Genomic DNA, 144,179 nt, shown 5'->3' on the forward strand with positions numbered 1-144,179 from the left:
AATTTTAGAAAAGATATTATGTTGAAGGTGGAGAAAACAATTTTGGTGTTAAGTGTTAATTTAGTCCTCCCCTAAACCTGATATCTAGAATGACTGTCTAACCAATTAGGTACTTACTGACTATCAGAAGATAGCAGCTTTCACTTGGTTAGTCAAGTTAAGTTCATTGTAATCAGTTAGTGGTTGACTTAACTGAATAACTTAGCTTGATCAATGTATGTTTTGTATTTAACGCCCAGACTTATATCGATGCACTGACATAAGCATCTTAAGTCCAGGCAATTGGCCTATACATCTCACCCCCTTATATGTATGTCAATCACAAGCAAGGTAAACCTAGGGTGTTGGTGAGATGTTCAAATGCTAGTCCTAGGGGAACATGATTTCTAAGGGGATTTTTCTAGTCTAAGGCTAAAATTGTTTTGAAATTCTAAAAGTAGGAAGGTTTTGAAAAAATAAAACAATTTGAACCTAGAATTTAAAACAGTCAATTTTAAAACAGTTTTGAATTTTGAAAATCCTAGTCTATTAAACACATCCCTAATTTTCTACGCAGATTATTGAATTCATTTTCAGGGAGTGGTTTTGTGAATATGTTAACTAAATTGGACTTTGACTCAATGTATTTGAGTTCAATGTCCCCTTTAGTAACATGATCCCTGATAAAGTGATGCCTAATTTCAATGTGTTTAGTTCTGGAATGATGCACTGGATTTTTTGTTAGGTTAATTGAGCTAATGTTATCAATTAAGACTTTGACATTTGTAAGGTTTAAGTTAAAATCTTTTAGGGTGTGCATCATCCATAATAATTGTGCAATACACTCTCCTATTGCTATATATTCTGACTCAGTTGTGGATAAGACAACACAGTGTTGCTTTCTGCTAAACCAGCTGACAAGTGATGGAGCCAATAATTGACATCCGCCACTTGTGCTTTTGCGATCTAATTTGCATCCAGCATAATCTGAGTCAGAGTACCCTATTAATTCAAAATTATTAGTCCTAGGATATCAAATACTTACATTTGTTGTTCCTTTAAGGTATCTAAAGATTCTTTTGACTTGAGTCAAATGAGATTCTTTAGCACAGGTTTGATATCTGGCACACATACTAACTGCAAATAAGATATCCAGTCGACTTGCAGTTAAGTATAGTAGGCTACCTATGACACTCCTATAGTGTTTTAGATCAACTGGTTTTCCATTAGGATCATCATCCAGGATTGTGTTTACTGCCATAGGTGTTTTTATCTCTTTGGTGTTTTCCATTCCAAATTTTTTAAGTAATTCCTTAGTATATTTTTGTTGATAAATGTAGTTACCTTTATTTGTCTGTTTGATTTGTAATCCTAAAAAGTAGGTTAATTTGCCTACTAGACTCATTTCAAATTCATTTTCCATTAAACTTGTAAATTCATCTAAAAATTCTGAATTTGTTGAGCCGAAGATTATGTCATCTACGTAAATTTGTGCTATAAAAATATCTTCTTTTATTAGTTTGACAAATAAGGTTGGGTCAATTTGACCTTGGTTAAACCCTTTAGAGATTAGGTAAGACGTTAGTCTTTTATACCAAGCCCTAGGTGCTTGCTTAAGTCCATATAAGGCTTTCCTCAATTTATAGACATAATTAGGGTGTTCTAGACTCTCAAACCCAGGTGGTTGTCCTACGTAGACTTCTTCTTTTATTAGTCCATTTAGGAATGCTGACTTAACATCCATTTGGTATAGTCTAAACCCTTTGTGTGCTGCATAACTTAGTAACATCCTAATGGACTCTAGTCTAGCCACTAGGGCATATGTTTCATCATAGTCAAGTCCTTCCACTTGACTGAACCCCTTAGCAACTAGCCTGGCCTTATTTCTAGTAATTTCTCCAGTTTCACTTAATTTGTTTCTAAATACCCATTTTGTTTCTACTATTTTCTTATTCTTGGGTGGTGGTACCAAGTCTCAAACTTCATTACGCTCAAATTGAGCCAATTCTTCTTGCATAGCTATGACCCAGTCTGGGTCAAGAAGTGATTCGGCTATGGTTTTGGGTTCAATTTTTGAGATTAAAGATATTTGACTCAGATTTCTAAAGGAAGATCTAGTTTGAACCCTAAGGTCTGGGTCACCAAATATTTGATCAGTTGGGTGATTTGGATTGACTCTTATTGTTCTAGGGGGTTGACTCTCCTGAGGTTCTTCTTCTTCTTCATGACTTAGGATTTGGTTGGTTCCTTCAGAGTTATTATTTTCTTGAACAAATTCAATTGATTGATGTTGTGTTTGTTCTAGTTTTTGTTTGGATTCTTCAAATTTCACATTAGTAGTTTCTTCAATTCTCAAGGTAACCTTGTTGTAAACCCTGTAGCCTCTACTATTTAAGGAGTAGCCTAAGAAAATTCCATTTTCAATCTTGGAGGTGAATTTTCCTAGATGTTCTCTTGTGTTCAAGATGAAAGCTGGGCACCCAAATACTCTAAAGTATTTTATATTGGGTTGTTTATTGTAATAAACTTCAAAAAATGTTTTGTTATGAGTTTTGTTTAGTGTCGTTCTGTTTTGTACATAGCAAGCTGTACTAACAGCTTCTGCCCAAAAATATTTAGGTAAGTTGTATTCATTTAACATCGTTCTAGAGACTTCAAGTAAGATTCTATTTTTTCTTTCTACAATCCCATTTTATTGGGGGGTTTTAGGGCACAAAAATTCGTGATGGTAGCCATTTTCAAGATAGAATTTGTTAAAGTTATGATTTTTAAATTCTCCCCCATTATCACTTCTAATTCTTTTAATTTTAAGGTCCTTTTCATTTTCAACTTGTTTACAAAAGTTTGTAAAAATTTCAAAAGTTTCATCCTTATTTTTTAAAAATTTTACCCAAGTGAACCTAGAATAGTCATCTATTATTACTAGACAGTATAGACTTCCATTTATTGATTTGACTCCATGGGAGTCAAATAAGTCTAAATGTAACAGTTCTAAGATTGAGTTGGTTTGAGCTTCATTGGTTGGTTTATGGGTAGATTTTGTTTGCTTACCTTGTTGACAAGCATTACATATGGTTGAATCAAGGTTAGGTAATTTTGGTAATCCTCTAACTAGTCCATTTAGTCTGCTTATATTTCTTAAATTTGTATGTGACATTCTTCTATGCCATAACCAGGTTTCTTCTTTTTGTGTTAAATAACACTTAATTGAAGAAGTGGTTAAGTTAATTACATAGATGTTGTCTTTCTTAAACCCTTTTAGGTTTATGTTAGGGTTGTCTAGGTGTTTGATTAAGCATTCTGTGGATAAAAACCTAACCTTATATCTAGTATCACACAGTTAACTGATACTTAAAAGATTATACTTAAAATTTTCAACAAGTAAAACATTTGTGATATTAAAGTTAATTTTTAGTTCGATATTACCTATACCAATTACCTTGAGTTTGCTGTTGTTCCCAAAGACAACTGTTCCTAGGCTTTTGTAGGTGAGTTGAGTGAATTTTATGTGATCTCCAGTCATATGTTTGGAGCAACCACTATCCAAAATCTACTTAGTTTCCTACAATAGGTAGGAATTGGGGTTAGTCTAACTATTGGACCAATTTTTTTTTTTAAGTTAAAAAAATTAAGTTTTAATTTTTAAAATAAATTTTTAAGTTGAAAAACATTTAAGTTTTAACTATTAAAATAAATTTTTAAGTAAAAAAAAATAATTTTTAAGTTAAAGACAATTTAAATTTAAATTTTTAAAATGATTTTTAAGTTAAAAACAATTTAAGTTTTAATTTTTAAAATAATGTTTAAGTTAAAAACAATTTAAGTTTTAATTTTTAAAATAATTTTTAAGTTAAGAAAAATTAAGTTTTAATTTTTTAAAAATAATTTTAAGTTAAAAATAATTTAAGTTTTAAATTTTAAAAATAATTTTTAAGTAAAAAACAATTTAAGTTTTAAATTTTAAAATAATTTTTAAGTTAAGAAAAATTAAGTTTTAAATTTTTTAAAATAATTTTAAGTTAAAAACAATTATAAAAAATTTACGTTTAATTTAATTTAATTTAAATTTAATTTAATTTAATTTTAATTTTAATTTCTTAGTCATCTCACCCGATCTATGTTTTCAATCAAGGAATCCTATAATTTTGTGAGATGAATTAGGTTCAATTTTAGGGTTTGTTTTTAACTTGTGTTAGATTCAGGTTTGGCTTTGGGTTCAACAAATATACGTTTTCTGGATAAACTTCTGGACTATGGTGAGTTACTCGGACATCATTAAAGTAACCATGCCTTCGAGGTTTTCCAAATAGTTCTATTCACTGGACTTAGTACAAAACCTTGGTCTAACTGGTTATGATTCATAAAGGGTAGCTTCGGTCAGTTCCACTTAGCCAAATGCACAGGTCGAAGCCATATCTTCCGGGACATGCATAGACTAAGCTTCCCTAATGTACTATCATCCAATATTTCACCAGTACCATTTTCAAGTTAAACTTGAACCCTTTTAACTAATCCTAATTACCCTTCGGGTAAGTTGGTTAGGGTTACCCTGACGGGTATGTTAGTTTTGAAGGTGCCAGCTATTCTGGAGCCTCCCCTGAATTAATGGCCTTTTAATTTAACTTTGTTCTCGGTTTATGTCTATTTCTTTTATAATTATATTTTACTTAGTGATAGTTTACATTTTGTTGAGTTTTAATATGTTTAGATTTTAAATTTTTTTGTTCAGGTTTGTATTTTGGTTTTTTATTTGATTTATTTGACTTTATATAATATATTTTATCTTTAGGGATATAATATTGGTTAGCTCCTATTTGCGTGGTCAAACACGCTTTCAGAACCCAGCCTTTGTTCGTTGATTTGTATTGGGTTATTAATGATTTAAACGTTTTATTTGAGTTCGACTTATATCCGAGTCCGGTTTTGTTATTGTTGGTGCAATATTCCCCAGGTCAAGGTTGACCAAGTTGGCTGAGCTTGGACTGAGTCAAGCTCGAGTCTTGATGTTTGAGTTTCGATGTTTGATAATACATGTAAACAACACATGGAGATTGCAGGTGCAATTGTTCGTGTGGGGAGATTGTGAAGAAGAGTCAAGTAGGTTAAAGTTGACTGGATACTTGACTGGAAAGTCCTGGTGAGTGAAGCCAGACAGGTTGAAAGTCCTGGTGAGTGAAGCTAGGCATATTGAAAGACCTAGTGAGTGAAGCTAGGCAGTATGGGAAGTCCTGGTAAGTGAAGCAAGGCAATTGGGAAAGTCCTGGTGAGTGAAACCAGGTACAAGGAAATCCAGATGGATCAAGGCTGATCGGACATCTGGTGTTGGAAAGTCCAATTAGGTCAAAGGGATTGACCGGATACTTGGCACGACGAGGAAAGTCCAAGTAGGTCAAAGGGATTGACCGGATACTTGGCACGAGGAGGAAAGTCCAAGTGGGTCGAAGAGATTGACCGAACACTTGGTAAGTGAGTTCTAGCAGGTTAAGGGTGACTGGATGCTAGGCATGATGTACCAACAGGTCATGGTTGACCAGATGTTCGTTTAGGGGACCTTAGACTTGTTTTGGGGCAAAAACAAGAAGCTGGATCATGCCCAATCGATCGGCCGATCGATTGGGTGAGTCCCCGCGACAAGTTTTCTCCCAATCGATCAGTGGGTCGATTGGGGAGAAGTGTCGCGCAAACAGAAGAGCTCTGGATCGATCAGCCGATCGATCTAGAGCCCCCAATCGATCGGCTGATCGATTGGGAGGGGCGATTTCGCACGATAAGCCCTGGATCGATCAGCCGATCGATCCAGGCAATTTTCGAGAGCACAGAGGCACTCTGGTTTGATTGACCGATCGATCCAAAGCCTCCCCGATCGATTGGGAGCAATCCAATCGATCGGGATCCGACCGTTGGCATCGTATTTAGTTGCAGGCATTCAATTCCTTCAGCAGTACTTCCAGATTTCATTTCAGATCTTCACAGCAACTCCACAGTTTCTCCATAAAGTTCAGATCGCCAGTTCTTGAAGGTTCTTGGAGGTTTTTCCAAGTCAAGAGGCGGATCTACAGCTGAAGAAGAAAGTTAGGGTTAGGATTTTCTTGTGCAAACTTGTAAGCTTTTGCTTGTATTTTGTTCCCTTTCCCTTTCTTCTTGTAGTGTAAACTTGTAGGGCTTCTCCGCCTTTGGTACTTATTATAAAGGAGGGTTTTCATAGTGGCGGGTGCGTGAGTGTGTGGATCCTTGGATTAGTCACCTCTTGTGAGGTGGATACCAAGTAAATCCTCTTGTTAGCGTTGTGTATTTTGTTTCTTTGTATTTTCGCTGCATATCTTGAAGAAACAAGCAACGAAGAGCACGACGAGCGCACCGAGCTATTCACCCCCCTCTAGCTACATAATCGGTCCCAATAAGTGGTATCAGAGTGAGGCCGCTCTTCACCAGAATCATCGCCGGAAGAGGCAACAAAGCTAGAGGGTGAAGAAGTTGAAGCTAATTCATCAAGTCAAAGAATTCTAGAAGCCAACTTCAAGATGGAATTCCAAGACGGACTTGGATTCGATACAAGGGTGCCTCCATCATTTACTTCAACAAGTTTCGATCTTTGGAAATCAAGGATCGAGAACTTCTTGATGATGGAGATACAACAATGGTTTGCTCTAATGGAAGGCTTTGAAGCTCCAAAGAATTCAAGGGGCAAAATTCTCAAGAGGAGCAAGTGGAGCCGAGACCAAATCCAAAGATGTGAGACCAATGATAAAGTGACCAAGCTTTTGGTCAATCTAGTGCCAAGCAACATCTTAGAGCAAGTTGGAGATTTTGAAGATGCCAAAGAGCTATGGAGCAAATTGGCAAAGATTCATGAGATCCCCTCCACTGTACCAAATCAAGATAAATCCAAAGAGGGCGACTCATTGGAGCAAGACCAAGAGAAGGAGGACTCCGAAGTTGAGATATGCTCAACTTCCGAAGAAGAAGAAGTCCAAGAAGCCTCATCCTCGAAGGAATGCAACGAAAAGGGCAAAGAGGGTGCATACTCTTTGTTTCTTATAGAAGATGAAGATGAAGAAGTCTCCACCTCTAGAATTGAGGGGGAGCAATTTTCGACGACACCGGATCAAGAAGAAGGAGAGGTCTCCACATCCGGGTCAAGAGAAGAAGATGATGAAGAAGCTTCCACCTCCACAAGTCGAGTCGAATCTATTGGAGGAGCATCATTATCGGATCAAGAGGAAGCCTCTACCTCCGGATCAAAAGGAGAAGATGGCATCCCTACACATGAAGGTATAAATGTTTCAAATAAAAATAAAAAACATATCATATGTTTTGAGTGTAGGGAGCATGGGCATTATAAGAGCAAATGCCCTAAATTGGCCAAGAAAAAGAGCCAAGTGGCACCAAAGGGCAAGGAGAAGCTAAAGGAGACCGTCCCCACAACAAAGAAGAGCAAGGAGCACATTGTGTGCTTCTCTTGCAATCAAAAGGGACATTATAGGAGCCAATGTCCCAAGGGGAAGAAAGTGGTCAAGGTTCATGGAAGAAGCACAACTCAAGGGGGAGCCTACAAGGTAAAGAGAAAGGTATCATTTATTGAGCCTACTCCCTTAAATAATGGTAAAAAGCATGCTAGTTCTAATTTATATCATTTTAATGCTATTTACCATAGAAATAGGAAGCATGAGAGCTTTAAAGAAAAACATGTGGCTCTACATGCTAAAACTACCACACCTAGGTTTAGGAAGGTAGATAAAAATCTAGACAAGGAAACTAAGAATTTTAGTTATGTGTCTAGAAACAATAATGCTCATGGTGTTAATGAAAAATCAAAAACTAAGGACTTAATGGTGGAAAATCAAGTCTTGAGGTCAAGACTTGATAAATTAGAAAAGACCCTAAAAAGGATGGAAAATATCCTAAAAGGGTAAAATGAGCATAGCCTAAGTCTAGGAGTACAAAAACCATCAAATGGCCATAGAGGTTTGAGATACAAACCTAAGGCTAAGAAGGATATAATTTCTTACCATAGGGTTCCATATAGTTATGAAACCAACCCTAGGTCAAATGGTCAAGTCAAAAATACTAGAGAAGTCATCCCTAAGAGTATTTTTGTAACAAATGTGACTAAGACTTCTAAGAAGTCCAAGAAAGTCACAAAAAAGGTCACAAGGGAAGAAATCCTCAGAGTTGACCTAGAAAATGTGACCAAGGCTTCTAAGAATCCTAACAAGGTCACTAGGAAGGTATCTAGGGAAGTTATCCCTAGCGAGTACCTAGAGCATCCAAGGAGCACCAATAGGTTTTGGGTTCCTAGGAGCATTTTCTCTACCCCATAAATGGGTTAGAAAGTGTCAACTCTAATTGAAAGGGTAGTTAACCCAATCATTATAAAGTTGACACTCAAGGAGCATTTTCAAGGTTATTATTAACCTTTGAAAATCAAAAGGATCATCATTTAATCTTAATTGGAGTAATATGTGTCATAATTTGAGTATTTGGATATAATTATAATTGGCACAAGAAATCAAGTCTAAAGAAATGCCAATTTGGGATTTTGACATTTTCTTAGAAAGTTAAAGGCAACTTAAGCCTTAACTTAATAAATTACTCTTAAAAGAGTAGTTTGTGTCAAAATTTGAGGAATATAGTTAATTTCAATTGGCACAATAAATTAAGAGTAAAATAAATGTCAAGTTGGGAGTTTAGCATTTTATTAGGGACTTAAGGGCAATCTAGGACTTAAATTTTAAGTTTAGCTAAGGTTTTAGGATACTTAGATAGGTAATCTAGGTATTTTATTTATGCTAAGACTTGTCATGCTTTATTTGCCCATTATATGTCATGACATCATATTTATTTGCTTTCGCATTCATACCTTATTATGAAAAATATAAAAATATCATGTCATATCATACATACATCATATAGTCATAGGAAATTTTCTTTTGAAAATTATTTTTCTTTTTGATGTATGTCATACCATATCATGCATTATTTTAATTCCTTGCTAATTTAAGGACAAATGACATTTATAAACAAATAACATCCTTGGTGGATATTCATAACCTCAAAATGCCTAGATAGATATGCATGATCCCTAGATTAGGGCAAAACCAAATTTTACATCTCACGAAAGAACTATAAGGTGACTTGTATGTGGTTTCATACCCATTAAATGCAAGTGAGATGTTAGGATGATGAACAAAACTCAAGATGTTGATTTAGTGCATTCTTTTGAGTTTTAAGTTCATCAAAACACATAGTTATGTGGTTTCCAATCATTGGGAAAGCTAATGTACAAGTCATGTGCATTGAGCCCAAGGAACATAGTTGGATATTGGTTTTGAAAAATATTTTAAAATTCTTTTGGAAAACCTTGGTGAAAGCTATCTTTTGATAGTAATCATCATTGAATAGTTGAGCACAAACTAGAAGAAAACACTAAAGTTTTTACAAGTTTTCTAGTTTGTGTTAATCTTGGAAAATATGAAGTATTTTCTTAGAAAACTATTTTTTCATGATAATATATGCCCTAAGGAATGTTTATATGAATTTTCATAATTTTTCAAATTTTGTAGAATTTTTGGGGAGTTTCTGAAATTGACTGAAATTGAATTTCAGCCTTTTCAGAGCTTCAATCGATCAACCGATCGATTGGAGTGCCTCAATCGATCGGGCGATCGATTGAGAAGGCATTTCTCACGACCAGAAGCTCGCTAGATCGATCTGTCGATCGATCCACGCAGTCTGAATCGATCAGTGGATCGATTCAGAAAGGTTCAATCGATTGAGACCCAACTCCAATCGATTGGGGATGCTAATTTTGGCTGGTAAAGCCTGATTTCAGCATTTTGGACCATCGTTAGTCTAGGTAACCACTCCTAACCCCTCAAAACATTTTTATACACATTTAAGGGGAGTTTTCATGATGAAAACAAGGATGGATTGGTTAAGGACTAAGTCGAAGTTTAGGTTGAGGTTTGGTTTCATTAGTGAATTTATGAACCTCAAAACTTCTAATTTTGGATTTCCTAAAGGTTTAGGGATTCCAAGTCATTGTTGGTGCAATGACAGAAGTTTTGTGCATGCCTTTAGGGGGAGTACTCTTTAAGGACATGAAAATTTAATTTTCATACACCTTGGAAGGTGGTTAACCTTCTTTAGTGGAAAATGCTCAAGGTTGAGCATTTGATTACAATGGAGAGTGGATATCTTCACTGTTCAAGTGGTGTATGCTCAAGGTTGAGTATTTTTAACACAAAGGGGAGTGGATATCCTCATTGTGTGGGTGCTAATGCTCAAGGGTGAGCATTGCTGATTATGAAGGGTATGAGACCTTCATAATCGTGTTGATCACAACAAGTGGAATTATGAACAACGATGAGTAACTCTTCAGGTGGAGAGTTTGTTTTTTTTTATGTGTGCCAATAGGGGAAGAATGTAAGGTTTAAGTTAGGCCTTCATTATCTAAGAGGGAGTTTGCCCTCTTAGGGGGAGAACGTAGGGTTTAACTTACATCTTCACTACCTAGTGGCATGAAGGGAGTTAAGGCTATGAGATTAGCCTAACTTAAATGAGGTATTGTCAAACATCAAAAAGGGAGAGATTGTTGGTGCAATATTCCCCAGGTCAAAGTTGACCAAGTTGGCTGAGCTTGGACTGAGTCAAGCTCGAGTCTTGATGTTTAGGTTTCGATGTTTGACAGTACATGTAAACAACACATGGAGATTGCAGGTGCAATTGTTCGTGTGGGGAGATTGTGAAGAAGAGTCAAGTAGGTTAAGGTTGATTGGACACTTGACTGGAAAGTCTTGGTGAGTGAAGCCAGGCAGGTTGAAAGTCCTGGTGAGTGAAGTCAGGCAGAAGGAAAGTCCTGGTGAGTGAAGCCAGGTAGATTGAAAGACCTAGTGAGTGAAGCTAGGCAGTATGGGAAGTCCTGGTGAGTGAAGCCAGGCAATTGGAAAAGTCCTGGTGAGTGAAGTCAGGCACAAGGAAATCCAAATGGATCAAGGCTGATCAGACATCTGGTGTTGGAAAGTCCAAGTAGGTCAAAGGGATTGACCGGATATTTGGCACGAGGAGGAAAGTCCAAGTAGGTCAAAGGGATTGACCGGATACTTGGCACGAGGAGGAAAGTCTAAGTGGGTCGAAGGGATTGACCGGACACTTAGTAAACGAGTTCTAGCAGGTCAAGGGTGACCGGATGCTAGGCATGATGTACCAACAGGTCATGGTTGACCAGATATTGGTTTAGGGGACCTTGGACTTGTTTTTGGGCAAAAACAAGAAGCTGGATCGATCAGTCGATCGATTGGCACATGCCCAATCGATCGGTCGATCGATTGGGTGAGTCCCCACAACAAGCTTTCTCCCAATCGATCAGTGGATCCATTGGGGAGAAGTGTCGCGCGAACAGAAGAGCTCTGGATCGATCAGCCGATCGATCTAGAGCCCCTAATCGATCGACTGATCGATTGGGAGGGGCGATTTCGCACGATAAGCACTGGATCGATCCAGGCAATTTTCGAGAGCACAGACGCGCTCTGGATCGATCGACCGATCGATCCAAAGCCTCTCCGATCGATTGGGAGCAATCCAATCGATCGGGATCCGACCGTTGGCATCGTATTTAGCTGTAGACGTTCGATTCCTTCAGCAATACTTCCATATTTCATTTCAGATCTTCACAGCAACTCCACAGTTTCTCCACAAAGTTCAGATCGCCAGTTCTTGAAGGTTCTTGGAGGTTTTTCCAAGTCAAGAGGCGGATCTACAGCTGAATAAGAAAGTTAGGGTTAGGGTTTTCTTGTGCAAATTTGTAAGCTTTTGCTTGTATTTTGTTCCCTTTCCCTTTCTTCTTGTAGTGTGAACTTGTAGGGTTTCTCCGCCTTTGGTAGTTACCATAAAGGAGGTCATAGTGGAGGGTGTGTGAGTGTGTGGATCCTTAGATTAGTCACCTCTTGTGAGGTGGATACCAAGTAAATCCTCTTGTTAGCGTTGTGTATTTTGTTTCTTTGTATTTTCCGCTGCATATCTTGAAGAAACAAGCAACGAAGAGCACGACGAGCGCACTGAGCTATTCACCCCCCCCCCCTCTCTAGCTACATAATCGGTCCCAACAGTTATAACATGCTTTTTGATTATTTAGAATTAAGTCTAAATTTTTTGATCTAGTAGTAAATTTTTCTAACATATTTTTTAAATTATTAATTTCTAATTTTAATGATGAGTTCTCCTCCTCAAGTGTTGGATCTTGAGTTGGTTCATTATTTACAACTTGTTCCTTGAGGATTTGATTTTCCTCGAGGAGCAATTCATTTTCATTTTCTAACTTAACAAATTTATTATTTAAGCACGAAATAATTTTAAAAAATTTCCGGTTTAAGTTTACGAATACCTCTTCAGAACCTTCGGAAACGAGTACGGACTCGTGGCTCGATTCGGGTTCGGACCCGTCTTCCGATTCTGCTTCGCAGGCCATCAGCGCGAGGTGGCTCTGGTGCTTCTGATCTTCTGCTTCTGATTCTTCCGAGGAGGAGTCGTCCCACATCGCTTTGAGGGCCTTCTTTTTGGTCGGCTTCAGTTTGTCGATCTTTAATCTCGGACACTCGTTCTTGTAGTGGCCCTTCTTGTTGCATTCAAAGCACGTCACGCTCCTCGATTCGGTTGGAGAATTGATCTTTTGAAGGTCCTTCTTGTTGAAGCTTCTTTTCCGCCTGGTGAACATCTTCCTTACCAGGTTCACCAGGTGTTCTTCATCTTCAGAGTTCTGGTCAGAGTCTTCTTCCGGTTCAGACTTGTTCTTCTTTTCTTTTGAGGAACCTGCAAATAAGGCTACACCTTTCTCGACCCCGGTGTTAGTTTGCTCATGCAGTTCTAATTCACAGAAAAGCTCATCTAATTTTAATTTAGATAAATTTTTAGAGATCTTGTAGGCATCTACGATAGATGCCCACAAGTTGTTGCGTGGAAAAGCGTTTAGGGCATACCTTATTAAGTCCCGGTTATCCATTTGGTGCCCTATTGCATGGAGTCCGTTGAGAATGTCTTTGATTCTTGCGTGGAGTTGACTGGTTGTTTCTCCTTCCTGCATTTTTATGTTAAAAATTCTATTCAAGAGCAAGTCTCATTTTGTTACCTTAGCGCCACTCGTTCCTTCGTGCAGCTCGATCAGTTTGTCCCACAGCTCTTTGGCGTTCTTATGTGGTCCGACCCGGTTTAGTTCTTCTCTAGTCAATCCGCACTGTAGGGTGTTGATTGTCTTGTTCTCTGTTAATGCCTTTTTCTTTAGGTCTGTTGTCCAATCTTCTAGATCTAATAGATTCCTTGAACTGTCTACTGGTATTTTGTAGGGTCTTGTGACACTCATCCACTGGTCGAAGTCTGCCTTGAGATACACTTCCATTCGCTTCTTCCAGTACGGGAAATCATCCCTGTTGAAGAGGGGAGGTCGCACTGTGCTGAAGCCCTCGATTTGCGACATTTTTAATATGCACACAAAAAAATATGGAGAGGTTCCAAGACTTGGTCTTCGATTAGTAGTGCGGGAAGAATTAAATAAGAGTAACTAAATTGGTGTTGCACCAATTTAGATTAAATTACAATGGAAAGAAACTTCCAAAAAGGTAATAATACCAGTTTGGATCTTTACGAAAAACTGAAATTCGAAAAGAAATTAAAAAAAAAATCACCCCCTTGTCTGATTGGTGGTTGCACCAAATCAGAGCGGTACCTTACTCTGATACCACTTGTTGGATCGTAGACGTTCGATAGAGGGGGGGGTGAATATCGAAAAATGTTCGTTGATAAGAGAGTTAAACGTAGCGGAAAAATTAAGACAATGCAATGCTAACACAGGAACCAATTTTACTTGGTTCGGAGCCTTTGACGACTCCTACTCCAAGGCCCGCACACGAGGGTGCTTTCGTTGGATAATTCACTAGCAATTCGAATAATCGTTTTACAATTGAAAGTACAGTTGCTAATGAAAAATAAAGCAGTACCAACAGAGGGAGAATTCAAAAAGAAAAGAGCGCGTTGTCGGAGCTTTGCGGTGTCGTAGGAGCACAGAAGAGCAGATCGTCAATTCAGAGTTGTTGTTGAAGCACCACCCCTGCCCCTTCTTTTATATGAAGCTCGGGGCGCCCCGGATCCCTTCCGAGCGCCCTGGTGGGACGTGGCAGGTCCAACCAGTGAGCTCCAAGTGGCGACGACGCATTTGGATAAAATTCGCCTCCCGGGTGTCCGGATCCCCTCCGGGCGGCCGGACCACCTTTTTCCAGGGAACACCTTTCCTGCAAAACAAGGTTAGTCCGAGGCAAATAGATAATTTATAACCTGCAAAACAGAGTGTTAATTCAGTTTATAAGTTCAATATAAAGGTTATGACTTAGATTCCGTCTTTCCGAGACCGGAATCTAGTCACGATCTCGACTTAGATATCCGAAATGGATCTAAGCCGGATCGACGCTTACTATTCCCTTCCCGGGAACGCGTCCTCACAGTCACTCCCTTCCAGTTGTTGATATAGTCTGACCTGGATGTTGTTTTGCTGTTGACACTGATTTAAGTTTGTATCAGATATTTAACTCAGATTAATTACTAATCTAGGTTGACTAGGTTGACCTGATTGAGAAAGTCCTAACTGGGATGTTAGGCAGTTGGAAAGTCCTGGTGAGTGAAGCCAGGCAGATTGGAAATCCTGGTGAGTGAAGCCAGGTGAAAACCCTAGTGAGTGAAGCTAGGTGAAAGTCCTAGTGAGTGAAGCCAGGCAAGGGAAAATCCGGATGGATCAAGGGTGATCGGACATCTGGTGTTGAAAAGTCCAAGAAGGAAGCTTGGCATGCGAAGTCAGAGAGGGCTCGGTAGCTCGTTCTCTAGGACCAGATGAAGTCGGAGAGAGCTAGGGAGCTCGTTTCTCCGGACTAGGTCAGAGAGGGCTCGACCCGGACTGAGTCAAGAAGCTGGATCGGTCGGCAGACCGATCCAGTGAAACCTTGGACACCTGATCGGTCTGCGGACCGATCCAGTGAAACCTTTATACCTGATCGGTCTGCCGACCGATCAGGAATTGATCAGTGGCTACTGAACGTTTACTGATCGGTCTGCAGACCGATCAGAAATCGATCAGTAGCCTACTGTGATGTTACTGATCGGTCAGGAGACCGATCAGGAAGCTGTAAGCGTTTGGGAAGAACGCTATCTGATCGGTCTCGGGACCGATCAAATTAGTGCCTGACCGGTCCGCAGACCGATCAGGAGCTGTGCGTATTTTCAAACAGCGCTATCTGATCGGTCTGGGGACCGATCAGATTAGTTCCTGATCGGTCCGCAGACCGATCAGAGATGATCCAGAAAGCTTGGATCGGTCTGCAGACCGATCCACAGTATTGTTTGTTTTGCATGTACTTTTTCTGATTGCCGTATTTGTCTTCACCATCTGTTTTTAACCATCTGCTGTGAGTCTTTCTAGCTTGCAGGTTGCAGGTCACATTCTCATGTTTGGATTCAAATTAAGCTTCATTAAGAGAAGGAGACAAGTACCCTTTTTCACTGTAATTTGCTGCAACAGATACATTTGGGGCATCAACGTTCACTGGCGAAATCCGATTACGATTGGGCTGCTCAGTTTGACCTCTACCCATTGGTTGGTATCCAGAGACGCCAGTGATTTCCATTGGCATGGGTTCAGAGAATCAGAAGAGGAGGAGAGGTGATTGGCTACGCCTTGCTGGCAGCAGCGATTCTGCAGACGGCGGTGATTCGAGCCAGTAAATCAGAGAGACATAAGAAGGAAGAAGAGGAGTTCAGAAAGAGTATTCTGAATTCTCTGTCTTTTGTGATCAAGCCTTCGAGAAAGCAAGTTGGTGAAGCGGTGAGCTCCTTGCTGAGAAGGTTGATTGTGCGCTCTCTGCTATGTTCTCTTCTCCGCGTGGCTGTAAGCTCATCTTAATATTTTTCTCAGCCACTGTAAGTCTTGTGCTTAAATCTATAATCAACTGAGACTTTGTTGAGAGGTTGCTCCACTGAGAAGGAGACATCTTTAGCCGGATCTTGTCCGGGGTGTGATCTACCGAAAGATCAAGGAGTTGTCCTCCTTACGGACACGCCGAGGAGTAGGGGCAAGTTATCCCCGAACCTCGTATATCCTTGTGTCTGCTGTGTGTTTGTTTTTCCTTCGTTTTAGTTTTCTATTTCCGCTGTGCTGTGCTAACAAAGTTCTTGAAGAAATTTGCGTTTAGTGTTTTTCAAAGAGGCTATTCACCCCCCTCTAGCCATCTAAGATCCCAACAAGTGGTATCAGAGCCAGGTTCTCTTCATCTGGACTAACATTCCAAGGAGCAACAAGATGGCCATGAAGGAAGGATTCAGCACCAACAGACCACCGTTCTTCGATGGAGCAGATTTCCAGTATTGGAAGAGTCGCATGGAGTATTACCTCAAGACTGATATCTCCATGTGGTTCTCGGTCAAGGAAGGCTTCACACCACCGAAGGACGAAGAAGGTAAGGAACTCGATTCATCAAGGTGGTCTACTGAACAAACTCGTAAAGGGCAAGCCGATGCCAAGGCGGTTGTCACCTTACAATGTGGGATTGCCAAGGACCAACTCGTCAAGGTAGGTCCATTCTCGAGTGCAAAAGATTTATGGAACAAGCTTATCGAGCTCCAAGAAGGAACTCGAGATTGTCGGATAACCAAGAGGGACCTATTCTTGAATCAACTACAAAATCTCACCATGAAGGAAAATGAAACGGTAAGTGAACTACATGAGAGGTTCAAGGAAATCATCAATGGTTTACATTCCGTGGATGAACGCGTGGAGAATCGCGACCTAGTAAGGTACGCTCTTAAATCCTTTCCAAGGAATGCCTTGTGGTCATCTATGGTAGATGCCTACAAGGTTTCCAAGGATCTTTCCATTGTTAAATTAGACGAATTCTTTTGTGAGATGGAACTTCATGAGTTTGCTAACAAAGGTCAAAAAGAGAAGGGTATTGCTTTGTTTGCAGGACCAAAGAGCAAGGATGGAAGAAGGAAGAAGGAAAAGAAGAAAGAAAAGGAGATTTCCTCATCCACCTCTTCCTCAGAATCCGATGATGAAAGTGGATCATCATCAAGTGAGATGGCGAATTTCGTAAGAAGAGTCATGAGAAGGAGCAGGAGATACAAAGGAAAAGGTAAACCTAGTGAACAAAATATTGACAAAACTAATGTTACATGTTATGAGTGCAGCAAAAAGGGACACTATCGAAGTGAGTGTCCAAAACTTAAGAAGAAGGAGGAACGAGCCAAAAAGAAGGAGGAAAGAGCCAAGAAGAAGAAGGCTCTCAAGGCCACTTGGGATGAGTCCTCATCAAGCTCATCGGAGGAAGAAGAGAAGATGGAAAAGAGCACACGACAATTAGCACTCATGGCAAGGGAGGTTTCGGACTCCGGAAGTGAGGGAGATTCGAGCGACGCCTCAACCGCGGCTTCATCATCGTCGGATGATGAAGAGGTAACCTCTTCTCATATAGAAAAGTGTTATAAGACTATCACTCATTTATCTACATTGCTTAAAAAGTCAAAAACAGAAAATAAATTGTTAAAAGAAGAAGTAAAAACCTTAAGGACCCTTAGGGAAGATGAGGTCGATGACCTACATCTAGAAGTCCTTGAGGATGAGAACAAGGCTTTAAAGGGTGAGGTTGAGAAACTCAAGAAAATGCTTGAGAAGTTCTCAACTAGCTCTAAGACTCTAGACATGATTCTAAATGCCCAAATGGCAGTCTACAACAAGGTCGGGCTAGGGTATCAACCCAAGGAGTCGAGTTTCATTTCTCTAATGTCTAGAACTCAAGATAGTAGATTACATATTTCTAGGGCTCATGGAACTAGGAAAGGTATGACCAAGGCATGGGTTCCTAGGTCTTTCGTTGTAGAAGCATTAGGTCCCAAGATTTGGGTACCTAAAACCTCTATCTTCCGTGTCTTGTAGGCATTGGTCGAGGGGGAGCATCTATCAACTTGGTTTGTTGATAGTGGATGCTCCAAGCACATGACCGGGAACAAATCACTGTTTACAACCATTCAAAACAAAAGTAGAGGTAATGTGTCTTTTGGTAATAATGGTAGCCTTAAGGTTGTAGGAGTTGGAGACATTCATATATCCGAATGTCTCCATATCAAGAATGTCCTTCTAGTCAAGGGATGACTTTTAATCTCCTAAGTGTCAGTCAATTGTGTGATACGGGTTACACAATTGAATTTCATTCAAGTCAATGTTTGGTTAAACACATTGACACACTTGACACGGTACTAGTAGGCACAAGGGTTGATAATATTTATCAAGTATCATTTAAAAGTGCTACTAATGCTTTGATTAAGTGTTTCATGTCAAAAGAAGAAGAGTCTTGGCTTTGGCATAGAAGGTTGGCACATGTAAACATGAAGAACATTCGGAAGTTGGCCAACAAAGGACTAGTACGAGGCTTACCAAGCATCAAGTATCAAAAGAACAAACTATGTGATGCATGTCAAATGGGTAAGCAAACAAAAGCACCTCATAAAGGTAAAAGCACTGTGAGTACATCTACTGCCTTAGACTTATTACATATGGACTTGTTTGATTGTAACAATGTTATTTCATTAAATGGTAGTAGATATTGTTTAGTAATAATTGATGATTTTACTAGATACACATGGACTTTCTTTTTGAAAACTAAGGATCAAACCATAGATATTTTTATTTCTTTTTGTAGAAGAACTGAAAATGAAAAATCGACAACAATTAAAACCATTAGAAGTGATCATGGTGGTGAATTTCAAAATCATAGGTTTTTAGAATTTTGTCAAGCAAAAGGGTATAGACATGAGTTCTCAACTCCAAGGACCCCACAGCAAAATGGGGTTGTGGAGAGAAAGAACCGAGTCTTACAAGAGGCTGCACGAAGCATGCTCAATGAGTACTCACTACCGAGTTACTTGTGGGCTGAAGCTGTGAATACAGCTTGCTATGTGCAAAACCGAATCCTGATACATAGGTTTTTAGGAAAGACTCCCCATGAACTTTGGTTTGGGAAACCACCTACAATTAAACATCTTAGGGTGTTTGGTTGTAAGGTGTTTATCTTGAACACAAAGGATCATCTTGGGAAGTTCACGGCTAAGGCTGATGAAGGGATACTGGTCGGGTACTCTCTCACCAGCAAAGCCTATCGAGTCTACAACAATAGGACTAAATTGATTGAAGAGTCCTCAGATGTAGCGTTTGAAGAAATCCCCAACTCAAATGATCAATCAAGGGATGTAGGAGAAATTCAATTTGAACTTAGAAATCTAAGTTTGAATGATCAAAATGAAGAACGAGTCGAAATTGACTCTGATGGTGATGAGCAAAGGCAACAAAGAACTCAATCTGATCCTTTGCCTGATATTGAGTCCTTGCCTGTGCCGAGTGAGACCATTCATGAGGCTCCACCAACACCAAGACAATCTAGGATAGTCACTAGTCATCCCCAAGACCAAATTGTGGGAGATATCCAACAAGGGGTTAGGACTAGATCATTCTTTATAAATGAGTCTAGTGAAGTCGCATTGATTTCAGAGATTGAACCAAAATTAGTTGATGAGGCATTACGCGATCCTGATTGGATCATAGCTATGCAAGACGAATTAGGTCAATTTGAAAGGAGCCAAGTGTGGGACTTGGTTCCTAGACCGAAAAAGACCACCATTATTGGAACTAAATGGGTCTTCAAAAATAAGTTAAATCAAAAGGGAGAAGTTGTAAGAAACAAGGCAAGACTTGTAGCCAAGGGCTATAGTCAAGTCGAAGGTCTCGATTATGATGAGACTTATGCTCCCGTGGCACGATTAGAGTCCATTCGTTTGATGCTAGCTTTTGCTGCACATAAAGGTTTCAAACTCTATCAAATGGATGTTAAATCTGCCTTCTTAAATGGTTTTATTAAAGAAGAAGTCTATGTTGAACAACCACCGGGGTTTGTGAATACCGAAGCTCCAAACCACGTGTACAAGCTCAAGAAAGCACTTTATGGGCTTAAACAAGCACCACGAGCTTGGTACGAAAGGTTGTCAACATATTTACTAGAAAAGGGCTTTGTAAGAGGCCAAATAGACCCAACACTATTTCTACGTAGAGATTGTGAAAACATTTTTGTAGCCCAAGTATATGTCGATGACATAATTTGTGGCTCAAATAACAAGGGCTATTTGAATGAATTCATTTCTCACATGGAAAGTGAGTTTGACATGAGTCTCGTAGGAGAGTTGACATTCTTTCTCGGACTTGAAATCAAACAAACTCGAGATGGCATTTATGTCCATCAAACGAAATACACTCAAGAGATGCTTAGAAAATTCAATATGAGTGACTCTAAGGAAGTGTCCACTCCAATGGCGACAAACACTCGCTTTGACAATGATGAGAGTGGAAAACCAATTGATCTAACGCAATATAGAAGCATGATTGGTAGTCTTCTATATCTCACAGCTAGTCGACCGGACATACTTTTCGCTGTAGGCATGTGCGCTAGATATCAAGTCTGTGCCAAGGAATCTCATTTAATTGCAGTTAAGAGAATATTGAGATACCTTAAGGGCACAATTCGAGTAGGTCTATGGTACCCTCGTACAGAGTCTTTTGACTTGATAGGCTATACCGATTCCGATTATGCTGGGTGCAAATTGGATCGGAAAAGTACTAGTGGGGGTTGCCAATTTTTAGGTTCATCTTTAGTTAGTTGGTCAAGTCGGAAGCAACATTGTGTTGCTCTCTCCACGACCGAGGCTGAATACATTGCCATGGGAGAGAGTGTATCACAATTGTTGTGGATGATACACACCCTAGAGGATTATGGACTTTCTTATAAGGGTGTACAAGTGCTATGTGACAACATTAGCACGATCAACCTAACTAAAAATCCAGTCCATCATTCGAGGACCAAACACATTGAAGTGCGTCATCACTTCATAAGAGATCACGTAGCTAGGGGAGACATTGCACTCACATATGTTGAGTCAAAGTCAAACCTAGCTGATATTTTTACCAAACCCCTTCCGGAGAATGAATTTAGTCATTTAAGGAGGGAGTTGGGAATGTGTTTGGCTCCTTACGTCATTAGAACTTCACCATGATCAATAAGGACTATTAAAATGACAAGAGTAATTGGGACAATATTTTGGGCAACTTGGGAACATCTCACACAAACTATAAGGTTTAACAAAATATTTTTGTTTGCTAGAAATGGGGTGAGATGCTAGGAACAACCAAATTATTCAAAATGTATCATGCATCCCTTGAATAATTAGGTTGAAGAGACATTAATTGAGTATGGGGAAGACCATTACATAATTCATGTGTATTTGGTTCCTAGATCTTACTCATATATTCCAACCAAGGAAACTTGGTTGGACTTTTCCTTATAAATCATGTAACCTTGATTGTTGGAATGTTTGATACCTTTGATCGATACCTTTCGTGATTTTGATTGAAACTAGGATAAGTCATTGAAATAATGATAGAAATTTGGACATATTTTGCCAAATTTGGGACTGAACATAGCAAGGTTGAAGATTTCAGTCTTTAACCTTGAGTTGTCTATTTTGACAAACTTGAAACTTGTCTGAAATCTCAGTGTTTGTGGTCGAATTTGAAAGTCTCAAGTTATAAACAAATTCACACCATAAGAGCCCATCGTTAGGACATAGTTATGCTTGTAGATTCTCAGGGTTCTAGATATTGATTTTGAAAGTTTTACTGGAGAAACTTCTACGAACTATCAAACATATCTAAGGATTTCGGTTACTGAAATCACTGAAAATTTCAGTATCAGACACTGATCGGGCTACAGCCCGATCAGGAGAAGATGGATCGGTCGACAAACCGATCCAAAAACTTCCCAACCTTTCTGTCTGTAATCTGATCGGTCCAAGGACCGATCAGGTTATTTTTGTGCGCCTCACTGATCGGTCCAGGGACCGATCAGGATAATCTGATACGCATAGGGCTCTTCTGATCGGTCCATAGACCGATCAGTGGTTCCATTGGTTAAGTCTGTGACTTAGGGGCTTACTGATCGATCTCTGATCGGTCTACGGACCGATCAGGAAGTTCCCTGATGGGTCCGGGGACCGATCAGCTTCGCAGAATGCTACTGATCACTTTCTGATCGGTCTACAGACCGATCAGGAGGTTCCCTGATCGGTCTGGTGATCGATCAGGGGGCTTCGGATACCTTCTGATCGGACAACCGTCCGATCATTTCTTCACTGTACACCCATCTAAACCCTTAAAACCTCCCGATCCCTCCTTTTCCTCATTCACGCGAAACCCTAGCCGACTCTTCCCACAGACCACCCTTTCTCTTCTCTTTACACGCCAAACCTAGCCGAAGCTCTAGCCCTCGGAAGCCCTAGTCTAAAGTTCAAATGGCACCAAGGTAACTTCTTACCTCTCTAAGAACTTGGCATTGTGTTTTCATTTCTCACTGAATCTTCTGGTGTTTTGTTGTCTCGGTTCTTAATTGTTGATGGCTCCGGTGCTCACTCATTGCCCCATTTTACCCCATTGTGTCCCCTTAGGAAGAAATCAGTAGGTGAGGGTACTTCCAAGTCCAAAGATAAATCCAAAGCTCCTGCTGCTCCTTCCCGACCTCAACCATCCAGTTCGGGAAGATTTCCCAACCAACAGTTTGAACAATCCTTTAAGGAAAGGACCTTCAAATTGCTCCCATGTAGATCAGTCGATAGAAAATACATGAATGAGTTTTGTCCAGCCATTACGGAAACCATAGCCTACTATAAACTTGATTCCTTGGTCTATTTAGAGAGAGATATCAATTTTGACCTAGTCTCTGAATTCTATAACAACCTTCATCAGACTATTGATGGTAGTTATAGATCAAGAGTGGCTAAGCAAAACGTTGATTTCAGCTTAATTGCCTTCTTTGGTTATTTAGGCTGTCGTATGTGTTCAGGGACGGTGCTCTCATTCTATCCTTCTTTGCCTGAACCCGTGCCTCATCCTCTTGATGTCTCATCTGACTCGATTTATGAGTACTTCTTTGGACATCCGAGACCAGATGGATTAGATGAGTTAGATGTCGACTTTCCTACATTTGCAGCCCTTGGCCTTTCTGCTCCTGATTACATTCTTTTCAAAATTGTTACAAACTGTCTTCTCCCTATTACTTCTAAACCATTGGCAGAGATTCGACCGTATCATTGTCTGATGCTTTACGGGTTGCGTAGGCGTCTTGACTTTGATGTCATGTCGAGTGTCTATACTTCTATCATATCCCATAGCGAGCCAAGCGGTTACACCATCTATATGCCTTTTGGGCATGTAATTACTGACTGGCTTGAGACCCTGGGTATTGATGTCTCTAAGGGGAGGATAGTAAAGATGGTTAAGCAGGATTGTCGACTTGGGAAACGTGCATTTTCCAAGTCTGGAATCTTAGGACAGGATGGGACAGTTAGGTGGAAGGATGGGAGGGCACTTGGTGAGTTACCTCGACGACAGGTTGCTCCTGTTGCTGCTCCTCCTGCTGCTGACGATGGGGAGGCCGATCCTGATCTGCGCTGGCAGATCGCCGAGCTGGAGAGTCGCTTTGATCGACATGAGGAGATGGTGGCTGCTGAGTTCGATGGACTACGTATTCGGATAGACCAGCGCTACGATGACCTGCGCGGGCATATTGACCAGCGCTTCGATGATATGCGCAGTCATCAGGTGGTGACACAGCAGTTGCTACTCGGATGGATGGCACGCTACCCGCCTCCGCAGTCTTACCCAGGCTATTCATCCTCCAGCGTGACGCCTCAGGATTACCCTCCTGCCAATGATGGCGGTGTTCCTCAGTGTGAGGATGTTGATTGATACTGTTTGTTTGTTGGCTATCTGTATTTTGGATGTTATTTGTTAGTCTTTATGTCGGACCTGGATGTTTGCACTTCTGATGCTACTCATATATTTATGCTACTCGGTTTTATATTTGCTTGCTCCTTATTATGCTTCATTTTCTATGTTTTTTTTATTATGCTGTTCCTATGCCATGATTTGATTGTATCTTTTGTCTTTATTACTGTCGTATTGTGACCTTAGAGGGAACTCTATGTCAGTTAAGAGAAGGCAGTATGGATTTAGGGGGAGCCTTTTGAGTTTTTGTCACCTCATTTGCACCTTTTCGGTGTTTGACAAAGGGGGAGAGGATACCTAAGTTTAGAAATGTATGAAAGCTTGATTTTAGGGGAGAGGATAACGGGAAGGATCTTGATTCCCGTCATTGACTTGGTGGTGTATCCGTCTTAGGGGAGGATCCTGATTTCCCTAAAATTATGGGTAGATGAGCATTTCTGATCTAAACTTAAATCGTATTGTCAAACAACAAAAAGGGGGAGATTGTTGATACAGTCTGACTTGGATGTTGTTTTGCTGTTGACACTGATTTAAGTTTGTATCAGATATTTAACTCAGATTAATTACTAATCTAGGTTGACCTGATTGAGAAAGTCCTAACTGGGATGTTAGGCAGTTGGAAAGTCCTGGTGAGTGAAGCCAGGCAGTGGGAAAGTCCTAACTGGGATGTTAGGCAGTTGGAAAGTCCTGGTGAGTGAAGCCAGGCAAGGGAAAATCCAGATGGATCAAGGGTGATCGGACATCTAGTGGTGAAAAGTCCAAGAAGGAAGCTTGGCATGCGAAGTCAGAGAGGGCTCGGTAGCTCGTTCTCTAGGACCAGATGAAGTCGGAGCGAGCTAGGGAGCTCGTTTCTCCGGACTAGGAAAGAGAGGGCTCGACCCGGACTGAGTAAAGCCGCTGGATCAGTCAGCAGATCGATACAGTGAAACCTTGGACACCTGATCGGTCTGCGGAACGTTCCAGTGAAAGCTTTATACCTGATCGGTGCCGACCGATCAGGTGTCGATGGCTACGAGCGTTTCATCGATGCGGACCGATCGAAATCGATCGATAGCCCTCTGATATTCTTGATCGGTCGGAGACCGATCGGGAAGCTATAGCGTTTGGGAAGAACGCTATCGATCGGTCTCGGGACCGATCAAATTAGTGCTGACGGTCCGCGGGCCGATCGAGGGCGCGTATTTTCAAGCGCTATCGATCGATGCGGGACCGATCAGATTAGTTCTGATCGGTCCGCAGACCGATCAGAGATGATCCAGAAAGCTTGGATCGGTCTGCAGACCGATCCACAGTATTGTTTGTTTTGCATGTACTTTTTCTGATTGCCGTATTTGTCTTCACCATCTGTTTTTAACCATCTGCTGTGAGTCTTTCTAGCTTGCAGGTTGCAGGTCACATTCTCATGTTTGGATTCAAATTAAGCTTCATTAAGAGAAGGAGACAAGTACCCTTTTTCACTGTAATTTGCTGCAACAGATACATTTGGGGCATCAACGTTCACTGGCGAAATCCGATTACGATTGGGCTGCTCAGTTTGACCTCTACCCATTGGTTGGTATCCAGAGACGCCATTGATTTCCATTTGCATGTGTTCAGATAAGCAGAAGAGGAGGAGAGGTGATTGTCTACGCCTTGCTGGCAGCAGCGATTCTGCAGACGGCGGTGATACGAGCAGAGAGACATAAGAAGGAAGAAGAGGAGTTCAGAAAGAGTATTCTGAATTCTCTGTCTTTTGTGATCAAGCCTTCGAGAGAGCAAGTTGGTGAAGCTGTGAGCTCCTTGCTGAGAAGGTTGATTGTGCGCTCTCTGCTCTGTTCTCTTCTCCGCGTGGCTGTAAGCTCATCTTAATATTTTTCTCAGCCACTGTAAGTCTTGTGCTTAAATCTATAATCAACTGAGACTTTGTTGAGAGGTTGCTCCACCGAGAAGGAGACATCTTTAGCCGGATCTTGTCCGGGGTGTGATCTACCGAAAGATCAAGGAGTTGTCCTCCTTACGGACACGCCGAGGAGTAGGGGCAAGTTATCCCCGAACCTCGTATATCCTTGTGTCTGCTGTGTGTTTGTTTTTCCTTCGTTTTAGTTTTCTATTTCCGTTGTGCTGTGCTAACAAAGTTCTTGAAGAAATTTGCGTTTAGTGTTTTTCAAAGAGGCTATTCACCCCCCTCTAGCCATCTAAGATCCCAACACCAGTGACTTACCTTTACTTACCTGCCAGACGTCCGGTCAGCCCTTCGACCCGTCTGGACTTCTCGCCAAGCGTCCGGTCAGCCCGTCGACCCGCCTGGACTTCTCGCTAGCTATCCGATCACCGTCGACCTAGCTGGATTTCTCGCCAAGCGTCTGGTCAGCCCGTTGACCTAGCTAGACTTCTCTGCACACTCGGTCAGAGTGTTTGATCACGACAAACCTAACTTAACCTGATTTGTCATTCATCAAAACATGAGTTAGACCGTTAGTGCTAACCGCACCAACAGTAAGGACTCCAACGGTGCTATCCATTACTTATTTAAAGCTCTCTAGAGGTGCTTCAATGTTATGATAAATTTCATCTTAAATGTGGGCCTGATCTGATATGATCCCATATCAGGCCCACATTGCCCTTGATATTATCCCATATTAGGCCTAATGTGGGCTTTATATGTTGGGAGTTTGGCCTCTTTGTTCATTGATCACAGCTAAGGTTTTGATCTCGATATCTAAAACTTCACACCTTATCTTTATTCTGTAAACTAAAAACTTGCATGCAGTTCTGATTTTTTTTTTCAGAAATTCAAATATGCTAGGTCTAACAATGCATTTCAACTCTATAGGGTGTGCTTGGAAATTTCAAATAGTCTTGTAAATTTATTTTTAACTCTAACCAAGTTATGACTTAAACAAAATTGGTGCTATTGTGTTTGTAAATTAAAATTTAATAGGGTGTGATGTTTATTGAAATCTATCAGGTACACTGTTTCGTGTCAACTGTCATGCCACAAGATTTCTATAATAGCAAAAAACATTTAGCACAAGAAAAAATTTCTATTGCATAACCTTATGTTTTCAACAATTTAAAATCTAACTTGAGGTTGAGGTTATCTCAAACAAGAATCAATTATTTTATGCTTCAAATTCTTTTAGTCTTAAAGATATTTTCTGTTGAGGTTGTTATTTGGATAAAATTACAATAAGGGCACTTGATATAAACCAAGTCCTAACATTTAGAGAACTTCAACAAAATTTTTACAACCGTTCAACTCAAATTTGTTACAACAAAATCAACATTAAGCAAATAGTATATCATTACAACAACATCATATTATAGTTATTTTTAAATACAAATATACAATTTAAAGTTATTCTTTTATAGTCTATATACAACAATCACACTTTCCCCATCCAGTTTTTGTCTATCATAACTTTATGCCCAACCCTAAATCTATAAATTTTTATTTCAACTTGTATAAGGTCAGTTGATGTCTGAAAACATCAAACTCTTTGCATAGTGTATCATAAAAAAGCACAATCTAACCTACATGCAAATAATATTAAACTTGTAAGAATATATTTTCAGGTAAAGATGATGAAACATAGACAAATACTTATGATTTACTTTATGTGAGGCCATTTACTTATATCGATTTAAAGTCTCTCCTAGAGAAAGATGCTAAACCACGATATCATATGTGATAGTATGACCAATTTAAGTCCTTAAAAAATGATATCTACACATAAATGACATTAATAATCGCTACATATCCAACGCCTATTGTATTTTTCAATATATAGAACTTAATACTTATAATTTTCTCAAAAATGGCAGTGTAATTTTCTGTGACATCGAGAGAGTTATAATGAATTATATGACCTTCTTTCATGTCTATGACCATTAGATGTCATTGATCATCTTCATTATTTAGAGGATAGAAAATATATCTAATGGGCTTGTTTTTATTAGTTTTAGCACTTTGTTTCAATACATCCACGTGCATCATTAAAAACAATCCTTATGTAAACAAGAAAAAAAATTAGTGGACTAAATCCAATAAAAAATAAACAAGATCAGGTGCTCAAATACTTACATCAAACCCAACCCCACAAAATATGGATGGGTAGTATGGTGAGTTAGAAGTTTTGGCTTCATTAGCTATAATAGTCCAATAAGCATTTATGCAATCCTCATTGGTGTATCGAGTTCAATCAAATATTATCATAAAAGATTTCACATCTAATGAGAAAGTATCATTGGATCATACTGGAAGCACCGCAACCCTATATAAACAAACAAAAATAAAAAAAATTTAGCACTATTATTATTATTGAACTCCATAAATCATCATTGTTTTACATCATAATACAACTACACTACCAAATAACTCACTTTAATTTACTGAGCTTCAATAATGCATCTACTATCACACCATCTTTATTTTTCTTAAAAAATATCTTTGCTTACTGAACAAATTTATATACAAACATGTCATTACAGATTACAACAAAACAAATTATCTACAATCAACCTTACCTTCAATATTTTGGTTTTGAGCTTTTTAAGTTGATCAACACATTTTATTTCTTGATTTGATGAAACTGTGTCTTTAGTCTTTGATGGAGCAGGAGCTTCTGGATCTACATGATGAACAATCCGTTTGTCTTTCTCTTTACACTCTGATATTTGTTTTCTCTTCAATCTCTTTCTTTTGGGATCTACTCCAAAATTTATTGGTAGTGGCTTGATACTTTTACTGTCACACCTCTTTATTTTTTTATGTGTTGGCAAATTAGGTTCTTTGCCCTCTTTATCTATGGTAGGGGATGTTTGTGGCTCTTTTGAGACCTTACTTTGGACCAGTTTTTGAAGCTCTTTGATTTTAATTTAAGCATCAGAAATGATTTTGTCTTTTAGAATTAAAATTTTGTTGTCCACCTCGACATTACTACTATCAGCATTTTTGGCACTCCTATCCTGTAACTCAAGAAGTTCCCTTATTTGAAGATTTTTATCTTTAAGCTGGCAATCCATCTCAGCAATTAAAATATCCTTTACTATTAAGAGACTATACTTTTCATTTATGACCGTTGTCATGTTCTTATTAATATCCTCCAAACTTTTAATAGCTCTATATAACTGTTGCTTTAATCTTTCAATTTATTCTCTCGTTTCCTTGTTCTCACTACAGTCTACCATTTCTTGGCTCTACAGTATACCTTCTTTGGCTTGATGTGAAGAACCTTGGCTAACTAACTCAGGTCCTTGAGTTAGAGGAGACCAGTGTGGTACCAAATCCAACTTTGACTCTGTCAAAATTCAATCTACAATAATTTGATCTGCAGTCACACGGTATATCAACTTTTTTACTGTGTCAACATGATGGTTAGGCCAACTCCATCGAATGATTCTAGGAAATTATAGAGGATGGTCTGGATCAATGATACCGATGTGTTCACACACTCATACCTACAATGTGATTATAAAATTAAATAATATTCATAACAAATATTGTGAGCTAAATACAATATAACTTATAGCCAAATTATTTGGAAATCCCTTGAGCAAAGGGGTCTTGGGTGTTGAATTAGCAACAAGTGGTTTTGGCATCAATGTAAGCTCCAAACCAATAACTTCTAATTGAGGAGCCATGAAACTATACACCACATCACACTAGTTAAACCTAGCTAAGTTATCAAAGTCATCTATGCAGTCAATTAGGGATAGCATAGGTATTTTAAGAACGTTGTTACTACCACAAAACAGAATAGTTATAAAAAAATATAGGATATACAACTGACAGTACAACTTGTCAGTTGATCTTGACTTCCTTATGAGTTTCTACAAATGCTTTGTAGAACAATCAGACTCTTGAAAAAACTCTATGTACAGTGGGTTAGAGGCCTCATTTAAATCAAGTCGAACTATCTTTTCATTATCGGGTAGGCTTAGAATCAGTGCAACATCTACCTTTGTAAATTTTAATTTTTTTTCTATGGAAGATGAAGTTGTGTTCCTCCTAATCCCAATGATCAAACATATTCTGGAACTGACATCTTACAAAAGAACTAATAGGGAGGTCGAAGATCCACAAAAAAGGTATGCCTCGAATCATCTATTTTTGTTCTACAGTCAGTTGAATAGAAGAAATAAATTTACTGAAATGACAAAGACTGCTTTTCCAGTTCATTCCTTTAGTTCTTCCTCTATTGACAACTTAGATAACTGGGCTGAGCAAGATAACTAGCATGCCACAAGAACTCCATTGGTAATACTTAGAACTAAGTTTTGACATTATATCTAGTTTCTCCTCGCTCAACCCTTCCTAGTGATTGTGAATTTGTAGAAATCCGAATACCCTAGGTCCATCAATGAGTTATAATCAAAACCTACTAATGGACCTAGACAGTTTTGATCACACCCATTTCAAGTCTTATGAGTTGTTGGTGTTACAAGGACTCCAACAGTACTATCCATTACTTGTTTAAAGCTCTCTAGAGGTGCTTCAACGTTACGATAAATTTCATCTTGAATGTAGGCCTCAGATAGGATCATATTAGGCCCATGCTGGGCCTGACATTGGATCATTTCAAGCCCTTGTTAGGTATGATATCCCAATATCAGTGTCAACTACTGACCAAAATAAAAAAATATCAAGTTTTTCAAACTATTTCATTTTACTATACTACTTACTACTTCGTGCTTAAAATTTATAATTATATATTGTACCTGAGAATCTAAAGATTTGAGTAGTTGAATCTTAATTTTGAAATATATTGACTAATATACCAAGAACATGCTATATATCTTGTATATCTAAGAAAATATTAAAGGAGAACTGTTTGATCATCACTATGCGTTGATCATGTAAATTAATATATCCATGATACCTTCCTTTTATTGTGGATGCTAAAAAAAAACTATTAAAATGACCTAACACACTGTTCGAATGCAGTTTTTGCCCAACATCAACTAAAGTCTATAAATTTTAAAAATTAAAATTATTAACAATCAAACCTAAAGTGGCTGAGCTTTTCCAAATCAAGATGCACATTATTTTTGAATAAATCAAGCAACAGTGTTTTTTTTTGACCTAGTCAGGTCTTATGAGTTTCTAAGATGAACATGTCTAGAATAGATACCTTTGCGGATAATTGAACAGCAGAACTTGAAACACCCGTCGAACTTCCATGCACCATTCTGAAAGGAGAGTTTTGACAGAAACCCTAAACCCTTTGCTACATAGAGGCGATCACTGTAGATTTCGTTAAAAACCCTTGATGTCACCTGAGGAACACACCAAGACATTTGCATAGGCTTTCGGTGGGGGATGATCTCACCACTAAAAGAGAGCTCCAGATTTTTTAAAATAGAGAGTTAAGGAAAGATATTCGGTCTGCACATGGTGAGAGAGGGAGCGAGAAAAAATATTTACGTCATCAACATCCAAACTTTAATAATATTTTCAAATCATTTTTAAATAAAAATATGATTCAAATGCCTTAGAAAATGGGATAGAGAAAGGGAAGATTGACGGAAAGGGTAGAATAGAAATATTACATATTTAATTGTGCCCTTTGACAAATGTAAAATTATAGTGCTTCTTTTGATAAATTTAGAGTTTGAGGTATGCCATTTGATAAATTGCTGCTCCATTTTTTTTGATATCGTGTGTGGTTTTATATTTTTTATAATTATTATTTTGAATTATTTTCAAAATAGAAAATTAATAATTATCACGATTAATTCTTTATCGGGTCGAATTTTAATATTTTATGATTGAATTGCTACGGCCCATTCAATTAAGATCTTGGAAACAAAGGGTGCCCCAAAAGGTTAACAATAAAGTTTTGTTTGATATATATGGTAGGATAGGATTAGGTTGATTAGGATAGGATTAAAGATAAGATAAATAATCTTTCTTCAAGTCAAAGGATTATAAATTCTATTTTTAATCGTCCATAATTCTACTCCTAATTAATTCTGCTAAACGTTTAATTAATTTTTATAAAAAATATAATCCTATCTTATTATACATATCAAAAGAGTCTAAATATTTATTTTTTATTTTAAATATATTTTTATTAATAAAAATTGTCGAGCTACTATAATGAATATTATTCGAGTAGGTCCGCTTGTCTCAGTATCACAGCATCGTTAATGAGGCAGCTCGTTCTCTCCTCTCACCCCGAACAATATACGAGTTGCTAGGGATTCGAAGGAGGAATTCTTCGTTGAACATATACGCAATCGCTTGCTTCTGGGTAGATTTGCTGGTCTTTTTTACGGTTTGCTGTAATGGCGTTTATCAAGGATTCGAAATTCTAGGATTTTTCAAAACCTCCAGGTTAGAACATCAAAGGAGGATTTGTAATTGCAATGGTTTCTGTGGCTGAAAAATAAAATCAAGATGTCACCTAAAATAGGCAAACAAACTTGTCGAACTAAATCTGAAGTAGGCCAAGCATTCAATTTTGCTTGGCCTCTTTAGGTGAGACTCTCTTGTGCTTTATAATTATGGGTAAATTTGTATTATTAATTGACGCTTGCAAGATATCTGAACATGGTACAAAATCATTCTACTTTTCCAATTATACTTGTTTGGTTAAACCAGAAAAGTTCTGACCATCTTGATCTGTTAAGATGGTGGGCCAATTTTGAAGTTTATTAGACATTTTTGATATCATTTCATAGATAACTGGATGGGGCTCAAATTAGGTATAATTCAGTAAAACAGACTAATGTGGTTGCCGCACAGAGAAAATGAGAAGAATTAGGAAAACAATAACATGAAAACAACATGTCTCATATCTAAGAGATTTTGTAGCTGATCTCTTGCAATCAAGATACCTCCGTTTCTTCTTGAGAACAAGCAAATTTTGCTGGTAGACCTTTGAGTTTCATTTGGAGCTCAGTTTCTTCATTTTTGAGCAAGCTATTCTCTTGGATGATCTGATCACGCTCTCCCATCACATGGTTTAACTCATTTAGAAGCTGATGATTTACTGACCGGAGATGGATGACCTGTGAGTACAATTCACCAAGATGCTTTTGCTTTCTCATCCGCGATCGGCGAGCGGATTCTCTATTTGATATCATCCTCCTCTTTCTCCTTTCTTCAGCTTGGATTAGTTTGTCACCACCTGGCTTGTCTGAAATTGCACTGTCCATAAGGCAGGCAATGGGAACATTCATGCCATGCACCACCGGCATGGTCTGCAAGTGTTCAGTAAAATGAGGTCCAAACAGACAGCTAAAGTTAGCAGTCTTAATATTCCCTTGATGCATATTGTAGTGGACTCTGAAAGAAGGTGACTTTGAAGGTGAAAGTTATCTAATGCTGGCAACTTCTCCTGGATGCATGATTTTGGTAGTTTGCATACCATAGACAGGGCTAAAGGAGGCAGGGAGGAAGGAGAGGTTGTGAACATTTATTGGAGGGAAGAGGAGGAAAGGTGGAAGGTTTGCAGCTTTATTTATAGTGCTAATGGGTAGAGATGGGGAGGACTATCGAAAGCACTTTTACACCTTATTAAGGACCTGATAGATGTGCAACTAATGCATATACGGTTTCTTTTATTATGTGGTCACCATTATAAACTGTCTGATGGTCATCAAACAGTGATGTGAAATTCTGGACCCTCTCATAACATCACAATTTCATGGTGCTGTTACCATTAAGGTAATTTGTTATTGGCTAACAGTGACAGGCATTTGGCCATAAAGTGGGAGTATGTCATGGCATTTTTACTTTATTTGTGGATTATGAATGATCATGGCAGTTCTAATACATGCAAATTGTGTCCTGGACATAGAGCGAGATAAGGATCACACCTGAGAATAATGATTAGTGTTAGGAAACAGAATTTCTCTTACATAGATGTTAGCACTAGAAGAGCAAGCTATGTTTTAGGGAGTAAACAATTGAAACTGAGGCAAACAAAAATTTCAAGAAGTGTTAGGTTATTTTATCTACTAAGAATGGCTTTTTTTTTCATGATAATGCTATGGAAGTCACTTTCTATAAAGTGAATGAACAGTGACAAATGCACCATTATGGACCCTATCAATTTGAAGGGAGTGGATAATTATGCAACAAGATGTGCTTCCAAGTCTTAAACAAATGCAAGAGCCTTTCAGAACTACATAAAGGAGTTTCTTCGAATGGAGGCATTTTTTTAAAATCAAAAAATTATATGCTGGCAGGGTTATCAAGATTTCTTAGCATCTAATCTTCAAAGTGCAACCTAATGATTTTTCGTGGTTACATCTACATACTTGTGAAGCCTAAATTCTTTTATCGTTACTTATTTTTACACATTTTTAATTTTTGTTGAGATATATGCATCATGAATCTATTCTACCTGCTTCTTTTATCTAATTTCACAAGTTTGTTCATACTATGTTATGTCATCTTCCTTAGCTATTGGTTTAATTCATTTTATTTGTGCATGTAATCCTTGTGTAACTACCTATATCCTATATACTACTTTTTTTCCTAGTGGTATCAGTTCACAGATTTCTAGTGACTCAGTTTGAAAATCCGATCTGGTGGAATCCACCTAACTTATTTAGGACTATCATTTGTTAATAATGTTAGATAAAGCATGATATCTCTTTAATATTTTTTAATCCTTGAGAGCACTGCCATCAAATTAGTTTCACATATTAGAAATCAAAGTAGTATCTTATAGATCTAATTACAATCCCTGGGAATATTAATCACTTAAAAAAAATTCAGCGACTTATCCTCATACTCTGAATCTGATGACTACCTGATTTATATTAGGGCTTCTATTTTGCATCACATTCTCTTTGGATTAGTATGAATTCATTGTAATATTCTTTTAGAGCATGAATTTGCAGTTATTCAAACTAATTTGTGTGTTAAATTGGAGATGATATATTATTGATCTCATTACATGCAGGATCAAACTAATTTTCTCCCTTCTGGGAATGGTGGTACACTAAGAGCAACCTCTTTCTTCATTGGACAAATATCCAGGTTTGGCAAGCGAGTACAATGAAAGGCAAGAAGAATCTAAATTATACGTTTCCTTATGTTGCTGTGGCGGTGGGTAAAATACAGACCTAGTGACATTGTCAGTCTTCTTTTTCTTTAGCATCTGACAATGATCTCCATTAAAATGCATGCCATCGTTATGCCATTGATTATATTATTGTCAAATTGTCTTGCAATAGAGGCCTTTTTATAGAATAAAATCCATCTGTAACTTTCTGCAAGTAACAACAGTCTTATAACTATGGATTTTGCAAAGTTCTGACAGTTTGTGTGAAAACTTGTTTTCTATTTTACTGGCTTTGCTTGAAAAATGTTTTGCAGCTGATTAGTAACCTGATATACCACTAGAAGAAACACTAGTATCCGTTCCGACTTCTTTGAATTGACAAAAACCGAGCAAGAGTCTCATAGTAATATCATCATTTATCCATGCTCCTTTTTTTCGGAAGATGAAGTCAAATGAATTTGAACAAGTAGATGAATAGGAACTCTGCTGTGTGTTTGTCATCATTCACATTAATTGCCATTCAGGTTAGGGTATCTTACACTTTCTCCTGATGCATCATTTTGTCTCGCATACTACATCATCATCCATTTTTAATTATCTTGGGCACCATTACTTTTAGTGATGCTTCATCTTTGTGGCCTTCATATAGAGTCCTTTGTATCAATTTTCAGATGAGATAAACTAAAACTGACGAAAAAACCATCTAAATTATCTTTGTCCACAACCTCAAACATCTACTTTTCTCCTCATGTCAAACTATCTCCATCCATGTCTGGTTGATAAAGATTTATGCCACTCATCCAATTCCTGGCCTTGGAGGCATATGATCGTGTAATTTCAAAATTCCAAAAGTCTCAATCCAGTGCTTGGATGGAGGACAAACAAATCTTTGTGATTCTTTTGGCTTGTGACTACTGCCAACTTTTCTTTCTTTCTTTCTTTCTTTTTTTTTTTATTATTTTTTTATTTTTTATTTTCTAACATGTTCTCTCACCCACAGGGCATCCTGCAAAAGGATCATTGCGAGAGGAAGGCATTGTGTTTTAGCTGCCGTGGTTGACACATATCCACAACTTTCACTTCTTTGGTGTTTGCTTAGGAACACCAGAACAACCTACTTTGGGCATCTTTATGTCACATTTTGACTCCATTTCTCTCTTTTAAAGGCACTAACCTACTGATTCAATCCTTGGGAGGTCAAAATGGGGCCATGATGTGAGACATATGCTCTTCTTCTAGCAACTCAAGGGATGCAATGGAAATAATATTTTGCATTATATATACTATTTCTGTTTCTTGAATTAATATGTGAATATTGGACAATGATCAATCTGGAATGTGATCAACTGTGATTTTGATGCATTCTTATGTTGATGATTGATTCCATTCCCTCCATATGCTCTTCTATTGGGAGTGGGAGTTGGTGCTGCTCAATGGGTACGTGTTGGGATACATGATATTGATGTGGCAATTAATGTGCCACAGTTCATATTGCCCTTTTGAGGTGCTGTAACAGGGATCAGTGATCTTGAAAGCGCATTCAATATATATATTTTTATTGTTATTTTTAGATATTATTGAACTTGTTTTCAGTTGTTAATTGTGTGCTATTTCATACGGAGACTTGTTTTTTTTTATATATAAAATATTTATTCTTATGTTTGATTCAAAAATCAATTTCTTTGGAATTATTATTTCCTTCTGTTTTTTTTTTTATCTAGCTGTTTCATTATTTCAAGTAATGCACAATTATCCTCATAAATATACATTATGAGTGAGTTAGACAAGTTGGGCCTATGGACCTGCATGAGTGAATTGAGTATGAATGAGCTGAGTGGGTTGGGTATGTTTGGCACCAAGTGAGTCAATGTGGCAAAAGGTAAATACGTTCGTCCCAAGCGCTTTCGTCAATCTGTCCCAGGATCAACACGGAGGAGGTAAATCATGGACGGGTACTAGTCTTTAGAATAGTGACTAGCAGATAAGAGAGACATCAAGTGAATCAAGTGTATAGGGAAGAAGAAAAAAAGTAGGATGATGGTTAGATGGATTGGGCGAGTTAAATAGAATGGATGAGATGAATGAGTGGAGAGGATCAGATGGGTCAGAAGAATCAAGTGAGAATGGAACCAAGGAATAGAATTCTATTGAGAAAATTATGGCATGTATGCTATGATTCCTAGTTCATTCTAGTTCATGATAAGCACACAATTCTATTTCAATTCTCTCTTTTAATTCTTCATAGACCACCACCTCAAGGGATAGGATTAGAGTTTGAAGATTCTCTTCGCCCGACCACACTAGCTGGATCTTGTGAAGTCCTTTCTGTGCATTACACTTGCCATGCATGGATCTTAAACATACTGTGATTAAAATAAATCCGGTGTTAAAAAATATAAATTAAATAAAAACACTTAATTGAAATAAATAAACTAATTAGTTGAATTAAATGAATGTAACATGTTGAACTGATTGAACATTTAAAAAAAATATAAAATAACTAAACGCATCTCCCTGAATTTTGAATTAAATGAAGATATATAAATAAACTAAATAAAGATATACGATTGGACTAAATGGAGGTGTTGCGGAGATATAAGGCAAAATAACTTAATTTGAAATTACAGAATCAGTTTTATTTGGTGAGAGACGTAAGCCGATTTTCTCAAACTACTAGTGAGATTGGTTCTGTCAAATTTTCAATTGTTGAGTTTGAGTCGGAATGTCACTTGACTGCTCGATTAGTGACTTGTCTGAGTCGTCAAGTACCAAGCTACTCAACGTCAAGTGTTGTCGAGTGTTGAGTTCTCCTAAGTGAATTTTGAGTGTTGTCGAGTTGGAAAGTAAGTCGCCCGAGCAGATGTCGAGTGTTAGAGGAGTTTGGATGAGTTTTTCCAAATGGATTCCAAGTGTTATCGAGTCAGGATGTAAGTACGACAGAGAAGGAGGTTGAGAAACATGTCGAGTCTCGAGATGAGTTGTCCCGAGTGAATTTTGAGTGTTTCCAAGTCGGAAAGTAAGTCGCTCAAGCAGATGTTGAGTGCCGAATGAGTCAGGATGAGTTCTTCTAAGTGGATTTTGAGTGCAATCAAGATGTAAGTACAACAAAGAAGGAAGTTAAGAAACAACGGTGGAAGAATTTGAGGCAGTTGAGAAACATAAAGGTGGAAGAATTTTGTTGTGTCGAGAATTTGTTTATGTTTTTACTCTACTTTTGACCTCCTCCTTATAAAGAGCTCAGTAAGTTGCATATGAGTCAATTTAGTTTAGTATAATCTGAACCTTGGATTGACTCTGTGTGAAATAGTCTTTTCCCTATGCATTTGTTCATAATATACATACTTCTGCAACAATATAAACCAATTAATTGTTGGATAATTTATTGCCGGAAATATTGAAAAAAAAAATACCGAATTGAAATTACACAAATCAATTCTAACTTATCTGTTGAGATGATCTGAGTAAATAATCTCAAGCTACCAGTGGGACTGATTCTACCAAGTTTCCGGTGGCCCGAATTGCGGAGTTGATGCGGTGTGTAGTGTTGAAACTAATAGATAGAGGAAATAAATAGAATAGAGAATAATTCTTTGATATGTGATTTACTAAAGTCAATATACTTATTTATTCAAATGGTCCAAATAATAATGGAAAGATTAAATATGACATATAATATAAGCATAGTAATAAATATAATAAATTTGGAAGTATTATTTTTGTTACTTGATTCATGTCGATCTTGATTGTGATATTGATCTTAATTGTGATGCTAAATATAATAAATCTCAATTGATTGAAGTCAATTCGAGATTATTTTCTATTATTGTCATTACCCCTGACAAACTCAATGGAAGTGCATCAACGTTGAGTTTGAGTGCTAACTTATTGTCTAGATAATCACTTGGTAAATATATCAACAATTTAATCTTCAGTAGAGATGTAAGAAACTGAAAGTTGTCGAGTCATCACACGCTCACGTACAAAATGAAAATCAATCTCAATATGCTTGGTACAAGTATGAAAAACAGGATTTGTCTCAAGATAAGTAGCTCCAATATTATCACACTAGATTTTGGGTGTAGCAGTTGAGGAAAAGCGTAATTCTAACAGAAGAGATTGTAGCCAAATAATTTCTAACGTTGCATTACTATAGGTTTATATTCAGTTTCAGTACTTAAGCGAGAGACCGTGGGTTGTTTCTTTGAAAGCTAGGAAATAAGATTTCACCCAAGAAATATGGCATATTCACTAATAGAACGTCTATCTTTGGGAGATCTAGCCAAATCTGCAGCACTGTAGGTAATTAACTCTCGTGAGAATTGACGATATAAAAGAAGATAATGTAGAATAGTGTCTTTGAGATATCGAGAAATTCTTTTAACACCTTCCCAATAATGTTCAGTAAGAGCATACATAAATTGACAAGCATGATTGACAGCGAAAATAATATCAGGTCGTGTAATGGTAATATATTATAGAGCACCAACAATGCTTCGGTAGATCTGGAGTCAGCTATTGAAGAGGAGGATGAAGGTGCAGTGAAACCACCTTCAATGATTGGCGTGGAGATAGGACGTGCATTATCCATTTTAGCTCATTGTAAAAGTTCAGTAATATATTTACTCTGAGAGAGAAGACAACCTTCATAATGTAAAAAAAAAAACTTATAAAAAAATTGGTAGAGTTGAATATTTTTATAGAACTAAATAAATTATCTTAAAATTAATCAATTGGTAGAGTTGAATATCTAACTTATAAAAAAAAAAAATCCAACCTACTTTGACTCTGATTTTAACATGAGCAAATGGAGGCATCAGAGTAATAAGTTGAATCCTCAGGCCAGAAACTAGCAACATATATTATATATTTCTAACATCTTGATATGATATTGATTTTATTTTCCTTTCATCTAATTTGATCATTGATCTTGTCTAAAATCGATGGATATAGAATGTTGGATACGTGACTCGAATATTGACCAAATGAAGACTCCTCGCTAGCTATCAAAAGATAACTTTAAAGCACTCCTGCGTATAAAAAGTGAGCAATAGTGATCGGACCAAGGAAGGGGTCCCGACGTATGTCCTCTGACACTTAAGTCAATAATCGATAGAATGTGATGAACAGTAGTGTGGATGAACAATGGACATGGTATAGTCTCACGTAACGTGAGTATACCTGCGCTTGTAGATGGAGACTCTTTTTTTAGTATTACTGTTTGTTTGTGCACGATTCTCAAAGTATTTTCAGAAAAGGGCAAACCATAAAGATGCTTTGGCACCTTCTCAAAATGGACATATAATCTTTGCGTTTGGCAAAGAGGAAGCTTTTAATGCACAACTTGCATATAGAATATTTGATGGCCTTCATGGCACACAATGTTAAAAAGAAATATGAGGTCGTTGAGCTGGGGCCCACAACCCACTTACCTAGCAAACTGACAGAGCTTTTCACATGACCCAGTCGGCAGTCGCTTGGCCGATTGGACATATGGATGTCGTAGGGGACTCATCCCTTACTCAGCCTATCAGTTTCAACCAAAGAGTTCAATTGGACCGAGCATCCATTCTATCTAATCGGACCATAGTTCTAATCTACTAAAATGCTCGACTGAACTATTCAATTGTGCTATCTTAAAGAAATCTTGGCCTTGGAGAGTGTTGACTCGTCTTGAGCTATTCTCCATATTAAAAGGCTTGGCGTCCGACCGACCCGATGGTCCGGTCAGATAACCTCTTGGCCCAATAGTTCAACTGGCCCATTGGGTCGGTCAGATAACCTCTTGGACACGACGATTAATTACACTGGCTTCAAGGGTTGATCCTTCCTTGACTTTGACCGCCATGTCAACCGACTTCTTGGACTTTGACCTAACTCGGGGAAGCCCCACCTCAATCATCATATCACAAGCTTCTCCCTCAAATCTAGTCGAAGGAGACTGTAAGTCCAACTGACTGGACGCTTCTATTGTTATGCTCTTGGTCCTCCGATCGGGTGTTCATTCTCCTTTACTGTCACTCGGTTCAAACCGACGTTATACTTAGCTACTAGTGTTTCTAGGATATCTTGTTTCCTGATCAGACGCTTCTTCATTCTATGATACCTTGGAAATAGGGCACATTACTTATCATTAATGTCAAACATGATTAACACACTATTTCATCATAAGTATGCTTATTGCCTCCCATCCCTCATAAATGCTGCCAGTAGTTTGTTGTCACATGTCAAACATGTTGGAACCCCAAGGTTGTTTTGGTGTGATCAACAAGTTAAGTTAGGTCCTGCGTTGTTTCTAACCTTGTGTCTAAGTGTGCAGGAGCTTAGGAGCACAGGTACTCGAGCGGAAGACGCAGCTAGCGAGAAGGACGGCACGCTGTGCGTCCGAGGGACGAGGTGCTGCGGAAGAGTACACCGGCGGACGAGAAGGAAGTGCGCGCGGTGGTTCCGAGGTACGAAAGCCGGAGCGGAAGATTGCTCGGGGAGCAAGAGACGCAGCTAGCGCGAAGGTCGGCATGGGGTGCGACCGAGGGACGAAGTCTGCGGATGAGTACGCTGGTGGACGAGAAGGGACACGCGGCAATTCCGAGGGACGAGAAGCCGGAGGGAAGCACGCTCGAGAAGACCGGAAGATGGGTTCGGGTGAGCCCTATTCCGGATGTCAGAGATCACCCAAGCAAGCGGAGCCAGAGCGGAAGAACCGGACCGAGGCGGGACTGAACCAGAGAAGAGAACACGGATCCAAAAGTCAACTGGGTTGACTTTTGGCTCGGCGCCCGGAACTATCCGGGCGCCCGGACGGCGCCGGAACCATCCGGCGCCGGAAGGACTTTGAGGATCGAGCTTTGACTCGATCCAACCGTTGGGGGATAAATTTTATCCCCCCAGGGCGCCCGGAACCCATCCAGGCGCCCCGACCAAGGCTATAAATATAGCCTTGGTCCAGAAGCTTTTTCAACAATCACGATCATTCTATTTCCAAACACTTGTATGCTTTAGTTGTAGTTAAGCTTCTGTTTTCTGTGCCTAAACGCTGTAAGAGGCTTCTCCGCCTGAAGGAGTTTTTGAGCTTAATCTTCCTTGGATTAACAACCACATCGGTTGTAACCAAGTAAACATCTGGTGCCTCGTTTTCTTCTTTTATGCTTTTATTTATCTGCTTAATTCATTTTACAAGTGTTAGCTTAATTGTCCGAGAAAGGCTTGTGTTTTACTCAGGGCTATTCAACCCCCCCTTCTAGCCGGCCGCATCGGTCTTACAAGTGGTATCAGAGCCGAGTACGCCTCAGAAGGACTAACCGCCGTCTGACGTAACAAAAACGATGGCCGGAGCTAGCGACTACCCACCTGCACTCGAGGGGGAGTTTTCCATCTGGAAATAAAAAATGGAGGTATACCTTAACTCAGATTCTGGTATTTCTTTAATAATGAAATTTGGTTATGAAGAACCAAAGAACACGAACGGAGAAAGACTCGATCTACGCCTCTGGAACGAAAAGCAACGTGAGGAGTCTATGGCAAATGGGCGGGCAAAATATTATCTTCTAAATGTAATACCAAAGGAAGATTTCAAAAAGGTCGCAGATTATGAAAGCGCAAAAGAACTTTGGGAAAAGTTCTTGCAGCTCTACGAAGAACCTTCAGAACCTGACACCTCGATAGACACCGAGCCATCGACAGAAGAGTCCGAAATCGAGGTAAGTACTACAACAGCCGAAGTACATCCCGAGATCGATGAAGGGGGAGAATCTTCGGAAGAAAGCAACTCGATAGGGGGAGAATCAATTACTAACAAGGTAAGTCAGGTATGGACTCGAACCTTTGATCAATTGAATGATTCAATCAAAGAATTGCCTGAAAATTTTTGCGAATCATCGAAAGAGTTTTCTATATTAGAAAATCAATTGTCAAACTTATCCTGCAAATTTGAAATATTATCGAAAAATTTCTTCGAATTTCAAAATATCTTAACAAAAGAATTTTGCAAGTTGGAAACTTTGCTAAAAAACTTTTGTGAATCACAAAGAAGTTTTTCGAAAGAATTATGCAACTTAGAAATATTATCGAAAACTTTTTCTGGTCCTAAAAATTTGGAATTACAAATTACCTTATTGAAAAAGTTTTATGAATTAGAAATTGATTCATCAAAAAATATTTTCGGATTAAGAAATTTATTATTAATAGATTCCTGCAAATTCTTATTGTTAAAAAATTCTGGCAAATTACAAAATATTCTTTCAAACGAATTTTGCACATTGCAGAAAGATTTTTTTATATTATTGAGGAATTTTATCAAGTTAGAATTTATGCTATTCGAAATATTTTTGTGAACTCGAAATTCAAAAAATAATAGAAATTAACATGATACAAATTGTTGCATGTTTAATATTTTTTGCTTTAAATCTGAAAAAGTGTGACTTAAGAATTTCTGATAAATTAAAATGGAAATTTAAACCTTCTGATTAAAGCATAAAATATATAAATAAATAAATGCATAGAAAATTTCTCTTTATGTTATTAATTTTCTGAAATTTTCTTGCATAAAGCTTTCTGTTTAGAAACTTCTTAATCTTGATGTCGAATGACTTAGAAATTTGTCTTGACTTAGAAATATTTCCCTGAAAATTATTGAAATATAGTTTCAAAATTTTTTTTAATGTCAACCCTTAGATTTCGTTTGTACCCCATTTTGATTGTGATCAAAGGGGGAGAAGGGAAAGTATAAGTCTAGGGGGAGGTAGAAAAAATTGAAAATTAAAATTTGGAATGTTTGAAATTTAATTTTCATATTATGTTAATGTAATAAATGTTATTTAATATCTATTGTTGACCTAGCTTAACTTGGGTTGATCACACCAAAAAGGGGGAGATTGTTGGAACCCCAAGGTTGTTTTGGTGTGATCAACAAGTTAAGTTAGGTCCTGCGTTGTTTCTAACCTTGTGTCTAAGTGTGCAGGAGCTTAGGAGCACAGGTACTCGAGCGGAAGACGCAGCTAGCGAGAAGGACGGCACGCTGTGCGTCCGAGGGACGAGGTGCTGCGGAAGAGTACACCGGCGGACGAGAAGGAAGTGCGCGCGGTGGTTCCGAGGTACGAAAGCCGGAGCGGAAGATTGCTCGGGGAGCAAGAGACGCAGCTAGCGCGAAGGTCGGCACGGGGTGCGACCGAGGGACGAAGTCTGCGGATGAGTACGCTGGTGGACGAGAAGGGACACGCGGTAATTCCGAGGGACGAGAAGCCGGAGGGAAGCACGCTCGAGAAGACCGGAAGATGGGTTCGGGTGAGCCCTATTCCGGATGTCAGAGATCACCCAAGCAAGCGGAGCCGGAGCAGAAAGACCCGGACCAGAGGCGAGCTGAACCAGAGAAGAGAGCACGGACCAAAAGTCAACTGGGTTGACTTTTGGCTCCGGGGCGCCCGGAGCTGTCCGGGGCGCCCGGAACCATCCGGGGCGCCCGGAAGGGACTTTTTCACAGGATCGAGCTTTGACTCGATCCAACCGTTGGGGGATAAATTTTATCCCCCCAGGGCGCCCGGAACCCATCCAGGCGCCCCGACCAAGGCTATAAATATAGCCTTGGTCCAGAAGCTTTTTCAACAATCACGATCATTCTATTTCCAAACACTTGTATGCTTTAGTTGTAGTTAAGCTTCTGTTTTCTGTGCCTAAACGCTGTAAGAGGCTTCTCCGCCTGAAGGAGTTTTTGAGCTTAATCTTCCTTGGATTAACAACCACATCGGTTGTAACCAAGTAAACATCTGGTGCCTCGTTTTCTTCTTTTATGCTTTTATTTATCTGCTTAATTCATTTTACAAGTGTTAGCTTAATCGTTCGAGGAAGGGTTATTTGTTTTTAATTGACAGGTTATTTACCAACCCCTCTAGCCGGCCCAACGGTCCTACAAAACATAGGTGAAAAGAATATCTGATGTGATAGGCATATGATGTGACTACTTCTAGTTCAAATTCGACGATCTGGATTAAATCTCTCGTGTCTATGCCCTTGATCGAATGGATCTCAGAGATTCTCATTAGGGTTTTTAAGGTTTGTGCTTCAATGACACTTTATCGTTTTCGCATCTTCTTCTTCTTCTTCTTCTCTGCTCTCTACTTGTCATCACCGACGATCGTTCAAACTCCTTGCTCCCTTAGTAAGTTCTGATCCATTTCTCTGTTGAATTTTGTTTTAAATTCAAAGCATTTTTTGTAGTGTTTTTAGTCTCACATTGCTAAGTGAAGAAGCTTGGAAGGGCTTATATAGGAAGCCCTTCCATCCTTGCTTAGCAATGATAAGAGGACCTACATGCATGCGCGGGCCAAGCCCAAATCGAGTGGATTTGGGGGGTTCGAGCCGGAAATCCATAAACCGGGCGTCACGTGCGCGATTAACGCGCGCAGGGGGGGTGCAAATTCCCAGGCCGTGGGCCTTGCGCTCACGGGCAGCCCGGTCTGTTTTTGCTGGTTTGGTTTCCAGTTCTGGTTCAGTCTGAACCAAAACCAAACCAGAGTTTGGTTCCGCGCGTGAGGAAGGGACGCGGACTTCGGTTTTGTTCCGCGAGTGAGGAAGGGACGCGGACGCGATACTGAGGCGCGTTTCCTCGCTAGCGAAGCAGTGCTTCGTACCTTCTCAGAGTGAATAAAAGAGGACTTGCAGCACCTCTATTCTTCACTCAAGCCTCGAGCTTTCTCCCTTCTCTGTGCGATTCTTTCTGCTTTCTTCTCGTCTTTCTTGTCCTGAGGCCTGGTCTTACAGCAATCTGAGGTTGGGTCCGAGTGTCGCGTCCGTTTTGGAGTGCACCTACGGACGAGACGAGTGGTTGTCGGATCTTGGGGGAATTTTGTCGGCGAGTCTTTGCACCGTGAGGCGACAATAAATTCTCTAAGGACAGTCGGCGTGCCGACGCTTCAATCGGATAACTATATTCTAAACCCTACTCCTTTATTTATCTGTCTATTGCATGCTTATTTTTGTGTAAAAATAATACTGCTTGTATTGCTTTATTATTTTACAACATTCTTAGAGAATTTATTGCCTGTATCAATAGACATGATGAATGATAGGGTAATAGGATCTGATGAGGCTAGTGCTAGACCCGAGAAATTTTACGGGCAAAACTTCAGACGTTGGCAACAACCGATGAAATTTTGGCTTACTACGCTAGGGCTATTCTCCGTTATAGAAACAGACCCTCCTTCACCTAATGAAGAGGAACCTGCCCGTAGTGCTGCCTTAGAGAGGTTTAAGCAAAGGGATTATCTCTGCCATGGGAGAATCCTGTCTGCCCTCTCAGACGCACTATTTGATGTGTACTACTCAACCTCTTCAGCTAAAAAGCTGTGGAAATCTTTGGATAAAAAATATAACTCCAAAGATTCTGATTTAGAAAAGTATACTGTGGCAAAATTTCTGAACTTTAAAATGGTTGAAGACAAATATGTGGTTGAGCAGACACATGAATTCCAAGTTCAAATTCATGGTCTTGCTGAAGGAGATATGCCATTACCTGAAAAATTTCAGGTCTTGTCTATCATCGAAAAATTGCCTCCGAGTTGGGAAGATTTTGGCATGACTCTTAAACATTGGAGAGGTAAAATCTCTCTAGAAGATTTGATGATTGCCTTAAATATCGAAGAAGAACATCGGAAGCAACATAAAAATGATGATACAAGAATGCCTATGGATTTTATTCCAAAGGCAAATGTAGTAGTCTCATCTGACAAGAAGAAATTCAAAAATCAGAAAATGAAGAACAAGATGAAACCCAACCCAAAGATTCAAAAGAAAACTGGAACCAAACCTAAGCCTTGCTGGGCATGTGGACAGGTTGGACATTATGCCAAATTCTTCCCTAAGCGAAAGGACAAGAACCAAAGCAATACGTCCAACACCAAGGCACAAGTAAATGTCGTGACTGCTAGTGACGACACTAGCGATAGGTTTGTTACCTTCAAACCCGAACTAAACTTGATCTATCAACCCAATGAATGGTTAGTTGATACAGGTGCTAATGTACACTGTTGTGCTGATCACTCTGCCTTCCTTACTTATCAGGTAATTGAAGGCACTTCCGTGATCATGGGGAACCATTCTGCAGCCAGGGTGTTTGGGATAGGACAAGTTGACCTGAGGTTCACCTCTGGAAAAGTCCTGTCACTGCATGAGGTGCATCATGTTCCAGCGGTCCGTCGGAATTTGATTAGCGGATCAAAGTTAGTCCGTGCTGGTTATGAGTTGAACTTCAAATGTAATAAAGTTGTAATATTACATTTAGGAACCTTTATTGGAAAAGGTTACCTTAATGAAGGTATATTTAAACTCAATGTAGAAAATGCTACTTTAAATAAAACTTCTGATATTGGTTGTTCATATAACATTGAGTCTTATGATCTGTGGCATGACAGATTAGGACATGTCAATTTTAATACCGTAAAAAGGATGATGAATCTTGACATGATCCCTAAGCATGCTATAAATGATAAGAAAAAATGTAAAATTTGTGTGCAATATAAACAACCCCGTAAACCCTTCAAATCAGTTGATAGAAATTCTGATATTTTAGAATTGATTCATACTGACTGTTGTGAGTTTAACGGTGTAATAACGAGAGACCATAAAAGGTATTTCATTACCTTCATTGATGATCACTCTCGTTATTGTTATGTTTATTTGCTAAAAACCAAGGATGAAGCTTTAGATAAATTTATGGTTTTTAAATCTGAAGCTAAGAATCAAACCGATAAAACTATTAAGAGGTTAAGGTCTGATAGGGGTGGAGAATTTACCTCGAACCTGTTTCAAAAATTTTGTCAAGATACAGGTATAATCCATGAGGTAACTGCTCCATATAGTCCTCAATCCAACGGTATAGCAGAACGAAAAAATCGAACCCTTGAAGATATGATTAATTCCATGTTAGGCAGTTCTGGGTTACCCAACTTTATGTGGGGGGAGGCTCTATACACTGCATGTCATGTGCTAAATAGAGTTCCAATGAAGTCAAGGGATAAAACCCCATATGAGCTTTGGAAAGGCCGAAGGACAAGTTTAAAATACCTTAAAGTGTGGGGGTGCCTGGCAAAGGTACTAGTACCTGAACATAGAAGGAAAAAACTTGGTCCAAAAACCGTAGATGGTATCTTCTTGGGTTATGCTCAAAATAGTATTGCATATAGGTTCCTGATTATTAAATCAAAAATTCCTGGAATAGATGCAAATACTATTGTAGAACTTCGCGATGCTACATTTTTTGAGGATATATTTCCTATGAAGACGAGAACACCTCAATCTAGTATTTCTACTAGAAATGAGCCTTCTTCCGTAGAGGTCCCATTATCCGTAGTGGGTACACCTTCCTCAAGTCACTCTAGACTAGCTGAATCTAGTGAGTATACTGAACCGAGAAGGAGCAAGAGGCAACGTGTGTCTACGGATTTAGGCCAGGACTTTATCACCTATAATATAGAAGGTGATCCTATGACATATAGAGATGCCATGGCTTCTCCTGAAGCTAAACACTGGAAAGAGGCTATTAAAAATAAAATGGACTCTATTATCTCTAATGTCACTTGGGAGTTGGTAGATTTACCTCCTGGGTGTACCACTATAGGATGTAAATGGGTGTTTAAGAGAAAACTAAAACCTGATGGGTCAGTAGATAAATTCAAAGTCCGCCTAGTTGCTAAGGGATTCAAACAAAAAGAAGGGATTGACTATTTTGACACTTATTCTCCTGTTACCAGAATTACTACAATCCGAGTGTTAATCGCATTAGCATCCATATATCATCTTGAGGTCCATCAAATGGATGTCAAAACGACATTCCTAAATGGAGATCTAGAAGAAGAGATATATATGGATCAGCCTGAGAGATATGTAGTCTCTGGAAATGAGAATAAAATCTGTAGGTTAGTCAAATCTCTTTATGGTTTGAAGCAAGCCCCAAAGCAGTGGTACGAAAAATTTGATAGAGCTATGCTATTGTTTGACTTTGAAGTAAATGACTCTGATAAATGTGTGTATGCTAAAATGAAAGGTGATAATTGTATTATCCTATGTTTATATGTACATGATATTCTACTATTTGGAACTAACATTTCTATTATTAATGAGACTAAGGCCCTCTTAAGTGGTAAGTTTGATATGAAGGATATGGGTTGTGCTGATATGATTTTAGGGCTGAAGTTGACTCGTTCAACTGATGGAATAACAATTTCTCAGTCACTCTATGTTAAGAGAGTATTAGAGAAATATGGTTATAGCCAAGTTAAATCTGTTGTCACACCATATGACCCTTCAAAAACTCTCCACAAGAATAATAGTGGTGTGGCAGTGTCTCAATTAAGATACTCACAAATAATAGGTAGTCTAATGTATATAGCTAATTGTTCTAGACCTGATATTTCTTTTGCTGTAACGAAATTGAGCAGGTTTACCAACTGTCCGGACAGAACGCATTGGGATGCATTAGACAGAGTAATCAGATACCTAAAAGGTACTATATCCTTGGGCTTGTGGTATGGGAGATTCCCTGTAGTCCTGGAGGGATATAGTGATGCTAGTTGGATAGCAGACACTGCTGAGTGTAAAGGCGTTACTGGTTATGTCTTTACACTTGGAGGCGGTGCAGTTGCTTGGAGGTCTGTTAAACAGACGATTATATCTCGTTCTACATCTGAGGTAGAATTGTGTGCTTTAGATACCACAGTAACTGAAGCTGATTGGCTTAAGGGTCTTCTTTCAGAAATTCCCTTGATGGTAAAGTCAATACCTTCTATTTCAGTACACTGTGATAATCAAACAACAATAGTTCAGATTAGAAACTCCAAGTATAACCAGAAACAGAAGAGACATGTACGAATAAGATTGAAGTCTATTCGTGAGCTAGTGTCTCTTGGAGTGGTGTCATTGGACTTCGTAAGTTCAAAAGACAATATTGCTGATCCACTCACAAAAGGACTTGATTCCGAAAAAATCAAGAGATCCAGTAAGGGAATGGGACTGAGGCCTATCCTGGTTTCATCTATAACGGCAACCCAACCTATCTGATTAGAGATCCCAAGAAGTAGGTTCAATGTGGTATAAACAAGTTATAAGGGTGAACCGTAAGCATCAAATTGATTGAGATGTAATCTCATAGTCTCTTCCCTGGATAGATGTTTGACTGCTAGTAAGGATGAGCTTGGAGGCTCTTAATGAGTTCAAGGTCTTATTGACAGGATGCTCGCAGTACATCCTTGGAGAACTCACCTATGTAAGTATAACTGTGTGGCCGCAGTGTGGGGGGTCTAGGCAACTCCCCTTAGTACTTATGAAACAAGATTCGGCGGCATGGTCGTAATACACCAACCCAGAAGGATTCAACCGTCGCCCGTGATGAGTTGTTACCATTTGACTTCACATATAAAAAGGTTTAAGTTCAAGACCTAGTTCACTTCAAACCTATGTGAATAAGATTGGTGTACTTAGGTGAAAATTCAAACCGGAAGGTATTTTCACTAAAAGCTCATTGCAACCTAGCCTCAGGACATATTTTTTTTTGTTTTTTATTTTTAACCGAAATGATTTGAATTTGTGGGGGATTGTTGAATTTTGTTTTAAATTCAAAGCATTTTTTGTAGTATTTTTAGTCCCACATTGCTAAGTGGAGAAGCTTGGAAGGGCTTATATAGGAAGCCCTTCCATCCTTGTTTAGCAATGATAAGAGGACCTACACGCATGCGCGGGCCAAGCCCAAATTGAGTGGATTTGGGGGGTTCGAGCCGGAAATCCATAAACCGGGTGTCACGTGCGCGATTAACGCGCGCAGGGGGGGTGCAAATCCCCAGCCCGTGGGCCTTGCGCTCACGGGTGGCCCGGTCTGTTTTTGCTGGTTTGGTTTCCGGTTGACGCGGACTTTGGTTTTGTTCCGCGCGTGAGGAAGGGACGCGAACGCGATACTGAGGCGCGTTTCCTCGCTAGCGAAGCAGTGCTTCGTACCTTCTCAGAGTGAATAAAAGGGGACTTGCAGCACCTCTATTCTTCACTCAAGCCTCGAGCTTTCTCCCTTCTCTGTGTGATTCTTTCTGCTTTCTTCTCGTCTTTCTTGTCCTGAGGCTTGGTCTTACGGCGATCTGAGGTTGGGTCCGAGTGTCGCGTCCGTTTTGGAGTGCACCTACGGACGAGACGAGCGATTGTCGGATCTTGGGGGAATTTTGCCGGAGAGCCTTTGCACCGTGAGGCGGCAATAAATTCTCTAAGGACAGTCGGCGTGCCGACGCTTCAACCGAATAACTATATTCTAAATCCTACTCCTTTATTTATCTGTCTATTGCATGCTTATTTTTGTGTAAAAATAATACTGCTTGTATTGCTTTATTATTTTACAACATTCTCTCCCAATTTCTATCTCCTTTATTCCTTTTTCATGGCTTCTAGCCCACCCGTCGCTGTCCATGAGCTCTAGTACACCTCCACCACATCTGATTTCCATGGCAAGGAGGTGAACGAGATGTGCCACCATTACCATATTCCTCCCGACCATCGCATCATCATCCCTTCTGGATACGATTGGCCCCATCTTCCTCCGACTGATTTTATTACTTTCTTTAAGGACTAGTTTATGGTCATCCTCTGCTTTCCCTTACATCCTTTTCTCTCTGAAGTCTATTCTTATTTTCACATGTACTTAATTCCATTAGGTTCCTATGCAGAGTTATAGTGTTATTCTGCTTGTATCGGGTCCCTTTACACCGCTAGGTTTTCCACTACTTTTATTATCGAAAGAAATCCGAGCCGAGCATTTTCATTTTCTAAGCCTAAGTGGGTGCAGTATTTTTTGATAAATTGTATTTTACTAATAAAAGCTGGAAATCACATTTCTTCTATCTCCGATCGGTTTGTCCCCTAGCTTTCTCGACCGGGTGGCAAATAGAGTTTCCCAACCCTCCCAAGTTAAGCAAACACAAATGGGAGCTAGTCTATCTCAAGGCCTCCGCTTAACTAGTCGGTCTGAAATACCATATCCACAAGTTGTTGACTGAGCTAGTGTTGTATATGTTTGGATTGAGTCTCATCTGAACCCGACTGCCCGACAACTTCGATGAGACATTCATCTTCTTATTTCTGTTGGATCTAACTAAATTTTTCTCTATTTTGTAACTAAAATCATGTGGAAGGCTTTGTTAGGTGATTCCATAAAGTTAGCGGACAAAGAGATGTACGCTCGGGGGGAGGCGAATTTGGAGAATCATGGGCTACCGCCCATTGGCCAATCTAAGGAGTCGATAGGCAAAGAGGAGGTCGGCCAAGTCGTTGGGAGTGATATAGCTGCCAACACGTACTGAAGAAATGCTACCCCCAACCTTCATTACTTCTGATTGTTGTTCCCTCAGAGTCAATGGTCTCCGTCAAACCCCTGATCCATCGTTGACGTCGCAAAAGGGGTTGATCGACGACCCCAATCCAATCGGCAACCCCCGCTCCACAAACATCTGTTGTGGCCTCAATTGTGTGGCTACGCTCTAAGCTGAGAGAGAGCTCTACCTCTGCCATCCCTGAAACTGCTACTAATCAGTCTACTCCAGCTTCATTTGAGCAGACACCTTCACTTTTTGAGTTGTCGATTAGAGTTATCTCGGTAGAGCCGATTTCCTTTTTGATGTCACCTTTGACCAAGCCAGTGCGACCCCTATCCATAATACACTCTACTCTCCTTTCCAAATCCAAAAGAAAATATAAATCGAGCTCCACAGAACCAAGTGAGCCAAGTAAGCAGAGGTGGGTTAGGGAGATCCTTAAGCTGCCCACTCATGAATTTCTTTCCATACACTCGGTCGAGTCCCTAGCCCTAGAGTGCATAATAAAGATTCAAAGACCCTGGACCCAAACTTAGGTGGATTCCTGAACCCGACCAGCCTCCAGCTCACCTGAGGAGCTAGTTGACTGCTTTTGCCAAGGATAACTCATATGCTTAGGTGGATTCCTGACACCTTCAGTTTTTGAGTTGTCGATCAGAGTTATCTCGGCAGAGCCGATTTCCTTTTTGATGTCACCTTTGACCAAGCCAGTGCGACCCCTATCCACAATACACTCTACTCTCCTTTCCAAATCCAAAAGAAAATATAAATCGAGCTCCACAGAACCAAGTGAGCCAGGTAAGCAGAGGTGGGTTAGGGAGATCCTTAAGCTGCCCACTCATGAATTTCTTTCCATACACTCGGTCGAGTCCCTAGCCCTAGAGTGCATAATAAAGATTCAAAGACCCTGGACCCAAACTTAGGTGGATTCCTGAACCCAACCAGCCTCCAGCTCACTTGAGGAGCTAGTTGACTGCTTTTGCCAAGGATAACTCATATGCTTAGGTGGATTCCTGACACCTTCACTTTTTGAGTTATCGATTAGAGTTATCTCGGCAGAGTCGATTTCCTTTTTGATGTCACCTTTGACCAAGCCAGTGCGACCCCTATCCACAATACACTCTACTCTCCTTTCCAAATCCAAAAGAAAATATAAATCGAGCTCCACAGAACCAAGTAAGCCAGGTAAGCAGAGGTGGGTTAGGGAGATCCTTAAGCTGCCAACTCATGAATTTCTTTCCATACACTCGGTCGAGTCCCTAGCCCTAGAGTGCATAATAAAGATTCAAAGACCCTGGACCCAAACTTAGGTGGATTCCTGAACCCGACCAGCCTCCAACTCACCTGAGGAGCTAGGGTAAGCTTATTCTGCCCTCGTACATTTGTCTATCTCATATGCTTCATCTAACCTTCTTTTCACTTTGATAGTTTTGGGTGGAGGGTTAGGTTGAGCCATTAGCAAAAAATGTTGCAAGGCTCAGTCGGGGAAGTGGGCATCTTCCAGTGCTTAGCTGAGTGGCTATTAGAAGAAGTGGCTGAAGGAGTTGGAGAGCCAGTTGGAGACACTGTTGACAGATGAGTAGGCCCTCTCTGTAGAAAAAGATAAAAATCATAACCAAGCTACGCTGGTGCAGAATGCACCAGAATCAAACCTGAGTTTTGATGTTGACAAAGGTTCAAGTTAAATCTTATTGTAATATGACAAGTTAACTAAGTTTATAGGATGTTTACTTAACCGGAAAAGACTTAACAGATCATAAAAGTCAGGCAGGAAGTAACCTAATTAATGGAGAGTCAATTGGAGACACTGTTGACGGATGAGTATGTTGGGACCTTGACGTCCGCTAGAGGGGGGGTGAATAACGTCTCACCCAAATTGATCGCTTCTTCCTACACTTGTTAGTTACGCAGCGGAAATACAAACAAACACGTAGAAAGCTAATCTAAATACAAGACAAGAAATACAAACCAAGCTACACAATCATTTAACATGGTTCGGAGATTAGGGCTCCTACTCCACGGCTGTTTGTAAGGTGGACGATCCCGATCCGTCGGTGGACGATCCTGATCCGTCGGTGGATGACTCCCCGACAAACTCCGGCTAGCTCACATAGCTCCTTGTTGGTGGAGAAACCTCACCACAACTCTCACAAGAACACTTGAGACGCTAGGGCACAGGTAGACTACTAATAGGGGGTAACCACCTATATTTCGTCAACCTCAACCAAGCTCCCAAGTCTTGGTTATATAGACCACGAGTTGGAAAATCCCGCCTACCAGTCGACTGCCAAAACCATTAGTCGACTGTCCTCTGTGGAAATTCGACAGTTACAGCCCAATGACACGATACTAGCCCTCTGTTCGCTCCCAGTCGACTGCACCAGTCGACTGCTACAATACTACTACAGTACCACTACAATAGTGCTACAATGCGCTGTAATACTGCTAAAGTAAACCCTAATCCTAGGATTTAACACCCGAGTAAATTCACTCAGCACTCGTCCTCGCACTACCAACCTAGACCTAGCCTTCTAGCCTCCTCCATCAGTCTTGCGTCCCTCGGATGTCTCCCCATCCTTCACGTCTTGCCTTCTGGAGCTTTCATCGACCTTGTCATTGTTGTCTGGTCTTCCTTTGCCAAGAGGTCGCGCCTTCGGGACTTCATCCATTGTCAAGTCACACTTGGACTTACGTTGCCAAGACTATATGCTTGGACTTACACCTCCAAGACTCATCCTTGGACTTTCCTCCTTTGCCACGATCACACTTGGACTTTCCTTGTTGTATCTGTATCCTACACACTCACAATGCATATCAAATACAACAATAAACCTAACTTAAACATTTGCTCAAACATCAAAACTTAGGGTACCCGGATTGCTCCAACAGAGTAGACCCTCTCTGTAGAAAAAGATAAAAGTCACAACCAAGCTACGCTGGTACAGAATGCACCAGAATCAAACCTGAGTTTTGATATTGACAAAGGTTCAAGTTAAATCTTGTTGTAATCTAACAAGTTAACTAAGTGTACAGGATGTTTACTCAACCGGAAAAGACTTTGTAGATCGTAAAAGCCAGACAGGAAGTCTAAGTGGGTCGAGAGGACCCGACACTTGGCAGGGAAGCTTGATAGGTCTGGAGGACCTGGTATCGAGAGAAAGCCCTGGTGAATCGATCTGATGCTAAGCAATAAAGTCCAAACAAGTCTGGAGGACTAATGTTTGGTAGGTAGGTTAATGTAGGCAATTGGAGAGAAACGACAGTGAAGTCGTGTTTCGGAAAGGGACAACCTTAGGTTGTTGATCCAACTGAAGAAACCAGAAAGGTTTCCAAGTTGATATCAAAATAGTTTTACGTTCAATTACTACTGATGCATATTACTACTCATGCATCATATATTATCATTGTACTAACTTTATTTTGCAGGAGTATGTATTTTAGCTCTGTTTTGTAAGAACCAAAGTTATCAGTCGACCAAACACCAAGATTGATCGACTAAACCATATTAATTCAGACCAGAGATCATATCATGCAAAAGTAAATATGGAAGCTAGGCCAATTGATCGATCAAACAATAAAAGCATTAATGACGAATTAATAGCAAATCTTAGCAAAGAGGAAAACTGCATAGATCGGTCGACCGATCAAGGGGAGCTGTCGACCAAACTGCATAGATCAGTTCATCTTGGGCAAAACTACTATTTGTGCTCTTACTCTGCGCTTTATTTTTACAAGCAAGATGCTCATTCAAGAAGTACCAACAAAACTTCATCTCCTATCTATTGTCGGTATAATTTAGTTAAGCTTGCATTGTTTTATTTTTTAAAAGATAGTAGTTTGTTACTATCTTTTCATTTGAACGAATTACTTCTTTCTGAAAGTTTTGGAAAGAAGAGTTATAGTAGATTACCCATCGGTGCAATCAAGGATAACGAGTCTTGATGTAGGAGTTGATTAGGTTCCGAACCAAGTAACTAAACGAGTCTTATTATTTTCCGCTGCACTCTTATTGTTTTTATGATACAAAAGAAAATTTTAGCAAGTGATATTCATCCCCCTTCTATTGCTTCTTTTCGATCCATCAATTGATATCAGAATGAGTTGCTTTGAATTTACTTGACAGATTTTCGAGTAATTTTTAAAAACTTTTGCATTCTTTGAAAAGATTTTTCTTGGTTATATATTTATTTCTTTTTATCTTGCAAATTTCTTTTGTTAATTTTGTGATTGTAAGAATATCAAACTCCTACTAAGAAGGTTATAGTACAGTCTACCCTTCGCTATTGAAAGGAGAAAACTTCAACTATTGAAAAAATATAATGGAGTACTAGCTACCTCAAGTCGACATCAAACTCTGATTTACCATATTAAAAGGATACATATCTCCGATGAAAAATGAAAAATGAAAAATCATTACAACCAGAAAACTAGACTCCTTCAATGACTTCAATGATCAAGAAGGCGGTAACACGCAACAACATTCACAAATTGACAGAAGTCAGGTAACACGCAACAACATTATGCTATAGACTTCAGATCAATAACTTTCTTTAAACTTGAATAGGTTGTCGTACTGAAGATTGCAAGATTTAGATCACAGAATAACATCTCTGGTGGCGCAATGAAATTCATCGACCAAAAACATTTCAGTTTTTATTTCTGTCTGTCTGAATGAACACAAAACACATCACATAACAAAACTCTTACTGGAGAAGTTCATGATTCTATGCAAATGCCTAAGAATGTTCTCAGCCATCTTCTTGGTGTTGCCATCTCCTCTATGGAAGGACGACACCAGCACGGTCGGCAACACCTTATCACTGTAGATCTCCTTGCAGAAGCTCTCATTCCCTTTCTCTAAAAACCTTTCTACCAGCCACAGACTCCTCTGGAGCACATCCTCCTCCCTGTGCACCTTCAACACCCCGAGCACATTCTTCACTGCACCAAGCTCACTCAGTGCCCTCACACTGCCCTCCACCTCCACGCTTTCATCCAAGAGGGTTCCAATGGCCGACAACACTGCCTTTACGACCTTGGCATTCTCATTGTCGAGGCAAGCCAACAGCCTCTCTGCAGCTCGGGATTCCAGCAAGCAGAAGGTAGTGGTCGAGGAGCAGACTCCCCGGTGCGCTGGGCAAGTTAACACCATTCTACTACCTTCTCTGTTCAAGACCGAGATGGACTTGGAGAAAATGTTTACTGCTCTGGAAGGCTTTTTCGCCTCTGAAGGGGGCCTTGATAGTTTCAGCGACTGAGAGGAGAGGTTCCCAAGCCCCACAGCTGCTAACCTTTGGACTTCACTGCTTCCGCATGGCCTCACAAGCAAGTCTAAAAACACTGATGTTAAATTTCTTGACATAGCCATCTCGAGTATCTCCGGGTCAAGCAAGCTGCTGGTGAACCTCACAAGAATGCCCACTAGTCCTTCTAAATAGTACTCTGCCTGCCTCGTGTTGCTGACTCGTATTTCGCCTCTCTGAATTGTTTGTATCCTGCCGAGAACTAAGGGTGCCACGCCTTGGTGGAGGAGAGCTAAATTGAGCGGCGTGCTTTGGTGCGGGAGGTTTGAGATTAGGTTCGCGGATACGGCTTGCTTCTCAGAGATCCGCCTGATGTCATAGTTTTTTATTAGGCCCTCTGGTTGGCCTTGTGTCTTGCAGAGACCTGTGGCTATAGTGTATCCTATGTGAGATGAGAGGACGATGAGCAACTTTGCAGCAACAGTTGCTAGCTCTTCTAGTCGAGAATTGAGGAATTCGATGATGGTTTGCGTTAAATCGAGCTCTTTTACTACTGACACGACTGTGGCTAGAGGCTTTGAGAGCTTGGTGAGGGAAAGTACGATTCTTATGAGGTTCACATTCACTTCCTCCGCCATCGAGCACTTCAACAAGTGGACAATGTTGTAAACTGAGTAATGTGAGGTGATGGTGTGGCCATTCTTGTTCACGTTTATGTTGGAGAAATCGATAGCATCCGATTCGAGTATGTTGGCAAGGATTGCAGCAGCCTCTTCCTGGGAATCCGGGGGTTCGCTGTTGATTCTGCGCAAAAATATCTCATCGATCATGATGGGGATGATGCCTGCATCGATGAGTATCTTGCTGTTGGGAGGGTGAGATGAGATTTGAACTAGAGCTTTGAATGCTTCTCTTCTGATGATAGCATTGCCTCTACTTATCATTTGGATGAGGGTATTGGAGGTTCTCTCTGCCACATAAGTCTTCATGTAATCCTCGGGAGAGATCTCACCAAGGTAGCTCACCATATCCATCTGCACCTCTTCTGAATCTGTACTTTATGCCAATTTACAGTTGTAGTTTTCTCAGGGAAAATGTGAAGAGATGAGAGTTAAAATGGTACTTACCATCACTGAGGTGGTGCAAAAGGGGTTCCAAGAATCCATTCTCTGCCATGCACCTGATGTTCAGCGGTAACTTCTCTAAGTTCTTCAAAGTTTCTTCTGCCTTTTCTGCAGCAAAAGGATCAGCTTCCTTATTGAATTTCATTGTAATCAGAATCAAGATTCCACCAGGTGTCCGCCCGATCTTGTCCAAGAACATTTCAGATTTTGAAAGCTCGAGTAAGAATGAAACAGCTGCATGCCTCTCTGAAGAATTGTAACTGGACATCATCTTGATTGTCCTTGTGAGGGCTCTTGTCTTTGCAATAATAACCTGCAAATATAAATCCATCCATCATCAAACTCATTTGGATTGATCCAATTTTAAATTTAACTAAGACCACAAGAGAAGGATTGTAAACCTTTCTGTCTTCATCCTCCACCAGTGAGCACAGAAGATGCATCGCCTCACACCGCACGGTCACGCTATCATGCCGTAGAAGCTGCTCTACTTGCTGTGTTATTCCAACATTGTGCATATGCTCCATGTTGTGCCTTTTATGTTGGCTCAGCAGTTGCAGCTCCTTGAGTGCATCCAACACCATGGTTTCTGAAGTGGCCAATGACAAAGCACTGCTTGCGATCGAGATTCTAGTCGCCTCGCTTCGTTCCTTCCACTCTTTGATTGTGTTCTTCAAAGCTAGATTGTTGCTGAAACCAGTACTTTTGATCTCAATCCTTGTTGTTGGGCAGATCACATTTTCTGAGGACCTATCTAACCACCACTCAACGATAGCTTCTCGTTCGTACGTTATGCCAGTTTCTATGGTGACAGGATCGATCATAATTTTCTTTGTTAATGGACAGAAGAAGCCTTGGTAAGCAGGTTGCAGAGTTTCTGCTAATTGAGAGAGAATGTTGGATGATGCTTCGGCAGCATCGTTCCTATGTGTGCCATCATACATAGCTTTAACAAAACCTTCATAAATATTCTCCCTGTGAGAAGCTGAAACTGGACTTTCCCCTTCTCCATTTAACCTTGGGTGATTTGTATTAATTTGCAGTAGTTGGCTGAATTGGTTCATGGCAATGTCAGCATTTCTTTGGTTCCCGAAATTGTAAAAGGGAATATTGCTGAGATCAACTGCCATGCTTCTGATCACTGCCTCTAGTTGTTTGATGGTGGCTTGGAGTTCATTGTCCAGGGTCACTTGATCTCCACCGCTGCATCGTGTAACTAGCTCCTTCGCGATGATGACTTTCGATGACAAAGAAGCCAGGAATTCAGTTCTGCTTGTTGCAATAGTTTCTTGGACCTGTGGTTCCATTCCTGGCTCCATGGCATTTGGTTGCCGTGTATGATCAGCAACAGCTAGAATCATATATCAGATGATACTGAAAGAGAAATTATTAGAATTAAATGCAAAATTCTATCTCAAAATATCATAATAACTTTCAGGAACACACCCATGCAATTTGTTTCCTGTTTTTGGGTCAAATACCCTTGCAAATTCGCTCCTGGTATATAAGATAAAACCTGTATTTTAATTCAATTAATGAAAACATATTCCACTCCTGATCCATTAAACGGAAACATAACAACCAGCAACTTTTTCTGTTTATTAACATGGAATTTACTCACTTTTGCCTTGATGGAGCTGCTTTTGAAGCTTCACAAACCGAAGTATATATGGATCATTCAAAGATGCACAAAGGACAGAGTGAATGAATGAGAGGTTGGAGACACAATTGAATCTCTAAAGGAGTTTCAAGATTTGCTGCATCCCTCCCCTTGAAGAACTGAATGTCTCTTTAGTTCATCTTCTGAAGAAGCAAACTGATCAAATTTGTTTTCTGAATTTATCAGCATAAGGTTTTAGGAGGAAGTCCGTTCTGAACTAGTCACCAACTTATTACCTAGTCTGCGGGTTGACTTGTAGTTACTTCTGAAATTTATTTTCAAACTGCTATTTGTTATTGTCAGTGAAGGGTTAGTGATCTCCATTTTAGTCTAGTTTAATAGTTGTTGCTTGTTCAGCTATTTTGCTTCTCAGGTTCAACTTTGAAACATTAAAATCTGTCACAAATTTACCAAGTCAATATCAATCTCCTTTGCCCATGAAATAATCTTGCGAGAATGAGCAAAAAAACTAGAACACAACCTTTGATCCTTTCTTCCTCTTGTCTTAATTCCTGGATATCTTTGCATGTATTTATCTCCACAAATTAAATGATTTGATCTGACTATTTATTTCTGCAATATTGACATATTCTCAAGAAGAAAAAAAAGGCAAAAATACAAAGTCTGGCATAACATTGAGTTTTAAATTTGTAATTTGTAATACTTAAGATGGAAGTGAGGAAGCCATTTAGAGGATGAAAAAGATTTAAATTTGGCCACGTGTGCCAACTAATTTAAGCTTTTGGCTTTATCAGGCAAATAATCTTAGTATCATTTTTTTTTCAATTCGTTTCATGTCTTTTCTTAACTCAATTATATATATAACTCTTCGAACTGATTACCAACCCATAGAAGTTTTCCGTCAAGAGTCCATCCAAATGGTCAGTAGACCCGCCAACTCAATTATTTGATAGTACATCAAGTTGGTATTAAGATATAGATGGGACTTTTTAAAATTATTATTGATAAGGTATAATTAAGACCTTTTCAATGTCGTGCAATGCATGATGTTAATGATGACAACACAAGCAAAATAATAAATTGAATTAGTTGCATTAACTATTTAGGATCTTGTTCCTAAAAATGAATGATTCGTTCATAATTTTTTTCTTTTATACTCAGCTGTCATGCAAATAGCAAGATACATCACCCTTCTAAAATTCTCCCAAAATCTATCCTATTAACGAACCATTTGAATTACACAACAAATTCACATAATCTTGCGAGAGGTATATCATGATTACACCATCCACATCTATCATATTAATGCTATCTTTGTTCCATATCTACAACAATACATTAAGAAACGCTAGAATGCCTAGTCATCCTTCAAATCTTCAACACTATTGTGCAACATCGTTCATACAGATACTCTCAGGTAAGCAAAGGCCATGGTCTATTGGGATTAGTTCCATCACAGTACCAAACTTACCGCCATTACCATCTATTTTCCTCACCTAAAGGTTCCCAGAATACCTGTCCGTATTGAAGATTCTAACATCAAGTATCCCAATCTTGTGCACGATCGTAACAGGGAAGCTTGAGGTTCCATGGTCATTAGCATCAAAGTCATGTGGAATGTACTTCTGGAATGAAGCGATTTTGCTGGCAGCATTTGTCTCTGTGCTAGGAGCTTTAATGCTTCTTTCGGAACCAATGTCTTCACACAAATGAAATACTGGATGTGTGATCTTGACAAGGGTTGTTGGAGGGGCATTGGCAAAGTGATGGTAATCCAGGAGGTCGGCAGCAACCTCTTTGAGCCGCGTCTCGCCAACTCGCAAGACCTTTTCAGCCCAGGTTGTACGAGGTCCTTCCCTATAAGCCTTTTAAGATTGTTTGGTGCAAATGGCTCCTCATCTGTTGGCTTCACAATAGCAATGTTTGCACCACTTTTGTTCCAGAAGAAGTATGCACGACCAAGCCCCCTGTGAACTGGTATAGGGTCAGTGCCTCTCTTAATAGCCTTCACTGCATCCTTAACAAGTAGCTTAATCTCATTCTCAGCAGAGTTGTTTGAGCATAAAATTTCAATCAAACCACTCGGATCCCCACTCTTCTTATGATCATCCCCAATTGGCGATAGGCATGGAGTGGACGAACTCCTGTGGAGGAAGCTGCAATCTCCTTTTGACGGAGGGTACGTTGTTGCAATGATCCAGTTCAAGGCCCAAGACTAAGCCAGTGTCCGTCTGAATGAACACACCGCCTTCGTCCAGATGCCTTTTCTTCACTCCACGGATTCTCAGGGCAGTCACTGCTGATGGTGCGACTTAAGACTGATACGGTCATTTGGGTCTGGACTGGGTTATCATAATTGGGAGCCATGGAGACAGGAGGATGTCGAAAGCAAGAACAAGTTATTTTTTCTCTCTCAAAACCTGCGCCAATAGCAGAGGCATGTGCAACAGCGGCAGAAATATATAAAATGGTGCATAAACGGCCATGAATTCAACGATCGGAACATGATAATCACAAGTTTATTTGAAAGCTAGAACAAGGAAGAAAATGAATATGCTCTAGCCTCCTCTAATTCGGGAAGCCATCTTTTCTAACAGAATGAAACCTGCCAAAAAATTTTGTTTTCTGTTAGGGTGCGTTTTATATTATATATTCGTTTGGCTTACGTAATAATTAATTCCCAAATTATCTTGCATAATCACCACGTCACGAAACGTTAGCAAATAGGTAATGTATCCCAAAATAGATTATCCCTAAGTTTTAAGATTTTTATTAATTCCCAGGTTAACGAGAATAAGTCACGGCCGAAAAGGTCGCCGAACGCGATCAGCGATGAGGGCGAGCAGCTGTCGATCATGGAACAAGATCAACTAGTAGGGACAGAGGCGACGCCGACGTCTCGTGTGGATGGAGGCGACCGACAAGTGGCGACTGCTCGCGAGACGCCGATGACAGCGCTATAAGCACTCGCGAGGAACAACGAGCAAGGGCAAAGGCGACGCCCAGTGGCGAATCTAGGAATTCAAGAATGGAGAGGCGATTTTTATGTGAAACAAGGGACGATATCTTCTATCTCCATCGGTAGAGTCCCATACTGCTAGGGGTTCCATTACCGGCAGGGGGGGGGGCGACCGCCGATGTCGCCCCCCTTGGATCTGCCCTTGGCGACGCGGGTGTTTCGCTTGGATGGAGGCAACTGGTAGGTGGCAACTGCTCGTGAGATGGCGGCGACAGCGCTGCAAGCGCTCACGAGGAACTCTAGCACTAGTGCTGACATTGCGTGGCTGGGGAAGAATATGGATTGGGCGCCAGCGTCTCGCATGGACATAGGCGACACCTGCTGCTCCGATTGACAACACTCGGTCGCCGGCTGCTTCGGCGACAACAGGCGCTTGTGAAGAACTCGCATTGGTGTATCGTGTGGCTTGGGAAGGAGAAGGATGGGGAGCTGGTGTCTCGTGTGGTTGGAGGCGACGCTAACGTCTCGCATGGACGACGGTGACACTAGCATCTCGCGTGGATTGAGGCTAAGGATGTAAATGAATCAAGTCGCTCACAAGCAGCTCAACCAAAACTCGACTCGAGCTCAGAATTGATTGAGCTCGAGCTAAACTCAAATCGGCCCGTTTAATATTCGAGCTAATCTCGAGTTCATTTAATACTGGCTCGAAGATATTAGACATCATGAAGATCATCTCTTTACCAAATACTATTATTCATAGACGAAGATATTAGATTTGCATAGACCAGCTAGGATAAATCCCTTCTAACCATTCAAAATTAAAAGTAGATTCAAGTACTCTCCGTGATAATATGTGTGCCACTGTGTTCGTCCTTCTTCTCATATGTAACAGAAGAGTAAATTCATAATTAGTCAGAAACGACTGAATTTTCATTGTCAGTACATCTCTCCATTTGTTTCCGTTACTATTATTGCTTATTAAGGGGCGTTTAATTTAGGAGAATAAGAGTGAGGAATGAAAATGGGAATCATTGATTGTCATTGTTAATTTTTGGATTATAGGAATAAGAATACAAATAAGGGAATGAGTTCTTGAAATTGGGTAATAACTCATTCCCATGAACCTCCCCTTCAATGAGTTATTACCCTATTTTCATCAATCAAAATATTTCCTTATTTCAAAAATACCCTTGACCTAAAACTAAAATTTTCTCCCTTAATACCAAATATCAAAATATATATATATATATATTTTTTTCATATCACTTCTCTCTCCTTGTTCTCTCTCATCATTTTATCACACACTTTCTTTCTCCTTAATCTCTCCTATCACACTCTCTTTCCTCTTTTTTTCTCATTACACTTTCTCTCTCATCATACTTTCTCTCTCCTTAATCTCTTCCATCGCACTCTCTTCCTTCTTTTTCTCTCATCATACTTTCTCTCTCATCATACTTTCTCTCTCCTCAATCTCTCTCATCACACTATCTTTTCTCTTTTTTTTTTTCTTATCACACTTTCGTTCTCATCACACTTTCTCTCTCCTCAATCTCTCTTGTCACACTCCCTCTTTTTTTTCCTCAACACAATTTTCTCTCTCATCATAGTTTCTCTCTCCTCAATCTCTCCCATCACACTCACTGCTCTCTTTTTTCCTCATCACACTTTCTCTCTCCTCAATCTCTCTCATCATACTCTCTCCTATCATTTTCTCTCTCTTCATCCTCTCCCATCATACTTTCTCTCACATCATATTTTCTCTCTCATCTTCTCTCATCATGATCTCTCCTATCACACTCTCTTTTCTCATTTTCTCTCATCACACTTTCTCTCTCTTCATTCTTTCTCATCACACTTTCTCTCTCATCAGACTTTCTCCCTCATCATTCTCTTTCATCATATTTTTCTCTCACATTCATCTTTCTCTCACATCTAATTTTTTCTCTTATTTTCCTTTAAGGGTAAAAAGGGTAATTTTGATTTATTCCGATAGAAAATATGCAACTAACCAAACATTACTTTTAAGAGTGATATTCATACTCATACCCATTCTCATTCCACAATACAATGATTCTCATTCCAATTTCTATTCCTAGGAAAGAACCAAACGCCCCCTAAAATCCTTCACGATTTATCCCTTTTAGAAGGCATGAGACCATCCTAGAGGGATGATTTTATCTTTTGTCACAAATTATAATTATTCTTATTAGCATGGTCAATTTTGTAAACTGGGATACTGGACTGGTCCGGTGATTTTGGGCCCGTTAAGATCTGAAACTCTCTGGACGCAACCCGAGTTCACCTGGTGGAGGCGATCTCAGACGTCAGTCAGCGGAGCTCGAACGTTGATCGCCCGCCACGTTGCAGATAAGGACACACGTACGATCACGTGCCAGCTCGTTAATTGAAATTCCTAGAGCCTAGCTTTCTCTCAACTTATTTCTTTTGCAATTTAGTTCTTTCATTTTATTACTTTGTTGACTGGTATATCTTGATCATTTATTAAGATGTCGAGACTGCAACTGATCTATATGCGTACAATTTCTTTTAAATCATTAATTAATTGGCTATATAGTTTTGATGGATTGTGTATGAAATCGTGTCTCTTTATGTCGACGGGGTACACGCATCAAAGGATAAGCGAATGGACAATTAATATCCATTCTTCCTGGGAGTGTGCCTTGACGCTCCATATTATACAAATTAGATAAAGTAATATTCTAGGTTGCATTATTGATTGATCTTGGTCCATGAATGAATTGCATATAAGTATATTTGATGGAGAGAATGAAATGAGAATGATTCTTTTTTATTATTATTATTTGGTTTGCTTTAGTGGAACAATATAAAAGTTTTTTTTTCCCTTTTATTGCCTATATATTCAGCCATCCAACCAATTCACAATCTCAGTTTATCTACTTTGACAACATGATTGGCCCCAATTAATTGTTTAATTTGCCTAATTTATTGATTTAACAGGTTCTTATCCACTAAACTCCTATTTATGCAACCCAACGTAACTAATTTACTAAATCCAATGGGTTTAGTCCATCCAAGTAACGTTTCGGAGGAGGGGAGGAAAGGAAAGGGAAGGATGAAGGAGAAAGAGATTTTAAAATTCTATTTGAGAGGAAGGGAGCTAAAAAAAAATAGAAAAGATAAAGAAAGATAAATTTTATCTTTTTTTCTCTATGAAATTAAAGAATTTTTTATACCTTAATTTAGAGTGTAAGGGAGGATAAGGAGAACTAAAAAATTTATGTTCCAATTTTATCATTATTTTATTATATTAATTTTAAAAATCATTATTTTAAGTATTCTTTGCGTCGTAATGAAAAATACTCGTATCGTCCGACGCTCGCACTATGTCGACACAGACTTCGATGCCGACGCTGACTTCGATGCCAACTTCGACATTGATGCCGACGCCGACTTCGACACCGACTTCACTGTCAACACCAACTTCAACGCCAACTTTGATGCCAATATTGGCTTCGACGCCAACACTGATGCCGACTTTAACAAATGAGCTACAATTGTTTAAACACATAAGTTTTAACCAATAAATGTATGCAAGATGCACTAGGTTCTTGAATGCTTATGTCTTTAACAAAGTGAGAGTAATTTTATAACTTTATATATTTAACCTTATTACCTTCACTTTCCTCCCAAACACATAACACATGTTACGTTAAGGAATCTTCCCTCCCTCCCAAATAACGAGAATATAAATATTTTACTTCCCTTTCCCTACCTTCCCCTTCTGTTAATGAATTTTTGCTCATCCCATCCAAACATAGGGTTGTTAGGTCACTTCAGAGCTAAAAGGGGGAGGGGGAGGGGTGAATAGCTTCTTACGCTTCGATGGTGATGATTTACAGCGGCATTGACTTGAAGTAAGCTCCCAATACTAACACAAGAATTTATTTGGTATCCATCTTAAGAAGATGTGACTAACCCAAGGATCCACACACCGAGCACACTCTCCACTACGTAAACTCTCTTTCTCAGAACAATCGGAGGTGGAGAAACCTCATACAAGACTCAACAACAAGATATAACTCACATAAGAAGTAAATACACAAGAATACAAATAAAACCTTCTTCTTGCTTGATCTTATTGATGAAGATTGCCTCTTGATGTTTAAAAATGCAGCAGCACTTTGCTCCAAACAACTTCAAGAACTGGCAGAAGAAAGGGGAGAAGTGACATGTAAGCACTGTAGCATTTGAACCTCGTCATCACCTGTACACTCCCCGATCTAGGGCTCCCAATCGATAGGACCTGATCCCAATCGATTGCCATGTCAGATGTGCACGATCTCAGTCGTCCAAAGACTGCATCCTATGCAATAGTCATATCCAAATTGATTGACCAATTGATTGGAAAGGATTTGATCGATCGACCAATCGATTCAGAGCGTTTCTGTGTTCTCGCAGATAAACCCAAAATCGTTTAACCAATAGATTCAGGCTGCCTCGCAATCTCACGAGAAAATAAGCCCCGATCGATCAACCAATCGATTGGAGTATCTCAATCGATCAACCGATCGATTGGAGCATCCCAATCGACCAACCGATCGATTGGAGTATCCCAATCAATCAACCGGTTGATTAGAGTATCCCAATCGATCAACCGATCAATTGGAGTATCCCAATTGATCGGCTAATCGATTGGGGAGCATACTGTGCTCTTCGCATAAGTGGCCTCCAATCGATCATCTGATCGATTGGCATAGCCCCAATCAATCGGCTAATCGATTGGGGTACCCTTACTCACGAAGCTCTCTCAATTGATCAACTGATTGATTGGGCTCTGGTTCAATCGATCGGTTGATCGATTGACTAACCCTAACTTGACTAACTCAAGTCTAGAGTCCAAAATCCAACATCTGATCAACCGTGACCTATTGGGACTCGCTCATGCCTAGCATCTGGTTAACCTTGATCTGCTAAGACTTCATTACTAAGTGTCTGGTTAATCCTTTGACCCACTTGGACTTTTCTAACCATGCCAAGTGTCCGGTCAACCTTGACCCACTTTGACTTATCGTCTCGTGCCAAGTGTCTAGTCATACATGACCCACTTAAACTTCTAAACACCAGGTGTCTGGTCACCCCGGACCCACTTGGATTTACACATGCCTAACTTCACTCACTAAAACTTTCACATGACTTCACTCATTAGGATTTTCTCACTGCCTAGCTTCACTCACTAGGTCTTTCACCTAGCTTTACTCACCCGGATTTCCCATTTGCCTAGCTTTACTTACTAGAACTTTCCACACCAAGTATTCGGTCAACACTGACCCACTTAGATTTTCATCATCTGCCGACCTGTTTGTTGGACTTGTCCTTGTCTAACTTCCAGTTAGAACTTCCCAGTTAAGTATCCAGTCAACGTTGACCTACTTAGCTCTTCTTCACACCAAACTGGTCACACATTGATCATAGGAGAATTGCTCCAATAATCTCCCCAAATGGATGATTGCATCTATAATCTTCATATATTGTCAAATATCAAAACTCAAACATCAAGACTCGAGCTTGAGCCAATTCAAGCTTAGTCAACCTTGACCTAAGGAAATTGCACCAATAATATCTCCCTTTTTAATGTTTAACAATACGTTTAAGTTAGGCGAATCTCATAGCCTTAATTTCTCATGTCAAAGCATGAATGAGGGTTTCACAATCTCCCCTTGTGAACACGGAGAATTTCCTAACTTAAACCCTACATTCTCCCCCTTTGGCACAGATAAAAAACTCTCCCCCTGAAGAATTATCCACACGTTGTTCAATAACCTCACTCATTGTTCACAACACCACAATGAAGGTCTCATGCCCTTCATTGTGCCCCAAATGCTCATCTTAGAGCATATTCTCAACACAATAAAGATTTATAATCTTCCATTGTTTCATTAAAAAAAATGAATTCATGTCTTTAAGGAGTAGATCCCCTCAAAACATGCTCTAATTTTTCATCATTGCATCAACAATGACTTAGAGTTCCTAAAACTTTAGGAAACCCAAAGTTTGAAATTTTGAGGTTCAAGATGTTGGTGCAGCGAGGCCGACAAGAAGGCGGTGAATTGCCTGCAAAATAAGATTATACCCTCCTCAAGGCTTTCAACTTAAAATAATAGCAACTATAAAAATGATGAAATAACAGAAAAGAAAGGGAGACCAGAAATTGACTTGGTTACAACCAAGACGGTTGTTAATCCAAGGTGGTTGAACAACTCCACTAGCAGAGTCTCCTTCACTGTAGGCGGAGAAACCTTTTTACACTTAGAACGCTCACTAGTTGCTAGGAATTGATTACAAAGTTGATTGCTTGAATGAATGAATATTTCCTACCTCCAGGGGCCTTTAAATATCTCCTGGAAATCCTATCTCGAAGGTCTAAGGCGCCTTCAATAAGGTCCAAGGCGCCTCTAACCAAGTCAATTGGATAAAACTTTATCCGATTGCAAACGACAAGTTTTACTAGGTCCGAGGTGCCTCAAATGGCCTTGGAGGCGCCTCGGACTGGGTCTGAGGCGCCTAAGACAGTGGAGGCAGCTGAGGCACCTTCAGCATTGATCTGAGGCACCTCTGGCTAGCTTATTCAGCTCCTTTTGGCTTTCTTTCTCCTTCCGAAGCTCCGATTGATTGGGTGATTGCGGCCAACCGAAATAGAACTCACCCGAACCCAATTTTCGATCTTTTCCTCGAGCAGTCTTCCATCCCGGCTTTACATCCCTCGAACGTCGTGCACGTTCTTCTTGCCCACCGGTGTACTCTTCCGCAGCTTTCTCATCCTTCGGACGCACCAAGCCCGTCGGCTCCCTTCCCGTATCGTCCTTCTCTCTAGCTTCGTCTTTCGCTCGACTTCCTGCGCTCCTAAGCTCCTGCACACTTAGACACAGGGATCAAAAACAAACAGGACCTAACTAACTTGGTTGATCACATCAAAACAACCACGGGGTCCAACACAAGAAACAATATTGAATGTAAATCTCATCCTAAACTTTAAGTTAGTCTTCTTGGACCATTCCTTTTTTGTTTTCATCAAGAAAACTACCCTTAAATGTTCACAAAAGAATTTCTTAGGGTTAATGATGGTTAACATAACTAATCATAGCTTAATAGACTGAAATCGGACCATTTCAGCTAAAAATCAACTTTTTCAATCAATTGACATTGGGACTCAATTGATTGAAGCCTTTCAATCGATCTACTGATCAATTTAATAAGGCTTGTCACGAAAAAGTTATTGAATTGATTAGCTGATCGATCTATGCAGGGTTTAATTGATCGGCTGATCGATTCCACAAGCTTCTATTCATGGAAAAATCCAATTCAATCGATCAACCGATCGATTGAACATCCTTAATCGATCGATCGATCAATTGGGTTTCTGATTCCCTGAAATCAAATTTTAGTTAAAATTCAGAAATGCCTCAATAATTCTATAAAATTCTAAAAATCATGAAAATTTATGTAGATATTATTTAAGACATATACTATCGTAGAAAAATAACTTTTAAAGAAAATACACTATATTTCCAAAGATTGACATAAAATTTGAAACTGTTGGAAAACTTTAAAGTTTCTTCCTAGTTTGTGTTTAACTCTTCAATGGTGATTGCTATCAAAAGATAGACTTCACCAAGGTTTTCCAAAGACATTTTGAAATGATTTTTAAAACTAATTTCTAACCATATTTTTTGAGCTAGATGCACATAACTTGTATATTAGTTTTCCCAATGATTAGATAACACATACCTAATTGTTTATATGACACTAAAACTCAAAAGATACACTAAATCAACACCTTGAGTTTTGTTCACCATCCTAACATCTCACTTGTATCTAATGTGCACTAAAATACATACAAGTCAAATTATAGTCTTTGTGAGATGTAAGCTTTGGTTTTGCGCTAATCTAAGGGTTCATATATATTTATCTAGGCATTATAAGATTGATCATCCACTTAGGATGTCACTTATTGATTAATATCATTGTCTTTAATTGCAAGAAACTAAAATAATGCATGAAATTGATTATGACATACATCAAAATAAATAAGTTTCAAAAGAAAACATACTATAACTATATGATGTATGTATGACATGACATGGTATTTTTGTGTTTTTATTTTTCATAATAAATATGAATGCAAGATATGATATCATGGCATATGATAGGCAAACCATCATGGAAATTTAGCATATATAGATATCTACCTAGATTATCTATCCAAGTATCCCTAATTTATTTGCTAAGTCAAAAAATTAATCCTAAGTTGCCCTCATTATTAAGGGAAATGTCAAAATCCCAACTTGACATTTCTTTCCCCTTTTTCTATTTGTGCCAATTTAAATTAATCTCAATTCTTCAAATTTTGACACATTTTACTCTTCCAAAAGAACAAACACTTAAATCATTTTCAAGGAGTATAACTACCTTAAAAATACTCTCAAAGTGTCAACTTCTTCAAGGTTAGGTTAACTATCCTTCCAATTAGAGTTGACACTCTCTAAACTCATCTAGGATGTAGAGAATATACTCCTAGGTACCCAAAATCGATTAGTGCTCTTTGGGTGTTCTAGGTATTCACTAGGGATAACATCCCTTGATACCTTCCTAATGACCTTCGTAGGCTTCTTAGAAGCCTTGGTCATGCTAGACTCCTCTAGGTTAACTCTAGGGATAACTTCCCTTATGATCTTTCTAGTAACTTTCTTAGGCTTCTTTGAAGCTTTAGTCACATCGGTCTTTGCACAGTTAGTTCTAGGGATGACCTCTCTTGTAACTTTGGCTTGACCCCTAGACTTAGGGTTAGTTCCATAGTTATATGGAATCCTATGATAAGAAGTCACATCCTTCTTGGCTCTAGATTTGTGTCCCAAACCTCTATGGCTAGGGATGTAAATGAACCAAATGGTTCACAAGCTATTCGGAGCTTGATTCGGTAAAAAGCTCGTTCGAGTTCGTTCGTTTATCTTATCGAGCCAAGCTCAAGCTCGATTTCGATCTCGATAGTTTTATCGAACTGAGTTCGAGCTTAAGGATATTTGGCTCGTGAGCTCACGAACATGTTCGTTTATAGGCTCGCGAGCCAAAAAAAAAGAGTCTTAAAACGAGCCTTAAACTGAGCCAAAAAACGAGCTCTAAAATGAGCCAAAAAATGAACTCTAAAACGAGCCTTAAAATGAGCTTTAAAATGAGCCAAAAAAATGAGCTCTAAAACGAACAAAAAATGAGCTCTAAACGAGCCCAAGCTCGCTTAACGAGTTAGGCTCGTTAACTTTGATAATCGAACTAATAATGAGCCGAGCTCGAACTGTTCGCGAGCTTGATAATTCTAAAACGAGCTGAGCTCGAGCCTTTTGATAAAAGCTCGATTCGAGCTTGAGCCGAGCTTGAGCCTGGATATAACTTAAACGAGCCGAGCTCAAGTCTAATACTGTTCGGCTCGATTCGGATCGGTTCGGCTCGTTTACATCCCTATCTATGACTATTGGAAAACTCTTGTCTACCTATTCCTATGTCCATTTGACCCCTTTAAAACTCTTTTCATTTTTTTTAGGGTCTTTTCTAATTTATCAAGCCTTGACCTCAAAGCTTGATTTTCAATTCTTAAATCCTTTGATTTGGATTTTCCTTAAATCATTGGACACTTCTATTTTTGGGCCTATATCCAAAATCCTTGGAATTATTACCCAACCTATTTTCTACCTTTCTAGCCTTAGGTGAGGTAATCTTTGCACGATACGCTACATTTGACCTAGCATGCTTTTTATTATATGCCAAAGGAATTTGTTTAATGAATGATACCTTGAGTTTCCCTTAGAAGCTTCCCCTTGACTTGAGCTTCCTTTTTTGACTTTGGCCGGATTCTTCCCCTTTGTACACTGGCTCTGATAATGTCCATTTTGTTTACACAAAAAGCACACAATGTGCTTGTTGTTCTTGTGTACCATGGGTCGATCTCCTTGGGCTTTTCCTTACCCTTTGGTGCCACTTGACCATTTTTCTTGACCAATTTGGAACACTTACTCTTGTAGTGTCCTTTTCCCTACACTCAAAATAAATAATATGATTTTTATTATTTACAATTAAAATTTCTATACCTTTACTTGTAGGGGTGGGGGGTGGCACTTTCTTCATTTGATCCGGATAAAGAGACTTCTTCTTGATTTTGCATTGATGTTCCACGCTCCCCCTCAATCTTTAAGGTGGAGGTCTCTTCATCTTCATCCTCATACACATAAAATAAGGAGTATACACATTTGCCTGTCTTCATGCTCTCTAGAGGATGAACCTTCTTCTTCTTCTTTCATTGTTGAGCATCTCTCAACTTTGAATTCCTCTTCTTCTTGATCCAATGAGTTTCCCTTTTTGGATTCTTCTTGATTTTGTATAGTGGAGGGATCTTCATGGATTCTTGCCAATTTGCTCCAAAGCTCCTTGGCCTCAAATTCTTCTATCTTGCTCAAGATGTTGCTAGGTAATAAATTGACCAATAGCTTGGTCACTTTATCATTGGTCTCACATCTTTGTATTTTCTCTTGACTCCATTTGCTTCTTTTGATGAGTTTGCCTTTAGAATCTCTTGGAGCTTGAAAACCCTCCATTAAAGCAAAGCATTGCTCTATCTCCATCATAAAGAAATTTTTGATTCTTGATTTCCAAAAATTGAAGCTTGTCATTGTGAGACACCCTCGTGTCGAACCAGAGTTCATCTCGAAAATTCATCTTGAAGTTGAGCTCCTCTTGATGAAATCTTTGACTTGTTAAAATTTGAGCTTTAACTTCTTTTTCTTCCTCTAGCTCATTGCCCTCTCCGGCAATAAGTCCAGTGAAAAGCGACCTTGCTCTGATATCACTTGTGACTTGTTGAGTCACTTTGGAGCTAGAGGGGGATGAATAGCTTCGTGCGCTTTGATGATGATGATTTGCAGCGGAATAGACTCGAAGCAAGATCCTAATGCTAACACAAGGATTTATTTGGTATCCAACTCAAGAAGAGATGACTAATCCAAGGATCCACACACCGATCATACTCTCCACTATGTAAACTCACCTTCTTGGAACAACCGAAGGTGGAGAAACCTCATACAAGACTTAATAACAAGATACAACTCACACAAGAAGTAAATACACAAGAATACAAATAAAATATTCTTCTTGCTTGATCTTGTTGATGAAGATTGCCTCTTGATGCTTGAAAATGATAGGACATTTGTGTACGGCTAGAAGAGGGGTTGAATAGCATTTCTTCAATTTGTGACCTACAATTTGTTAGTAGAAACACAAAAAGTAATGAAATAGAAAAGCAATAAGAAGGCAAGGCTAACTCCTTGATTTACTTGGTCTCCACCTCCTTGAGGTGACTAATCCAAGGTACACACACTCAATCAAGCTTCACTATAACCTTCTCTTTTTCGATCCAAGAATGAAGATGGAGAAACCTTTACAAGATGATCTCTTCCTATCACAAGATTAAAGATAAGCTTAGGAAGAAGAGATTGAGAGTCTAGAGGTTTAGAGATCACTTGGAGAGCTTAACAATATTTTTTTTGTATCAGGTTGTATGTTCTCTCCAAGCTCTCAAGCCTTATATACATGTTGCTGAAAACCCCGACACCAGTCGACTGATGAATCCATCAGTCAACTAGTAGCATGTAACGACTATTATTCCACCAAATATACGGGGATTCTGTACGTTATTAGCTCAACGACATTATACCAGTCAGCTGGTAAAAGTACCAGTTGACTGGTAGTCATGGGTTGAGCGAACAGAATGTCTCTGTTCGCTCCCAATCGACTGATCAGTTGACTGGATTAGTCGACTGTCATAACCATCAGTCGACTGATCCTAATTACACACTCTCACTCATCCTCTCCGGAGTTTCCCTTGAAGTCTTTCTGCTCAGCCTTCGTCCCTCAGATACACTCAAGCCTGCAACTCTTCTTCGTGTCATCCTTCACGTTGCCTTGAAGTCCGTTTCCCTTGGCTTCACTCGGTTGCTCCTTGTCCGTGATCCCTCGGATGCATCATCCTTCACCAATCTTCAAGGACCTGAGCCATAAGATGAGACTTTCCAAACTTGTGTGTTTCACCAAGTCCTGCATGACTTAAATATATATTAAAACCAATATGAAACCTAACTTAACCTCTTTGACACACACATCAAAATAATGATCATAGTCAATCAATTCTAGGTCGATTGCACCAACAATCTTCCCGTTTTTGATGTGTGGCAATATGTTTAAGTTGGGCATAAAAACAACTTTGAGAATTATAAACATAGTGTAAACATGAAGCATAAACTCCAAGCTCCCCCTAACATATGCTCTATCACATAAAATCTAAGCTCCCCCTTAACATAAATTCTATCACATAATTTTCAAAAATAAATTGCTAATTTAAACTTTGTTTTTTCTCTCCCTTTGACATACATCAAAAGGATAAGCGGAGCAACAAACCCAACCTTCCCGTTAATTCAGAAATACTATCTAAGTGAAAAGGAATCAAGATGAAGATCCTACACAGTGTTACCACCCAAGTAATCCAACATGTAACCGTCTTACACATATGAATAGGCATAACACTAGGTAAACACAGGTGTATACTAAGCACACTGGCACACACACAGATAAAACCAACAATAGATAGGATAAAAGAGATAGACCTAAAAGTCATACTAATAAGCATAACAAACATACATAGGTATGCATGCAAAGTCAGAAAGATAGATAGTCAGAAAAGACAACATACTACAACAACATTAAAGGTGTTTGAGAGCAATAGAGGATAAATAAGTCAAAGCCAAAAGGCACCCAACACCAACTAAAAACAAGCAAACACCAGGCCTAAGCATCATCACGTGAAGGAGGAGGAGGAGGGCCCTAGTAGGCAAGATCCCAATACTGCATCATCTCAAGCATCTTTGTCTACTGTTGGCGAACACCCCGAAACTCCTCACGGACAAACTCCTCCAAGTGAAGGACCCGCTCGTGCAGGAACATATATGTCGCTCCTGGCGTAAGGGCAGGGACCTCCGCAGCATCGCCCGAGTCTAAATCATCCTGGTCATGTCTGTGACTCCAAACCATGACATCCTAATGCTACTCAATCTGTACCAGAAATTTCTGTCGAGGTCCTAACTGATCAAAATCCTTGGACAACTGATACAATGCACCCCTAGTGACATCAATACCTTTAGTTATGAAAAACGATGTCAAGAAGTGACAAAATGGCATATATAACTTTCCTTGCACCGGTCTAGGAAAGTGTATGATGGACTCATAAACCTGAAGAGCGACATCAATATCGAGACGCTACTTCAATGCATACATCATGACTAAATGAGGGAGTCTAATCTTGGCTTGCCCTTTAGTGAATATGGGCAAGATGCATGCAATGCAAACTTTATAAAAGATGTAACTAGGGGCTGACATGCGTGTGACATCAAAAATGCACTTAAGCGGAATCCTGGGAGCATGAAAGTAATGTTGATGAATTATATCTATAGAGACATGGGAAAGCAACTCAGTGAGGGACTTATCAACCTGAGGAAAGCACGTGAATGTGCTAGTAGACATCCTACACCCTAATAATGACCTCAAAATTCAAGTGTGAACTCAATGGGTATCCCGCCAATAGTAGTGACATATACTTAACCACCGGTATGACAAGGGTGCAGGTTATTATAGAATTCCTTAGGTATATCTATATTAACCGTAGTCATGCAATGGAATAACTGATCTAAATTATAATGCATACCTATCTCTATGATGTCGGGGGCAATCCTAGTAAAATATGATCGACAACTCATCATTTGAAAGTTGGTATTCTCAAAACGTTGTCGGATAGCCTCGGAGGGAAACCCATCTCCCGAAGGCGCTTGAGGGGGTTGCCGAGAGGTACCTTCTCCGACTATACGTTTTTGCCTAACTATAAACCATGCAAATGCAAAAGGATGTGCCCATCGTGAACCAAATAAGAAGGAAAACAACCATACAAAAGAGATTTAGTCATAAACCAAACAAAATGTAGAAGAATCGAGATGAAGGAACGCATTACCTACGCTCCATTTGCCTCTGATTAACACGTTGAAGATGCTAGGGCGGGATCCCCAAACCTAGACTCAGATTGGTTGCGACCTTCGATTTGGAGAGTAGAACTCGTTGAGAGAGGCGAGGGAGAGTAGATCCAAGAGTTTTGAGAGGATTAGGAGGGTAGAGGAGGTCAGAGGAGTCGGGCGAGAGGAGTGTTCGGCGAAAAGCAACGAGCGGCAGCGGAAACTAGGGTTTTTGCCATCGCTCGATCAGGCGCGACCTATATATATTTTCGAACACCAGTCGACTGCTCCTCCAAAAAAACATACAGAACCATTCTGTATCATGAAACAGTGCTATCAGTCGACTGTGCCAGTTAACTGGTGGTTGTATCAGTCGATTGGAACATAGTTTACAGGGAGTATGTCGGATCCGAGTTTCAAAAATGCACCAAAATTCTCTAGACCTCCAAAAATATTGAAATTTTATGGAGGAGTATGTTATGTCGATATCTACTTGGGAAAAATAAGTATAAAAATGTATGCAATTCAGATCCCAAGATAGATACAAACCCCATAACTATCAAGGCTTGAAAAATGCAAACTCAATCCAAAATACTAGTTTTGATTTCTCCTTAATATATTTACCTGATACGGCGGTAAGAACGGGGGACCCCCTTTCTGGGAAGTCAACGCCACGGGGAGGTCAAAGTATCCGACGTCGGACCGGAGAAGCGGAGACCGGTCGGCTGAACGGGGTCCCAGCTGAACCAAAGATGACCCGACGGGACTAGGGGTTCCGACGCTCGTTGAACAGAGACATATGGCCGAGCGGATACTGCGAACAGTCTCCACAGAGCACATTACCGGGAAGCTCCTAAGTGAACTAGCACGAATGACCGATCGGACGATGCCCATGACTGCCGACCGGTAGGATGCTCGGTGCAGGAACAGAAGATACAAAAGGACAGAGAAGCATATTCTGACAGTGAGCATGATCAACGATTAGACCATACATAGGATCTTATGACAGCGGGTTCCCTTGTCACATCATAGACGTGCTCGGACTGTAGCAGTATGGTGTCAGGTAAGCTTGTCTGACAAGCACATACCAAGGTATGGGCTAAGGACACGTATTTGCCTCGGTAGGTGTGCGTGAACACCTTCACAGCTCTATATAAGGAGCCTTATACTTCGCCGAAGGTATGCATTCTACGATATTTGGAGTCACTTCTTTGTTGTCGAGCTTTCCCTGACTTGAGCGTCGAAGGGTCGTCGCCGGGAACCCCTTCCCGGCCCGACTTCCTTGCAGGTTCGCCGGAGGTTCGTACGACCGGTCGGAGATCTACGTCAACGACTCGGAGAGCGCCACGTGCCCAGCGTCCATTGATTCAGCTTTCGGACAGGATCAATTTGGCGTCATCTGTGGGAACGCTCCTGCATCCGATCGGAAGAAATGGACGAAGCTGGACGACAGCACTCGGTGATGCTCTCGACAGAAGAACTAGACGCTCTGATTGAAACACGAGCAGCTAAGCTTGTGGAACAAAGGCAGAAGTCGTAGGCCGAGCGGATTGAGCAGCAAGCAACATCAGCATCAGGAGGCCGAGCGGAAGCACCGCAGGCCACGGTTCCATTTCATCGGGCCCTATTTCGCACTCCTCCTGAAGCCGCAACAATTAATCGTGATCGAGGATCTTCATCAGATGAAGTACCAAGACGAGACAGCAGAAAAGGCAAGGTTCCCCGAGCGGACGCCTCACCCGAACGGATCAACCGTCAATTCTCAGAGGCCATCCTACGGGACCCTCTGCCAAAGCACTATGTGCCTCCGGCGATCGGTGAATACAATGGAACCACCGACTCGGACGATCATTTGGGTAAGTTCGACAACACAGCTACTCTTCATCAATACACAGATAGAGTGAAGTGTCGAGTTTTTCTTACCACCCTCTGGCAATCGGCTCAACGGTGGTTTCGGAGGTTGCCGGACGGATCCATCACAAGTTTTAAAGACTTCCGAACGGCTTTCCTCCACCACTTCGCAAGCAGTCGGCGCTATTAGAAGACTAGTGTCAGTCTGTTTGCCATCAAACAAGAAGCCCGCGAATCGCTCCGAACCTATATACAGCGGTTCAACAAGGTGGCCATGGATATTCCTACGGCCACCTCGGAGACCATGATGAATGCCTTCACACAAGGCCTCGTGGATGGGGATTTCTTCCGATCACTCATTCGGAAGCCGCACACTGCTCATCAGCCGCCCAGAGGACCGAGGGCCGAAGCAATCCGCTCCCCCCATGCTAGGTCCCATGTACAAGAGGTAGCTGCAGAACGGCCCAGACCGAAGAAAAAGGTGTTGACCCCTATGTTTTGCTCATTCCACCGGACGGACACGCACAACACAAGAGATTGCCGGAGTCTTCCCTTGATCGCTCATCCCGTTCCCCGGAGTGGTGACCGTCGGTCGCCATCATCCGACAGGCGACGAAGAACTCATGAAGCCGATCGAACGATACCCGACCGCTGACAAAGACAGACTCCCGAGCAGCATCATACTCCCAGGCATGAGAATCTTCGGATGTCCAGGGAGCGGCCTCGACCGTCCGCTCGGGAAGCAGAAAATAGAAGTAACACTTCTCGAGGCGAAATCAACATTATAGCGAGCGGGCCGACCGGAAGCGACTCTAACCGAGCAATGAAGGCAAGTGTCCGACAACTCCAGATCCATGCGGTCGGCTGCAGCCAGGAACGGGCGAGCGGACCCGAAATCAGCTTCGGGCCCAATGACTTGGAGGGAGTCGAAGTGCCACACGACGACGCTCTTCTCATCAAAGCGGTAATAGCTAATTACACTATTCACTGCGTTTTTATTGACACAGGAAGCTCGGTCAATATCATATTCAAAAAGGCCTTCGATCAACTACAAATTGATCGAGCCGAGCTGCTGCCCATGACAACCCCCCTCTACGGGTTTACGGGCAATAAAGTTCAGCCGGTCGGACAGATCCGGCTGGCCATTTCGCTGGGAGAGGAGCCGCTAGACGCGGACTGCAAACTTCGTTGTGGTGGACTCTCCGTCGGCGTACAATGTCATATTGGGACGATCGGCTCTCAGTGAATTTCGAGCGGCCGTCTCCACCTTCCACCAGAAAATCAAGTTTCCGGTTGAAGACAAAGTGGGAGAAGTACGAGGAGATCAACTAGCAGCTCGGCGATGCTACGTCGAGATGGTCCGAGCAGAAGCCAATTCCGCTCGGAAGACGCCACGGATCACTTGCGAGCCGGCGTCTATAAACCTTCCGAGCAGAAGACCGTCGAGCTCCGACGTTAAAAATCGAGAGACGAGCCGGCGTCTATAAATCTTCCGAGCGGAAAACCATCGAGCTCCGACGTTAAAAATCGAGAGACGAGCCGGCGTCTATAAATCTTCCGAGCGGAAGACCGTCGAGCTCCGACGTTAAAAATCGAGAGACGAGCCGGCGTCTATAAATCTTCCGAGCGGAAGACCGTCGAGCTCCGACGTTAAAAATCGAGAGACGAGTCGGCGTCTATAAACCTTCCGAGCGGAAGACCGTCGAGCTCCGATGTTAAAAATCGAGAGACGAGCCGCGTCTATAAATCTTTCGAGCGGAAGACCGTCGAGCTCCGACGTTAAAAATCGAGAGACGAGCTGGCGTCTATAAACCTTCCGAGCGGAAGACCGTCGAGCTCTGACGTTAAAAATCGGGAGACGAGCCAGCGTCTATAAACCCTCCGAGTGGAAGACCGTCGAGCTCTGACGTTAAAAATCGAGAGACGAGCCGGCGTCTATAAACCTTCCGAGCGAAAGACCGTCAAGCTCCGACGTTAAAAATCGGGAGACGAGCCGGCGTCTATAAATCTTCCGAGCGGAAGACAGTCGAGCTCCGACGTTAAAAATCGAGAGACGAGCCGGCATCTATAAACCTTCCGAGCGGAAGACCGTCGAGCTCCGACGTTAAAAATCGGGAGACGAGCCAGCGTCTATAAACCCTTCGAGCGGAAGACCATCGAGCTCCGACGTTAAAAATCGAGAGACGAGCCGGTGTCTATAAATCTTCCGAGCGGAAGACCGTCGAGCTCCGACGTTAAAAATCGAGAGACAAGTCGACGTCTATAAATCTTCCGAGCGGAAGACCGTCGAGCTTCGACATTAAAAATCGGGAGACGAGCTGGCGTCTATAAACCCTCCGAGCGGAAGACCGTCGAGCTCCGACGTTAAAAATCGAGAGACGAGCCGGCGTCTATAAATCCTCCAAGCGGAAGACCGTCGAGCTCCAACGTTAAAAATCGAGAGACGAGCCGACGTCTATAAACCTTCCGAGCGGAAGACCATCGAGCTCCGATGTTAAAAATCAAGAGACGAGCTGACGTCTATAAATCTTCCGAGCGGAAGACCGTCGAGCTCCGACGTTAAAAATCGAGAGACGAGCCGGCGTCTATAAATCTTCCGAGCGGAAGACCTTCGAGCTCCGACGTTAAATATCGGGAGACGAGCCGGCGTCTATAAACCCTCCGAGCTCCGACCGTCGAGCTCCGACGTTAAAAATCGAGAGACGAGCCGGCGTCTATAAACCTTCCGAGCGGAAGACCTTCGAGCTCCTACGTTAAAAATCGGGAGACGAGCCAGCGTCTATAAACCCTCCGAGCGGAAGACCGTCGAGCTCCGACGTTAAAAATCGAGAGACGAGCCGGCGTCTATAAACCCTCCGAGCGGAAGAAGGCAATCAAAAGGACTTGTAATCGCTATTAATATCGTTTGACCAACTATGCGTTCTGCTCGGCCCAGTACCCAAAGGTAATTCATCAATATCCAGTGAATAATCTCTTGTCGAATCAGAATATATTCGTCCGATCGAAAATGGTACGCAAAATACTTCGTAAAAGGACAACAAGCGAAAGGATAGCATATTAAAAAGACTGGCCGAGTGGCCAAATTACAAAAAAAAGGAGTGTCTTGGGCCGAGCGGCCAAATTACAAGTAAAACTTCTACTCTAGGTAATCATAGAGGTCCTTAGGGATGTTGTCGAGAAGAGCCACTTGATCTGCGGCCGGGATGACGGCGGACTCGGGAAGGTGCCCCTTGGACTTCAAATATGTCATCGTGACGCTCATAGAAAGGTCAAATGCAGTATACATCCGCTCGCCAACCTTCTCCGAAAATTCAGGCGAGCGGATGTAATTCTGTCTCAGGACGGCGACCCGGCTCGGCTCGGCCTCCTGATATTCTGTGAAGACCGCTTGGGAGGCAGCGAGGAATTCCTGCAGAGTTTTCAGCTCGTCCTTATGCTTGATTGCGTCGGTCGAGCGGCCCGCCTTCTCTTTATCGAGCTGCTCCATCAACTCCTTGACTTTCTGCTCCAATCCCCGAGCCTCGACATTCTTTTTCTCCAGATCGGAGATGGCCGTGTTTTTTTGAGTGGTGGCCAGGGTTATTTTCTGGTCGAGCGACTTGACTTGCCGCTCAGACTCGGCCAAGGCGTGGGCCTGATCGGCCATTTTCTTCTGCTCGGCCGCCAGCAAATCCTGAGTCTTTTTGAGCTCCTTTTGGAGCTCGGCATACGAAGGGCCTTGGGGAGGAGCACCGCCCGAGCTCCGTAGCCTTTTAAGCTCCTTGTCCACCATGGAAAGCCGATTGGAAACGGCGATCTCCTCCACCCATCTCTGACAAAATAAAATTTATTATAAGCCGATCGGAAAGAATGTGCGAGGGAGTTGGAGAAAATACACCTACCCCGGTGGCCTGTTGCATGTGGCTATCGGCCAAGTTGTGGAGCAGAATCAGTGCCACACGCGCCCGAGCGTCGGCCCACATTTCAGCTAAGGGCCCCTTCATCGTGATCATGTGCTCAGGCGCTGTGGGTCGGTCGGCCTCGGGCAACAGTTCTTCGGTCGGGAGGTGGAGTGAGACTCGGATGGTGCGGCACCGACCGGGGGTCGTCTGGGCGGAAGTCGGAGAAGGAGCGGAAGCCGGCGCAGAAAATTGGGACAAGATTGTAGAACGATGGACCTGGTGGGGAGCGGGCGGAAGGACGCTAACTGGAACTGCCTCGAGAGGGTCCGCGGACGCGTCAAGTTGGGAGGGAGTCCGATCGGACGAAATCGCCTCGATCTCTGGAGCTTTACCTCGAGAAGCGGGGGTAACCCGCTCGGATGGATGTATAGCTGAAGCTGCCGAGCGGAGTGGCGTTTCCTCCCGACATCTTTTTTGTCGAAGGGGACGTTCTTCCTCTTGCGTTGAGCCCTCATCCCGAGCGGAAGGCTCTCGACTGGCAGTTGCGCCAGTCGCTTGCCCTAGAAGAGAAGCCTGAGCGGCCGACTCCCCAGCATGGGTCCCGCTCTCCCCCTCATTAGATCCGACCGGCTGGATGCCGAGAGCCTCCATTTCTTTGGCCGCTGCGGCTTCGAGCGCCGCCGCCTTTTTCTTCAGAATGCCAGCCATCACTGACTCCATGACGGTGTTCGCTGCAAAGGAAAACAGAGAAAATCAGTTAGCAATTAAAATGAATTTACCAAGTTAAATTCTTACCGAAGTCGTTCGGTAGTGGGGCTCTGATCGAACTCAAGCCGAAGATGTACATAACCCCTTCTGGAAGGAACTTGTTGATGTCAAGCCGCAGACCGGATAGCATGTTGGCGGCGTGGAGATAATCCGGTCGGGTCTTGAATCTTTTGAGTTCTGGGGAGAGTGGATTTCCGACCTGCCATTGGGTTCGGAAGGGAGCCCGCTCAGGAAGGCGAATATAAAAATAGAATTCTTTCCAATGCTTATTGGAAGAAGGAAGTTTATTGAAGAAAACCAAGCCAGGCCGAGCCGAGCCTGGAACATGTAAGTGCCCGGCTCGGAAGACCTCCGGTCGGAGGGGAATGTTATGGATTTTGAAGAGGACGACTACACCGCATAAGAGGCGGAAAGTATTGGGGACCAGGCTTCCGAGCGGAATGCCGAAAAAGTTGCAAACTTCTACAAAGAAGGGATGAATGGGGAGTCGCAGACCGACCGTGAACTGGTCACGGAAAACACAAAACGCTCCGCGCGGTGGTTTGTTTGGCCGAGCGGAATCTGTGGGTAAGATGATTTCAAGGTTGGAGGGGATCTCAAAAGTATTAATTAGAAGGTCGGCGTCACGCCGATCGAATCGCGACTCCATGGTAGTGTACCATGGGCCGAGGGCTTGGTCTTCGGGTTGAGAAGATTGGGTCATGGTCCGGACGGACGAAATCAAAAGAGAAGGAAGAAGATGGCAAAGAAACAGTAGCCCAAGAACGAAAACTTAGAAAAGAAAAGCAACGGAAATGCCAGAAACAAAGAGAAAAAGAAGCAGAAAGAAGCAGAACCTTACAACGGAGAGGAGGATCGAGGGAAGAGCACCGGAGACCGCCGGAAACAAAAGCGCAAGATCGCCGGAAGTCTGGAGCGCAAGAGGAATTAGGAGGCACGCGACAGCAGACGTGAGGTGAAGGAAAGAAAACGAAGCCTTTATAGGGAGGAGCCCGAGCGGCCTCCACCGTTGGATCCAGGTCGCGAGAATCGGAGCACGCATCGCACCGTTCATTTCGAACCGCCTTGATCCCATCAAAACCCACGCCGTCGCCGTACAATGACGGCAGCACCGCCACGTGGCATTCAGCCACTGGAATGCATTTAATGAGCGTGTGCTCGACCTTAATGATGGAGATTGGTGGAAAATTCGAAAAGATGCTACGGAAAGTTGGCGTTGACTGGCGTTTTGGCTACCCCCTTTGTTTCCGAGCGGATGGTATTTTCATGGCGCCGCTCGGCCCAACTGATGGTCCAGTCAGTCGGACTAATCGTCTCCTTCGACTAGACTTGAAGGGGAGGCAAGTGATCTGGCGGTAAGAACGGGGGACCCCCTTTCTGGGAAGTCAACGCCACAGGGAGGTCAAAGTATCCGACGTCCGACCCGAGAAGCGGAGACCGATCGGCCGAACGGGGTCCCAGCTGAACCAAAGACGACCCGACGAGACTAGGGGTTCCGACGCTCGTTGAACAAAGACATATGGCCGAGCGGATACTGCGAACAGTCTCCACAGAGCACATTACCGGGAAGCTCTTAAGTGGACCAGCACGAATGACCGGTCGGACGATGCCCATGACTGCCGACCGGTAGGACGCTCGGTGCAGGAACAAAAGATACAAAAGGACAGAGAAGCATATTCTGACAACGAGCATGATCAACGATTAGACCATACGCAAGATCTTATGACAGCGGGTTCCCTTGTCACATCATAGACGTGCTCGGACTGTAGCAGTATGATGTCAGGTAAGCTTGTCTGACAAGCACATACCGAGGTATGGGCTAAGGACACGTATTTGCCTCGGTAGGTGTGCGTGAGCACCTTCACAACTCTATATAAGGAGCCTTATACTTCGCCGGAGGTATGCATTCTACGATATTTGGAGCCACTTCTTTGTTGTCGAGCTTTCCCTGACTTGAGTGTCGGAGGGTCGTCGCCGGGAACCCCTTCCCGGCCCGACTTCCTTGCAGGTTCACCGGAGGTTCGTACGACCGGTCGGAGATCTACGTCAACGACTCGGAGAGCGTCACGTGCCCAGCGTCCGTTGATTCAGCTTTCGGACAGGATCATTACCTTTGTTAAACCTTAATGCATTTCTAGCATTCATTTATATGATAATTATACAGGGAATTCATAATTTGATACCTTTATAACCATAAGGCATAATTTCACGCAAGGTGATATTAGTTAAAATTTCCAATCATATTTTAGGAGCAATGAGCACATTGCTATGGTGCAGCGGCAGGACATCCAGGTTATCACCTAAGCACCCGCGGTTCGAGCCCCACTTACAGTGAATTTGCAAGAATTTTTTCTCCAAATGGGGCACGCAACTAAAGGATGTTGGGCTCCTAGGCTGCCCGCTACGAGCGCTTCCCGATTTACCCTGGTGACCGGTGGGAAACTTCCGTGGGGTCGGGCCGGTCACCCCAGGCTCAACGTTACCGAGCCTGGTTAATCCTTTTTCTAATGAAGTGATGTTTGACCTCAACGTGCTTTGTCCTAGTGTGATGCATCGGATTTTTGGTCAAATTGATGGTGCTCACATTGTCACACAAGACCTTGACTTTGGAATAGTAGAGCTCATAATCCTCTAAGGTATGCATCATCCAAAGCAATTGAGCTACACAATCACCCATGGCCACATACTCGGCTTCGGTTGTGGGCAATGTCACACAAGGTTGTTTTCTACTACTCCAACTTACAAGGGAAGATTCAAGAAATTGGCATCCACCACTAGTACTCTTTCTATCTAATTTGCAACCCACATAATTAGACTTGGTGTATCTAGTTAACTCAAAATTTCGAGTCCTAGGATACCAAAACATACATTAAGAGTGCTCTTAATGTATCTCAAAATTTTCTTTACCGCTACTAAATGAGACTCTTTGGCACATGGTTGGTATCTTGCACACATTCCTACCATAAACATTATATCCGGTCTACTAGCGGTTAGGTATAACAAACTACCAATCATACTTCTATATTGTTTGGAGTCCACTAATTTTCCATTTTGATCAATATCTATCTTGACATTAGTTCCCATAGGAGTAGACACTACTTTAGCATTTTCCAAACCGAATTTCTTGATGATTTCTTTAGTAAATTTTGTTTGGTAGACATGAGTTCCTTCACTAGTTTGTTTGACTTGCAATCCCAAAAAGAAACTCAATTCTCCCACTAAACTCATTTCAAATTCACTTTCCATGTGTTTGATAAAATTATGAAGAAGTTCATTATTCGTTGAACCAAAAATGATGTCATCAAAATAGACTTGGACAACAAAAATGTCTCCATCCTTTGACTTTAGAAATAAGGTTGGGTCAATTGTCCTTCTTCTAAAACTCTTAGAGATTAAGAAGGATGAGAGTTTGTCGTACCAAGGCCGGGGAGCTTGTTTTAAACCATATAATGCTTTCTTAAGTTTATAAACATGATTTGGATAATTTATATTTTCAAATCCGGGTGGTTGCTCTTCATAAACTTCTTCCTTAATAAACCCATTAAGAAATGTCGATTTTATATCCATTTGATGAAGTTTAAAACCCATGTGAGTGGTGTACCCTAAAATCCGGATGGATTCTAACCGAGCTACCGGAGCATAGGTTTCATCATAATCGAGTCTCTCTACTTGATTGAAACCCCTAGCTACCAACCTAGCCTTATTTCTAGTGACTCTTCCTTGATCATTTAAATTTGTTTCTAAAAACCCATTTTGTTGTAACAATTGTACTATCATTAGGTCTTGGAACTAACTCTCATACGCTACTTCGTTCAAATTGATTCAACTCTTCTTGCATTGCTAGAATCCAATTCGTATCAAATAAGGCTTCATCAATTGTTTTTGGTTCAAATTGTGATATTAGAGCAATTTGACTAGTATGATCTCTAAAGTAGAATCTAGTCCTTACCCCTTACGCAACATCTCCAACTACTTGATCAATAGGATGATCTTGATGATGCCTTAAGGCTCTAGAAACTATGGGATCATCACTCTCATGATGTTTATTGTTTCCATTGCTTCTTTCATCATCCAAAACATTTCTTCCTCCCCCTTAATCAATACCTCCTAACTGTAGGTCTTGTATTCCTTGAGTAATGTTTTATTTTTGTTCAATTATATCATTATCAATAAATGATTTCCTAGGATAAGTGCTAGTAGACTCATCAAATTCAAGATTGGATGATTCCTCAATCGTTTGAGTCCTTTTGTTGTATACTCTATATCCTCTACTAGTGGATGAGTATCCAACTAGGATTCCCTCATTTGACTTGGCCTCAAATTTTCCTAAGTCATCTTTGGTATTAAGAATATAGACCTTACAACCAAAGACTTTGAAATAATGAATTGTAGGAATTATTCCATTCCATAATTCAAAGGTGTTTTTCCTAAAAATTTATGAATCAAGACATGATTTTGGATATAACAAGCGATATTAACCGCTTCGGCCCACAAGTAGCTAGGTAATGAATATGCATTAAGCATGGTGCTAGCCGCATCTTGTAAAGCCCTATTTTTCCTCTCCATTACACCATTTTGTTGAGGTGCCCTTGGACAAGAAAATTCATGCTTATAGTCATTTTCTAAACAAAACTTAGCAAATTCTAAATTCTCAAACTCTCCACCATGATCACTCTGAATTCTATCAATCTTTAGGTTTTTTTCATTTTCTACCCTCTTAGTAAATCTTATGATTGTTTCTAAAGTTTCCCCCTTATGTTTCAAGAAATAAACCCAAATTTATCTAGTAATCATCAACTATCACCAAACAATATTTGTTACCTATCAAGGAAAGTGTTCTATGACAATAAAAAAAATCCAAGTGTAATAATTCTAATGGTAATGAAGTACTAGTTAAAGTTTTATCGTTATGTGATGACCTTGATTGCTTACCCTCTTGGCATGCATCACACAATTTGTCCTTGATGTACTTGATTTTTGGTAGTCCCTTTACAAGCTCCATCTTGGCTATCTTGGCTATGTTCTTCATATTGATATGTCCAAGTCTTCTATGCCATAGTCAGCCTTCCTTTTCTTTTGATATTAAACACTTAATAGAAGGGTTAGAAGCATATGAAAGATCAATATAATAGAGACTTGTTTTTCTATATCCTTTTAACACAACATCTTTAAGACTCTTGTGCTTAACTAAACACTTATTGGGGCGAAACTCTACATTGTATCCGACATCACATAATTGACTAACACTAAGCAAATTAAACTCCATATTTTTAACTAATAGGACTTTATGAATGATAATTGTAGATGATACCTCAATTGTACCTTTACCTATAATCTTGAGCTTTTCATTATTCCCAAATGATATCGTTCCTTTCTTTATATAATTTATTGTGGAGAACTTGTTCATATCACCGATCATGTGTCTTAAGCAACCGCTATCCACAATCCACATACTTGCATCCTTCTTCTCTTCTACCTAGGTAACATAAAACACACAACTCTTTGGTACCCATGCACTTGAATCAGAAATGTCATTTAAATATTTCTTAGGCACCCAAGCTTGTTTTACCTTATCTTTAAAATTCTTCTTGACTTTTTTTTAAGTGCATCATTTCTAGTACCATTTATTAGAGACATGTATGTAATTTCCTTTTCCTTAGGTCTATATCCTATTCTAGCTTTGTTGTAAATGACTCTTTGGTCTCTGATGATCATATCTAGATATTTGGATCCATTTGTGAATTTCTCTAGACATGCTCTTAGTTTAACCACGTCATTTTTCAATCTTTCATTTTCTTCCTTGAGCATACTTGACTCACTAAATGTGCATGCATCATTTCTAATAGACTTAAGTTTTCCCTTCAAGATCTTCACCTTAGATTGTGATTTAACAAAAATATTCTTGAGATGAGCAATAGTTTTATAGAGAAATTCTACTTTGGGAGATTCTTTTATCTCATTGTCACTTGATGAATCCTCTTCACTTGATACTTCCTCTTGACTTGATCCTTCTTTGTCATCTTCAAGTGACATAAATGTCATATGTCGGGTAACGTGGCATAGCTCATCTTCATCCGATGAGTTAATGCTTGGTATATCCCATGTAGCTTGGGCCACCATGATCTCCTTCTTTTTCTCCTTCTTTTTTTCCTTTTCTTCTTTCTTCTTCAATTCCGGGCAATTTGGCTTGATATGTCCTTTCTTGTTACATCCATAACAAATGACATTAGTGTTAAAACTTGAACTTTGACTACTTTTACCTTTTGAGGGTTGAAACATCTTCTTCACATCCTACCTTGTGAATCTTCTTATTCTTCCCATCATCTTCTTAACATAATGAGTCACTTCACTTGCCGACATTTCATCATCACTATCCAATGACTCTTGTTCGAATTCGGATGATGAGGATTCCACCTTCTTTTCTTTCTTCTTTTTCTTCTCCTTCTTTTCTACAATGAAAGCTATACCCTTCTCTTTTGAAGACACATTAGCTTGTTCATGAAGTTCAAATTCATAAAATAATTCATCAAGCTTAACTAAAAAAAGATCTCTAGAAACCTTATACGCATCAACCATTGATGTCCATAAGGTGGTTCTAGGAAAGGATTGAAGAACATACCTTACTAGATCCCGATTGTCAATTTTCTCACCTATTACATGAAGCCCATTGACTATCTCCTTGAATCTACCGTGTATTTGACTTACGGTCTCATTGGTTTTCATGGTGAAGGTTTGAAGTTGCCCCAACAAGAGATCTCTCTTAGCCCTCCTTGATTCGCTTGATCTCTCATTTAACTAAATGAACTTTTCCCAAAGCTCTTTGGCGGAGTTGAATGATCCTACTTTGCTTAATTACTCCTTTGAAAGTACACATTGTAGGGTTGTTGTGGTCTTTGCATTTGCTTGGACCGTCTTTGCCATTTTTTTTGTCCAATCCTTGGTTGGAAGAGATGCTCCCGACCCATCTTTTGGCTTCTCAAATTCATCTACAATACTAAACCAATTTTCAATATCATTCATTAAGTAATACTCTATCCTACCTTTCCAATACGCGAAGTCATTTCCATCAAAGAAGGGTGGTCTAGCGGTACTATATCTCTCTTGAAATGCCATCTTGATACTTTGGTTGACGGTGAGTTCTTCCAATGCGATCCGGACTCTGATACCAATTGATAAGACCTTTGTGTATGACTAGAGGGGGGGGGGGGGGGTGAATAGCCTTTCTTCAATTTGTGACCTACAATTTGTTAGCGGAAGCACAAAAAGTAATGAAATAGAAAAGAAATAAGAAGGCAAGGTTAACTCCTCAATTTACTTGGTCTCCACCTCCCTAAGGTGACTAATCCAAGGCACACGCACACCTAATCAAGCTTCACTATGATCTTCTCCTTTTCGATCCAAGAACGAAGGTGGAGAAACCTTTACAAGATGATCTCGTCCTCTCACAAGATTAAAGATGAGCTTTAGGAAAAAGAGATTGAGAGTCTGGAGGCTTAGAGATCACTTAGAGAGCTTAACAGTATTTTTTGTATTAGGTTATATGTTCTCTCCAAGCTCTCAAGCCTTATATACATGTTGCTGAAAATCCCGACATTAGTTGATTGATGAATCCATCAGTCGACTGGTAGCATGTAACGGCTACTATTCCACCAAATCTGCGGGGATTCTGTGCGTCATCAACTCAATAGCATTATACCAATCGACCGGTAAAAGTACCAATTGACTGGTAGTCCAATTGACTGGTAGTCATGGGTTGAGCGAACAAAATGTCTCTGTTCGCTCCCAATCGACCGATCAGTTGACTAGACTAGTCGACTATCATAACCATCAGTCGACTGATCCTAATTACACACTCTCACTCATCCTCTCCGGAGTTGCCCTTAAAGCCTTTCTACTTAGCCTTCGTCCCTCAGATGCACTCAAGCCTGCAGCTCTTCTTCATGTCATCCTTCACGTTGCCTTGAAGTTCGTTTCCCTTGGCTTCACTCGGTTGCTCCTTGTCTGCGATCCCTCGGATGCATCATCCTTCACCAATCTTTAAAGACCTGAGCCATAAGATGAGACTTTCCAAACTTGTGTATTTCACCAAGTTCTGCATGACTTAAATATATATTAAAATCAATATAAAACCTAACTTAAACTCTTTGACACACAAATCAAAATAATGATTGTACCCAATCAATTCTAGGTCGGTTGCACCAACAGAAAATGCAGCAGCACCTTGCTCTAAGCAACATCAAGAACTAGCGGAAGAAAAGAGAGAAGTGTCGTGTAAGCACTGTAACATTTGAGCCTCGCCATCGCCTTTATACTTCGTGATCTAGGGCTCCCAATCGATTGGGTCTGCTCCCAATCGATTGTCATGTCAGATCTGCGCGATCTCAGCCGTCCAAAACCTGCATCCTACGCAACAGTCATATCCCAATCGATTGGGGAGACTTTGATCAATCGACTAATCGATTCAGAGCGCCTTTGTACTCTCGCAGATAAACCCAGAATCGATTGACTAATTGATTCAGGCTACCTCGCAATCTCGCTAGAAAATAAGCCTCAATCAATCGACCGATTAATTGGAGTATCCCAATTGTTTGGTTGATCGATTGGGGAGCACACTGTGCTCTTCGCGCAAGTGGCCTCCAATCGATCGATTGATCGATTGGCGTAACCCCAATCGATCGATTGATCGATTGGGCTACCCTTGCTCACGAAGCTCTCCTAATCAATCAACTGGTCGATTGGACTCTGGTTCAATCGATCGGTTGATCGATTGACCAACCCTAACTTGACTAACCCAAGTCTAGGGTCCCAAACTCAACATCCGGTCAACTGTAATTTATTGGAATTCGCTCATGCCTAGCATCTAGTCAACCTTGACCTGCTGGGACTTCGTTATCAAGTGTTCAATCAATCCTTTGACCCACTTGGACTTTTCTAACCGTGTCAAGTGTTCGATCAACTTTGACCCATTTGGACTTACCGTCTCGTGCCAAGTATCTAGTCCTCCATAATCCACTTGAACTTTCAAATACTACGTGTCTGGTCACCCCGAACCCACCTAAATTTTCACATGCCTAACTTCATTCATCAGGACTTTCACCTGACTTCACTCACCAGGATTTTCTTACTATATAGTTTTACTCACTAGGTCTTTCACCTAACTTCACTCACCAGGATTTTCCATTTGCCTAGCTTCACTCACTAGGACTTTCCACACCAAGTGTCCGGTCAACACTGACCCACTTGGATTTTCATCATCTGCCAACTTTTCCATTGGAGTTACCCTTTTCTAACTTCCAGTTAGGACTTCCCAGTCAAGTATCCTGTCAACCTTGACCTACTTGACTCTTCTTCATACTAAATTGGTCAAACATTGACTACAAGAGAATTGCTCCAACAATCTCCCCAAATGAACGATTTCATCTGTAATCTCTATATATTGTCAAATATCAAAACTCAATTTTGAACCAATTTAAACTTAATTAACTTGATGAATCTTGAACTAGGAAAATTCACTAATAAAGATGACATGTAAAAAAATTGTCTAACTAACTTAGTGTACCTTAAGCAACGCATGAATATTTGTTCCCGGCCGGCACAATGGTGGATGAAGATCAGATGCCAATATTTATGAGTCAGAGTTTAGAATAGGTGAAAGTTGTTGAACTTAAATCACAATTGTAATTTTTAAACTATTTAAGATTGAGAAAATATATCATTAATAAAATCCACAAGATAGATAAAAAAAAAACAATAATAATCGTGTGACATTAAAAGTTAAAGCCACGTCAAATTCTATACTCAGCAGTACTTATTTATATATATATACATAAACTAACTGTGTTGTTTTATTGGTCCCTCCACTGGTTTTGCACTTGATTTTGAGATGGGTCCACTGAAAAGTTGAAAGAGACAGACAGTCTGTCTTTTTTTTAATGAAATTTTATAAATTTTTTTATGAAAGAGACAGAACAGGTTGTCTGACGATGGAGTGAAGATGGGATGGCGTGTAAATCATTGATGGTGACCAATCTAACAATATTGCCCAGAGGAAATCTCTCTTTTTTGGATGGATTATTCAGTTGGCTGGGCCACTAAGGGGGCTACCATTGTGAACCAGACGGAACTCCGGGATATGGTTGAATTAGTGAGTATGAGGTAGAATTATTATTTTAGAATAAGAGTTTGGATTCGATAAAGTTGAAAGAAAAAATCCTCCCCACATTATTTAATTATAATTTTTTAATTTACTTTTTCACGAATGATCGTGGGACTGATTATATAAGGTCGTTAGGATGACGAATTTCATGGGAATTGGGACTGATTATATAAGGTTATTAGGATGACGAATTTCATGGGAATTGGGACTGATTATATAAGGTTATTAGGATGACAAATTTCATGGGAATTAGCATGCATGATAATGTCTGTTCGACGACCAATGATCTCTTAACTGTTTCTGGATGAAGAAGATGACAAACAGAGAGTAGTTTAGGTCTCTAGCTAGTCGCTTTTATGACCATGAGAGATTGACAGATGCAGACAATAAAAATAAATTGGGGCTGGGGAAGATGTTAAGCTTTAATCTGGTGAACTAGTTGGGATGATACGCCAACTCTAAGGAAAATGATTTTGGGGATGGTGAGGACTATATTTTAGGGCCAAATAATGACATATAGAACTAGATTTTTCTCAATATTAGCTTAGCCTTAATTTATCTTGTCCTCGAATGATTTGGCCCTTAAACCTCCAAATGTCTCTTCATCATCTTCCCCTTGATTTTTTTTTAAATATACCATCGGGATTTTCTCCTCTCATACAAAGGATAAATGACATATTTTTAACATATGAAGGGAATCTTTTGATATACCATCCATATTCAACCCTTAAGTTTAGGGAATGTTGTTCCTAGCATCAAATTCATTGTTGAAGTATGTAACCAGGGCACTATTCATCTTGAAATCCCTCTTTGATGGCATCTACAAGTCAATTTACCTTTTTGCCGTTATTGCCTGTATCAGTGAACTAAGGTTTCTGTTCCAGATGGACATTTTTATGCACTATTCCTAATTTACAAATGATGGTATCTAAGAAATTAAGAACATTTAATTATGCAGATTGACAAATAATAGGATTTAAGAAAGAACACTTAATTATGCAGATTGACAAATAATAGGATTTAAGAAAGAACACTTAATTATGCAGATTGACAAACGGTAGTATCTAAGAAAGAAGAATACCTTTTTATAATGGGTTTTCTACAATGCAAACCTACACTATTCATACTTGAACTGACGACCTGAAATCTCAACTAAGATAGTTTAGATATTGTGTTATTATCATTAAACCATAAAATAAAAATCATGGAGAAAAAGCAAATTAAAAACCCGTTTAAACAACTAAGAGTTGACAAGCATGCTAGTTCAAAGAAATTCCAAACATATTACGACCAAACAGCTACTTCTAAATATCTTCAACAAGGTACACTGCATGAAGAAAGCACCAAAAAAGCAAAATGCATCTCGCATTTCAGATGTCTGATAATCACTAAAATAATCATCATTTGAAGTATCAATCAAGCAAAAGAACTGAATGGTGAAAAGAAATAAAACTTAGATAAATGAAAAATGTATAATTATTTCATTTCTCTAAAATGAATCAATAATGGCAAGTAGATCTTGATGACGTGGGTGAAAATGGACATCCACCAACATCTGTAATTTGGCTACTCATGGTGTATGGTGGATGACTTTTGATAAAGCATATTGGATTGGCACGATCTTTCTGTAGAAAGACTTGATAGCGAATGGTGAGAAGAAACTGCTTTAGATTGAGATCGACTTGAACAGTGAGAGATGAAATCCATATCCATCATTGTTTGCAACTATCAAGAGGTGATGTTCATGTAGTCTCACAAATATTTTCGGTTCAATTCCCAACTATAACTGCTAGATCTTACCTGCTACGAGTACTTTAATTTACCTTAATGATCATTAAAAAATTTTTATGAAATCAGATCGAGAGGGATCCTCTCAGGATTAATAAGGATTGAATACTATATAAAGATATATATGCCCCGCACTTCACTACCAACTCTATTGTGAGATGAGCAATTTCTCACCCCCGCCACTCATCGCCACTGCACCAAGTACTGCTGGGCCTACCCAATGAGGGGCATGTTCACGGTTCACCATACCCAGTACCCATCAAATAGTGCCGTCATTATCCTCTTGTTCGATTTCCTAAGGTCTATTCCATAAAAAAAATAAAAAAATTGATGGTATACACTGTACTTTTGAGGACAGAGGCAAGGGCAAGACAAGTACTTGCATAAAAATCTGTCTAAATAACATAGGTCATTCGATAGTTTACAAAGTTGTGCATTTAAAGTTGCATATTAATTAAAATATGCATCATACTTGAATATTGGATTAAATAAAATCTGTCTATATATTCCATACGTTGGATTAAATAAAATAGTAGATCCCGCTTATGTTACAATGATCAGAACCACTACCACATGCATGTCTGAAGCACGAGAAATTTCTGTGTCTAGGCCGAGTTAAGTGTTTTTCTCATCTTGCTCTTATGTCGGGTCATTTGACAATTGCCAGTGCGGCTAATGTGACAGTTTAATTATCCATATTGAACATGTTTGTGTTTCTGCATTCCTGAGGCACTAACATAATGATATATAGGTGGTTTCTGAACACATGCTGCTAAATTTACATAGCTGTATATATCCAATTTTTTTTGAAGTCTCACATCTCAACCTGTCATTAATGGTCTCATCCTCATACCTATCTATGACAATGATAGGATAGTGAGCCTATGTAGGGTTCCTAGCCTCCTAGCTATTAAAATTTACAAAGGTGAAAAAAAGGTCAGACTTCAAGAAACCATATTTTCTACCTTCTCTAATAATAATAAAAATGAATACTTGCATGCTGTCATAGCCACTAGAGAATTCGAGTTCAGTGTGGCGAGGAAGATAGTACAATGATTTAATACATAGCTATCATTGCTTAATAATTCTAATTGTTAGGATGCGCAAGAACAACTAAAACTAGGAGACATTAAGTTTTCAATACCATCTATAGATGCTAATTATTGACTTTACGTCAAGTTCAATTGGTCAAAAAGTAAAAAAATAAAATAAAAAAATTGAAACTAGAGATATGTGAATCACAAAATTAACATTGCATTACTCAAATTCCATCCATGAATGCATCTAGCTGAAATTAGATAATTCCATCTTTGTCATCATGTTTGCTTTTGTGGTATTCTCCCTATAATAATATAAAATTATTGAATACTTCAAATAACATTTTGAAAATAATTCTTCAATTTCCAGCAATAACCTCTTCATTCTCATTTCTGAAATTCTGCAATTTAAATAAATTACAATCTCAATTTCTAAGGGTAAAGTTTTGTATGTTTTATTGGCTTTATGCTTCACATATATCTTTTGTTCCATAACAATCACGCCACAAATTAACTGAATTAGAAGTGCATGATGAGGTTAATTTTACCATGAGAAAAAACCTACAGTGATGCGAACAACTCTTGGAGCAGTGATCCACTAATTCCAAGAACAAGTGAAACATAGGTTAGGCATTGCATTATTATCTAGCATGCAATAGTGAGAGGGAGATGGGGAAGATCACATGAGAATTGGTCGGCGGTAACGTACACTGCTGGTACGAGAAGGAATTAAACTATGTCCAGTGGAGATCAGAAAATCATTGGTGCAAGATGAGGTTAATTTTACTATGAGAAAACTTTACAGTAAAGCAAACTCTTGGAGCAGTGATGTCCTAATTCCAAGAACAAGTGAAACATATGGTGGGCATTACAGTAGTGACTATTAGCTAGCTAGCATGTTGCAAAAGGTGATTCGTTCGCCCCCAATGTCCCCGTCAACTCGTCCCTAGGCCAACACGGAGGAGGTAAATTACGGATGACTACTAGCCATTAGTGCAAATGGCTAAGACATGGAGGAGGTTATGCTCGATCACGCCGAGTTTCGACCCCAAGAACTCATGTGGCAACTCTCCATGTCTTAACCATCGCACCGCCCCGAGAAGACCTATTAGCTAGCTAGCATGCAATAGTGAGAGGGGGATGGGGAAGGGATCATCATTCATCAAATACTAATAAAATATACCTAAACCACTAAATAAAATATACCTAGTTACTTTCATATGCATCAGATCACTTAACACATTGTTGACACTGGATTAACCATCCTTGGAATTACACAACAGCATGCATAAATAACATTGATGTTCCATGCTACTACAAAACAAAACCAAGTAACCAAGGAACCACACAAACAGTGTTTTTTTTTCTCTCAAGTAACTCATTTTTTGGCCAATAAAAGGGTAGTCGATCCTCAATGTGCTAAAGATTTATACGATTTAGAATTGTGAAATCTCATTTCAATCCAAAATGATTAAGTTGCTTTGGTGGTGGACAGACTTACAAGATTTCATTTTCATCTAAGCAGATTAACTACTCAAGTGCAACTAAGGAGGCTCTTATCTTTCTCAACAGACAGGATTGCGATTAGTTTAGGGAGACAAAGAGGAAAGAAGGGCAAAAGAGGTTTTTTAAACAAAGAGAACAACACAAGATATTTGGCGACTGCTACATGTTAAATTAATGTGTTTCAACTAACAAACGCCGTCGCTTCTACTGGGAAGATTTAGGAGAGCAGGCAAAGAACATTAAGAGAGGACCAGTTAGTTACTGAAGCTCTCTTACCGGAACTGCTGCCGAGAAAGCTTTTGTAGGATTCTAGAGTCGCAGGTGAATGAATAACCACCGGTCAATCCCGGGCCTTGCAGGTCTCCTATTCGGCGGTGGTGGCGGAGGAGGAGCAGGTGGGCGACTCCATGTTCGTGGCCACCCTTCTCCGCCGGCTCCCGTCAAGTGCCCCCGCTGCGACTCCACCAACACTAAGTTCTGCTACTACAACAACTACAACCTCGCTCAGCCCCGCCACTTCTGCAAGGCCTGCCGCCGTTACTGGACCAAAGGCGGAATCCTCCGCAACGTCCCCATCGGCGGCGGCTGCCGCAAATCAAAGCACTCCTCCTCCACCTCAAAGCCCTCCGGGGGCCTCCCATCGGCCAAGGAACCGTCACCCTCAGGCTGCTCCGATGGTCTCAATTCTGCCTCCACGGAAACCTCTAACCCAGATGCAAACCCTAATCCCACGACGTACTTCGGCCAAGAGGGAGGCGGGACTCCGCTAGTCGCGGAGGTGGAGTTCTTCGCCGAAACGACACTCTCGCCCGTGTCGGCTCCGACGATACTCAACAGCTTCGGTGCTCCGCTTCCAATTTTGCTCCAGTGTCGGTCGATGGAGTCGGAGATCGGGGCGCAACCGGGGTTCATGCATCAGGCATCGCCACTGATTCCACTGTTGACAACGGAGGAGGGTGAGCTCCAGTTGCCGTTGAAGTTCATGAATCCGGCACCACCCCAGCAGATCCAATCTCGACCGATTTCAGTGGAGGAGGTCACGGCACAGACGAGTTTTTTGGATCAGGCGGTGGTCGACGGGTTGAGATGGACGGACGGGGCAGCGGATCCGGCGATCTACGGTCTATCCACACAGGTGGGGCAGCCGCCGGCTGCGGCGGGGGCGTATTGGAGCGACTGCTGGAGCGATCCCGATCCAGCCTCCTTCCTCTTGAATTAATGAATTTAATCCGTTTCATTTCTCCATTAACGGAATAATCATCCACTTAACTTTTTTTTATTTCCTAATGGTGTATATATCGTGCTTTTGGTTGTGTATTTGATTTCCAATAAATTAATTAAAAATGTTATAATTCTATGACTTCCAATCAATAATATTTGTTTATTTAACTGAAAATTAAATCCATTGGAAATGAATAAATACAACTAGTGCAGTCGTCTGCGGTAAATCTATTCACTTGTTGATCTAGGGATAAATTGATATGGTATTGAAACGAGCGAATCATTTTTTGTCACATTAGAAAGACACGATCGCTCCGATTCCTCCTACTTGTCTGATCCTGTCCAAAAATTATGGAGATGATAAACTAAGGATGTGACTACTACGTTAACTAGATGTAGACTCCACTTCGCTCTGTAACACAAGAAACGTCAGTCTCGAATTAAGGAAGATGTCCTCGGTGTTAGCCCTCCAACGCTCAAGTCGATCACCGGAAAGAGAAAAAAGACGGAGCAATAGTAGACAAAAGCGTGTTATACCTCCGTCGGTATACGAATCCCCTTTATATAGTGCACTTGTGGGCGACGTGCATGTTTCTCGAGACGTGGACACGGTCTCCAATTGGTTGTGACCATATTCGCCAAATTGTCCTATGAAAGAACTTGTCAGGAAAGTACCTCTGACACCATACCTTAATAGTGTTAGGCCCAAAAGTAGCTAGAGGGGGGGGGTGAATAGCTCTTCTCGTGCCCGTTGCTCGGCGTTGCTTGTTTCTTCGAAGATGTGCAGCGGAAAATACAGAAACAACTCACACAACGCTAACACGATTGGTTTACTTGGTATCCACCTCACAAGAGGTGACTAGTCCAAGGATCCACACCAACGCACACACCCTCCACTAATGAAAGCCTCCTTTATGGTAACTACCAAGGGCGGAGAAGCCCTACAAGACTCAATACAAGAAGAGAGGGAAAGGATACAAGATACAAGCACAAAGCTTACAATGAGTGCAGAAAACCCTAACCCTAGCTTCTCTTCTTCCTTTGATCCGCCTCTTGACTCGGAGAGCTTCCAAGAACCTTCAAGAACTGGCGATCACAAGCTTTGAGAGTGCTGTGGAGGAGCTGGCGAAGATCTGAGATGAAACAGTGAAGAGCTACCGCAGCCATCGAACGCCTGCAGCTATAAACGATGCCAACGGTCGGATCCCGATCGATTCGAATGTTCCCAATCGATCGGGGAGGCTTTGGATCGATCCACGGATCGATCCAGAGTGCCTCTGTGCTCTGGGAAAACGCCTGGATCGATCCACGGATCGATCCAGCGTTTATCGCGCGAAGCAGCTGCGTCCCAATCGATCCACTGATCGATTGGGACATCTGGATCGATCCACGGATCGATCCGGAGGCTCTCTGTTCGCTGGGACAGGTCTGGATCGATCCAGGGCCTGGATCGATCCACTGATCGATCCAGCACTTGATTTTTGTCCAAACCAAGTCCCAAACCTCTCAAACCAACATCCGGTCAACCTTGACCTGTTGGTATGTCATGCCTAGCATCTAGTCACTCCCTTGACCTGCTAGGACTCCCTTACCAAGTGTCCGGTCAATCCCTTTGACCCACTTGGACTTTTCTCTGTGCCAAGTATCTGGTCAATCCCTTTGACCTACTTGGACTCTTCTTTCATGCCAAGTATCCAGTCAATCCTTTGACCTACTTGGACTTTTCTTTCATGCCAAGTATCCAGTCAATCCTTTGACCTACTTGGACTTCCCAGCACCAGATGTCCGATCATCCTTGATCCATCTGGATTTTCCCTTGCCTGGCTTCACTCACCAGGACTTTCACCTAGCTTCACTCACTAGGGTTTTCCATCTGCCTAGCTTCACTCACTAGGACTTTCACCTGGCTTCACTCACCAGGATTTCCATCTGCCTAGCTTCACTCACTAGGACTTTCACCTAGCTTCACTCACTAGGGTTTTCCATCTGCCTAGCTTCACTCACTAGGACTTTCACCTGGCTTCACTCACCAGGATTTCCATCTGCCTAGCTTCACTCACTAGGACTTTCATCTGCCTGGCTTCACTCACCAGGATTTCCATCTGCCTAGCTTCACTCACTAGGACTTCCTTCTGCCTGGCTTCACTCACCAGGACTTCCATACTGCCTAGCTTCACTCACTAGGTCTTTCATTTTGCCTAACATCCCAGTTAGGACTTCCCGGTCAAGTATCCGGTCAACCTTGACCTACTTCTTATTGTCAAACATCTAAACCCAAACCAAGACTCAGCTTGGTCAAACAGGTCAACCTTGACCTGAGGGATGTTGCACCAACAATCTCCCCCTTTTTGATGTTTGACAATACCAACACTATCACTTACAATACCACAGTAAGTTAGGCTAATCCCATAGCCTCCTTCTTCATGCCACTAGGTAATGAAAGCATAAATTAAGCTCTTCATTCTCCCCCTAAGAGGGCAAACTCCCTCTAGGTAATGAAAGCCTAACTTACTCCCTTTCATTAGTCCTTTCATTCTCCCCCTATGACCTTCCCATAGGTAATGAAGGACTAAGCTTAACCATACATTCTCCCCCTATTGGCACACATCAACCCATCGTTGGACACACATCAACCTATGCTCCAATTCTGGGCACACTTCAACAAATCCATTTGTTGAAGACTCTCCCCCTGAAAAGTTGCTCATCGTTGTTCACCACATCACTCGTTGTGATCAACACGATAATGAAGGTCCCATACCCTTCATTTATCCTTAACCTCTCCCTCAGTGTAGACAAATACCCAACCTTGAGCATTTTTAACCACTTGAGTTTCCACTTGAAATAATGAGGATATCCACTCCCCATTTCTCCCCATTTTAAGTTTAAATGCTCAACCTTGAGCAAGTTCACAACAGAAGGTTAACCACCTTCCAAGGTTCATGAAACATAATTTTCATGTCTTTAAAGAGTCTCTCCCCCTAAAAACATGGTGGTAACTTCTGTCATTGCACCAACAATGACTTGGAATCCCTAAAACATTAGGAAACCCAAATTTAGAAGTTTTGAGGTTCAAATATTCAAAATTTGAAACAACCTCAACCTAAACTTCTACTTAGTCTTCGTTAACCAATCCATCCTTGTTTTCAACATGAAAACACCCTTTGTATGTATACAAATGTATTTAAGGGGTTTGGAATGGTTACCTAGACTCAAAGAGGTTCAAAGATGCTGAAATCAAACCTTCCCAGCCAAAATCAGCAACTTGGATCGATTGGAGTTGGGTTCCAATCGATCGAACCTTCAATCGATCCACGATCGATTCAGACTCCTGAATCGATCGGCTGATCGATCCAGCGAGCTTCTCGCGGGAATTGCCGTTTGAATCGATCCATGGATCGATTCATGAACTCAATCGATCCATGGATCGATCGAGACTCGATAGTTGCTGAAATTCCATTTCGGTCAACTTGAAACCCCTAGAAAATTCTACAAAAATCCAAAAATTATGAAATTTCGTGTAGACATTATTTAGGGCATACTTAATCATGGAAAAATAGCTTTCTATGAAAATACATCATATTTTCAAAGATTGACACAAACTTGAAAACTTACAAAAACTTTAGTGTTTTCTTCAAGTTTGTGTCTAACTATTCAATGGTGATTACTATCAAAAGATAGCCTTCACCAAGGTTTTCCAAAATCATTTTGAAAACATTTTCAAAACCAATATCCCATCATGTTCCTTGGGCATAATGCACATGACTTGTACATTAGCTTTCCCAATGATGGGAAAACACATAACTATGTGTTTTGATGAATTTAAAACTCAAAGGAATGCACTAAATCAACATCTTGAGTTTTGTTCATCATCCTAACATCTCACTTGTATCTAATGTGCACTAAAACATATACAAGTCACCTTATAGTCTTTGTGAGATGTAGATTTTGGTTTTGCCCTAATCTAGGGATCATGCATATCTATCTAGGCATTTTAGAGATATTAGACATCCACCTAGGATGTCACTTGTTAATAAGTGTTGTTAAATGCCATTTGTCCTTAATTACAAGGAATTAAACTAATGCATGATAATGTTATGGCATACATCAAAATAAAATGACTTTCAAAAGAAAGATTCCTATAACTACATGATGTATGAATGTCATGACATGGTATTTTTTGAGTTTTTCATAGTAAAACATGAATGCAAAAATAGACATGATGTCATGGCATATGATGGGCAAACAATCATGGCAAGATTTAGCATAACTAAAATATACTTAGATTACCTATCTAAGTATCCTTAACCACTTAGCTAAATCACAAAGTATAACCCTAGATCGCCCAATTTCCTTAAGAAAATGTCAAAACCCAACTTGACATTTCTTTAATCTCTTGAATTAATTATGCCAATTAGAAATTTAAAATATTCCTCAAGTTGGCATATTCCATTTTCCCTCAAGAGTGAGCACCTTTAAATTTAGGCCCGGATCGCCTTAAATTTCCTAAGAACATACCAAAATCCCAACTTGGCAGTTCTTATGGTTTTCCCAATTTGTGCCATTTTAAGATAAAATCAATTTTTCCACCAATAGGCACATTTTACTCTTTCAAGGAGTAAACACTAGGTCCGTTTCATTTTCAAAGGTTAACAAAAACCTTGAAAATGCTCCTTGAGTGTCAATTTCCTCAAAGTTGGGTTAACTACCCTTCTAATCGGAGTTGACACTCTCTAACCCATTTATGGGATAGAGAAAATGCTCCTAGGAACCCAGCACCTATTGGTGCTCCTTGGATGCTCTAAGTATTCACTAGGGATAACTTCCCTAGATACCTTCCTAGTGACCTTGTTTGACTTCTTAGAAGCCTTGGTCACCTTTTCTAGGTCAGCTCTAGGGATAGCCTCCCTTGTGACCTTGTTAGTGACTTTCTTAGACTTCTTAGAAGTCTTAGTCACATTAATTGCAAAAACACTCTTAGGGATGACCTCCCTAGTATTTTTGACTTGCCCACTAGACCTAGGGTTTGTTCCATAACTATATGGAACTCTATGGTAAGAGGGCACATCCTTCTTAGCCTTTGGTTTGTATCCCAAACCTCTATGGCCATTGGATGACTTTGATTTTCCTAGCCCTAGGTATTGCTCACTTTGCCCTAATAGGATATTTTCCATCATTTTTAGGGTCTTCTCCATTTTATCAAGTCTTGACCTCAAGACTTGATTTTCTATCATTAAATCCTTAGTATTAGGTTTTCCATTAAGTTCATGAGCATTTTTGTTTCTAAGCTTGTATCTTGAATCTTTAGAGTTATTGCCCAGATTTTTACCTACATTCCTAGCCTTAGGTGTAGTGGTTTTAGCATGAAAAGCTATATGTTTTTCTTTAACGCTATCATGCTTTCTATTTTCATGGTAAATAGCATTAAAATGATAAAAATTTGAACTATCATGCTTTTTACCATAATGTAAAGGGGTAGGCTCAATAAATGTTACCTTCTTCTTTACCTTGGAGGCTCCCCCTTGACTAGTGCTTCCTCCATGAGCCTTGACCACCTTCTTCCCCTTAGGGCATTGACTTCGGTAATGCCCCTTTTGATTGCACAAGAAGCACACAATGTGCTCCTTACTCTTCTTTGTCCCGGGGGTGGTCTCCTTGAGCTTCGCCTTGCCCTTTTGTGCCACTTGGCCCTTCTTCTTGGCCAATTTAGGGCACTTGCTCTTGTAGTGCCCATGTTCCCTACACTCAAAGCATATAATATGATTTTTATTATTAATTGAACTATTTTTACCTTCTTGTGTAGGGATGGCACTTGCTCCTCCATTTGATATTTCTTGAATGTCGGAGGTGGCACCATCTTCTTCTTCTTCACTTGACCCGGATGTAGAAACTTCTCCTTCTTCTTGATCCGGTGTCACCAAGGATTGCTCCCCCTCAATCCTAGAGGTGGAGGCTTCATCATCTTGAATATGAAACAAGGAGTATACTCCCTCCTTGTTCCCTTCGGTGCATTCCCTTGAGGATGAAGCTTCCTGGATTTCCTCTTCTTCGGAGGTTGAGCATCTCTCAATCTCGGAGTCCTCCTCTTGGTCTTGCTCCAAAGAGTCACCCTCTCTGGATTCTCCATGATCTTGTACAGTGGAGGGGATCTCTTCATGAAGCTTAGCCAATTTGCTCCAAAGTTCCTTTGCATCTTCAAATTCTCCAATTTTGCAAAGAATGGTGCTTGGCAATAACTTGACCAAAAGCTTGGTCACTTTGTCATTTGCCTCGCACCTTTGGACTTGCTCCGGACTCCATTTGCTTTTCTTTAGAACTTTGCCCTTTGAATTTCTTGGAGCCTTGAAGCCTTCCATTAGAGCAAACCATTGCTCTATCTCCATCATAAGAAAATTTTCGATTCTTGATTTCCAAGAATCGAAGCTCGTGGAAGTGTATGGAGGAGCCACCCTCGTGTCGAATCCGAGCCCATCTCGGAATTCCATTGTAGAAGTTGAGCTTTTGAATTTCTTTGACTTTGACAACTTTGCTTCAACTTCTTCACCCTCTAGCTCTTCTTGTTATGCTTGACCCTTCCGGCGATGATTCCGGTGAAGAGCGGCCTCGCTCTGATACCACTTGTTAGGCCCAAAAGTAGCTAGAGGGGGGGGGGGTGAATAGCTCTTCTCGTGCCCGTTGCTCGGCGTTGCTTGTTTCTTCGAAGATGTGCAGCGGAAAATACAGAAACAACTCACACAACGCTAACACGATTGGTTTACTTGGTATCCACCTCACAAGAGGTGACTAGTCCAAGGATCCACACCAACGCACACACCCTCCACTAATGAAAGCCTCCTTTATGGTAACTACCAAGGGCGGAGAAGCCCTACAAGACTCAATACAAGAAGAGAGGGAAAGGATACAAGATACAAGCACAAAGCTTACAATGAGTGCAGAAAACCCTAACCCTAGCTTCTCTTCTTCCTTTGATCCGCCTCTTGACTCGGAGAGCTTCCAAGAACCTTCAAGAACTGGCGATCACAAGCTTTGAGAGTGCTATGGAGGAGCTGGCGAAGATATGAGATGAAACAGTGAAGAGCTACCGCAGCCATCGAACGCCTGCAGCTATAAACGATGCCAACGGTCGGATCCCGATCGATTCGAATGTTCCCAATCGATCGGGGAGGCTTTGGATCGATCCACGGATCGATCCAGAGTGCCTCTGTGCTCTGGATCGATCCAGCGTTTATCGCGCGAAGCAGCTGCGTCCCAATCGATCCACTGATCGATTGGGACATCTGGATCGATCCACGGATCGATCCGGAGGCTCTCTGTTCGCTGGGACAGGTCTGGATCGATCCACTGATCGATCCAGCACTTGATATTTGTCCAAACCAAGTCCCAAACCTCCCAAACCAACATCCGGTCAACCTTGACCTGTTGGTATGTCATGCCTAGCATCTAGTCACTCCCTTGACCTGCTAGGACTCCCTTACCAAGTGTCCGGTCAATCCTTTTGACCCACTTGGACTTTTCTCTGTGCCAAGTATCTGGTCAATCCCTTTGACCTACTTGGACTCTTCTTTCATGCCAAGTATCCAGTCAATCCTTTGACCTACTTGGACTTTTCTTTCATGCCAAGTATCCAGTCAATCCTTTGACCTACTTGGACTTCCCAGCACCAGATGTCCGATCATCCTTGATCCATCTGGATTTTCCCTTGCCTGGCTTCACTCACCAGGACTTTCACCTAGCTTCACTCACTAGGGTTTTCCATCTGCCTAGCTTCACTCACTAGGACTTTCACCTGGTTTCACTCACCAGGATTTCCATCTGCCTAGCTTCACTCACTAGGACTTTCACCTAGCTTCACTCACTAGGGTTTTCCATCTGCCTAGCTTCACTCACTAGGACTTTCACCTGGCTTCACTCACCAGGATTTCCATCTGCCTAGCTTCACTCACTAGGACTTTCATCTGTCTGGCTTCACTCACCAGGATTTCCATATGCCTAGCTTCACTCATTAGGACTTCCTTCTGCCTGGCTTCACTCACCAGGACTTCCATACTGCCTAGTTTCACTCACTAGGTCTTTCATTTTGCCTAACATCCCAGTTAGGACTTCCCGGTCAAGTATCCGGTCAACCTTGACCTACTTCTTATTGTCAAACATCTAAACCCAAACCAAGACTCAGCTTGGTCAAACAGGTCAACCTTGACATGAGGGATGTTGCACCAACAAATAGGACATGCATATCTTTGACAAAACAATAGAAGCTTTCGCCGTATAATCTGACTGTTGACCATACTATATGTCAGCAGCACATCTCCCAAAAGGATATTGAGAGATACGATAATGATCCCGTTGTTCGGGCAAACAGGGTGACCGATAGGCTGTGACTCCTCCAATCGGTCGGCATCTGTTGTTCTTTCTTGTGGTGTCTGGGTATAGTAGCTTGTTATCGTCCGACCGAACTAACGCTTCGGTCGTCCTAATGGTTCTCTACTTCGTGATGAGCGTCTCATGACTTTGGATGTACGATCGTTTTGCTTGGACCAACCGTTTGTCGATTGGAAGCTTTACGCCCAATCGATCACTGTCGTAGAGCTCCGTTCAACCCCCTTTTAGAGGATGAGCTTGTTGGTCTTTTGACGGTCACCTCTTTAATTTTGATATCTATATTGACAACTATCTCCATCCTCCGATCCACACTTAATGAGTCTTTTTATCACCGGATACTTCACATTCGAAATTTGATTTTAAGAGCAGTGATATTGTTTTCTTTGAAAGGCTTGATTTTGGGATCAGTTCCATGTTCCTTTGTAAGGCATGATTTAGACAGCAAGTTCGGACGGTTCTTGTTCTTTCGATAAGACAACCGTTTGTTAATTTTTTTTTTTTTTAAGTTTGATATTGAGGGCAATTTTATGGTCCTCTGATAACAATGTTTTTCGAAAGGTTGATTTTGGGAGCAGTTCCATGTTCCTTTGATAAAATACAATTTGTTTGTTTTCGTGATTTACTTGCATTTCATTGTAGGACCGGCATTACTGAATTATTTAGGGTGAATGAGTAATGAAACTCAATCTGACAACGCAGATGCGGATTGAGTAGGCACAACTCGATTTGATCCTACGAGGTCAATCGGGGAAGAGCAGGTGCGGATCGAGAAGGCTTAGCTGGATTTGATGGAACAAGTTTAGATCAAGATAAAGCTTAATCAGAGCTAGGAGACCCATCTTAAAAGAGCAGGTGCTGAGATCATTTAGGAAAGAAAATAATTGATGCAAAGATTTAGGAAAGAAAATAATTAATGCAAAGATCCAAAACGGAAAGAAAATGTAGGGGTGTAAATGATCCAAGCCGCAGACGACTGCACTAATTGATAAAGTGTAGGGGTGTAGTCGTTTGAAAATTAAATCCATTGGAAATGAATAAATACAACTAGTGCAGTCGTCTTGTGATTAAAGTGTAGGGGTGTAGTCGTTTGAGCTCGTTTAATGAGGCTCGTTAAGATAAACAAATTAAACTCAAGCTTCACAATATTTGGCTCGTTAGCTTGTGAACATGTTCGTTAAACTCATGAATCAATTTTTAAATAAAAAAATAATAATTTTGATATTGAATTTATAGATTTTACATTATACTTATGAAAAACATAGACAAATATATTAAATTTATTTATTAGAATAAAATTATAAATTTTAACAAGAATATTATAATTTTTTTAAAATATATAATTTAATTTTTAAATTTATAATTTATATTTATTAAGTTCGTTTAGGCTCGATAAAAATTTGAATAAGCTCGTGAGCCATGAATATATTCGTTAAATAAAGCTCGAGCTCGGCTCGATTATAAACGAGTCAAACTCAAACATCCAAGAGTTTGGCTCGGCTCGGTTCGATTACACTCCTAAGAAAATGTCACTCATAATTAATTCGATTAATTTAATATTAATTATATAATTTTTTTAAAAATAAATTCAGTTAATTTAGTGTTAATAGAAATAACGATCAATTTTAATCTCATTTTAATTTAATTTAATTAATTAATATTAAATTAATTAAAGACTGAATTAATCAAATGTCGATAAGTTCATGTCTCTTTCCTACCTAGATCCAGTAGGAAACGCGTCCTGGCCATAGGTCGCTGGTACAAGTCCCAGACTCAACGACACATTCCGGTAACTCCGTCTCATCCATCGGTTGATGCCGTAGGGACCAACGTGAAATGGAGTAGTGGCCGGCAGCAAAGGTGCGTGACAAGCTGTAGTACCCTTTAAATTGCTATATTGAAGGTATACTTAGCAAAGGAGACATGATTTCTTCGTTTTTGCCGATTTAAGCATCCAAAGTTATTTTATATGATCAATCGGATTTAACATTTCAAGGCAAATATTTTAAGTTTTCGGATATCCGATCCAAGCTCTGTGCAAATTGATTTACAAATTTAATAGATTTTAAGTTAACTATTTCATGCTTCTAATTGATTTAAAATCATAATTTTAATACTTTATTGTGAAAAAATTAGATAAGACGGTCAATTTGCTAACAAAATTATTGGAGCATGCTTTTGGTAGATATTATTTAATTGTCGGGGCAATTATCGAGGATAATTTTCTCTCCATTGATATGAAGACTATCGATTTGTATATATATGTTAATACGATGTTAATTATAATATGTTTTTTTTTTCTGAGTGATGATAGTCAGAGAGCAACAGGGCTCAGCGCCATCTTCTATTGCAGCAGCCACTAGCTGCAATCAGTGATGCTACACGAGCATTGTGTCTTCAGAACCCTCCTAATCGTCATACGAAAAGTCTCTGGAGAAGGGCACAAGCATATGATATGCTTGGGTTAGCAAAAGAGATTGTCGGATGCCATTCTTTTCATTGATGAGTGCTCAGAATGTAATGATCCTGATCTTTCGATAAGGCACAATAAGTTTCCCGGCTATGCCGAAAGGTGTGAAGAAGCAGATGGGCAAGGCATGACAGTTTAGGGAGACAGCTGTGAAGCATGGTGGTATTGACACTGAGGGTGGTGATGGAGATTTCTATAAGCAAGAGACTGATGACTCAGAGTAGGAGACTGTAAGTGAACGAAATGTAGAAAATGATGGAAGGGAAGCAGTCAATGACGATGACGAAGAAGAAAATTAAAAAAAAAAAACAACAACAACATCCAGGAAGATGTACACGAGTAAGCAACTACAAAGGTGATTTGTTCTTTATCAGAGCAACAAAAGTCCGTAAATCCAAATTACTGATGTTGGTGCGAGCCTTGAGGGATTCAATCTTCATCTGAAAGTTGTGTTGTCTCTAAGAACCGCCGTGAAAGTTCAACCTTTTTTTTTTTTTGTTTCTATTTGGTGTTTATAAAGTGCTCGATTTAAGTTTGTTTTTGTATCTAATTGAATAAGCTGAGTTAACAGAGATTATTTTGCATGCATAAATAGGAAATTTTCATTTAATGTCCCGTTTTTCTTTCATTGCAGAGAATGTTTTGTGATGAGATCTGAACTTAGAGGTTGATATTTGCCATGCATTCCAAAAAACAAATTTGTCTCCACCCTTTTAGAATCAACTTCTATAAAAAAATTATATTCTTATTTTACACTTGCATTGACTTTACAATTAGTAAACTAAATACCAAAATTTGTTAACCCGTTCCAATTTAGTCTAATGGTACATGAACTGACCATGCAATTGAGATTTTATCATTATCATAGTGAACAAAGGATAGTTCTTCCCCACACACTGTAGAATTGAAATCATGGGAAGAACCCAACCTAACCATCATCAGATAATAGATCTAGTATAAAAACTCTTAAAACATCACCATGCCCTAACAAGGCAATGAGGTTGTGTCATCTTTGTGTAATGCAAATCTACCATCTGAATACCAACTCAGCTATGCTCGTGAGGGCAAAAGTCGTGCCATCTTTGATTGCATAGCCAATGGAATGTTGGTACACTTATAGTAGGCCTCTTCTATAGCCTGTAGATCAATATGCCTCAGATCAATTACTTGAGTAAGGTCTTTTTTTTTCAATACTTTAGTTGTCCGGGCATTGCCCGACTAATTCTAAAGATAAATTACCTTCTCTTTTAGTTCTTCTGCCGAATAAATTCGGAACATAACTTATGCACACTTAGAGGTCAACGTTCGGAATATTTGTCTTTGTTGAAATTTGAATTATGATTCTCTTATTTGTTCCCCCTACGTGCTTCACCACTATACCACACATGTGGGGATAAGTAAGCGTCTTCTTGTATGTACCTACTAGCTCTTCGATTACTTGTCCGATGGCATGAAGTACTTCTTTGGACAAAATATGCAGCGAATGACCGATGTGATTGCAGAGAGGAACCCATTCTCGAGATTAGATTCTAAGTCCTGGAAGGCAAAGTGCAAGTAAAAAAATAAGAAATAGGTTAAACAGAAAGTTCTAGGACATGAATGCATTTATCTTACATATACGCAGGAAACATTTCCCTGTCTTCTTATTGATCTAGACAATTGAACTTAGTAAAACCTGCACCCAAATCTTTGCTAGACAATTAAGTACACTTGGAGGACGTGAGCAAGCAGGCAATTTAACTTTACGGCATTATAGGAGAAGTCTGAACAGTCGATCTCCTGTAAGAAAAGTTATCAATTCCACCTGCTTAACAACTATACAAATTCTAACTTGTGAGTTTCTTGTTTAATCTATAAAATTATTCCTAGTGCTTGCTCCTCAATTACTTGGAGTGGGTGACACAAGGGTCTTGTTACTTTGGTTACACTTGCTTAGTAGGGCTACCATTGTTAAGGAATTGGAAATGCAAAGCTTTGACATTAATGTCTCTTTGTCGATATATATAAATGGATTAGGTGAATGATAATTAATTTTAGACTTAATCCTAGTTATCCTATTGGTGTAACATTATTGTAACCAATCATTACTATATTGATACGATGAATAAGGTAGGACTAGGGGTGAGCAGTCAACTCGTCAAACCGATCAACTTGCTCATACCGACCTAAACTGAACCGAAAAAAAATCCGTCGGATATAGGACCGGATGTAGGGTCGTGATATTGCATTATCTGATCTAGTAGGGCCGGATAATTTTTTATCCCAATAACCGAACCAACCCGATCCACGATCACCCCTACTTGTAGCAACTACTGTCGATAAGCTGCTAGACGTTATAGCAACTACTATCGATAAGCTGCTACAACGTGTAATGAGTAATGTCTATTATGATCATTTTAAAATATTTTATTTTTTTGTTGTATTTATATTTATATTTTATATTTCATTGGATATAAGGTTGGATATCCAAATAACTGACAACCCGTTGGATATTTGATACATAAGAATCGTCGGATATAGGGTCGGATGTAGGTCCTGATATTGCATTATCTGATTTAATAGGGTCGGATAATTTTTTACCCCAATAACTGAACCAACCTGATCCATGATCACCCTTAGGTAGGACTCCTAAAGTGATAGCTGAAGTCAAGAAGGCTGGCTGAGGTGACGGTCAATGTCAAAGAAGGGTCAACACTCAGGGTCGGCATCGACATACGGCTAGGCTGAATAGTCCAGCCAATCAGACCTCTTGTCCGATCGGACCCCCGAGTCCTCCCGACTCGACGAAATCTTGAGTTGAGCCCTAAATTAATTTTGAATCGAGCAGCACAATCACATGGCTTGATCGAATAGTCGAACCGATCAGACCTCTTATCCAATCAGATCTTGAATCTTCTTGGCTCGAAGGAATCCCAAGATGAGTCCTCAAGAGGGTCAAGTCCTCAAAAGAGCTGAGTCCTCCAGAGAGCCAAGTCCTTGAAAGAGTTGATTCCTCCAGAGGGACAAGTCCTCAAAAAAGTTGAGTCTTTGAGATGGTCAGCACTCTTCAGCTGACCCTACCCCGTTTGAGAACAAGGTCCGAGCGGACATTAAAAGGACTTGGTCGGCCTACCATTAAAACATATTAATGGTCTATCAGCTCAATAACCTAATATTCCTTTTTGGCATCTTGTGTAACCTTTGTCAGAGAATCAAAGGGATATGTGATAATAAATCTGTCACAGCTGTGAATCAAATTAACAATTTATATCCAATGAACCCTTTAATTACACAATGGTATTGTAATAACGAGCCCAATGTCGAATCTCTTGAGGAACTAACAGTAGGATGGTAATTTAGAATCGTGTGTTATTCATATTTTTGGGATTTTTGATATGTAAATGGGGGTTTTGATTTCGATTCTAAACCTAACAATTAAAATAGCAAAACAAGTAGGAAATTAAACTAAAGCTTGAATAAAATCTAAGTGAGTGTCAACAATTAATCCACAACGCATTGTCACTCTACGTTGTGGATTTCACCATTAACACAATTAAACTAAGAAAAGAAAGAACAAGACATATACGAAATCTAACTATGAAATTAAATGCAACAAATATCAAACAAAATATGTTCTAAGATAATAAAAACAGTAAATGAAATGAACCGATCCAAACTCACAACCAAACTAAACAAACATCACACTCTTGCCGTCACACAAGAGGTCGGAGACGAAAACTCCCGACTCCGGTCATTGGAGAAGATGCACAAGTAACTTCTAAACTCTGGAATCAACATGAAGAATGCAATCTTCACCACAGAGACCTCCCGCAATGATGAATACAAGAATCGAATCGAATTTGGAAGCGCAAGCATGGAATCTGCTAATCCAAACTTCTGCTCCAAAAAGAAATCTGATGGTGAGTGAAAGGGCGTCGGAAGGGATCTAGTGACACCGGGGAACCTCCCTCTAATGATCACTGCTGTGAGGCGAAGCTGCTGGAATGGAGAAATGCCGTCGAACAGGGCGGAAACAGCAAATTCGGACAGCAACACATTCGTCGTCGGAACCTCCCTCCGGCGGACTTCCAGCTGGTAGAAAGATGATCCAAAAGCTGCCTTGAAACTCCCTCACTAACATCGACGCTTGAGAAGATGATCGGAGTCAGAATCAGGGAGCTGCGGGAGAGAAAAATGGCAGATAAATAGTAAACCGAGCTACTGTTCATTCGCGAGAAAACTACATTTTATACCCTGATTTGAACCGGACTTTGGATCTAGTTTGGGTATGGTTCAATGGAAGTTTTAGGGATTTGTGGAGGAGGGTTTGACTTGGGTTAAGATCAGGGTAATGGTGTAGAATCAATTTGGTTTGAGCATCTTCCCTTGTTGGATGAATCACTTCTTGCCCTTAATCATGTAGTAATTAAATCAATTCAAGTCTCCTACAAACCAAATTCAAATTGTGAGAATAATATCATGAATTACGAGAAAGCATGTACACTTGAGCTAAAATAATCTTCATGTATAAACATGATCAAAAGTGCATGTAAACATGTGCAATTGAATGTAATACATCCAATATCAACCCAAAAGAATGTATCAAATAATAGCTTATCGATATGCTTCATGCAAGTTGTACGATGGAAGCTTCTACCCTGCTAAACATAGGAATGATGAGACTATTTCAGGAAAGTTGTCAGAATATCAGAACAGTCGGTCCTATTTTGATAATGCATCAATTCGTGTTGAGAGAAAAAGTAATATTATATAAAGGAGTCTCCACCTACAAGCGCAGGTAAACTTCGTCATCAAAGTTCATTGTTCTTCATCTTCTCCACTACTGTTTGTTTGACTTGAGTGTCAGAGTGCTTGCTTCAGGGACCTCTCCCTGGCCTGGTTGCTGACGTTTTTTTTTTCTAGTTCTTGTTTTTGTAATGCAAGACCATTTGCAGCATCCGGGTCCTCCCTCTCAAAGTCTCCTCACGGTCAGTATCGAAGACACCTCGACACCACATAGCCAGCGTACCATCTTTCTCAATTCCAGACATATTATGTATCTTGCTAGCTAGTGTGAATCATAGATATAATTGAATATTGTATCCACTACCAATAATTCTAGAGGAGAGTAGTTACCACTACCAACACAGTTGGAGTTGCTAGTTATTGCATCCCCAAAATTAGGATAATGTTATATTTGAGAGGTGTCCTAAGACAATCACTTTAGATATTGTATCATTTATTAGATAAATAAAATTCACTATTTAAGTGCATATTCCCTATGTGTATGATTGCATTTTAAATTCATTTACTAAATGTCTACAATACGAGTTGAGAGAACTTGTGATTGGATCATAACTAGGGAGCATCTTTATATGTGCAATTATAAATGTATTGAAAGAATCCCTAATCATTGAATTGATGGTTCGGATATCATCGATTATGTGACACTAGCATGTATTATACCCCTTGGTCTAACCATATAGTTGTTTCTTACTGGTTGAAGACATTGGGATGTTGAGTTAAACATAGATACTACTTATGGTAACTAGTTCATTAAAGTGACCTACTATGAGACTTTATATGGTTCTCTATAGATATAAATATGTCAATGAAGATCTCATTGTAGCTCTAGTACAAGTTTCCTTCGACTTAAGGTATTCAAGTCACCTTGGTCATGAAGACTTATACTTTGACATCTTAAGCAAACATCTCCATAGATGTGTGGATCTGGGATGGTTTGGTATAAGTCAAAGTATTCAAAGGTGTTTGGATAGCCCACAAAGGATTCACCGCTCCTTGCGATAAGATGTATACCTTATAACTACTTATCAGGATTATTACTCAAAGTCTTGGCCAAAGCATCACATGTTAAGAGTATTGTACTCTTTGACACATGCACGAGAAATTTGAATTCATAGGATGAGGAAATATTACTTGGGCTAGGTGATTCATATTCAGTCTAGTGGGAACTGACACAAAGATTATGTCCTAAATCAAGTGGGTATAAGATGAGTGAAAGAAATGAGGCATGACTCACTGTAGTTGCTGAAAGGTTCAGAAGTGGTTCTGAAATCAACCGTTTGATTTTCTAGTCAATCGGAGATCATGATGTATTACTAGATGTCACTCATGATTGATTCATAATTAATGGTTAATTATGAATGACCAATAAAACCAGGAACCTATAAGGTCACACGCACTACGAGTTTATCTGAATGACTTAAAACGAGTTTGATAATTAGATTCTCAAATCGAGAGAGATTAAGTCTGGTTGGACCAATCGAAGGGAAATATGATAAGAGTTTGGCGTAACGAAAGCACGGTTGGATTACGTCTTTTGAAGACGAGTTAGACACTCTTTGGTTTAATTAATGCACTAAATTGGTTTGATTTTAATTAAAAGAGTTTTAGTTATTGAACTAATTGATTTAGTTAATGAATTAAGTGGTTTAGTTTTGAACCTAACTTAAAGTTAATGGTATGGATTATGGGTTGGTGAATATAAATTTAGATTTGATCCGAACCCTATAGAATATCCATATAAGATATGGATGGGAAAGAAATAAATTAAACTTTAATGATCCTGTCCGAAAGTTGAGTCGATGGATGCTGGGGATGTGGCGCTCCTGTTAATCGTGCGAAGACTTCGAGCGAGGTGGACCTGTAACCACAACCACGTCAGTGTCGAGCCAGGGAAGGGTTCCCCGGCGTTGGCCCTCCGATGCTCAAGTCAGTCACCGATGATGTGGAAGTAGAAGAAGTAGAAGAACAGTAGCAACAGTAATATGCACGTACCTCCGCCGAAGCTTGGACCTCTTTATATAGGGCTCCCACAATGCGCGTACAAGCTTCCCAAGGCATGCACGCTTCTCACAGCTTTCCATGGAAAGACCTGTCAGTAAAGTGTCTCTGACATAATACCTTAACGAGTTGAGCACATCTCTGACGTGACGATGGAAGTTTCCGTCGTACGATCCTCTGCCTAATCATGCCGCCAACCATGCCGTTTGTCAGTGGCTCTGGTTCCTAAAAGGATGTCGTTGGATCCTCATTTTGTCTGTTACTGGGCTGAGCAGGAGAGCCACTCGGCCAACCTTCCACTATCCGAGCTTCTCTACCATACTGAGCGGGAAGCCTGGTCTGAGTATAATCTTCTCGGTCATGACTTTGTTTCGGCGGTTCCGAGTTTGATGTAAGTCTGAGCGGGCTAGCCGTTCGGCGTGTGCCTCACCGATACTTGGCTTTTATGAGCGTCAGAAGCTCGAAGCATGGCCGAGCTGTGATGATATCGGACTGGATATTCTTTATCCCGGTCGGCCAAGTGGGTTTCCAGACCGACCGGTGATATAGGGGGTGGACCTTGACTTTGACCCCCGCCCTCCGCGGAGTGGGCCCTTATCATCGCATCACATGCCTCCCCCTCAAGTTTAGTCGAAGGAGGCTGTAGCTCCGACTGACTAGACAAAAATTATCTCTGAAGATAGTCCACCCGATCGGTCGTGACACTTGTTGGGCTCTGATGAGACTACTGAAGGATGTCGATCGACCCTTAGGCCGATCCCTGGAGCCGCTCGGCACTATGAATAATCGCCCTTGGGAATTTTTCCTGTGGTGTCTTTGGACGAGTGCGGTCTATGATGGCGTCACCCGGATCTCTTGGAATTCGTGCAAATCACCCCATTAAGACCAAGCACCCACCCACGCCTGTTAATGGCGCCCATTAAATGTTGACCCGTGGGAGTGCGCCACGTGTCGCCGCACTGTCGCCGCACGTCTGAAGCGACAGGCACTGATGTGACATTTGACGGTTTGAATTTAACGATAAGATCTTTGCTTCGATTTTCGTGACCTAGATCGGATGGCTCCGGTCGGCCGAGCCCAGAGTTTATAAATCCACAGCGTCGGCTTCTTCTCCCCACTTTGCGTCTTCTACAAGAGTTGATGGCAGATTTGTCCCTGTGCGATCAGTGCTCTGGCGATCTTTTGCACCTCTTCTGCGGCCACCTTTTCTTCTCCTGTAAGCTCCTCCTTGCCTTCAATCTTTGCATTTCTGTTCCAGTGCTTTCTGTATTTCTCGCTCGCATTTCTTCCCTTTGGACTCCCCATTTTCTTGTATTCCAGCGATGGCAAGCCCCTCGCGGCCGTCAAACCCCTCTCCTATTCTTTGGTATACCACCATGGAGACCAGGTTTGATGTGGGCGACGTCGAGAGTCTTAAAAATGTTTTTGAGACTCCCCCTGATCACGAGATCATTTTACCCTCCTCATCCATTGGCCAAACGATCCACCGACCGACACAATCTATTTGTTCAGGGACCAATTCGTGGCCGGTCTCCGATTCCCTATCCATCCCTTCATCATCGAAGTTTGTAATTATTTTCGCTTTCCCTTCCCATAACTCGTGCCGAACTCATTTCGCCTTCTGTGCGATGTCATTGTGCTATTTCGGCTGCATGACATTCCTCTGACCCCTCGTGTTTTCCACTACTTTTATTATCCCAAGCAGTCCGAACTAGGATCCTTTCTCATTCAGTCTCTGGTCGAGCTAGTATTCTTTGACAAAATGTTAACTTCCAACGAACATTGGAAGGAATATTTCTTCTTTATGCGTCTTCCCGAATGGCCTAGCTTCCAAAGCTGTTGGCAGGTCGACTTACCACCTCAACCCGATCTGAAGAAATACAAAAGCCGCTCAGAATTTCTTCATGCCGCCTCCATGCTGGCTGATAAGAAGTACCACATCCACAAGCTGCAGCTCAAGGGTGTTCTCTATATCTTCGGACTGAGCCCGATCCACACACAACTGCCGACCGGCCTAGGTATGCCACCACTTTGTCGTTTCCCTTTGATGCTAACCGATTTTTATTTTTCTTCTACAACTGAAGTCATGATTAGAGCTCGGTGTTCGGCAAAGCGAAGCTTTCAGATGCCGTAATCTAGGCGGTGGCCACTGAAGAGCTGGCGAGCCGAAGCCAGCCACTAGTCGGCTCTCATGAAGACCTGCTCGGGCTAAGCGGGGAGACGCTTGCAAAAGTAGGTGAATGTGCGACCAACCATGCATTGAGCGGAGGGGATACACTGAGCTCACAGCTCCAGATGGAGCGACGACCTACAATACCTGCTGAAGAACCTTCAGGGTTGGCCTCCTCCGACATGCCTTTGTCCAGGCGCAAGAGGCCTCGAGCAGAGTGTTGGAGTGTATACTAAAAGCCTAGCTTTTGTATAAACATTTATAAGAATCACATTGGTCAAGTGTCTACATTTATATATACCAAATGTAGATATTCAATTAATTTATATTGTAGATAACATAGTGTGTGATGTCACACACAGAAGATCATGTTATCGGTTCTTTATAAATTATAAACAGTAGCTCACGACCAAGATGGAAAGGAACAAACCATTGGAAGGTCGTAGTGTAATTAGGTATTAGTTTATCTTAACTATATAATTATACTAGTACACTTAAAGTGTATTGAGTAGGACCATTAGAGGTCGTTTCTTTTTATACTAACTTTATAAAGGAACAAAGACCTCAGTTATTATGGAAGTGTGTGCTCTTAATCCTAATATAATAACAAGCACATATATTTGATATTTATTTCTTTAATTTATCAATGGGTGAGATTTAGTTCGATAAATCAATAAGCCCGATAAGTTGGGAAATGATATCACTTATAGTGTGTGTTGTTGATTATAGAAGGAAACTGTGTCCTAGTGATCTAGGTTGATAATGTCCCCAAAAGGAGTTCATAAGGATTGTCATGTTAAACCCTGCAGGTGGACTTAGTCCGACATGATGATAAGCTTGAGTGATACTACTCTTGGAACTAAGATATTAATTAAGTGAGTTGTCAGTAACTCATTTAATTAGTGGACATTCGACATCTTAAACACAGGGAGATTAACACACTCATAATAAGAAGGAGCCCAAAATGTAATTTGGGATTGGTGCGGTAGTTCAATAATAATTCTTTAGTGGTATGAATTATTATTGATGAAGTTAAGTTGTGTGTTCAGGGCGAACACGGGAAGCTTAATTTCATCGGGAGACCAAAACCAATTCCTCCTCTCGGTCCCTATCGTAGCCTCTTGTATATAGAGATTTATACCCACTTCTTATCCACCTTTATTCCCATCCTATTGGGGTCAGCCAAGCAAGCTTGGAACCCAAGCTTGGGTCGGCCAAGTAAATAGGGTGAGTTGAGTTGGTGTGGCCAACCCTAGCTTGAACCCAAGCTTGGTGTGGCCGACCACATCACATTAAAAGGTATTTTATTTTTAATCTTTTCTTAATATGGATATCATAGTTTTAAAAGAGAGTTTAAAATTTAAATCTTTCCTTTTATAGCTTTCTACAAAAGATTAAAGATTTGAAATCTTTCCTTATTTGTAAATTGAAAGGTGGATTTTAATATTAAGAAAACTTTCTTTTTTTAACCATGTTCATGATTTAAAAGAGAGTTTAAAAATTAAATATTCTCTTTTATTAGTTTCTACAAAAGATTAAGAAAAGATTTGATATCTTTCCTTATTTGTAGATTGAAAGGAGATTTTAATTTTTAGAGATAACTTTCCTTTTTGGAAATCATCCACATGTTTAAAAGAAAGATTTTAATTTATAAAATTTCCTTTTTATAATCCACCATGAAGGGAAAAATTATTGAAAAAATATTTTATAAATTTTCGGAGACAAATTAGGAAGTTTTAATTCTTATTATAATTAAAACTCTCCTTGTTTATAGCTAAAGAGGTGACCGATCATTGTAATTGAAAAAAAATGTTTTTAATTAAAATAATTTTTCTTTTTCATGGCAAAGAAATTAAGGAAATTTTTATTTAAATTTCCTTATTTGCCAAGACCAAGGATTATAAAAGAGGGGGTAGAGGTGTCTTCATGGCGAACGACTCTATTCTTTTTCTTCCTCTCTTTTCCTCCTTGGTGTGGCCAGCCCTAGAGTCTCTTCCCCTTCTCTTCTCTTCCTCCTTTGTGGCCGGCGGCATCAACACAAGAGAAGTCCATGGTGGCCAGTTCTAGCTAGGAGAAGAAGGAGAAAAAGGAGGCTTTGTTTCTAGCATCCCTTGGAGCTTGGTGGTGGTGGCTGAATCTCACATCTCTTGGAGTTTATGTGGTGACAGAATCTTGCTTGGAGAAGAAGGTGGCTTAGGTGGATTCTCATCTCGGTAGATCATTGCCCACACAACGTCCGGGATAAGAAGAGGAATACGGTAGAAGATCAAGAGGTTATTTGCTTACAAAGAAAGGTATAACTAGTAATTGTTTTCCGCATCATACTAGTTTTCTTTGTATAGTTATTTTTGGAAATACCAAACACAAGAGGCATATGATTCTAGAGTTTTCGGATTTGTTTCGAAGTTGTGTTTCTTTTCTTTTATTTTTTGAATTTGTGATTCGATTGTTCTTTTTGGTTAAACCTAGAGTTATTTAAGGAAATTAAATATTAGCTTTCCTTAAAAGGCTTTGTCTAGGTGGTGGTGGTTGCTCCCATATCCAAGAAGGCCATGTGCCTCGCCATGCAGTCTTGGAAGCCAATTTTAGAAATTAATATTTAATGGAATTAATAACATAGGTGGATTTGGATCAATAGTGTTAAGTTCCGCTTGCAATCCAAATCTAAACAATCAAGAACAGATAAGTTAAATTTGGAATCAATGATGTTAAGTTCCGTCTGCGATTCCTAATTTAACTTCTAAAGAACACAATAGGTTATTTAAGGAAAGGTTCGACACTTGTACAGAAAATTTTTGTACAGTGGAACCGGTACGTTTTCCTAGGACTAACCAACACGGAGCCATCCCCACATTATGCTGCCTTAGGGGCGCAACCAGTCGACAGGGTCGAAACCTCGATTCTGGCCACGCTTGTTGAAACTGTGGAGGCCTCCTCATCCGACCGGACGCCTTCCTTGGTAGAGCTACCCTCAGGTATTGTGGCCGCGTCGCCCGTGGCCTTCTCGCCCGTGGCCTTCATACTGCCGCCATCGAAGCCAGTAGCAGTCCAACGGTCCGAGATCCTATCGACTTCTGGCGCAACGACCTCCTCACATTCGGTTCCAGGCAACCGACGCTCTATCACGGTGGTCCTCCACTTGCCAACGGAGGATTACAGCAAGCCGAGTTCCCAGTCCCAAACCCCTGAGCACCAGATCCTTATTCGGGGTAGCTCGCTGAAGTCTGGCAGGACGCCCGAGCCCGGGCGATGATACTCCCTCCAGGCGCCTTGGCCAATAGCCATACCCAAATGGCTACCAAGGTAAGCTCTTTTTTTTTTGTCTACCTGCAGTACTGGGTAGAGAGTCTGACCTTGTGTCACGAGCTGACTTATTTGGAGGATGAGTTCTGGAAGCTCAAGGTCTCGAGCGACGCCTCTTCCTCCCAAGGGCCATCTCTCTCCAAGGTCGAGAGACTCAAGGCCGACCTAGAGAAGAGTAATAAACTCTTGGAGGTCGAGCGAAAAAAGTCTACCGATCAGGAGGTGATGCTGACGCAGTATAAGAAATAAGTCGCCACCTTTGATAAGAAAATCGAGTTGGCCACCGCCCGGAAGTAGCGGGCCATCAACGACCTTGAGCTAAAGAACCAGGAGGTCAGGAGGTTCACCCAGAAGCTCAAGGAGGCTGAAGATTTCATGGTGACCGAGTGGAACAACCACTCGATCGAAGAAAAATCCCTCTGGGACTAGATAACCGCTGCTAAGGGTGAGCTGGAGGGGTCCCGGGTGGCCCTTCGCACCTACTAGGACGCCGAGGGGAGCAGGTTTGAAGTCATGAAGCAGGCCTACCTTTGCTCTAATGCATTCTGCAATAGGTTCGCCGATCGGGCCCTCCGCCTTTTTAACCTGTTGATCGAGGGGAAGGTCGACTAGCTTCATGAGGGAGGCCACTTGTCGACCACTGTGATGGGCCAAGTCATAAGTCGAGACAAGCTTACAGCCGCTCTGCCTGATGACGTGTTCGAGTACCTAGAGTGAGGCTGAGTGCTTGAATTCTGTAATCTTTTTGTAAGCTTTTGCAAGTATAAATGCATGATTTGTCGGTCGGCATGACTTTTTCTTCTTATTATTTTCGTCTTTTTGGTCTTTTAGCCACCTTGTGATCTTATATCTCCTCCATCCAGCCATGATTTTCTTCTTATTGTTCTCTCAAACGGGCTCTTCATTTTCCCTTTGGGGGTTTTTGGGCAACCCTTACCTGCAGTTGATCGTTCGACTGCCGTCGCCATCTTGAGTCTGCCATTGCTGCTTGGCTAGTTCAAGCTTCGAAGATGATGTCGTCGCTCGACGGGTTTAAGCATTCTTGTGTTTAACATCGTCGCTCGACTGTTTGATGAAGATGAGGGTTTAAGGTCCCTGCTCGACTGTTTGATGAAGATGAGGGTTTAAGGTCGCTGCTCGACCGTTGGTGGAGACATGCATTTAACGTCGTCACTCGACGATTTGGTGTGGACTTGGGTTTAAGGTCGCTGCTCGACCGTTGGTGGAGACTAGGGTTTAAGGTCACCGCTCGACCGTTGGTGGAGACTAGGTTTTAAGGTCTCTGCTCGACTGTTGGTGGAGACACGCGTTTAACATCGCCACTCGACGATTTGATGAAGACAAGGGTTTAAGGTCGTCGCTCGACTATTGGTGGAGACACGCGTTTAACGTTGTCACTCAACGATTTGATGAAACGAGGGTTTAAGGTCGCCGCTCGACCGTTGGTGGAGACACGCGTTTAATGTCGCCGCTCGAGGATTTGGTATGTTGTTCGACATGTAACTTAGAAATCTTTTATTTTGATCCTACATTCAGAGAGGACGTACAAAAATGTATAAATACACTTCTATACTTGCGTACCTCTCATTTAGCCCGATAGGGTTGGAGATGGTTTGCGCTCCATGGTCGTTCGAGCTGCCTCCCCGTCTCGTCCTTGAGATAATAAGCGCCCAAGCAGAGCTTTTCCATGACCTTGAAGGGCCACGCCCATGGAGCTTCTAGCTTGGTGACGTCCTCAACTGGCTTGACTTTCTTCCAAATAAGGTCACCGACTTGGAAGGACCTCGGGATCACCCTTCGGTTGTAGGTTTGCTTTATCCGCTGTCGGTATGCAATAAGCCAAACGACTTCTTTGACACGCGCTTCATCTACCAAGTCTAGCTCTAAAAGCCTTTGCTCGGCGTTGCCTTCATTGTAATGTCGCACCCGATCGGACTCTACCCCGACCTCCACGGGGGCGACCGCTTCTCCTCTGTACACCAGGTGGAATGGGGTCAGACCGGTCCCTTCCTTCTGCGTCATGCGAAGGGACCACAACACGCTTGGGAGCTCATCGATCCAACTGCCTCCCATATGATCGAGCCGAGCATGAAAGGCTCGGAGGATTTCCCGATTGGTGACTTCTGCTTGCCCGTTGCTCTGCGGATGGGCCACGGAAGTGAAGGCTTGCTGGATACCATATCCCTCGCACCACTCCCTGAGCCGATGACCGGCGAATTATCTTCCATTATCTGAGATGAGCCGGCGGAGGATTCCGAATCGACAAATAATGTTTTGCCATATGAACTTGATAACCATTTGTTTAGTTATCTTAGCAAGTGACTCAGCTTCGACCCACTTTGAGAAATAGTTCACTGTGACGAGCAGGAACTTCCGCTGACCTGTCACCATTGGGAATGACCCTCCAATGTCCATACCCCACTAGTCGAACGAGCAAGAGACCGTGGACGTCTTCATCTTTTCGGTCGGTCGGTGTGAGAAGCTATGATATTTCTGGCATGACAGGCAAGTGGACACCATCCATGTGGCATCTTCTTGGAGGGTCGGCCAAAAATATCCTGCCAGCATAATCTTTCTTGCGAATGAAGGGTTGCCCGGATGTCCTCCACAAGATCCTTGGTGCACTTCTTGTAGTATGTAGTCGGTGCCCTCCAATTTGACACACTTGAGCAAAGGTCGGGAGAAGACTTTCTTGTATAACTGGTCTCCGATTAGAGTGAATCGTTCGACCCTTTTTCTCAACAACCGAGCTTCCTCCCGATCGGACGATGTCGTTCCTGGCCACAAGAATTCTATCAGTGCTATCCTCCAGTCATTTGGGAAAGTGAGTCCTTCCATTCGATCGATGTGTGCCACCAGAGAGACTTGCTCGATCGGCTGGCCTATGACGGTCGCCGTTAACGAACTAACTAACTTAGCCAATTCATCTACATCCTAATTTTTCGATCATGAGATCTTCTGTACGATAACCTCCTAGAAGCTGGACTTTAGTTTTTCAAAGGCCTTGGCGTAGAGCGTGAGTCGGGTGCTGCTTATCTCGAATGCTCCGGACAGTTGCTGAGCGACCAACTGAGAATTCGAATGAATCAAGACTTTGACTGCCCCGATGTGCTGAGCGGCTTGTAAGCCGTCTATTAGCGCGTCGTACTCGGCCTCATTATTGGTGGGCATGTAGTCTAGCCGAACGATCCATTGCATTCAATCTTCCTGCGAGGAGATGAGTAGTATGCCGATGCCACTTCCCTGATGAGTGGACAAGCCATCCACGAATATCCTCCAAACAACCTCAGGCTCTGGGCTTTATACCTCAGTGCCGAAATCCACCAAGGACTGAGCTTGGATGGTAGTTCGGGATTGATACTGGATGTCGAACTCACTGAGCTCAGTTGTTCATTTGATCAACCGTCCGGACGCCTCGGGATTGAGAAGCACTCTTCCCAAGAGACTGTTGATCATCACAATTATAGAGTGGTCGAGGAAGTACGGGCGAAGTCTCCGAGCAGCGAGCACTAAAGCATAAGCCAACTTCTCAAGACCAGTGTAGTGAGATTCAACATCTTTTAATATGTGGCTTAAAAAGTACACTGGCTGTTCCTCGCCATTTAGCCTAACTAATGCCGAACAGACCGCGTGTTTCGTAGATCACAAGTAGATCCGGAGCGGCTCGCCAACACATGGCTTGGCTAGGACAGGCAGGGAGTTGAGATATTTTTTGAGCTCTTCGAATACCTTGTCACACTCCTCATCCCACTAAAATTTCGTCGCCCGGCGAAGTATTTTGAAGAATGGCAAGCTTCGATCGGCTGTCTAGGAGATGAATCTGGATAGCGTTGTGATCCGACCGGTCAATCGCTGGACCTCCTTCAGGTTGCGGGGCGGGGGCAAATTTTGCAGCGCTTCTACTTTGATTGGGTTTGCCTTGCTTCTCCGCTCGGTTACGATGTAGCCGAGGAAGCACCCACTCTTTGCGCCGAACAGACATTTGCTTGGGTTTAGCTTTATCCCGTATGTCCTGAGCATTTGGCAGGTCTCCTTGATATCTGCACAGAGATCAGCAGCTTGGTGGGATTTTTATTAGTATGCCGTCGACGTATACCTCCATGTTATGGTCGATCCACCGTCGAAACACCTTGTTCATCAACCTCTGATAAGTGGCTCCGACGCCCTTTAAACCGAACGACATGACGTTGTAGCAGAACGTTCCATCGACCGTGATAAAACTGACCTTTTCTTGATCATTGCGAGCAAGCGGTACCTGATGATAACCTAGTTAGGCGTCGAGCATGCAGATCAGCTCGCATCCTGGGGTGGAGTCCACCATCTGGTCGATTCGCGACAATGGGTAGAAGTCCTTTGGGCACACCTTGTTAAGGTCACGGAAGTCGATGCAGACCCGCCATTTATTTCCCGACTTGGAGACCAGCACGACATTTGCGAGCCAGCTTGGGAATTGAACTTCCCGTATGTGTCCAACCTCTAGCAACCTCTCTATCTTTGCTCGGATGATCAGGTTTTGTTCGGCGCCGAAGTCTCTCTTTCTTTGTTTCACCAGCCGAGCGTCCAGTCAAACGTGAAATTTGTGCTGCGCGACACTTGGGGAGATCCCGAGTGTTGGTTGCTACTCGGAAAGTCTAATGGTTCCACTGTACAAAAATTTTGTATAAAGGTCTGAACCTTTTCCTAGCTACCATGTGTTCTTTTAAATTAAACTTGGATCGCCTGCGGAACTTAACACGTTTGATCCAAAGTTTAATTTATTTGTTCTTTTAGGTTTAGACTTGGATCTCCTGCAGAACTTAACACTTTCGATCCAAATCACCTAGGTTATTAATTCCATTAAATATTAATTTCCAAAATTGGCTTCCAGGACTGTATGGCGAGGCACATGACCTTCTTGGATATGGGAACAACTACCACCGCCTAGACAAAGTCTTTTAAGGAAAGCTAATATTTAATTTTCTTAAATAACTTTAGGTCAACCGAAAAGAATAATCAAATCACAAGGAAAAGAAAAACAAAAGAACACAACATCGAAAATAAATTCGAAATACTAGAATCGCATGCCTCTTGTATTTGGTATTTTTACATGGAGATAAAACTAACATGATGCGGAAAACTATATTAGTTATACCTTCCTTTGTGAACTTTTAATTACCTCTTGATCTTCTACCGTATTCCTCTTCTAATCCCGGACGTTGTGTGGGCAACGATCTTCCGAGACGAGAACCACCAAGCACCTTCTTCTTCCTTGCAAGTTTCGGCCATCAAAACTTCTCCTAGGATGAAGAGGTTTGGCCACCACCACCATGCTCCAAGGGATGCTAGAAACAAAGCTATCTTTCTCTCCTTCTTCTTCTTCTTCTCTAAACTTAATCCGGCCACCATATGAATCTCCACAAGAAGGATGAGGTTCGGCCATCAAAGAGAAGAGAGGAGGAGAGGATGGTCGGCCACACCAAGGAAGAAAAAGAGGGAGAAAAATAGAATAGAGTTCTTGTCCTGAAGGCACCTCTACCCCCTCCCACTACGATGAGACAGTGTCTGTAATTGTGTATCATTTATGATACGTGTTGCAGTTTCTTGTGATATTTCATCTTGTACAGTTGGTACTAGATTAGACATGTCCTTAAGAACAAATTTACTTATGGGCACATGGTTTATTACATAGTCCTTTTTCTAAAAATCGGTCATTGATGCTAGCAATGACCTTCTGATTTTTAAGACTATAAACCTACTTTCATTTCTCTAGGATAACCCATAAACAAGTGAATTCCTGTCCAACTTTATCAGTGTCTCTCATGTGCTAGACCACTCAAATCCGAATATGTTTCAGACTAGACTTACACCCAATCTGTAATTCTATGGAAGTAGAGAGTTCTGACTTAGAAGGTACTATGTTCACTTCCGTTTCCAGTGTATATCCTTAAAACAAATTTGGTAATAACTCATCATCGATCTAATTATTCCATAAGAGCCTTATACCTTCTTTCTACTACACCATTCTGTTGGGGTGTACCAGGTGCAGTTAGTTGGGATTGAATCCCTACTTTTGATAAGTAACTCCTAAATTGTCCCAAGAGGTACTTGCCACTACGATCTTACCATAGTGACTTGATACTTTTACTTTAACGTTTCTCCGCATCAGCCTTGTACTCTTTGAACTAATCAAAGTACTTAGTCTTGCGGCACATTAAGTAAATGTATTTGTATCTTGAATAGTTGTCTATAAAATAGACAAAATATTCGATACTAACTCTTGTCATAGGATCACACAAATCAGAATGAACCTATTCCAATGTATCTTTGGCTCCATACCCCTTATCCTTAAAAGCTTCTCGGTTATTTTTCCTTCTAAGTAAGACTCGCAGGTTGGAAAGATTTCCACTACCAATGAACCCAAAAGTTCATCAGCTACCAATGAATCCTACTCAAGTTAATATAATCTAGCCTTAGATGCCAAAGATATAATTGGTTCATTTCCGAAGGTTGCTTTCTCTTAAAGTTAGAAGATGTGTTACTAATTTCCATTTGTTGCATCGTGAGAGTTATTGGATTTATAAATTGCCAACTAACGTACCAGAACAGATAACTTCCCTCTTTTACTTAATAACAACTTTGTTATTAAAAGAGGCAGAATATCAAGTTCTTTGAATAGTTTAGAAACTAGTTCTTTCTAAACTTGGTACGTAAAGACAATTACTTAAAATTCATATTTTATTCTTATCAAAGGATAAACATCTCCCACTGCAACAACTGTCACTTTTACAGCAGTGCCCATGTGGACGGTGTTTTTATTTTCATTTAGTTGTCGGGTTTCCTGGAACCCTGCAATGAATTGCGGACATGATTAATGACATCTGTATCTACACTCCAAGTTCTGGTAGATAACACCACTAAACATGTTTCAACTAATGAATACACTTATATCGTTCTTAGTTCTAAGAAGACAGTCTACCTTAATGTCCAAGTTCTATTTCCAATCATTACAATTGAGACTACTAAGTCTTTTCTATAGTATAACAACTAGGGAATTGACAAACATTTTAAATCCTAAGAATCACAAAAATATTTGGTCAAGATCAATTCCTTAAAATCCCCATGAATTTTGTATGCCACAATAGTGTGGACGTATACAAAATCAAAGAAGAGGTTTTATCCATTAATTTTATTATCTCATCAACTTTACTTTATGACGAATAAAATTAATAGTTGATCTTTCTTTGATTAAATATTTGGTCAAAAACTTTTGAATTTAAAATAACATTGATTCCTCAAACAATATTATTTAACTTCACCAACACCTCAAACACCGTGAATTTTGCATGCCACGATAGTGTGGACGTATACAAAATTTAAACATTTGTAAGAGGAGGGTTTTACCCATTAATTATCTTGTCAATAAATCTTTATGACAAAATAAAATTACCTCAAACACCGTGAGTTTTGTATGCCACGATGGTGTGGACGTATACAAAATCAAACATTTGTAAGAGGAGTTTTTAATTTTATTATCTTATCAACCTCTTTATTTGACAAATTAATAGTTGGTTTTCTTCGGTCACACAAATAATAGTAGTGACTCCGATGGGGAGGATACTATTAGACGTGCCTAAGTGTATACCATTACTTGACACTAAGTCCATTAATAACATTGTATTCCTTCCGATGGGGAAGATCACACGCTCTTAATTAACTTCCTATAGTCATCCAAAATGGAAGTTTAATCTAGTGATCCGCAAACAAGCTCATCCGATATGGAGGAAAGCACTCAGAGTCAACGCGCAAGCTTGTTGCATCACTTATAAACCAGTAATGGAGACCGTGGAATTTATTTAAAAATAAATCTCTCTCCCACTTAGTTATTTAAAGTGAGGAATTTTGACTATGCTAGCCTACTTAACATGCATACTAACAAGCACACACAGCACAACATAAAAAGCAATAAATAGAAAAACTAATTTTCAACTATTATGGCTTTTATCTATTGCTGTCCTCCGTGTGTCGCCATCCATAGCTGCTGCCATCTTTGGCCACCGCCACCGGGTCTAGTTGTCGCATCCATCTTGCTCCTTGTTCCGCTGCGCCTCTGATCCTCAAAAGGTTCCACGCATTGCAAGATTCGATCCGCGACATAAATAGAATTTTACATTTTTCGATCCTATATTCCTCGAAGGAATGTACATGTATCTAGATCAAAAAATAAAATCCTAATAAAACTAAATACAGCTCTTGCTGTATTTTATAATACAATCATGCACACACAATAAAATGCCCTTGACATGTCCAAGGGTCCAATCACACACACAATATCTATAAGCCATAATAGTTGGATTGTGCATCCACAAAGTTAGCACATCCTACTATTATCATGCCTAAATTATGTATGACATGTGCATAATTAAACTAATACCAAATACACAGAGGCAAAACCCTAGCTCTGATACCAATTGTTGGTTGCTACTCGGAAAGCCTAATGGTTCCACTGTACAAAAATTTTGTACAAAGGTCTGAACCTTTTCCTAGCTACCATGTGTTCTTTTAAATTAAACTTGGATCGCCTGCGGAACTTAACACATTTGATCCAAAATTTAATTTATTTGTTCTTTTAGGTTTAGACTTGGATCTCCTGCGGAACTTAACACTTTCGATCCAAATCACCTAGGTTATTAATTCCATTAAATATTAATTTCCAAAATTAGCTTCCAGGACTGCATGGCGAGGCACATGGCCTTCTTGGATATGGGAACAACCACCACCGCCTAGAAAAAGCCTTTTAAGGAAAGCTAATATTTAATTTCCTTAAATAACTTTAGGTCAACCGAAAAGAACAATCAAATCACAAGGAAAAGAAAAACAAAAGAACACAACATCGAAAACAAATTCGAAATACTAGAATCATATGCCTCTTGTATTTGGTATTTTTACATGGAGATAAAACTAACATGATGCGGAAAACTATATTAGTTATACCTTCCTTTGTGAACTTTTAATGACCTCTTGATCTTCTACCGTATTCCTCTTCTAATCCCGGACGTTGTGTGGGCAACGATCTTCCGAGACGAGAACCACCAAGCACCTTCTTCTTCCTTGCAAGTTTCGGCCATCAAAACTTCTCCTAGGATGAAGAGGTTCGGCCACCGCCACCATGCTCCAAGGGATGCTAGAAACAAAGCTATCTTTCTTTCCTTCTTCTTCTTCTTCTCTAAACTTGATCCGGACACCATATGAATCTCCACAAGAAGGATGAGGTTCGGCCATCAAAGAGAAGAGAGGAGGAGAGGATGGTCGGCCACACCAAGGAAGAAAAAGAGGGAGAAAAATAGAATAGAGTTCTTGTCCTGAAGGCACCTCTACCCCCTCTTTTATAATCCTTGGTCTTGGCAAATAAGGAAATTTTAATAAAAACTTCCTTAATTCCTTTGCCATGAAAAATAAATTTAATTAATATAAAATCAATTTCTCTTTTATTAATCAACATGGCCGACCACAATAATCTAAGCAAAAGAAATTTAATTCAATCAAGAATTAAAACCTTCCTAATTTGTTTCCAGAAATTTTAAAATAAAATTTCTCTAATAATTTTTATCCCTTCATGATTGGTTTATAAAAAAGAAATTTAATAAATTAAAATCTTTCTTTTAAACATGTGGATAAAAAGAAAGTTATCTCTAAAAATTAAAATCTCTTTTAATCTACAAATAAGGAAAGATATCAAATCTTTTCTTAATCTCTTGTAGAAACTTATAAAAGAGAATATTTAATTTTTAAACTCTCTTTTAAATCATGAACATGGTTAAAAAAGGAAAGTTTTCTTAAAATTTAAAATCCACCTTTTAATCAACAAATAAGGAAAGATTTCAAATTTTAAACTCTCTTTTAAACATGTAGATGATTTACAAATAAGGAAAGTTTTTACCAAAAATTAAAATCATCCTTTTAATCTACAAATAAGGAAAGAGATTAATCTCTTCTCTTAATCTTTGTAGAAAGCTATAAAAGGAAATTTTTAATTTTAAACTCTCTTTTAAAACATGATATCCACATAAGAAATAATTTTAAAAATCTTTTTAATATTCTAGTGGTCGGCCACCTAAGCTTGGGACCCAAGCTTTGGCCGGCCACCAAGCTCATCCATTGGTCTTGGCGGCCCTAGCTTGGGTTTCAAGCTAGCTTGGCGGCCCCATTGATGGGTAAAAGGTGGGTATGTGGTGGGTATAAATCTCTATATACAAGAGGCTACGATAGGGACCGAGAGGAGGAATTGGTTTTGGTCTCCCGATGAAATTAAGCATCCCGCGTTCGCCCTGAACACACAACTTAATTTCATCAAAAATAATTCATTCCACTAGAGAACTATTATTGAACTACCGCACCAATCCCAAATTATATTTTGGGCTCCTTCTTATTATGAGTGTGTTAGTCTCCCCGTGTTTAAGATAATAAATGTCCACTAATTAAGTAAGTTACTGACAACTCACTTAATTAATATCTAGCTCCAAGAGTAGTACCACTCAACTTCATCATCATGTCGGACTAAGTCCACCTGTAGGGTTTAACATGACAATCCTTATGAGCTCCTCTTGGGGACATTCTCAACCTAGATTACTAGGACACAGTTTCCTTCTATAATCAACAACACACACTATAAGTGATATCATTTCCCAACTTATCGGGCTTATTGATTTATCGAACTAAATCTCACCCATTGATAAATTAAAGAAATAAATATCAAATATATGTATTGTTATTATATTATGATTAAGAGCACATACTTCCATAATAACTGAGGTCTTTGTTCCTTTATAAAGTCAGTATAAAAGAAACGACCTCTAATGGTCCTACTCAATACACTCTAAGTGTACTAGTGTAATTATATAGTTAAGATAAACTAATACCTAATTACACTACGACCTTCCAATGGTTTGTTCCTTTCCATTTTGGTCGTGAGCTACTGTTTATAATTTATGAGGTACTAATAACATGATCCTCTGTGTGTGACACCACACACCATGTTATCTACAATATAAATTAATTGAACAATTACTTTTATCATAAATGTAGATATTTGACCAATGTGATTCTTATTTCTAGATAAATGTTTATACCAAAAGCTAGACTTTTAGTATACATCCTAACACCGGGAAGCTCGTGGGTCGACCATGCGAATACATCATGGTTTTCCTGAAGACAGGCGATCAGCTCTACCTTCTGCTCGGCTTCTAGATCAGCCGCTATAAAGATATTTGCTTCCGATCGGCGAGGATGGATTTGGATTTCCTCTTTTTCTTCATAGACTAGAGTAGGAGGCTTTTCAGTAATAGCACTAACCTCTAGTTGCAGGGCCTTCCGAACGGACCTGGCCTCGGTTTTGACCATTTCGACATAGCAGCACCGAGCGGCCAGCTGGTCACCCATGACTCCCCTAATCGATCGTCTATAGGAAACTTAATCTTTTGACAGTTGGTAGAGACTACTTCCCGGAACTCATTGAGGGCCGGTCGACCCAGGATGACATTGTAAGTTGATGGGGCATCTACCACGATGAAGTTGGTGGTTCGGGTCCTCCTGAGCGGCTCCTCTCCAAGCGATATGACCAGCCTGGTTTGGTCGATTGGTAAAACCTCATTGCCAGTGAACCCATACAGTGGGGTCGTCATTGGCAATAGCTCACCTCAGTCAATCTGGAGCTGATCGAAGGCCTTTTTGAAAATTATGTTCACCAAGCTCCTTATGTCAACAAAAATTCGGTGAATGGTATAATTTGCGATTACCACTCGGATGATGAGGGTGTCATCTTGAGGGACTTCTACCCCCTCAAGGTCCCGGGGTACAAAACTAATTTCAGGCCCGTTTGCCTTTTCTTGACTGCAACCTACTACATGGATTTCCAGCCGCCGAGCGTATGTCTTCCTAGCTCGATTAGAGTCACCGCTGGTTGCTCCACCAGTGATGATGGTTATTTCTCCTCGAGCGACATTACTTCTATTTTCCTCCTCTCGAGTAGATGGCCTATCTCGCTCGTGCGCGGCTTAGGAAGGATCAGTACCTTCCCTTTGCTGCTGATGATGTTGTCGCTCGGGTGATCTTCTTTCATCTCCCCACTTCCCTACAGATTGATGTTCGTGTCGCCGGTTGGGCGAGGGTGATCGGCGATGATAGCCTCTCGGAGTTAGTCTGGTGATTGGCATCAGACCGCGGTAGTCGCATGTGTTATGCGACGCCGATTGGTGGAAGGAACAGAACATAGGTGTCAATACCTTGCCTTTTGACACCTTCTGCTGTTCAGAAGCCATATGTTGTACGACATGCACCCTTATCTCCTGGTGCTGCCGCACTCCTTTGGCTCTTGGTCCCCTTGGTGGTTAGTGGCTGCTCGGCGGTCGACGTTCGGTCGGCGCCAAGGGTTCGATTGGTGCCTCCTTCCTTCTTGCTGCCTAGGCTTCTTCCACATTTATGTATTCATTAGCTTTCTTGAGCATGTGGTCGTAGTCCTGGGACGGCTTCTTGATGAGTGATCAGAAGAAGTCTCCTTCAATGAGCCCCTGCGTGAATGCATTCATCATGGTCTCCGATGAGACCGAAGGGATATCCATGGCTACTTGGTTGAAGCACTGGATGTACGCTCGGGGAGCTTCTCTCGATCCTTGCTTCAAGGAAAACAAACTGACGCTCGTCTTTTGTTAGCGCATGCTGCTCGTGAAATGGTGTAGGAAGGCCATTCGAAAATCCTTGAAGCTTCGTATTGATCCGTCCGACAGCCGTCAAAACCAGCGTTGTAAGATACCGCAAAAATTAAATAATAAATATTATTGGGCGAAAAATCTTATTGGATTTTTCAGGATTTTTTATATTTTTTTTTGAAATTAAATGGGGTCCGTATGACCTGTCTTGAGGGGATGGATTCGGGGTACAGTGGAGGCCTGTTTGGAATACCCAAATTAAGTGGGAGTTGGTTGAGGAGTGAACTTAGAGTTTGATTAAGTTAACCCTAAGTATTAAATTAACCTTAAATCCCTAATTGCTTTTCCTTTCTTTCCCGATCCGATTCTTTTTCCCCTTCACAAGCGGCTTCTTTCCTCCCGAGTTCTTCTTGCGTTTCCCTCTCGGACGATCGCCGACCCAACGGAGCAGCCCCCGGCAACGATCGACCCTCAGTAGCACCCCATCTCCTTCATTGATCGAGCTTGCTTAGAGGTTGTTCTTCCTTCCGAGTTGATGCATCCGCCTGGGCAATCCCTCGTTGGAGGGAAGGGAGATCCGAACCCTAGCCGTCGACCTTTTCTCCGACCACACGGTGGCACCGGATCACCGCGAGCACCAGCGACATTGCTCTTTCACCTCTGGCCAGCCATCGCTGTCCCTCCTCTATTCTTGATCAGTGCCCTAGCTGCCATCGTCGTAGCCCTCTCCTCTGGGTCATCACCAACGACTACGACCGATGCCTGATCCCTGGTCCGACATGAAGTTTCTGACCAAGCAATATTGATCCAACAATGTGACCTAAAGGTGAGGGTTAGTTCTTGATCTTGTGCTCTGTTGTGGAAGTGTTAAATTTGAATTAGGGTGTATTAGGTTGCAAATCTTTGGCTGTGGGGATCCCTGTGGTGTGGAGGATTACTCCATGAGTTCACAGCAGGATAGAGCCACCAAATTTCAGTAAAGGTCAGCAACTTCTATCCCTCACAGTTGCATTTGGTTTTCTTTTCAAGGAGACAGCTATTGTCGATATGAAATTGGGGTAAGCTTTGTCTCCAAGTTTCAGGATTTATGAAAAACCTAATTGCTCCAATAAGTGGGATAACAGTTGGATTAACCTGTTGATTTGGTTGATTAATTGCTAGGTTTTGGGTGGGTGCTGGAAAGGTGGGGCTAGTTGGAGAGGCTTGTCTATAGGGTATGTGGTTGACTCATGATGGTTATTTAGTGATTGATTTCTTTAGTTGGTAACATGGTTGATAGTAGGATGTTTGTTTTTGGGATGATGAATGTAAAGGGCAGCGACTTCACTTGGTCTCGGCCACCATCTCTAACAATGGGTTGCTTCAACCCCAAGCTAATAGTGGAGTGCAATGGAATTAGGTAAGTTGTGTTATGAATTTATTACATTAAGTATTGGATTAGATTAAGCATTTAATATAGATGTTGATGTCGGGGGATTAATCCATAATCATGTTTGATTAGGGGTTTCCCTAATTAGATTGGAGAGTTTATTTAGCTATTTGCTACTTATGTAATTAGCTAAATATATTGTGTGATCGTAGGACTTTGATTCGAGGCAAGTGTCTCGACGTGGGATTGATTTATCTGACGCAGTCAACAGATAAAGGCGGGTATTTCGTCCTTGGCCTCTATGTAGATTTTCTTGTACTTAGTGCATGGTTGTTATCCGATGGATGAAACTGCTTTACCTTATACCAGGTTCGTTTGTTGACTTCCTGCTTGATACTTTTGCTTGAACTTAGAGATGATCTAGTTATATCATATGCAGTCTTAGCACTTGATATCTACTCTCCTGTGATTGCACGTGTAGAGTATATCTTGTAGGGATTGTCGGGTTGTTGGTATTACCATACTGATTGGGTATATGACGTGGATTGTACGTAGGTTAGTATACATATACATAGGTTGATATGTGTTATAGGAGTCATCATGTTGACCATACATTTGCATGTTGTATGTACACATGTATTTGTTAGGTACTTTTGGAGGAGTTGTGTTGATTATAGGTTTCTGATATATATACGTGTCTGATGTGTTTTTACTGAAGGATACATATTGATTGTACTTATGTTTTGTGTACATGTGTCTGGAGGGATTATTAGAGATTTTTGGTTGATTATACATGTTGTGTACATATGTTTGGTGGGATACATGGAGGTATCATGATGATTATATTCATGTTATGGGGTATTTATGTGGATTTGAGGGTTGCATGGATGGTGGCGGTGTTTGTATCATGATTATATATATATATATCATGTTCATCATTCATTGCATCTCATGACCATTGTCTCCCTTGTGGTTGAGAGAGTCGTCAGTCGGTTTGGTTTAGCGCCGCACACTCGGCCACTCATGGGTAGTGATAGCTGGAACAGTTGCCGCTCGTCCTGTCGTGCCACCCGGTCACGAGGTTTTGTGAGATCCGACGTTGTGAGCAGTCAAGGACCCTGATGCTATGTAGCTAGATAGCTACTAGCGGACTGTCCGCCTCGACCACTCTATTGTGGGCTGGAGGATAGTACAGTCGTCACAAACCCAAGTCTCTCGGTCATATAGGGGTCATGGTGTTCGGAGAGGTGGCGGGGTGACCATGGAGCATGCATGCACTTTTTGCATATGATGCGCGGTGCATCTTTGGATGCTATATTTGCATACATGGCTAGTAGATACTAGTTACATGTGATTGTTGTTGTTGCACTTGTTTGAGATATGATTGTTACATTTGGTTGCCATGTTGCATACATGTCATTTATTTTACATGTATTTGCAGTCGTATTTATATTGCACAGTTGTCACGAGTAGGTCTGTTACAGATCTGTTGAGTTTACTGATCATTGTACCATGTGTCAGTTTCCAAATTGGGTATGTATCTATCATTATGTCATTTGTGGTCTGTACAATTTGTATGTCGGGTTTTTATGTCAGATATGTTTAGGAGCATTGATTATGATAGTATGATTATATTCTTTATTCCCTACTGAGACTGTATACTTTGATCTCCACGTTTATTTATAGACCATGCACTATCTTGTATATTACCCGCTGAATTACCTATACTCACCACTGCATATATACCTTTATGTTTTCAGGTAGTAGTTAGATGGTTGGAGTGTCGCTCGGAGTATCTTGTCTGCCGGGTCCTACGTCACATCTGACGACTGTTTTTGGTGTTGTATATGCTTTATTTGTATTTGGTATTTGCTGTATTTGATGTGTTGTTGCATTTGTTGTTGTGATTGTTGTATAAAGCCTAGTCGGCTAGTAGTGTGTTGTTTTGTTTTATATGAGCTTTCTGTTATCGTTTTTCCGCTGTATTGGTTTTTAATACAGCCATGTGGGCTGTTTAATATGTATATAACTGCGTGGTTATGTTTATTCTTATTCCAGCCGAGTGGGCTGATGATATTAACTGCGTGATTGTGTATATATTCCTGCCACATGTGGCTGATGTATTTTGTTTGTATGTATTCTTTAGATTGTCACCGGTACAGGAGAGATGTTGTCGGATTTTTGTCTGGCAAGGACTCTTCTAGGGGCGTGACAAGCGTTGTGCCAAGCCGGAGAGCGTGGTGAGGAAGGCTCAGCAATTCACCCCATCTGTATATTGATGAAGTGTGGCGGCATTGTTGAACTTTCCCAGATGATCGTCGAGGTCAGTCGATCCGTTGTATTCCCCGATCGTTAGTGGAGCATAGTACGTCGGCAAAGGGTCCTGCAATATTACGTCAGCAAACTGGCGGTTGATCCGCTCGGGAGACGCTTTGCCTCGGGGCGCCTTGCCTTTTCGCTCATCCCTCTCGGGCGCTTCGTCTGAAGAGAATCCTCACTCTTGATTCACCTGTGCGATCTCCGAGGGCATTTGGAATAGAGCCCAGTGGAACGATATCGGAGCAGACGGTGCCTCTCCATGTGTCACACCCCATGACCTAGGCGCATGACACTGGCGTTGCTTGCGAATATAAATACTCGAAAACAATAAGCCTCAAAAAGTGCATATCAAACCAGTAATAATATACCGAAAATATTGTCTTTACAATCCAAAAGTGAAAGCGTACAAATAAAGATAATATGAACTAAAGGACAAATCACTTGGACACGGCTTCGTTACCAACCCCAAAACATCTCTTGCTCCTCCTTTTCGACTTGTTCCTCATCTTTATCTGGGGATGAGAGTAAAGGGGGGGGGGGTGAGTGCTTGGGAAAACACTCAGTAAGTGGGATTGATCGAACATAGCACGACAGAATACAAAACATAGCAAGACATTCGGAATTCATGACAAAATCATATTTCATGAAACATGACGAAACATAACTTAATCGAAAACATATACTTTTAGTAAGACATTCAGAATTCATGACAGAAACATAACATAATCGAAAATATAGCACTGTTAATCATCTTGTTTAATTTCCATGGTATTACTTATCAGTCCCCTATATGTAATTCCTCTAAGGGGTGAGGCCATATATCAATTATTATTACCCACCACATCAGGGCTATAACTTGTCATATCTTATCATATTTTCGGAAATTCCCTTTACCATATCTAACTTGAGTCATAACAGTACATCTTGGAATAAAAAGTAATGAATTTGCAATATAAAATGATGAAATGCAAACATATTCCGTAGCTATACTCTAAACAAAAAACCCACTTACTTGGTTAGAAACTTCTTCGATTTTGGACAGAAACTTTACGGAACTTGAACTTGCACTTGTTAATCGGAACTTGGGCTCGGAACTTATGTAGAAACTTGCACAAAGGTTTAAGTGTCCATATGGAAGACAATGCATTAACTATTTATAGGTATGAAGGGGTGACCAAGGCATATGAAGAGATGGCTAGATGGAGGGTCATTCATTAAAAAGGCTAGGTGAAAGGTCATGGCTAGATGGAAGTTACAAGTAGATGGAGGGTCATTCATTAAAAAGGCTAGGTGGAAGGTCATGGCTAGATGAAAGTTACAAGTAGATGGAGGGTCATTTATTAAAAAAGCTAGGTGAAAGGCCATGGCTAGATGAAAAGTCATTCATTAAAAAGACTAGGTGAAAGGACATCATACCATTACAACTTACCACATGAAACATAGGTCCAAGTTACATAAAAGCATTAACACATGACTTATTATGTTATCATGATAAAATCAAAAGAAACAGGCATAAAATTTTTATGACTCACTAAGTCATCTTGTTAGAAAGCAAGAAAAACATAGATATATCTAGAATAAAAATAAAAAAAAACATAAAATTAACATGTGACTCATTAAATTATCATGATGAAGAGCATAGAAGAAACATATGATTAACTAGACCCAACATCCGAAATCCCTAAGATCCAAACCTTCACATGACACAAAGTAATCATAAACTTGGGTTCAATTTTATGGTATTAAGATTTCTAGGAGTCGAACCTAACTTAACCTTCAAAGGTATCCCCACTAGTGTCCATCATCATGTCCAAAATTGGGTCTTCACACCATACGTGTCGGTTGACAGTCTATTTTTCCCCCAGATAGAGAGTTGCTCTGGACGATCCTCTTGTGCCGCTCGACCTCCTGTCGTGGAAGTTGCTTGCTGTGCTTGCCGATCAGCCAGTGCTTTTGTTGCTGCTGCTCGACAATCTTTTGCACTCGAGCCTGTACAAGCATGTCTAGCTCCTCTTGGGTGAGCGTCATGGTGTGAAGTCGTCCAGCGTCCTCCATCTTCTCAGCTCGGATACAGGTTGCTATTGGTCCCCATGTAACGACCCACCTTCTACACTACTACTACTCTCTAAAGGTGGATGCTACTTAACTACTAACTCTACTTAACCGGTACGCTACTTAACTACGAAAAATCTCTACCGAAAAATTTCGACAGAGTTTCCCCTGTACCGGTGACCAAATCAACAATACAAACAGTGTATACTCAGCCATAGGCGGCTGGAACATATAATCACACAACCACGCAGTATAATAACTCAATAAGAAGAAGGAAACTACTCTAGCAATAGTAAACAGATAATACTCCAACAATAAAACACGACAAGCTACAAGTGAGGAATAGACTCAATTACAATCTCAACTTCATCATAGCATTAAGGAGAAAAGAAAAGGAAGCTCTAAACAGGTAAGTTTTAACAACTTCTTAGCAGACTCTTGATCTCTCCATAGTCCAACCATCACACACCCTCATCACCACCACCTTGTCGCCTTCTTTTCATACCTTAGCTTTTCCTTTATCTGCAGTAGGAGGAAATGCAGTCTATAAGCATAAAGCTTAGTGAGCGCTATCTAACTCACAAAAACTCGATATGCATGTATACAAATAAAAACATGCTAAAACTGAATGCTAACATGTAAAGCTACTCATGCTCATACATAGCAAAGGAATTATACTAACTGAAAAACTAAACATGTATAGCTAATCATGCTCATAAATAGCAAATAACAGTAATCTAACTCATGCTCTTCTATTAGTAAAGAAACATACTGAAAGGATAAACATGTAAGGCAAGTCTATACTATCATGCTTGCATAAAGAACTTAACTTACTGAATTCTAAACACATTCTGTATCTTATTTCACTTGCTTAAAGACTTATTCTTTAATACTTATGTGAAACTTATTTTTAAATACTTTTGTACTGATGTGAAACTTATTTTACTTGTTCAAAAACTTATACTTTTAATACTTAAAAATAGTAATCAACTTCTCTTGGGCCCAGACATAATACCATTTTATGCGCGTTCCCTAATAGGTTGGGGTAGCGAGCCACCAATCCTAAAAGAGCATACCTTGGTCTACTAGGGCCAAGACCTTGGAATTGGACACCTGGATTTGTTTAATGACAACCTTGGAAGTCGGGTACTAGCCTCTTCTTAAAAGTAAACTACTTATAATCTTAATTACTTCTTCTTTAAATGCCTTGGCATTTTAATAGACACCTTGTGTGTCAAAATCCCTAAAGTCTTGACTTTGGAATTTACTTAAGGTCTTGACCTTTTTCTTTCTTTCCTTTACTCATACTTCTCAAAATCCTTTATTAGAGCTTACTAGAACACTGTAAGTTAATCTAACAAGTTGAGAATTGCAACTAACTAAGCATGCTATATAAAATAAAGCAAAGCCAATCAACTACAAGATAAACTTAATAACTGTTCATGTTAAACTAATCATGTTTAATTCTTAGCAAATGAAAGCTAAAAGATCTGCTCATGTATATCTATATAAACTAAATTTGCTACACAAAGGTGCTAAAAATGAAGGTCGTTCATGCTTGTTCAAGTAAGGAAAATTAACGGTATGTTTCACTTTAAAGAGCTTTTAAAAGCAAATGAATACATATATGCATATATATCAAAAATCCCCACAGCAAGCTTAAAGTAAGGAATGCTAGTTATCTAAACCTATTACACGTGTTAAGCTTAAGGTTGTCCTTGAAACGTGGATTTACTAGAATAGAACCTGAGAGATACTACTCATTCTAAATTAATTCCTTCCAAGCAAAGCATAAAGGAACACTACTGTTGCCATCACAAATTGACACGTGCTGGAGTTTTAAAAACCCCCATAAAACTTATTTTCATTTCAAATACCCAGCATATACAAAACCAGAACCTGCCAAAACTAAAGATTCCTGTAACTTGTTCATAACTATACTTTTATCAAGCAAAATAACCCTTTAAACTAATTACAGCAGAATTAAATAAAAGAAACCCAAAACTTAAAATTCCCCATCGAGCAACAGATCTTTAAACTGTAAAATTCCACACGAGCAGAGCAGGGTATTCCTTCGTAAGAAGCATGGTGAAAAGAACAAGGATCTGAAATGTTTCAAGAAAATGAAACAACCTATGAAAACTTATCCCCAGCTTATGTTTATATAGAGTAAAGGAAACCTTTAAAACATGCCACAATGCTTTCAACTACTATAAACTAAGACATCAATTGTTCTCTATCCTATGTGCCACGGCAACAAAAAGAATTGAAGGTTGCTACTATTCAGTCCACGGCAAAGAACCAAAAAAAAGATTTCTCATTGCCTAGTATAACAAAATCCGAATTCAAACTATAAAGCTTGAGGTATAAAACCCACATCCTTGAATTTTACCCATCCTATTCTTTCTTTGAAGGTCACGGCGGCAAACCCTAAACCCACATCACTGAAAAATTTGAAAACAAAAGAAATAGAAATCCGAAACTATCCTACTGCAGGTGAGTAGCGACTCACCTCGCTGTTCTTGGACTTACAACCGGAGAAGAGGACTCTAAAGCTTCTAGGGTTCAGAGAAGGTAAAGATCTCGGCGATCCCTTCCTTTCCGCGTGTTCTCCTTGACGAGGAGAGCTCGGATCCGCAAGATTCGCCGGAAGAAGCCTTCGGCGGCAGCCGGAGAGAAGCTCCAAAGTTGCTGCGTTTCCGCCCGAGACCAGCGACGCCGACGCACCCAAAGAGGAGGAGGAATAGAAATTAGGGCTTGGGAAGAAAATTAACCCTTTAAAACCTAGGTTTATTTCTGCCCTTTTCTATAACTTAAATCTATCTCTCTCCATATTGGGTTAACAAAACCCACGTAGCTCAGCTGGTCGGCTGCGTCCGGTTAGATCGGGTTCGACCCGAGGTCACGAGTTCTAGCCTCGCCTTCAACGGTTTTTGTCAGATTTTTTTTTTTTTTGTAAACATACTAAACGACCTCCAAAAATTACGTAAAAATACTCTAAAAATTTCTAAAAATCTCTAGAATATTTTAAAGGTATTTCCAAATATTTTTATGGACTTTTAGAACTTGAAATAGGAAAAATTGGGTCGTTACAATCCCCATACCTTATAAAAAGTTCGTTCTCAAACTTAGAATAGCTCTGGATACTTCTGTCTCATATTGTCCTCCCGCTCCCAAGTGATTTCCTCGTGCTTCTGGTTCTGCCAG

At 40.6% G+C, this 144,179-nt stretch overlaps 2 protein-coding genes and 1 pseudogene across 3 annotated transcripts; 1 reads left to right on the forward strand and 2 right to left on the reverse strand.

Annotated features, from left to right (window-relative positions):
• Positions 1–56,847: 56,847 nt before the first annotated feature.
• LOC121997183 (putative U-box domain-containing protein 42) lies at positions 56,848–60,425 on the reverse strand. Of its 2 annotated transcripts, XM_042551455.1 has the most exons (5): positions 60,209–60,425; positions 60,034–60,103; positions 58,989–59,961; positions 58,591–58,900; positions 56,848–58,514 (listed from the first exon to the last, which is right to left on the reverse strand). In XM_042551455.1, the coding sequence occupies exons 3-5, from the start codon at positions 59,946–59,948 to the stop codon at positions 56,908–56,910; spliced, it is 2,877 nt and encodes a 958-aa protein (XP_042407389.1). In that variant the 5' UTR covers positions 59,949–59,961; positions 60,034–60,103; positions 60,209–60,425; the 3' UTR covers positions 56,848–56,907. The 2 variants fall into 2 exon arrangements, with proteins under 2 accessions (XP_042407389.1, XP_042407390.1); XM_042551456.1 differs by lacking the exon at positions 60,034–60,103.
• A 1,165-nt stretch (positions 60,426–61,590) lies between these two features.
• Positions 61,591–62,575, reverse strand: LOC121995091 (annotated as a pseudogene).
• Positions 62,576–98,557: 35,982 nt separating this feature from the next.
• LOC121995092 (dof zinc finger protein 4-like) lies at positions 98,558–99,451 on the forward strand. Its single transcript, XM_042548923.1, has one exon. The coding sequence runs from the start codon at positions 98,558–98,560 to the stop codon at positions 99,449–99,451; it is 894 nt and encodes a 297-aa protein (XP_042404857.1).
• Positions 99,452–144,179: the final 44,728 nt, after the last annotated feature.

The sequence above is a fragment of the Zingiber officinale genome, chromosome 6A, assembly GCF_018446385.1.
Source record: "Zingiber officinale cultivar Zhangliang chromosome 6A, Zo_v1.1, whole genome shotgun sequence".
In the NCBI taxonomy this organism is placed as follows: domain Eukaryota; kingdom Viridiplantae; phylum Streptophyta; class Magnoliopsida; order Zingiberales; family Zingiberaceae; genus Zingiber; species Zingiber officinale.

Bases quoted from the DNA above. Each gene is read 5' to 3' on its own strand.
- LOC121997183 (XM_042551456.1), bottom strand. From the start codon at position 59,948: ATGATTCTAGCTGTTGCTGATCATACACGGCAACCAAATGCCATGGAG. The intron at 58,901-58,988 runs GTTTACAATCCT...TTATATTTGCAG, and splicing joins TGGAGGATGAAGACAGAAAG to GTTATTATTGCAAAGACAAG. The intron at 58,515-58,590 runs GTAAGTACCATT...CATAAAGTACAG, and splicing joins TTTGCACCACCTCAGTGATG to ATTCAGAAGAGGTGCAGATG.
- LOC121995092 (XM_042548923.1), top strand. From the start codon at position 98,558: ATGAATAACCACCGGTCAATCCCGGGCCTTGCAGGTCTCCTATTCGGC.